Here is a 106078-nt window from a genome sequence, read left to right as displayed (position 1 = left end):
CAACACCAACAGCTTCCTCATTACTCTGTCCTCCACAAATTGGAAATATTCTCCATGTATAGTTTACGCTTGAAAACGGTTTGTCCATCTTAAACATTCATTTCTGTTTCAACACATTTACCCCTGCAGATTGAGAGCATTTTTAAAACGTTCAAAGCGATTTACAGCACTAATTTTAGTCCGTAATTGAGATGACAGACTATTATCACACTTCAACATCTCTAACATGTAAATGCTGTCTCTTTGCTAGGTCAGCATTGCCTTATCCTAGAATAATAAGGATGTAATAATTATATAAATACATGTAAACTAGGGAGTGACGATGCCAATATGTTGCTAAATGTTTTTTATACTACATTACCCAGAGGACTTAGTGCTGTGGACAGGAAACTGAAGTAGGTGTGCTCGGTTGGTATAGTGGCCGTGCCAGCAACTTGAGGGTTGCAGGTTCGATCCCCTCTTCCGCCATCCTAGTCACTGCCGTTGTGTCCTTGGGCAAGACACTTTACCCACCTGCTACCAGTGCCACCCACACTGGTTTGAATGTAAACATTAAATATTGGGTTTCACTATGTAAAGTGCTTTGAGTCACTAGAGAAAAAGTGCTATAAAAATATAAATCACTTCACTTCACTTCATCTGCAAAGGAGGACAATAATTCTACAGTTTAGCAATAATTGTTGCATATTACTGTTCGGGTGTTCTGTTGATGTCTGCTACTTGTCAAAATTAGCTGCCCAACGCCACTGAGAACATTGCTTCTGGTATCTGGTCTGTATTTACATTGTGTATTATTGCATAAAAGCCAAAGGTTTCCTCGAACAAAATAAACATAGCAATTGATGTAAAAATTGTTGATGTGTTGTGGTTATTTTTAGCATTATTTTATATCAAATCAAATCAAATCAACTTTATTTATAAAGCACATTTAAAATTTACCACAGGCGTAGCCAAAGTGCTGTACAATGGGCAGGTTAAAAGATAATACGAGGACCTAGCAAACAACACAACACAAACAGAACATGATAAAAAATAAATAAATAAAATGTAAAAACATAAAAACAGGTTCACATCAGGTGTATAATGGGGCGCCATTGCAGGATGGATATCACTCAGTGTTAAAAGCCAAGGAATAAAAGTATGTTTTTAAGAGAGATTTAAAAACAGGAAGAGAGGAGGCTTGTCTAACACTCAGGTAGGTCGTTCCAGAGCTTGGGAGCAGTAGCGGCGAAAGCTTCAGCCTTGTGTTAGGGACCGTCAGCAACAGCTGATATACCAGGATACAAACCCAAACAAATGCGGTATAAACATTGATTTCCCTAAAATGCAAGGCTGGTTGTTTGTTTATACCAGGGGTCAGCAACCCAAAATGTTGAAGGAGCCATATTGGACCAAAAGTAGGAAAAACAAATCTGTCTGGAGCCACAAAAAAATCAAAAGCCTTATGTAAGTGTTATAATGAGGGCAACACATGATTTACGTGTCTATATTAGCTATATTAGCCTACTATTAAAATGACTATGCGTCGCAGGCTGACGCAAACCTTCAATTTTAATAACCCCTGGTAATGCCTGGCGTAAAATGGCCAAATGTATAGATGTGTGTGTCCAAGTTAAAGAAAACGGCAGGATTTATTACAGTTGGGTAACATTTGCTGTGGTCTGGAACAACATGACGCACCAACAACTTTCAGGAATTTAAGCCAATATTACACACAGATAATGCAAATGTGAATTAAATACATAGAGAACTTAAGTTGAGGAAATTAAATGAGCTCAAACATACCTACAAATGAGGCATAATGATGCAATATGTACTTACGGCTAGCCTGAATAGCATCTTAGTATCGATTAGCTTGACCAAATATGCATGATTATCAGACAAGTCAATAACATCAACAAAGTTTACCTTTGTGCATTCAAGCACAGCATAAAATGTTGGTTGGACAAAATGAGACAAATAAGGAATGGAATAATACACATCTTTCTGTTGGAGTAAGTCGTACACGTAAACAAACTATGGTGCGTTCAAGGACCGCCGGAATTAGTGGGACTAAACGGCGTTCGCCCAATTTCCTGATCAGTGATGCATGTTTAATATAAATAGTGGGATTTCAGGAAGGTTTGTGTCATGTTTGTCCTCCTACAGAACCCACTTTAAAACTGAGCTGAAATGTGTTTGACACCCCATGGTATAAACAGTTCCTTGAAGTAAAGAAGAATAACTGCAACAAAAGTGTCAATCCAATCACGCTAGTATTGATCCGATACCGGTCCCCACCTTGGTATCGATACTCACAGCCCTGAAGCACGGACCAACCATTGCTGCAGCTAAAGCACAGTTTAGTGAAGCTATTTTTGGCAAATTAACTACATTTAGATTCAAATCCAAATAGCTTCAAGTCAGGGATGTCAAAGGTACAAACAGGTTGTATCTGGCTCGCAGGATAGGTTTTCTGAGTATAATAATAAGCCAACATTTTTGAATGAAAAAAACTGCTTTCCTAAATGTGTCCACTAGATGTCGCAATAGCAATTATTTGTATCATTGTAAATGATGCTACCCATATAAAAAGATAAAAATAAACCACATGATGTTAGTGCACCAGTCGAGGAAAATGAGCAAACTACATAAATAACATCCTGTAATTTGATTTTGATATTATTTTTTTATCTTGATTGATTGATTGATTGATTGATTGATTGATTGATTGATTGATTGATTGATTGATTGATTGATTGAAAATGAACACCAAGGAGTTGATTGATGAACAGTATCACATCATTTGTTCAGAAAGTATAAATAACGACAAATAAAGATGGTTAGTATGGGGAACATATTCTAAGTAACAAATACTTAATTGAGAGTTATTTGGACACTAGGGGAATATATATGGGTTAGGGTTGAGGTTGGGGTTAGGGTTAGGGTTAGGGTGAGGGAAGACTCTTAGTTAATAGCTTACTGGTTGTATAATAAGGCCATGCAGAATAAGGCATTAATAAGTACTTAATAATGACTAATTAAGAGCCAATATGTTAGTAAGTTGCAACTAATTAATGGTGAATATGTACCTCATACTAAAGTGTTACCAAAGATAAAATACTTTTAACCACAACATGTAAGTGTAAAAAAAAACAACAACAACAACATAATGTTTTTACATTTTCAGAATTTGCTTGTTCTATTTTTAAACAAAGAAAACAATCTGAAGTTGTCTTTATTTTTAAATTATCGTACCGTGATTTTAACAGTTGGGAGTATATTATTTTCCATTTGGTTCCCGATCTAAAATGAGTTTGACCCCCCTGCTTTAAGTCTTACAGTTACTTTTTGTGTATTACTCACCCACTCCTTCTGCCTTTCTGGGTGTATCACTTGTCATTGTTCTGTTTTTTTAATCGTTCATCGTGTTCTGTTTTTGTGCCGGGAAAATAAAAGTCTGTTTAATGTTTGACATATTAAGGGACCCCATGAGTGTTCTTGTTCAGTTCGCCTGTCAGGAACAGCAACAATGTTCTGGGGTCAATTTGACCTGTAACAGGAGGGTTAAAGTTGATTGTCAATGTTTTCCCACCGTTTCTCATTACGGCATAGTTCATTACGCTGGAGGAGTCCTTCCGTGCAGAGCCATGGATGAGATGGACACTGTGAACTGTACCAGACTTGCATAAATCAGAGTATCCCACTCAGTTTCACCAAGACACGTCACTCCCTGGTCAAACTAAAAATGTAATTCCTCTTTAGTGCTGTCTAAGGTGGCATGAGGCCGGAGATGGACCGCCTTTTATAGGTCATGAGATATGTGGCTCATCTCCGGGGCCCCGTTCAGTAGATCCCCAGGATCAAACACTCTTTGATTGGCTCGTTTACGCGTTGATTTATGGGCGCTAAAAGGCAACAGGAGATCTTGGCTTACGCAAGCAGCTGAGAGGTTTTACACAGCAGTTAGTGACTTGCGACTTTTAACTTCACTTGAAAAGGTAAAGCCGTAAAATGATTAAATGATTCCTGTAACCCCTAAACGGAGTGGTCCTTAGCTCGGGGGGCAAGCGGTAAATTCCACCCCGAATCAAGTCAGTTTTTAGGATGAAACATCATTCAATATATGGTTGTTATACACAAGAGAACACATCAAAAACTATTCCTTTCTTCCTCATTTCTTTTCTTCTAGCCGCCCAGGAGACCCCTCCAGCCGGGTGCAAATGTACCGGTGCTGACCGCCGAGATGATAAAAGCGCAGACAGGTACGGCAAAGTCTCTCGAGATGTTTTATAATGGGCCCTTAAGCTTCAAGGGCAACTGGAACTGGCACAGGCCTGCTTGGCAATCAGTACCACTTAGTCTGAAAGCAGCATTCTGCAACCCTTAAAGGGGAACATTATCACCAGACCTATGTAAGCGTCAATATGTACCTTGATGTTGCAGGAAAAAGACCATATATTTTTTTAACCGATTTCCGAACTCTAAATGAGTGAATTTTGGCGAATCTCAGAGCGATGACGTCAGAACGTGACGTCACTTAGGTAATAAAGCCGCCATTTTCTCAAACACATTACAAACACCGGGTCTCAGCTCTGTTATTTTCCGTTTTTTCGACTATTTTCTGGAGCCTTGGAGACATCATGCCTAGCCGGTGTGTTGTCGGAGGGTGTAACAACACTAACAGGGAGGGATTCAAGTTGCACCACTGGCCCGAAGATGCGAAAGTGGCAAGAAATTGGACGAAATTAGTTCAAAATACGAGGGTGTGGGGAAAGCCGACGAAATGCTCAGTTGTTTGTTCCGCAGACTTTACCGACGAAAGCAATGCTACTACAGAGATGGCAAGATTGTGTGGATATCCTGCGACACTCAAAGCAGATGCATTTCCAACGATAAAGTCAAAGAAATATGCCGCTGGACCCCCATCGAAGGTGCCAGAGTGTCTGCACATTTTACCAGCTATGCTAAGACAGACATGGCACAGAGATGTATGGATAACGTGCAGATGCATTTCCAACGATAAAGTCAACAAAATCGCAAAGGTGAGTTTTGTTGATGTTATTGACTTATGTGTTAATCAGACATATTTGGTCGCGGCATGACTGCCAGCTAATCGATGCTAATATGCTATTTAGGCTAGCTTTATGTACATTTGTAGTTATATTTGCATCCAGCATTTCCCTCCACCCACATTTAATGTCAAACAAACACTTGCCAATCGACGGATTTAAGTTGATCCTGTGTCACAAGAAGCGAAACATCCGATCGTTTAGTCTGCACATTTTACCGGCGATGCTTAGGCAGACATGGCCGAATAGCGTCAATAGCTAGTCGCTCAATAGCTTCAGTTTTTTCTTCAATTTCGTTTTCGCTATCTGCCTCCACACTCCAACCATCCGTTTCAATACATGCGTAATCTGTTGAATCGCTTAAGCCGCTGAAATCTGAGTCTGAATCCGAGCTAATGTCACTATATCTTGCTGTTCTATTCACCATTTGTTTGTAATGGCATCACTGGATGACGTCACAGGAAAATGGACGGTGGCTTCACAAATAGCGAAAATCAGGCACTTTAAAACTTTTTTTAGGGATATTCCGGGATGGGTAAAATTTTGAAAAAAACTTCAAAAAATAAAATAAGCCACTGGGAACTAATTTTTATTGGTCTTAACCCTTCTGAAATTGTGATAATGTTCCCCTTTAAAGGGGTCAAATTATGCAAAACACACTTTTTTTTGCCTGTTTTGTGTATTTGGGCTCACCAAAGGTGCCGACAATTTTAATTCAAAAGCGTGTAGGTGTGATAAAATACACTATACTGCCAAAAGTATTTGGCCACCTGTCTTGACTCACATATGAACTTGAAGTACCATCCAATTCCTAACCCATAGGGTTCAATATGATGTCTGTTACGTGTGGGTCGCATCTTACTGCGGGGTTCGTTTCCTCGGGATGCAGACAGACCACTCCGGACAAAGCGTGCAGGTAAGAGGATGATTTATTTTCCATAAATCAGTCAAGAAAACAAGAATAAACACAAAAAAGGGCCGATAGCATGGGAAGCTATGGCGAAGTTTAACACAGGAACAAGAATCAAGAATCATAGGAATAACCAAACGTAACTTGTTGCATGAAGCAAACAATGAAGCCAGACAGAGTGTAGTGAACAACGTGAATAAATAGCTCTCTGATTAGTGGTCGACAGCAGGTGAGGGTGCCGACCACTAACCAGAGGCAGGTGAACCCAATTAATCCACATGGAAACCAAAACAAACCAAGACGTGCACAAAACAGGAACTAAGGGAGTCTAAAACTAACAGAAAATAACAAAACATGATCCGGGCCATGGATCATGACAATGTCGGTGCACCTTTTGCAGCTATTACAGCTTCAACTCTTCTGGGAAGGCTGTCCACAAGGTTGCGGAGTGTGTTTGTAGGAATTTTCGACCTTTCTTCCAAAAGCGCATTGGTGAGGTCACACACTGATGTTGGTCTAGAAGGCCTGGCTCTCAGTCTCTGTTGTAATTCATCCCAAAGGTGTTCTATAGGGTTCAGGTCAACACTCTGTGCAGGCCAGTCAAGTTCATCCACACCAGACTATGTCATCCATGTCTTTATGGACGTTGCTGTGTGCAGTGCTGCGCATGCATGTTGGAAAAGGAAGGGCCCTGCTCCAAACTGTTCCCACGAGGTTGGGAGCATGGAATTGTCCAAAATGTTTTGGTATACTGCAGCATTCCAAAGTTCCTTTCACTGGAACTAAGGGGCCAAACTCAACTTCTGAAAAACAACCCCACACCATAATTCCTCCTCCAGCAAAATTCACACTTGGCACAATGCAGTCCAAAATGTAGCGTTCTCCTGGCAACCTCCAAACCCAGACTGGTCCATCAGATTGCCAGATGGAAAAGCATGTTTCATCACTCCAGAGAACACGTCTCCACTGCTCTAGAGTCCAGTGACGATGTGCTTTACACCACTGCATCCACTGCTCTAGAGTCCAGTGACGATGTGCTTTACACCACTGCATCCGATGCTTTGAATTGGACTTGGTGATGTATGGCTTAGATGCAGATGTTCGGCCATGGAAACCAATTCCATGAAGCTCTCTGCATACTGTAAGTGGGCTATTTGGAAGGTCACATTATGTTTGGAGCTCTGTAGCAACTGACTGTGCAGAAGTCGGCGACCTCTTTGCACTGTGCGCTTCAGCATCCGCTGACCCCTCTTTGTCAGTTTACCTGGCCTACCACTTGGTGGCTGAGTTGCTGTTGTTCCCAAACTCTTTCATTTTCTTACAATAAAGCCGACAGTTGACTTTGGAATATTTAGGAGTGAGGAAATTTCATGTCTGGATTTGTTGCACAGGTGGCCTCCTATGACAGTTCCACGCTGGAAATCACTGAGCTCCTGAGAGCAGACAATTATTTCACATATGTTTGTAGAAACAGTCTCCATGCCTAAGTGCTTGATTTTATACACCTGTGGCCGAGCCAAGTGATTAGGACACCTGATTCCCATCATTTGGATTGGTGGCCAAATACTTTTGGCAATATAGCGTATGTCCAGAGTGAAACCCATAAGCTAAAATGCTATGCTTTTGGTTGTTTTGACCAAAATTAACCAAATACAAATGAAATATTATCCATCTCTTGAAACGAATCATAACCGATGTATTTACTTATGAGAAGAACTGGTGTATTTACAACACATTGATGTTAATTGGTTAATAATTGCTATGAATTGAAAAATCGGGAGACTTAGATGAGCTTTGCTTCCTCCTGCTCCTTTTTGGACACGTAAAGAAAACCTGTAAAATATGTGATGTATCGTATTGATACTGTATAAATGTTTGGAATAAATATAAATATAAATATAAAAAAATAAAAAAACAGTACAGGTTACGACACAAACATCCATATTCTCGCCACACGTGAAGCGGAGGCCCTTTGGTTCGATTGGCAATAAACTGAAAGATTTACTTAAAGGCCTACTGAAACCCACTACTACCCACCACACAGTCTGATAGTTTATATATCAATGATGAAATATTAACATTGCAACACATGTCAATACGGCCTTTTTAGTTTACTAAATCGCAATTTTAAATTTCCCGGGAATTTCGTCTTGAAAACGTCGTGAAATGATGACGTGTACGTAATACGTCACGGGTTTTTAGGAAGTATGAGCGCTGCGCACACACACAGCTAAAAGTCGTCTGCTTTAACGGCATAATTACACAATATTTTGGACATCTGTGTTGCTGAATATTTTGCAATTTGTTCAATTAATATTGGAGAAGTCACAGTAGAAAGATGGAGTTGGGAAGCTTTAGCCTTTAGCCACACAATCACACGGTGATTCCTTGTTTAAAATTCCTGGAGGTGAAGCTTTACTATGGATCAGAGCACGGTCATGAATCACGACGGAATGTCAACCAGCAGTTTTTGGTGAGAAAATTGTGGTTAAAAAGTCGCTTTTAATCGGAGAAAAGCTGAGCTTGTGCCGTCCATAGCTGCCGTCGACTTACCTGCAACATTGGCGTAAAGACACCCGTGGACACACCCCTCCGACTATCAGGTACTATTAAACTCACTAAAACACTAGCAACACAATAGAAAGATAAGGGATTTCCTAGAATTATCCTAGTAAATGTGTTTAAAAACATCAGAATCCGTCCCAATGCAATCGCATTTTTTTTTTTTTCTAGTCCGTCGCTATCAATATCCTCAAACACGAATCTTTCATCCTCGCTCAAATTAATGGGGAAATTGGCGTTTTCTCGGTCCGAATAGCTCTATTTGTTGGAGGCTCCCATTAAAAACTATGTGTGACGTCATCGTCTGCGACTTCCGGTAGAGGCAGGGCTTTTTTCTTAACACTGAAAGTTGCGAACTTTATCGTGGATGTTCTCTAGTGAAGTGAATTATATTTATATAGCCCTTTTTCTCTAGTGACTCAAAGCGCTTTACATAGTGAAACCCAATATCTAAGTTACATTCAAACCAGTGTTGGTGGCACTGGAAGCAGGTGGGTAAAGTGTCTTGCCCAAGGACACAACGGCAGTGACTAGGATGGTGGAAGCGGGAATCGAACCTGCAACTCTCAGGTTGCTGGCACGGCCTCTCTACCAACCGAGCTATACTGCTCTACTAAATCCTTTCAGCAAAAATATGGCAATATCGCGAAATGATCAAGTATGACACATAGAATGGACCTGCTATCCCCGTTTAAATAAGAAAATCTCATTTCAGTAGTCCTTTAAATCTACATTTAAACGTGGAGACAGTTCCTGCAGTTTGTTTCAGTGGTAGATACAATGAGTCAGTAAGTCCAAAAAAAGCACACAATTTTTTAATGCTACATTAGCGTGTAGCATTCTCCTGACCGTTGAGATTATTAGCAAGTAGCAAGCAGAAAAGTTTGGACACACCTTCTCATTCAATGTTTTTTCTTGTAGATTGTCACTGAAGTCATCAAAGCTATGAATGAACACATGTGGAGTTAAGTACAAAAGGTGAAATAACTGAAAACATGTTTTGTATTCTAGTTTCTTCAAAATAGCCACCCTTTGCTCTGATTACTGCTTTTCACACTCTTGGTATTCTCTCGATGAGCTATTTTTATTGTATTTTTTTTACATCAAACTATCAATCAATCAATCAATCAATCAATCAATCAATCAATCAATAAAAGTACATTTATATAGCCCTAAATCACGAGTGTCTCAAAGGGCGGGACAATCCACAACAACATCCACAGCTCAGATCCCACATCAGAGCAAGAAAAAACTCAACCCAATGGGCTACAATGAGAAACCTTGGAGGGGACCGCAGATCTGGGGACCCCTCCAAGGGCGACCGGTGCAATGGACGTCGAGTGGATCTAGTTAATAGTGTGAGAGTCCAGTCCACAGTGGGGCCAGCGGGAGATCATCTTGAGTGGCGACAGGTCAGCAGCGCAGAGACGTCTCCAACTGATGCACAGAGGAGTGGTCCACCCCGGGTCCCGACTTTGAACAGCTAGCGTGTCATCTGCGGTCACTTAATAACCTCTCCATGCAGGAGAGGGGGGCAGAACTGAAAAGAAACGGCATTTGAATAAAAATTTTCCAGCAAAATTTGGTGGTTTGGGCATCTTTTCCCCCCGCACCCTCGGCCGCCTACTTGGAGAGGTGTCTAGGGCATGTCCGACCGGTAGGAGGCCATGAGTAAGACCCAGGACAAGTTGGGGGGATTATGTCTTCCCCCTGGCCTGGGAACGCCTGCGGATCCCCAGACAGGAGATGGACGAAGATGTTGGGAAGAGGGAAGCTTCTCTGCCTAGGCTGCTGCCCCTGCAACTCGACCTCGGATAAGCGGAAGAAAATAGACGGATGAATGGAAAAATTTGTGAGCAAAACTTTTGTGTTTGAAAACCCAGTTTATTAAAATAGAGTGTTTGAAAATTCAGTGTTGGCTTCACGGTGGAAGAGGGTTTAGTGCGTCTGCCTCACAATACAAAGGTCCTGAGTAGTCCTGGGTTCAATCCCAGGCTCGGGATCTTTCTGTGTGGAGTTTGAATGTTCTCCCCGTGACTGTGTGGGTTCCCTCCGGGTACTCCGGCTTCCTCCCACCTCCAAAGACATGCACCTGGGGATAGGTTGCTTGGCAACACTAAATTGGCCCTAGTGTGTGAATTTGAGTGTGAATGTTGTCTGTGTTGGCCCTGCGATGAGATGGCGACTTGTCCAGGGTGTACTGCGCCTTCTGCACGATTGTAACTGAGATAGGCACAGGCACCCCCCGCGACCCCAAAAGGGAATAAGCGGTAGAAAATGGATGGATGGAAAATTCAATATGTAAAAATTCAAGGGAACAATTTCAGAGTAGAAACATTCATAAAATATTCCAAATTTAAGACTCACTCCCGGTAAATTAAGACCAAAGCAATCAATCCTCTTCAAGTCATGTGATTTTTATACGCTGAATTTTTACACACTGAATTTTTAAAGAATGACTCTTTTTTTACACTGATTTTTTACACACTGACTTTATTTTTTTTAACTAAATATTTTTACACTGAATTTTTCAACACAAATTTTTTTCACATTGAAATTTTACACACATTGATTTTTTTACACTGAATTTTTTTGCACTGAATTTTTTTCGCACTGAATTTTTTTACACTTAATTTTTTTTAACTGAATTTTTACAGACTGAATTTTATCACACTGAATCTTTTTACACAGAATTTTTTTTACACTGAATTTTTACACACTAAAGTTTAGAACAGTGCATTTTAACAAACTGAATTATTAAACACACACATTTAGCACACACGTTTGTATTGGATAAAATTGGCAGCCTAGATTGATGTAAAAAAAAAATGCAGGTACATAAATTCAGTATGAAAAAAAAAAGATGCTTCGTAACAAAGACAAAAATTAACCTCCGTATAGTTCCATTTGGTGGAGACAGGTCTTATCCCAAACTGATATAAAATCACTGCCAGACAACACACACACACACACACACACACACACACACACACACACACACACACACACACACACACACACACACACACACACACACACACACACACTCCCCCTCTCAGTAGCCTATCATACTGCTTATTAGGCGAGAGTTGATAAACTGTGGTCCAGCCTCTCCCCCCTGTGGAAAAGCTCAAAACTTAAAGGCCTACTGAAACCCACTACTACCCACCACGCAGTCTGATAGTTTATATATCAATGATGAAATATTAACATTGCAACACATACCAATATGGCCTTTTTAGTTTACTAAATTGCAATTTTAAATTTCCCGCGAAGTGTCCTGTTGAAAACGTCGCAGAATGCTGACATGTACGCGTGACGTCCCGGACTGTTAGGAAATATGAGCGCTGCACACACACACAGCTAAAAGTCGTCTGCTTTAACCGCATAATTACACAGTATTTTGGAGATCTGTGTTGCTGAATCTTTTGCAATTTGTTCAATTAATATTGGTGAAGTCAAACTAGAAAGATGGAGTTGGGAAGCTTTAACCTTTAGCCACACAAACACACGCTGATTCCTTGTTTAAAGTCCACGGAGGTGAAACTTTACTATGGATCAGAGCGGTCAAGCGAACATGGATCCCGATCACTTGTCAACCAGCAGTTTTCGGTGAGAAAATTGTGGTGAAATGTAGCCACTTATCTGAGATCAGCTAAGCTTGTGCCGTCCGTACGGCTGCCGTCGACTCCCCTGAGACACTGGCGTCAACACACCCGTGGATACACCCTTCCGAATATCAGGTACTATTAAACTCTTTAAAACACTAGCAAAACAATAGAAAGATAAGGGATTTCCCAGAATTGTCCTAGTAAATGTGTCTAAAAACATCTGAATCCCTCCCAATGTAATTACGTTTTTTTTTTTAACTGTACGGCCCACTTCCAAAGACATGCACCTGGGGATAGGTTGATTGGCAACACTAAATTGGCCCTAGTGTGTGAATGTGAATGTGAATGTTGTCTGTCTATCTGTGTTGGCCCTGTGATGAGGTGGCGACTTGTCCAGGGTGTACCCCGCCTTCCGCCCGATTGTAGCTGAGATAGGCGCCAGCGCCCCCCGCTACCCCGAAAGGGAATAAACGGTAGAAAATGGATGGATGGATGTATTTTTATTTATTTATTTATTTTCTAGTCCGTCGCTATCAATATCCTCAAACACAAATCGTTCATCCTCGCTCAAATTAATAGGGAAATTGTCGTTTTCTCGGTCCAAATATCTCTTTTTGTTGGAGGCTCCCATTAAAATCAATGTGAGGATGTGAGGAGCCATCAACGGGTGACGTCATCATCTGCGACTTCTGGTAAAGGCAGGGCTTTTTTGTCAGCACCAAAAGTTGCAAACTTTATTGTCGATGTTCTCTACTAAATCCTTTCAGCAAAAATATGGCAATATCTCGAAATGATCAAGTATGACACATAGAATGGACCTGCCATCCCCGTTTAAATAAGAACATCTAATTTCAGTAGGCCTAAAAGTAATTGCACTAATTTAATAGGCCATTCATAATAGACCCACTAGTAATTACCTTATCATAACCATAAAGCACCCTGATTGATGCCTATTAATTGAATATTGACAATAGCATGCATGACATGAGAACTGCCTGCCGGCACTGACAGATTTGTGTTGCTGGCAACAACAAGGCGTTGTGACTCAATTTGGAAGCACAGCCACGACTGAACCACCCTCTTTCCATTGCGCACCCTTGGGTGAGCCGTGCGCGCACGCACAGCTTTCATTGAAAACGCGCATTGCTTGTTAATTGTGTGTGTTTTCCAAACAATATGAGACGCGTGTGTTGTTTGGTTTCATCAAACATTAATTTAGTCGAGACAGCATTCTGCAGGCGGTGTGCAATAGTGTGAGTAGGGGCGCACCCAAAAGGGACACCTGTGTCACCTGTTTCAAGTAAAACGTGCAATTTAGACTCCGATTGCTTGATGATGGTCTTCAGAGGCGCAGAGCCAAATTAGGAGTTACCCCTCCTCCAAGGTGTCTCATTCACTTTCAGATGGGCACGCTGCTCCTCCTCTCCCAGCAGCCAAGGAAATAACAGTGCGCGTCAAGCTCGGCTCGACTTGTTGCGCGCCGGCACTTCACCCATTTCTGTCTCTCCGTCCACGACCAGGTCTGTTCATCTTGGAGCCGCCGGCCCACGCCGCTCTGGTGTGCAGCATCTCGGAGAGACGCGGGACACGTTTGGAACACTTTTACGCGCGCATGTTGCGCACTGGGAGTTACTGGATATAAGGATACGCTTTCCCCAGTTTATGGAATAAAACAGCTTGAACGTAAGTACTTTTTTTTTTACTTTTATCATCACACTTGTGCTACAAAAAATATTTTTTTCTTTTTTATTAGAAAAGACAAACTGTTATCTTTCCATGCGCATTAACGCATGGAATTATCTATTAAGCATACCACACAAATACTGGTTAAAGTTGCATTACATTTACAGTAGTATTTATTTGAAATATTTATCTATATTAAACTATTTACCTACTACATTAAACAAACATATTTTATTGTGAAAGTAATTCCTGGGAAATATTAAGGTATCACCGTTTTTACAGTCATTTGTTGTAATGTTACAGTAATTTTTGATCAAAGCATTTTACAGTAAAAAAAAAATAAATACTGTTAAATGCTGTTAATGTCTGTTTTTTTTCTTCGTTTTCTTAACCCCACGTTGTTTGATTTAAGTTGTGAATTTAAAAGGGAGCCACAAAACGATGCTGTCCTCAGATAACCTTCATCAGTGTTGCAGGACATTTGTTGCAATAGCTTTACATCAGACCTTGCTGATAACTTATTAAAATGACAAAAACTGTCATTAATCAGTCTGATTGCACTTCCACCAAAAAGTAAACAAATTAAAAAAATAAAAAATAAGTTTTTGCCAGAAAATTCACCACAATTTGTTATTCCTTAATTATCATAAGCCTGTGTGTGTATAATATTTTCATCAAGGCCATGCATGTATTTTAAGCATATTGAGGCTTTTTCCCCTCTGCACTTCCAAAACAATATCCGAAAAAGGTGCCACTCGTTTTTGTCATCATCATGTTGCATGATTTATTCGTGCTCAAATTCATTACCAAAGTCTTAAAAATGTCATTTCGGAGACAGATTTATAGAGCGGAGTAATTTACAACAACAACAAATCACCACCAGCACCACTGTTTAAACAGTGTAAATGAGGTTGTGGGGGGTGTTACAAGTCCTCCTGTGCAGTCTGACCCCACAGGAAGGCTTAGTGCAACCACCCAGAAAATGACTGCAAATACCAAATTGAATCCTTAAGTAATGACTATAAATCTGTCCAAATGTTTCGCCTCCAAGGGCCAAATTGAAAATGTACCAATGGGCCGGGGGACAAACACAGTGATTTTAAGCCTAGCAGCAGCATGACAATAACTAGTTAGCCTTGTGGACATGCCAATAACGATCATGTGAGCTTGAAAGAGAAATAAAATAATGGTGAATTTGGCCCCCGAGACCAGGGGTTCTTAACATTTTTCTTGCCATATTATCCACAACAAAATATTAACACTAAATTAATAATTGGTTTTAATCGTTTTTAATAATTATATCTAACCTACTTACAGTTTACAAACTTGTCAAATAATATGAAACCATGTGTTAAACTTAACGCATATTATTCTATTTAACACATGGACCTTAGGCTTAGGTCAGGCTAATTAGAAAAATAAGTACGAATCAAATATACTGCAGAAGAAGATACTCGCAACAACTGACGCAAAATAAACTTATGTTGCGCTAAAATAAGTAAAGTAGAATAATAATGAGTAGTTTTTTTTTAACTAAACTGTCAATAAAACTAAAGTGCAAAGGAAAGTACAGCTTCCACCACTTTAGTTATAATTTTTGCGCTTAAGACTCTTATCTATCACTTTAGCTCCAGACTTCTTCCGTTTTGTTTGATATTGTCATTACTGCCACACGTGGGTGAAAAGGGTATTATAACCGAGTACCCTTACACCGTAAGAGTACTCGGTTGTAATAGCAAACTTTTGCCCCAAAGGGCCGCACACTGACGAGTCAAAGCCTGCGGGCGCCGTTTGTATATTTTATTTTGTAAAAAAACAAAAAAAGCTATTGTAAAAAAAACATACATTTACAGACAAAACAATGTGTCTGCTTTGTATTAATTATTAGTGTTAAAATTAGCTACTATATTTGCTTATTATGCTTACATTTTTACGGTGATTTTTTTTTTGTCCGATTTTATTTCGACAAAAAAAACTTCAGCTGCGGGCTCCAAATGGTCCCCGGGCCACACTTTGGACACCCCTGCCTTACGTCATGAGGGAGAAGATTTTATTTTTTGCGGACCTCTAAGGGGCGCTCTATGGTTAACAAACAAGACTATAATGTATTTCATAGGTACAGCTATCCTAGTCTTGTAAATACCAAATTGAATCCTTTTAAATGGTTTTGAATTATGTTTTAAATTGGAATAGTGTCCAAAATGAATGTTTTAAAGGCACTTTTTTTGTCGTTTTCTGCCAACAGATGATACTACTTATAAAGCAAATCCTGTGGCTATATTGTCTCTGTCAAGCAGCAACTGCAAGCGGTAAGTTTAAAGTGCAGACTGTCTCCTCCTGATTCTTAACCGCCATACTTTCTTTTCAACACTCACCCATTCATATTCACTTGTCTCCCCCTGACTGACACGTATACGTCCCACCTCTGTTCTTTAAACCCACCTGTGAGATGGTTCTCAAGGTGTGACGGTGTGGCTGAGGACTTTTACACCCGGGTGCCCATTGGCCCCCTAGGCTCTGGTTGGCCCCCAGTCTCTGTCTGCCTCTGAGGATGGAGGGGACACCTTTCAATTAGGGCGAGCTACCGGTCTGGAACTAACAGCTGTTTTCACCCCTCATCCTAATAAGGCCCTCTCATGCCTCCAAGGCAGTCCCACCACTGCTTCCAGAGCATTCCCTGCATTATTCCTCCTAAACTCTCCTCTACCTCTGCTTCCCCCAACTCACAATCCCTTTGGAAAAAAAATAAATCCCCTCCCCGCCACATGAGTCAGCGTGATTCAGCCTTTTGCCATGTTGTGTTTGGTTGTCTGTCTGACATCTTTGCTTCATGTCAGATCGCAAAGTAGCATAGTAGCAGCAGTCACTCTGTCTGGTTCAAGACAATGCTTTGTTGTTTTTTTTGCGGTTGTGGGAGCTCTATGTAATTATGACATCATTTCCCTGTGGTCTATCTGAGGAACCGTCCAAAAACATGCATGTTGTGTCGATTGATAGTCTAATTAAGGGGTCTCTAACCAGTAGCTTGCCACCGGATTTTGAGTAGCTCACCGACGGGTCAAAAAATGTTTGTATAAAAGTTCGATTCAGATGCCTTACCGCAATAATAATGACAAATTATCACAAAATAACAAAAAAATCTGCTTCTAAGTATTTTAATTTAAATGTTGCCAGTCAGTCTAATACACCGCAAAATATTTCATTAGATAGTGATATACAAATAAAAAAAATAAAAGGACAAGCGGTAGAAAATAGATGGATGGATGAACTAAAAATAAATGTATCATGAAATACAAAATGCAGATGAACAACATGTTTTGTAATACAAAATGTGAGTTGTGGATACCAACATTTTGTTCAAAGGGATCTGTGAGGTTTTTAATTTACATTAAAAACACTTTGTGGTCTAGTTCAGTGTTTCTTTACCATTGTCGGGCCGAGAGCGCCCCCTACAGGGCCACCAAACATATCTGTTTCTCAGCTGCGGTCCGTATAGGCCACAGCGGTACTCAGTTGCAACACACTTTTCCACCACTTGTGGCAGTAGTGACAATATTACACAGAAGAAGTCCGGAGCTAAAGTCATAGAGAAGTTTCCTAAGTGCAAAAATTATGACTAAAATGGTGAAGCTGTATTTTCATTTGCTCTTTAATTTTATCGACAGTTTATTTAAAACATATGTATTAATACTTATTTATTTTTACGAAACATAATTATTTAAAAATGTATTTTCCGTCAGTTATTTATGAGTCCTTTCTTATGTAGTAGATTCAGTGAGTATTTGTTTTTATAATCCGCCTGACCTAAGCCTAACGTTTATGTGTTAAATACATGATATTCTTTGGGATTAACACAAGGTTTCATATCATTTGACAAGGTTGTAAATGTCAAGAAGGTTAGATATAATTATTAGATATAATAACAAAAAATAAAAAAAATATGTAATAAATAATTAGATAAATAATAAGATAAACAATTACAACTAATAACATTTAATATATATATATATATATATATATATATATATACATATATATATATATATATATATATATATATATAATAAAAACACAAATAATACAAATTATTTAATACTATTAAAATCAAGAGTAAGATGACTAACTGAGTGTTGAGTGGGCCCCGTCCCCGCTGTAGTGGAAAAGTTGGGCCCCAACGTGGAAAAGGCTATAGAAAAAAAAACCTGTTCTAAATAATACGTATTGTATAGGCTTTAATGTAAATTTAGTGAAACATTTTGTTTCCTGTTTTTTGAGTCTGTTTGGAAGATGTTCGATTCTGGAGGCATATCCAGATTGCAAATGAAACCACGCCCCACACTATCCAAAGGTATCGTGATGTATCTTTTGAAAATGTAAACTATCTTAAAGTTGTCAACTCTTGTTTTTCCAGATACGGTCAAAAATAAACTTTATCAACATTATGTAGGTTCACCCGGCCACAACATCAGGTCCACTTGCACACTCCCCAATCGATAGTGGCTCAGCTTACCAAAAGGAGATTTTTGCAGCATTTACTGTTTGTCCCTGCATGTTGTGCATTGGTGTTATTATGTGCAGGTCAAGATTATACAGAAATCACACGCTATCCTAATAGATAAGTACGCCCACCTCGCTCTGACGTCACAACGTAGCCTAACTGCAAAACCCCGCGGACAGAGACATCCAAAAAAGAGTGCAAACTCACACCGAAATGCTTTAACCTTATTTTTCACGCTGTTTAACATGAGTATCCGACATTGTAAAAGCATTTATAAGCCAGAAAAGACCACTTTAATGTTTTGGCAAAACTGGCATATGCACTTTGTTTGGGTTGAAATAAATAAGCTGTACAAATAAATGTTACACAATTAAGTACATCTCAAGCGATTTTCATTTTATAAATTTGGAAGAAAAAAGTTTTGAGACCCCTGGTTCAAATAGTCCATCGGTGCATGTGAGTGTGAAGGTTTGTTTGTCTATATGTGTCCTCTGATTGGCTGGCCAATGTCCAGGTGTACCCCACTGTAGAAAAAGAAGGAATGAATGAAAGAACTGTTTCACACGAGGTGTTCCGCCCACTAATTTTGTGTATGCTGCACACATCGTCAGGATTAAATTGGATATAATTTAAAGGATGCTGTGCGCGTTTAGCAATTCTAAGACGCATTATGTTTTTGACAGTTTGGGCGGTGTTTTCACAAGGTGTCAATGCAAACTAACATTGTCGCAAACTTTAGGGTGTTTGATGCTTGACTTTAACAGTTTAGAAGCAGTTACTTTTTGGTCGTTGCTCGTTGGGCAAAGTTAGTTGTATCTTGGGGATAATACAAACCCCGTTTCCAATATGAGTTGGGAAATTGTGTTGGATGTAAATATAAACAGAACACAAATATTTGCAAATCCTTTTCAACCCATATTCAATTGAATGCACTACAAAGACAAGATATTTGATGTTCAAACTCATAAACTTTATTTTTTTTTTGCAAATAATAATCAACTTAGAATTTCATGGCTGCAACACATGAAATGAATTGAAATGAATTATATTTATATAGCGCTTTTCTCAAGTGACTCAAAGCGCTTTACATAGTGACACCCAATATCTAAGTTACATTTAAACCAGTGTGGGTGGCACTGGGAGCAGGTGGGTAAAGTGTCTTGCCCAAGGACACAACGGCATTGACTAGGATGGCGGAAGCGGGAATCGAACCTGCAACCCTCAAGTTGCTGACACGGCCGCTCTACCAACCGAGCTAAACCGCCAAAGTAGTTGGGAAAGGGTATGTTCACCACTGTGTTTCATCACCTTTTCTTTTAAAAACACTCAATAAACCTTTGGGAACTAAGGAGACACATTTTTGATGCTTTTCAGGTGGAATTATTTCCCATTCTTGTTTTATGTACAGCTTAAGTTGTTCAACAGTCCGGGGTCTCTGTTGTGGTATTTGAGGCTTCATAATGCGCCACACATTTTCAATGGGAGACAGGCCTGGACTACAGGCAAGCCAGTCTAGTACCCGCACTCTTTTACTATGAAGCCACGCTGTTGTAACAAGTGACTTGGCATTGTCTTGCTGAAATAAGCAAAGGTGTCCATGATAACGTTGCTTGGATAGCAACATATGTAGCTCAAAACCTGTATGTTCCTTTCAGCATTAATGGTGCCTTCACAGATGTGTAAGTTACCCATGCCTTGGGCACTAATGCACCCCCATACCATCACAGATGCTGGCTTTTCAACTTTGCACCTACTGTAGAACAGTCCTGATGGTTCTTTTCCTCTTTGGTCCGGAGAACACGAAGTTCACCGTTTCCAAAAAACAATTTGAAATGTGGACTCGTCAGACCACAGAACACTTTTCCACTTTTCATCAGTCCATCTTAACTGAGCTCGGGCCCAGCGAAGATGGCGGCGTTTCTGGGTGTCGTTGATGAATGGGTTTGGCTTTGCATAGTAGTTTTAACTTGCACTTACAGATGTAGCGACCAACTGTAGTTACTGACAGTGGTTTTCTGAAGTGTTGCTGAGCCCATGTGGTGATATCCTTTACACACTGATGTCGCTTTTTGATGCAGTACCGCCTGAGGGAACGAAGGTCCGTTATATCATCACTTACGTGCAGTGATTTCTCGAGTTTCTCGGAACCTTTTGGTGGTATTACGGACCATAGATGGTGAAATTCCTAAATTTCTTGCGATAGCCCGTTGAGAAATGTTGTTCTTAAACTGTTTGACAGTTTGCTCACGCATTTGTTCACAAAGTGGTGACTGTTTCCCAATCCTTGTTTGTGAATGACTGAGCATTTCACGGAAGCTGCTGTTATACCCAATCATAGCACCCACCTGTTCCCAATCAGCCTGCACACCTGTGGGATGTTCCAAATAAGTGTTTGATGAGAACTCCTCAACTTTATCAGTATTTATCGCCACCTTTCCCAACTTCTTTGTCACATGTTGCTGGCATCAAATTCTAAAGTTAATGATTATTTGCGCAAATAAAAGTGTTTATCAGTTTGAACATCAAATATCTTGTCTTTGTAGCATATTCAACTGAATATGGGTTGAAAATGATTTGCAGATCATTGTATTCTGTTTATATTTACATCTAACACAATTTCCCAACTCACATGGAAACAGGGTTTGTACATAGAAATTTATCAGAGGAACGTCTAACGTCGAACTTAATTGATAACACGACGTACATAAATTTGTTCGTGCCTCAAAAAGCTGCTCTATACATCCTTTTGTTTTCTTTGTAACAAATGTTAGTATTTATAACGCTCATAAAGGTGTAAGGAACAGCTAACATCTGTATAATACAAATAGGGATGGGTACCTTTCACTTTTAGATCGATACAGTACCGATTTCAGGTACCTGGCTGGGAATTAAACTGGTACTCAAGGTACCAATATGCGATACGCAGAGGTGGGTGGAGTAGCCAGATATTGTATTCAAGTAAGAGTACTGTTACTTTAGAGATGTATTACTCAAATAAAAGTAAGGAGTAGTCACCCAAATATTTACTTGAGTAAAATTAAAAAGTATGTTGTGAAAAAACTACTCAAGTACTGAGTAACTGATGAGTAACCTGTTCGTTTAATGATGACGGCAACAAGTAATGCACAAAAACATAAAAATAGCAATGAACAAATTCAGAGCCAGGAATATCTCTTAAGCAACTAAAACAATAATACACATTAAATAATATATATTGGGTTTTACACTGTATTGAAAAAAAAATTAAAAAATTAATTTTACCTTTGCAACCTCATTATACTGTTGGCTAAGTTTTATAATCATTAATGTAAGTTTCTCAATACCCGACCTGTTTTTTGTGCCTTTAAAAAAGATTTAGAACTCTACATTAAAACACTCTACCTCTAACAACCAAAAAGCTGTGAAAACGATGCTGTGTTCCAAATGTAAGTTATTTACTGAGATTGAGTGAGCCTATGGCTTTGCATTTTGTTTATATTATATATATATATATATATATATATATATATATATATATATATTTTTTTTTTTTATTTCTTTTTTTCCATTCTATTTTAGTTACTTTGAATTTACAACCCCCTAACACTGTTTTGTACGGTTTTTATACTATTTTGTACTGTTTTTGTACTTACTGTGATTATTATTTTCAACTGTTTGTAAATGTTGAAATTCATAAATAAAGGTTTATTAAAAAAAAAGGGTCCAGTTAATCATGTGACCGCCTGGCTCTGTTTGATTGGTGAAACGTAGTCATACGTCACAAGTGACTGCATTTGATTGGTGAAACGTCACCAGTGACTGCATTTGATTGGTGAAACGGAGTGAAACGTCACCAGTGACCTCATTTGATCGGTGAAACGGAGTCAAACGTCACCCGTGACTGCATTTGATTGGTGTAACGCAGGCAGGTGATAGATCCTTCTTTGAAGGTCTGTCTGACAAAACGAAACAAAGAGTGCATTAACAGATCGATAAAAATCAGTAGCGAGCTGAATGTAGATAAATGGAGCGGAGTAAAAGTAGCGTTTGTTCTCTATAAATATACCTTAGTAAAAGTATGTTGCATTAAAACTACTCTTAGAAGTACAATTTATCCCAAAAGTTACTCAAGTAGATGTAATGGAGTAACCTCTGACGATACGTTTGTGTGTCTTTTGTTGTGTTAATAAATATTCATCGTTTTTTTTGTATTTTACATTGAACACTGATATGGGTTTTACAACTATCTTGTTTTCTTACACTTTGGTGTCTCATTTACAAGTACTGTACTGTACTCTATCTTACAGTAGATTTTGCATGTAGTTGCATTTCCAAAAAATGACATGGCAGTAGTGTTTAGACAATGGGGTTTTGCTATTTAGGTTACTCTGCCAGTAATTTATTATGTTGAACCTGCAAAGTATTACTACTGTAAGTATAGTACTTATTACAAAACAGCTGTTTGATTTTAACATGTGCCTTAGTTGTGTTTTCATCACACAACTTGAAGGTGTCTGAATTGCTATGTATAATCGCTAATGACAAATCTAATATAAATTAAGATTGAGCTAGCACTTTTTGGAATAAAGAAGCCTTTCTGTACAATCGAGCGACTTCTTACCTTGTAATCATGGACAGTTGCCTTTACCTAAAGGCAGTCTGGCTGGGTGGTTGCCAGTCTGCAACCGGACGTGACGTCACATGCAACATTCTGTAGATATCGAAATGTGGCTCTGTTTGAATTTACGTGAATCAGACTTCAGTTGGTGCCTATACAACTATAGAATTCAGTACCCATCCCTAAATAAAACCAACATAAACTGGCCAACCTTGACAATGTTTAGTTTTTTTTCATGCTCGTCACTAGCTTTTATGCTTCCAGGTACATGTTATTAACCTTTTGATCTGCTTGGTAAAATGAGTGGGTGTTTTAACTGATATTCTACTATTGAACTGTGGCGCTTTTCTATGTTGTCGCGTTTCCTGTTCAATGGTTGTCACAACAGTTTTCCTCCATTCCTTATAAAAACCCATGTCACATTACTCTTAAGAAACTCACTGAGCTGAAGTCTCATAACTAGTTTTTTCTAACGTCCCTTAAGATAGAGGTTTGTTTGTTTGTTTGTGTTTTTTTCCGGCATGTTTTCCAGAAACTTCACAATTTACCATTTCTTCCTTAAGGTGCTGTAACTTATTTTGTTTTGTTTTGCCTTTCAGTTCCCAGCACACTATCAATCATCAAGCCAGTCACCGGGTCCCTCTCAGGCAAGGTGACCCTTCCCTGCTTCTTCTCAACTATCCCCACCTCTGCACCAGTCGTCCACCGGAAAGCTGTCGCTATTCATTCCAAAGACCACTTGCGCATCAAATGGACCAAAATAGAGGATGGGGTAGAGTCAACAGTTCTGGTGGCTCAAAATGGGGTCATCAAGATTGGCTCCAGCTACAGAAACCGGGTATCCGTGCCCAGTCATCCTGAGGATGTGGGAGATGCCTCGTTGACAATGGTGAAGCTCCTCGCGAGCGATGCTGGCACCTATCGCTGTGAGGTCATGTATGGAATTGAAGACACCCAAGACACAGTTAACCTCAATGTGGATGGTAAGATTCAATTGTCTTTTCTCCAGTAGGTCACACTGCTCCGTTCTGTTTGGGGCATTATGTTTCTTTTGTGCAGGGTCCAACTCGTTCGAATTTCCTAATGTTTCAGCGTCCCTTCACAGTGGTATGCAATGGTACACTTGCTGCCACTTCTGACAATTATTCGATTAACAGAGAGCTGGACACCTTACGGTGATATTCTGATAATGGGATTTAGTCGATATTTGTCATTTTTAAGTGATCGACAACCGGAGCTACCGCAGCTGTGTACCAGTGTGTACATGGCTAGCCCTCACGTGAAAAATTCCTTCAAAAGGGATGCATGCTCAGGGAGACACAATTGCATTTCCATATTCCTTATTACACACATGTCGGAGTGGCATGAATTCTAGGATAGTGCTTACTAGAACACCGTCCCGAATTTGAGAGAAACCCGCAACAATTGTGTCGTTTATCCACAGAGCAAAGTGGCTTCTAAGATACTAATACTCACCATCATGATGGAAAATAGCCTTTCAACTTCCCCAGTAGGAATAGGAATGGCTAAGCATGCTACACACAAGCAAGACAACACAAGAAGCTAACCCCTGAAGTTTCAGTGTATAGCATGGCGGATAAATCCAGATGTCGATACTATCAATACCTAGTCTAGAATCTGCCTATAAATGATACTAAAGTGATCAGAGCGATATTTTTTTCTTTCTCGTTCTTATTACAACACATAATGTTGATGTGATTTTTGTAACTGTTTACATTCTCAAAGAGTAATTCTTGGGATTCAGGAAAGTTTTGAGGACAAAAACCCAAAAATGTATCTGGAGCCGATAGTAGTATTTGCTTTTGTTTAGTCATTGTGTACTAGACATTTTATTTTGTTAGAAAATAGTGTATGTAGCATTCAATGCCACATATTTAATACATCATCTGATTTACAAAAATACTGGAAAATTTTAAATGTAATTTGATACATTTACATTTTTTTAATTGTATTTACTTTATGAAATATTTACAGTTGTATAATATTTGATCAAATTATCTAATCTGGACCCGAAATCGGATCAGATCCGAAGTCAAACACATTAATCGGGATTGGAGGCCAGAAACGTTGCTCAGCAGATTGCATCCATCTACCCACTTTCTACTGATTTTCCCTTTTGAGGTCACAGGGGTGCTGGAGCCCAACTCAGCTGCATTCGGGCAGCTGGCAAGGTACACTCTGGACAAGTCACCACCTCATTGCAGGGCCAAATCTTAAAATAAATTTAAGTAGGATTACCTGAAGGTTTACCTATTCTAAACCATACCATGGTGAACTGAACTGAAGTGTTCCTGTTGCTGGTGGAACCGAAAACGCTAATCTAACTATTGAATGAAGGCTGTTTTGTTTCATAACGAGTGATTGTCCATGACTACTTGTTAATGGCCTTCCTCTAACTTGCTGTAGACCCACAAAGTACTTAGTCCATCCAAATGTTATCATCATTGATTCCAGGTTATTGGAGTACTCAATCCAACACTATCAGCATGTAGCGCTTCCTTTAGTAAGGGTCTGTTATAGCCTGTTGCATTCTAGTGTGACATTTAGTGAAATTGTTTGCCTTCCCTTATAATATCCATCAACGCAATTACAAAAGGGTTGAATTATGTATATGATATATGCACATAATTAGAGAGCAAAGAAAAAAAAATCAAACAACATGCAATATGTTTTCACCCTTACAGATGTAGCTCATGTTTTTTTGCGGTGTACAAAGCATGGGTGGGATTTCTAGGTCATTTTGGTTCATGTCGTTTGAAAATGTTTGTGCCTTTTCTCGGTGCACAGAAGGTGGTGTCAGGCAGAGTTCGTCAGACATCATCTGTATTGCCTTTTCAAAGTGAACCCAACAACTGGAGACCTCAATGAACCTGATCAGTTCTAGATTCCATTCAATAGGCTGCATATTTACTGCAATTTTGTGTGTACAGGTGTCGTCTTTCACTACCGTTCCAAAGACAGCAGGTACACGTTTGACTACCAGAGTGCTGTGGAGGTTTGCCATAGAGTCGGAGCCAGCATCGCCTCGTACGACCAGCTGAAAGCGGCTTACGAAGATGGGTTCGACCAGTGTGACGCTGGATGGATTGCTGACCAAACAGTGAGGTGTGTTGGAGTAAAAAAACAACATATCTGCATTTAGCCTCATATTTAAGTGATATAAAATTTACTTTTTGTCATTCTTCTATACAGATACCCGATTAAAACGCCCAGGAAGGGCTGCTATGGCAACCTCAGGGCAAAACCAGGTGTGAGGTCATATGGAATCAGAAAACCCACAGAAACCTATGATGTGTATTGTTATGTGGACAGCCTTTATGGTAAGTCACCCCATTTTTAGCAAAGCTTTAGTAAAAAACTACAGAGAACTTTAGGATGAAGCCAATATTGACTCTTCATTGAGGTTAGCTGCCAATAAAAAAATGTGATAAAGCCTGTTGTAAAAGTCTCTGGCATTCCTTCTGAGGATATTTTGTTCTCAGCCAGTGTTTCTTCTCACTAATGTTCCAAACTGAGACTGCTGATAAGTTCACTGCAACTCGCAGAAGACCTTTTCGGCCCAAATCAGTCTCCTTTCTGTTCCGGAAGTTTAAACTAGTTGTCCATCCCACATGTTCCCGTGCAGTAAGAAATAACATGAGGCTGATTTATTTGTAATGCAATACGGATTGAATAACAAGAAGTTGTTATAAATAGTGACATTTGCATCATTAGTGTGAACAGATGCACACAGTGGTGTCAGCCAGAGAACAAAACCCAACCCCACAGCCACCAGGGAGATTTTCCTCTGTGCTATTCAATCCACCAATCATCTTTTTTTTCCTTCTTGAAATCATATTAAGATGTTGACTGATTGTGTATTTTTCTTCATCTGTTTTGGGGAACCAGACGTTGACGATCTGATAATAATCGCATTATTACATTCTAAATTGCAATCACCTTATGGACTTTCGAGAATTAGGAATGGACAACAGTCATAGGTAGAAACCAGTGGTGTAAATCTGCAGAATGGATCTATAATGAGATTGGTTGAAATGTTACAACCTGGACTCAATGGAAACACGTTTTCTGTCTGTTATACACTCTTATAACAGCAATTTGATGACGGCTCACAGCTGATTTGACAATACCTCATATTACCAATATCAGTTAGACTAAAGTTCATATTGGACGGGCAAAGCCAGGTCCTAGTGCTAGTGCTTCTTCTGTTTAGGCCAGATACTTACATAAATAGTGAAACAACATCACAGTACTATAATACAGTGACATCTACCTAATAATATAAAAGACAAACTTAACAACAGACACATTGGAAATCATTACAATTCTCCAAAGTTGGTGACAACTCCATGGTCTAGATTGCATAATGTCATTTTTTAAAGGCTGAAATAATACAATAATGAAGTACCTCAACTTACAAGTATTTTTGAAATACATTTCTCTTACATTGCGAGCAGAATTTAAATTACGACCCTCCTCGCCGCCACGGTTCAAGTAGATCAACACAATCCTGCCTTCCAATCACTGCTACGGCGGAAGTTAGTGTGAAAGAGAAGAAGCGGACAACCGAATCAGACAACAAACTATTTGAAATATATCATAAGTCAGCCCGATAACAGCACCATGAGTCCCAAACACACGAAGCCGCAGCCAGCCTCTGCGGTAGGTAGCCATAAACGTCCAACGGATGGACATGTATCCATGAAAATATGGAGAAGCTGCTGGTACTGTGTTTGACGTGTTTCACCTCGTTCCGTCTCGTCCTGACTAAAACATTGGACTATTGAGCTTGCTGTCGACTTTTATGTCTGGTTTGTCATTTAAAAATGTCAATGTGCAACATAAACAACCACAACAGCTCTATTGTGACACGACTGAGAAGCGACCCGCAGTGCCAAAGTCTGCTCTCCAAGGACAATGCTGCACAATACTTTACATAATTTTCCAAAACGACTTTAGTTGCTTATATTTCATTCTATTGTATTGGTTTTCAAACAATATTTTTATCTGAACGTTTGTTTTCATGAGGTGTGTTTCATGTTAAAAGTATGGCGTTAAGGCAGGGCAAGCCAGGGATTACATTGATCTTAATTAATTTGCTGATTAACTGGCTTATTTGACAGTGTTTTGAGTTACAAGCTCATAAATGTGCTCGCCATGTGCTCATAAGTTGAGGTATCAATCTATAACTATAACTATTTAAAAATATACAGCTGTGTTATTATTAGTTCTACTTATTAATATCAACATTTTTGGCACTATGCCTTTTGCTTGATTTTTTAATTTGAGATATTTTTGTTCACGTATTACACAAGGAAGGCAAAATGTTACCAATCAATTTAAAAGTGTATCCAAGCTCTGTCTTCTCCACACTGATTATTATTATTATTTTTATTATTACTATCATTATTATTATTATTACCAATATTATTATTATTATCCTTAATACTGTACAGTATTTGTTAACCCCTTTCTTGATTCATCATGTTCATTCCAGGTGAGGTGTTCTTCGCTCCTGTAAGCTATAAAATGACTTTTGATGAGGCAAGAGAAGAATGTAAGAAGAGGAACAGCGAGCTGGCAAACACCGGCCAGCTTCATGCCGCCTGGCGACGGGGCCTGGACCGTTGTGACTACGGCTGGCTTTCCGACGGCAGTGCCCGACATCCTGTTGCTGTACCCAAAGTCCAGTGCGGCGGAGGCCTGCTGGGTGTCAGGACCATGTATCGCTATAGGAACCAAACCGGATTCCCAGAACCAATGACTAAGCTCGGAGCTTACTGTTTCAAAGGTAGGCTTCACGTCACCGTGTTGACTCAGTGTCATGGAAAATGGTGTTACCTTTAGGTGATGGCACTCTCAACATGTGCGTTCACATTTGGCATCATTAAAGACAGTGACTGAAAGCTCAGATGTTTCTGTAAAAATGTCCAGACTATGATCTCATTTTCTATTCAGTCCCCACCCTATAGTTTTTTTTTTTTTTTTTTTCCTTTTACATCTCTATACATTCACAAATATGAACCAAACCAAACTACGTTTTCTACGTAATAACCTGGTTGGTCACTTGTTGGTATTTACCAGGACCATGCAGCCAGTGGAGGCAGGTAGGGTAGATCCTCACTTGTTAAAAAAATAAAAAAATAAAAATCATAAAATAAATATTGGTATTTGTCCAACAAACTCTTATAAATGCATTTTATGTACAATTACAATAGAAAATCAATATTTCCATGTGTTAACATTTTTAAATGTGTACATTTCCTGATCACATACAATGGCGCAATTAGAATATTGTGCCCTTTATTGTGTAAATCCATTCATTTCAGCAATTTCATTTCAATGTGAAACTAATATGTGATATGAACTCATTACATACAAAGTGAAACATCCATCCATCCATCCATTTTCTACCTCTTGTTCCATTTGTCAACGTTTTAATAATCATGGTTTACATTTTTTTTCAAATTTAAAAACACATTTTCTGAAATTCGCAATTCAATGTTTTTATAAAATGCCTGGAAGCCATAATCATCAACATTACATCAAAAGTAGACTTGAATAATCTTGCATGTTATAAACCTGTTTCAGTCTTTTAAATCTAATTGCTGGACAAGCGATAGAAAATGGATCGATGGGATGGATGCTGGATTAAATTAACCTTTGCACGATTTTGAAATGTTTTGAGTTTCACTTGATTGAACTTTAAGTCACTGCTGTCTTTCTGGGATTGAACAAAAAACACAACATGTAAACTCTTCAATCAAATACCTTCTTTGTCATGTCCACATATCAATGCATAGCTAACTCAACAAATCGTAAGAAACGGAGGTAAAAAATATTCAAAAGGGTAAAAGTTACTTTTTCTCGTGTTTGACAGAGACATTTTGGGGCAACGAGGGTGCCAAATCACTATGTGTTCGTAGCATGTTTTAAATTGTGGGTCGAGGTGGAGGATAACCTGACTCTCGCTAGATCCTTGTAGTTTGCTGAGCTCCACACAAGGATCTGGAATCGAGGGCAATGCAAACTGCTTCAAGATAGCAAAAAATAATGGACCAATCAGGATCGCCGGGCGGGATTTGATCGATGTGACGTAGCGCGGAAGTGACTGTTTGATTCAAAGAACAATGGTGGCACACAGCTAGCAGTCATGTGCTGACATTGATTCTGCTATTGCAACTGTTTTGTCAAACATCCATCGTTTACTGACATTGCTGCATTGTTTCAGTAAAAGTTCTCTAACTTTACGCTCAGTTGTTATCCAATATGTCGGCTGTTCTGTTTTGGATTTCCCAGTGTCTTTCTCATCAGCTTCACGGGTTGTTTCCGATGTGAGTGGTTGAAGTAGCACATCATTCAAGATAACGGACAAGTGGTTTATCCAATCACAGACAATGAATCCCTCCAAGGTTTCCCATTGTCATCCCATTGGGTTGAGTTTTTTCTTGCCCTGATGTGGGATCTGAGCTGAGGATGTCGTTGTGACTTGTGCAGCCCTTTGAGAGATTTCAATTATATAAGATTGATAAAAAAAACAAAAAAAAATTAATTTTAATACTTGGCAAAAGTGTTGTATTAAACCTGTTTGCGGGCCTAATTTGTAAGTTTGACACCCCTGGTAAACACACTCAAGTACGATTCAAGCAGCGTCTCCGTGATTAGCTCGGGAGCTGATTCATCCCGATTGTGACATTTCTTACATGATCTTAAGGACTGGCCTTTGAACAGACTCAAGTATGCGTACAAATAAGGTCATTGTTATGCCACGGGAAGCAAGGAGACGACCACAATGCATCTCAATACCAGTGACACTTCACGGTTCACTGAAAATGAGCAGACGGTGGCGATTCTTAACTAATCAGCAGCACCCGCAGGGCAAAGCAAACAAGCGATGATAGCGTCCATTAGGAGACCCTGCAGATCCCCTCACCTGTCAGCTCTTTTAGTCTCACTATCTTACTCCCTCTTTTGCCTTTCTCCCCTCGTTTCCGCTGTCAGACTTTTGCGCCCCGTCATTCTCACTTGTACTTATCAGAGCAGACATATGGATAATGGACAAAAGCTACTGCTGGACTTCTAAATTCAGTCATCCTCGGCGACCCTTGACCCGGCCTTTCCATCTTTACAAATGGGAGCTCGGGCAGATAAGCCTTCCCCTGCCGGGCCATTTGGCGCTCCTGAGCGAGCCCGAATCTTGCGGTGATAAGTCCCCATGGGGTTCAGAGGGCACACAAACAGCTCTCATTCTGTGTATCCCATGTCGGCTCTCTAGGCCATGTTGTCTTTACGCATCCATCTAAGTGCTTTTCAAGTACCCTCGTATGGCGGGGCCCTCATTTTCTGCCTGCAGTCATATGTAGCAAAGAATTATTACGTAAACTATGTATAGCGCCATCGCTTGGACTACACACAAAGACAGGGTGAAATGAGAAAAAGAGGGTGTGGTTGGTGTTGTGTCTGTATAGCAATATGTGTGTGTGTACTCTAATGTGTCTGTCTGTATACCAATCTGTGTGTGTAATCTAGTGTGTGTCTATATACCAGTATGTGTGTGTATAATCTAATGTGTGTGTCTGTATACCAATATGTGTGTGTGTCTGTATAGCAATATGTGTCTGTGTGTAATCTAATGTGTGTGTCTATATACCAATATGTGTGTGTGTGTAATCTAATGTGTGTGTCTATATACCAATCTGTGTGTGTAATCTAACGTGTGTGTCTGTATACCAATCTGTGTCTGTGTGTAATATAATGTGTGTCTCTATGCCAATCTGTGTGTTTGTATACCAATCTGTGTGTGTAATCTAATGTGTGTGTCTGTATACCAATCCATCCATCCATCCATTTCTACCGCTTATTCCCTTTGGGTTCGCTCGGGGCACTGGTGCCTATCTCAGCTACAATCGGGCAGAAGGCACGTACACCCTGGACAAGTCGCCACCTCATCACAGGGCCTGAATACCAATCTGTGTACGTGTAATCTAATGTGTGTGTCTGTATACTAATCTGTGTGTGTAATCTAATGTGTGTGTCTGTATGCCAATCTGTCTGGGTGCAGTCTAATGTGTGTATCGGTATACCAATCTGTGTACGTGTAATACAATGTGTGTTTCTGTATACCAATCTGTATACATGTAATCTATTGTGTGTGTCTGTATGCCAATCTGTGCGTGTAATCTAATGTGTGTGTCTGTATACCAATCTGTGTGTGTAACTAGTGTGCGTGTGTCTGTATACCAATCTGTGTGAGTGCAGTCTAATGTGTGTATCTATATAGAAATCTGTGTACGTGTAATGTAATGTGTGTGTCTGTATACCAATCTGTGTACGTGTCATCTAATGTGTGTGTCTGTATACCAATCTGTGTACGTGTAATCTAATGTGTGTCTATATACCAATATGTGTGTATGTAATCTAATGTGTGTGTCTGTATACCAATCTGTGTGTGTAATCTAATGTGTGTGTCTGTAAACCAATCTCTTTGTGTAATCTAATGTGTCTGTCTGTATACCAGTCTGTGTGTAATCTAATGTGTCTGTCTGTATACCAATATGTGTGTAATCTAATTTGTGTGTCTGTAATCCGATCTGTGTGTGTAATCTAGTGTGTCTGTCTGTATACCAGTCTGTGTGTGTGCAGTCTAATGTGTGTGTCTGTATACCAATCTGTGTGAAGTCTAATGTGTGTGTCTGTATACCAATCTGTGTACGTGTCATCTAATGTGTGTGTCTGTATACCAATCTGTGTACGTGTAATCTAATGTGTGTGTCTGTATACCAATATGTGTGTATGTAATCTAATGTGTGTGTCTGTATACCAATCTGTGTGTAATCTAATGTGTGTGTCTGTAAACCAATCTCTGTGTGTAATCTAATGTGTCTGTCTGTATACCAATATGTGTGTAATCTAATGTGTGTGTCTGTAATCCGATCTGTGTGTGTAATCTAGTGTGTGTGTCTGTATACCAGTCTGTGAGTGTGCAATCTAATGTGTGTGTCTGTATACCAATCTGTGTGTAATCTAATGTGTGTGTTTTAATACCAATCTGTACATGTTTAATCTAATGTGTGTGTCTGTATACCAATCTATGTATGTAATCTTATGCGTGTGTCTTCATACAAATCTCTGTGTGTGTAATCTAATGTGTGTCTGTATACCAATCTGTGTGTGTGTAATCTAATGTGTGTATCTGTACACCAATCTGTGTGTATAACCTAATACGTGTGTCTGTATATCAATCTGTGTCTGTGTGTAATATAATGTGTGTATCTGTATACCAACCTGTGTGTGTAATTTGATGCGTGTGTCTGTATACCAATCCGTGTGTGTGTGTGTAATCGGATCTACGTGTGTGTTTTCTAAACTGTTTTTCCGTATTATGATTTGTCTGTGTGAAAAAAATAAATGTCTGTATTTTGTAAAACAAATGTGTGTGTGTAATTAGATGTGTGTGAAGCAGGAACTCTCTATTGGCTGTCTTATTACACGTGACTTTTGCGACACATTTACGAGTTGTCTGTCTGAACAGCGATTTGAACGTGTAAAAAGAGTTGTCCTAAATCCCGCTTGCCTTTTCCTGTCAGAATAGAAGCTTCCTGCTTCACATACGTGAAAATATTCACACAAACATACGAACGGACAGATGTTATTTTACACATAGAGAAATCATAATACGGGCAGACAATTTAAAACCCACACACACACACACACACACACACACACACACACACACACACACACACACACAGGCAGACAATTTTAAACACACACACACACACACATATATATATATATATATATATATATATATATATATATATATATATATATATATATATATATATATATATATATAAATATTTTTTTTGTGTGTGTGTGTGTGTGTATTTATACAAAGAAACACAAAATCAAAACAATATTAAATATTTTAAATCCATGTAAAATATGATAATATTTGACTAATAATTAATTTTTTTCACTATGTTTTTGGTAATTTGCTAACCTCAAATTTACATGTATTATCTATAGTTTAATTTGCAAGCAGAACAGATTGAGAGGGACATTTTAATATTTTTGAATTTTTTATAATTGATTAAAGAAAAATAATGCCTGCATTTCAGCTTTGTATTGTTAGCATCAACACAAACCTATTATTGTTTTATTAGCCTGTCTGCACTTCAAATGTGTTGTCTATTTTTTTTTCTTTCTAGAAATAGTAATTTTAGAACTTGCGAGCCCTTAGCTGTTAGCTGGCCCCTGGGCTGCACTTTGGACACCAATGGTCTATGTACATGTCTAATTTGACTGATCTGTTGTTATTTTACTTACAATAAGTAATGTTACTCAGATTGTTTTATTATATTCCAAAAATATTGTAAAAAAATCTATATAAATTAGACAGAAAGAGTTTTTTTTATTTGATTTCGGGTATTTAATCATGCTAATAATTTTGTGATTGAATTGTTTGTATTTGACATCTCGTGACAGAAAGCTGAAAAAGTTCAAGCACTAATGAATGGTGGAAAGAGCGACAGTTTACACAGTAAAGTGCTGGAACTAAATGTTTAGATTCTATTCTTCAAATAATCACATTGGGTGTTTTGGAAACTCGAGGAAATGTTTACAGAGAGAGAGTTTTTGTCTAAACGAGGTCACTTTTGCTATCAAGCAACAACAATGATCTATTTTATTTAAGGAAAAGTTAGTAATACTGATGTATGATAAATGACCTATTAATTAACACTCGTGCCATCACTTTATGTGACATTACTGTAGGTTGATTATTATTATTACGAGTGATTGTCTTTCACTTTGACTTTCTTTGAACTATTTTAGGGCTTGGATTTGAAAAAAAAAGCTTTGTTTTATTTTCTGTTGAGAGGCAGTGAGGGTGCCGTGATCCGTGTGGCGGTGGACAGGGTATTTTTTTATTATTGCATGTTAAAATTGCATTTTCAATAAAGCTGATGTGCATTTATTAGAATGAAAGAATGCAGGTCATGGAAAGCAGAAACATGTTTGATTTAAATATTTTCCCTAAAATATGCATTTAGGCTTCAGAGTGTGTTTCATCCAACTACTGGATTAATCGAACTAAGTCATTGATAGATAACTTGATAGCTGTAGCCCTAAATGTTCCCAGAGTCCCAGACAGTATCTCTGTATTAAGTACAATTTCTACAATTATTGATATCGATTATGTTTAATGTATATATATGTGTGTGTTTACAGAAAGGAAACCGATGATCAACCAAACTTTGTTTGTGGATTTGTCAGTGGTCAATGCCACCAGCGCCACCTTCACCTCCTCCACCATTCCTTTACTCGGGAGCAGTGTGCTTACTGAAACCCAAACTCCTGAAACTGAATCCGATAATGAAGCAGAGACGACAAATCCTCCGTCCATGTTTTCTACCAGTATGGCTCCACCTCCACCCACTCCAGCCGGCACAGAAGAAGAGTTATTCTCCACCGTGGCACCGACCATGATGGACGAACATGAAGACATTGATGACTTGGCACCAGTGGAGCCGGACTTTGATATTGATGACTTCATAGATGAAAACGTGACCTATGTTGAGTCTGTTCCTCAACGGGGCGACTCCTTACCCGAGCTCCACGCCACAACCGGAAGCACTGTCGTAACGGAATCGGGAGAAAACGAAGCGCCGGACGATTATTCCGTGATTGAGATCAATACCATTTCACCCGATGTGGCCTTGCCAGACACAACCCTTAGCACAGAGCCCATGTTTGCCGAGGGGAAGACTGAAGAAACTATTGTGGATTCTGCCGAAAAGGAATCAACTGATTTGACCGCGTCAACTGATTCAGCGACCACATTTCCGTTATATGATGGTGACGAAATGGAGACAGATTTACTTGTGGAATCACTGCCACCGACACAACCACAAGCCACATCACATGACATCTTACTGAGCACGGATGAAACAGACATCCCCACCACCACCGACACGCCCCCGGAAACCACCACACAGCACACGCAGGACCTCATGACACAGGAAGAAACCCTGTCTGCAACCTGGACAGGCCTTCCCATTCTCATCGATGTCAGTCCGACGTCACCAGAGGACGTGTCCTCAGGTGTCTTTGATGAGTCCACAGCTCAGGTGTTGGAACAAAGCAGTGATGCTCTCACTTCCACAGACATTGATGCAGAGTTCTTCACATCCGCTCCGATAGTTTCAGCTGCAGGCGGTTCCAGCAGCACCGTCGCTCCGGGAAAGACGGTCACAGAGTTCATCAAGGACACCACAGTCATGCAGAAGGAGAGCACGTCAGGTAAGACTAGTCCCTGAATCTGTTTTCATCCTCTTGGTCTTAGATGTCTGAGATATGTAGGTTGTTTGTTTCTGTGTACAAGCTGCACATGAAGGGAAGCTGTGACTTGCAGGACTTAGAAGTCTGCAAAAACATCTTATCACTGGCTTTTATTTTTACTAGCTTTTACGAGTTTATTTAAAATCCAAATAATGTTTGAGCTTTTGATTTGCTCGGTCTGAGGTGTGTGCGTGTGTTTACAGTCCTGACATATTGTGTCCTGAAGGACTACTTAGGATCAGGAGCCCCTTCGGAAGATGATGAATTGCAGTAGTTTGCAACAGTAGTGTAGTTTTAGGCCTCCCCCTTTCATCCGTCAGCGCGGGTTTAAATCCTGGCCAATGTCACAACACCCAGGCACTGGGGCTTTCATGGGCAGGACCCAAGGAGGTTTACTTCAAAAACGGCATGCAAATGCAGGTGTCATGCAAGTGAGGCGGCAACGATTGATCGATTAAATCATTTTTAAAAAAGCTTAAATTTGTGTTTCATTGCCTAAATGATGTATTTAAGTGTATAAAATCTAGTCTGCATGGAGTGCCTGAAACCTAAAACACCCGGATGGTGTTTTTTCAAGACTGCTCCAATAGAAGGCTCAAATAAAAACAATGACGAGGGTGAAAGAGAGCAAAGGACCCAAAGAAAATGAGAGAAACTGTCAAAAGTTTTGGAATCATTCAAAATACAAAAAGACAACACATCTTGATGAAATGTCTGCACTGTCCAAAAATGTTTTGATGAGTAAAACATAATGTTATAATTGCCATTTTAATACTATTTGCATTCAAAACAAAAAAGGTCATAAGAGAAAACTTTTTTCTTCATTTTTTTCCCCCTGAAAACCATTTCGGCGTAAAACTGTGATTTTTCAATTACTCGATTAATCGACCAAATTAATTAATCTTTTACTCGATTACTAAAATATTCGATAGCTGCAGCCGTCAATGCAGGTGATTCTTGTGGCGTCCCCTGATGAGGGAAGCTGACAACTATGTATTTACACTTGCAGAGGTTTGCAATAAACAGGAAAAAATAAAATACATTTAATTAAAAGATAAAAGCTCAACCTAACTAACATGACAAGGAGTCACAATCTATTCCAAAATTTGGCTTCCAATTAAAATGTTTTATATTTGACAGATAAAAGCAATTTACCATGGGATTAAATTAGACAGAGGTCAACAATGACGTGTTTTTTACTATAATTATGACAGAAAAGTGGTCGATAACCGAGTCTTTGAACCTGTTTTGCTGAACCAGGGGCTGTTTGCAGGGCCGCGATCACATGATGTAAAATTAAACAGCAGGTGTGTCCCTTCTCACTGTTATGATCTCAGAACCATCACAGCTACTCTGACATCAACAATGACCCCATTGGTTTCTGAATTAGAAAAGCCATTTGTCTCATTTAGCAACATTGGAAACTTTATTCCATGGTATTCCTACTGAAATTGTTGGTATGATTAATGGAACAGTCAGTTTCCAGCCTAAATCTTGATCTGTGTCAGCCTGTGTCTGAGTCAGTACACAGTAGAGCTGGAGTCTGCCTAGATATATTTCATGGATGTATGTTTGTGATAACATCCAGTTTGTGACTTTTTGGAGAACAGTTACTCACTTTCTGGAAGGCCTCCTCAATCTAACGCATACTTAGGTGGCCACTAATAAGCCTGTCCTTAGCTTTCACTGGGCCTGAGCTCAAGTGGTGATGTCATAGCTCACAGTCTCCCCTTGCTGCCAGGATAGCTTGAAACCACCTGCGTGACCAAAAGTGGGCGATTACAGACACTTTGACTGCTACATCATGTCATGTGGCTCAGATGACACACACTTATAACCCTCATAGGATTTGTGGGAAACGTTTTTTGGAAAAAAACGTCATGACAGGGGGTGTGTCTTGTCTGGTTGCATGGTAACAGAGAAAAATATGCCGGTGATATGCGCTCGATTCTTTATGAATAATTGAATATTCAGTAACACTTTAGTATAGGGAACATATTCTAAGTAACAAAGACTTAATTAAGAGTTATTTGGACACTGGGGGAACATATTGTACGTAACAGAGTCTTAATTTAGAGTTATTTGGTTAAGGTTAGGATTAGAGGTTTAGGGTTAGAGGGTTAGGATTGTTGTATAATAAGGCCATGCCGAATAAGGCATTAATAAGTACTTAATAATGACTAATCAAGAGCCAATATGTTACTAATTTGCATGTTAATAAGTAACTAATTAATGGTGAATATGTTCCCCATACTAAAGTGTTACCGAATATTTCATAGTCAAACGGTATAGCTCTGTTGGTAGAGTGGCCGTGCCAGTAACTTGAGGCTTCCAGGTTCGATCCCCGCTTCGGCCATCCTAGTCCTCTGTCCTTGGGCAATGTCAGGCTTTCCCCTGGCAGTTTGTCTATGTTTTAGTTGTTTTCCTCAATATTTGTCTGTTTCCTCTGTGTTTAGTATCTCCTGTCTTTAGCTCCTGTCTAGTGCTCTTTATTGTCAGCTTCCTGTCTTGTTCCCTGAGTGCTGTTACTGTCAGGCTTTCTCCTGACAGTGTGTCTATGTTTTAGTTACTGTCAGGCTTTCCCCTGACAGTTTGTCTATGTTTTTGTTTTTTCCTCTGCATTTGTCTGTTTCCTCAGTGTTTAGTATCTCCTGTCTTTAGTTCCGGTCTAGTGCTCTTATTTTGTCAGCTTCCTGTCTTGTTCCCTAAGTCCTGTGTTCCTCCTCAGCTGCAGCTGATTGGCAACAGGTGTTCTTATTTTGTCAGCTTCTTGTCTTGTTCCCTGAGTGCTGTGTTCCTCCTCAGCTGCAGCTGATTGGCAACAGGTGTTTTTATTTTGTCAGCTTCCTGTCTTGTTCCCTGAGTGCTGTGTTCCTCCTCAGCTGCATCTGATTGGCAACAGGTGTGGCCAGGTGCCAATCAGCTGCAGCTGAGGAGGAACACAGCACTCAGGGAACAAGACAGGAAGCTGACAAAATAAGAGCACTAGACAGGAACTAAAGACAGGAGATTCTAAACACAGAGGAAACAGACACATGCAGAGGAAAAAACTAAAACATAGACAAACTGTCAGGGGAAAGCCTGACAGGCAAGACACTTTACCCACATTCTCCCAGTTCCACCCACACTGGTTTAAATGTAATTTAGATATTGGAATTTCACTATGTAAAGCGCTTTGAGTCACTAGAGAAAAGCGCTATATAAATATAATTCGCTCACTTAAAACAAGTGCACAGTTAGAAAAGTAAAACGTCTTCTTTATAATAGTTTCCACTTTATGATTTGTTGGATTCTCTACAACTGGAGCTGTGGTCCCATTGCACCTGACACCTGGAGAGATTAATCTTTTTTCCGTTAATTCAGAAATTACACAAATATCTGGATGCAATGTGTATTTATAGTACTTCTTCCATTAATGTCATTGAGAAAATTTGATGTTTAGCAATAAGTCTTGAAGGTCGTTTTAGGACCCAAGGAAGCCAAATGTTTAGATAAGACACAGACAGTCTAGAAAATAAAACACAGTGACAGTTAGTGGTTGTGGTGGCCAGGTTCTGTTGAAACGTTGGCTCTGGGCCCAGCGAAGAGAGACAGGGATTATTTGTGAATAAGGTGTGCGTGTGTGGCTCAGTCAAGTGGGTCCCTTGCTCGCGTTCCCAGGCCTGATCTGCGCTTTAAACAGCTGCTACAGGTGTTCGTCGGTGCAACCAATAATCTTTTTCAATCACCATTTGCAATCATTTGTGGGAAACAACAACAGAAAGAGAGAGGGCTTAGCCAATACGTTTGTATTCACAGTGGTGTATCCAAACCTTTTTAGAATTTTTACCTTTAATGTTTTATAGCAAAGTTAACAAGAGTATACATAAACTAATGATAAAATAACAACAAATACAATAATTGATTTCAACAAGCATGAATTTAAAAAGCCCATTGCCAAGAAAGTGAATGATTCATTTGGGTAACTTAGTTTTAGATCAACACTTAAAAAACAAGGCACATATGACTTTCGATAGACAGTAGACATTTTCAAGTGAAGTGAAGTGAATTATATTTATATAGCGCTTTTCTCTAGTGACTTAAAGTGCTTCTACACAGTGAAACCCAATATCTAAGTTACTTTTAAACCAGTGTGGGTGGCACTGGGAGCAGGTGGGTAAAGTGTCTTGACCAACGACACAATGGCAGTGACTAAGATGGCGGAAGCGGGAATGGAACCTGGAACCCTCAAGTTGCTGGCACGGCCACTCTACCAACCGAGCTATACCATATTACTATTTTGGAAGGAGTCCAAATAGAGACATACAGTATTATTACATCAGTGTTGGCGCTAGGAATATTTAAAAATGGGGTGGAAGGGACCCCATCAAGTCATAAAAATGGGGTCCCACTTTTTTTAACTGTTTTGAAAACAAGTGATGAATGTATACATTATCCTGTTATATTTCACATTCTATATTCCATCCATCAATCCATTTTCTACTGCTTATTTCCTTTTGGGGTCGCGGGGGGCAATGGCGCCTATCTCAGCTACAATCGGGCGGAAGGCGGTGTACACCCTGGACAAGTCGCCAGCTCATCTATATTGTGTTTGGGGAAAAGTTTGTCATAAACGTTACTTAATTCATAAAAAAAAATAATACAAAAGAAAACAATTGTTTATGCATATGTAAATGAATTCAGTTATGAACATTCATTCACGATCTTCTTTCTTTCTTGGATCTAAACTTTACCGCTGCTGGTATTTTTAAATATATTTTTATTTAATAAGTCGCAGGTGTTTTTATTTCAATATAAAATTGTAAAATGTTTTTCCTTTGGTCATGAAATGATGATAATTGTGTGCCAGGGCACACACTCATATGACACAATTAATTGATTATTCTCACCCTGTATATACTGTAGATCATCAGTCGTTTAAAAACCGCCAAATCTACACTTTTATGGCAAATAATGCCAAGAAATTTAAAATTTGGAAAGTTGGTTTCAATGTCATTTAATAGAGTGGCACTCAATGCCTCGAGCATTTTATCTCTGGCTTCATGATGGCCACAAGCTGTGTGTTCCCCTTTAAAAATGGCAATATGCGGTGTGAGTGACGTGTGTAAGTGAGTGGGCAAGTTAGGAGAGGGAGTGCTAGCATGTTCTGGAGTGTTAATAGCATGATGGATGTCCGCTTGGCTTTGTGGAAAACATCAAATAAAGAGTTGTAACAAATCAACGGCCTCGTGATTCCGACCACAGAGCGGAATAGTTGGGACCCAAATTGGAGGGTGTTTCTTGGTGCCTGGTGGGGCTGGATCTTTGAAAATCAGTCACCTGGTCGTAAAGGTGTTCTTTTTCTTAGCCCATTTACATGGCGTGCAAAAGATCTTTTCTTTTTCATAAGTGAGCCATTTGCTGAAAATTGGCCCCTGAAGCCACTTTTCATTGAAACTTTGCCTCTTGGGTTTGTTGCTTGCCATGACGAAAACAATAACACCCAAGAGTTCTAAAACCAGAAATGCAATATTTCTGATCGATAAAACTTTTGGCGAATCAAAATTTAAGAAATTGTACCGGAAAGTGCAATACTTTGAAGTCAACCAATAATTAATAATTACCAATTCGACCCAATCCAATCCAATCCACTTTATTTATATAGCACATTTAAACAATAAAATGTTTCCAAAGTGCTGCAAAACAATATTAAAAACAACATTCAAATACTATCCAGAGCTCCACCAATGACTGAATAAAAACAAAAACTAAAAATAAATACATCTAAAACCAATATAAAAACAATACAAAATAAATATGATTAACAACTATTTTAAGGGTGAACCCAATTAAAACAGTAACTAGAAATTAAAATTTTAAAACACAGAGGGTAACAGAGGACCACACAACTCACGTAGTGTTAAAAGCCAGAGAATAAAAATGGTTCTTAAGACGAGACTTAAAACACACCACTGTGGGAGCAGTTTGACAATGGAGGGGCAGAGTGTTCACGAGTTTAGGGAAAGAGAAGGCCCTGTCTCCCCTAGTTTTAAGTCTGGTCTTGGGCACCACGAGCTGGAGCTGGCTCTCGGACCTCAGAGTGCGCGCAGGATTGTAAATTAGGATGAGGTCCGAGATATAATGAGGTGCCAGTCCATGTACAGCTTTAAAAACAAAGAGCAAAGTTTTAAAATCAATTCTAAAATGAACAGGGAGCTAGTGCAAACTCTCAAGGATTGGGGTTATATGGTGGCGTTTCCTGGCGCCTTTTAAAAATCGTGCTGCCGCGTTCTGGACTAACTGCAACCAGGAGAGAGCTTTTTGGCTAATGCCAGCATAAAGTGCATTGCAGTAGTCCAGGCGACTTGAAATAAAAGCATGCACGACTTCTTCAAAAAGGTTAAAAGATAAAAACGGTTTTAACCCTGCTAAAAGACGAAGATGATAAAAACACTATTTTAAAACGACATCGACTTGTTTGTCAAGTTGAAAATTGCTATCTATAGTGACGCCAGGGCTGGTGACCTTGGGACGCACATAATTTTGCAATGGTCCCAAGTCAGTGAGGGCTGGACTGGAGATAATCGGTAAAAAAAATAAAGAAAGAAAATCTGCGTCCAGGGGACGTGCAGGCTTCGGAAATTTTGCATCCTTTCTGATTTCAATGCGTAAAAAGACACAAAAACTCCATTAACGCCAATACTGGTACATGTAATAATGGCTTCCAATGACAAACTACATTAAACTAAAATATAGATTTTGACCTGCACATATCAATTAGACTCTTTTACATCCAGCTCACTTGTCAGATTACAAGTGCTGTTTTATCATACCAAATGGTTGGCTTACGTGTAGTGTAGAGTAATAATGTCATTGTTGGATTACTAAATTGGATAAATTAAAGCTCTCAAGCACAATGTACACAATAATTGAAATCTACTAATCTGCGTTTGACAGATGGTAAAGATCAATATCCCACTGATGAATTATTAACGAAAACTGTTTTAGTGCTTATGTAAAATCTAATTTTGTGTAAATGTACCAATATTTATGGGTCCTTAGTAAATAGCTTTACATTATATACCTTTCCCGGAAATAGAAATGTAGTGTATTTTTCTTCAAGTAATATTACATTGTTTCATTCCTTTTTATTTGAGTTGTTAGTTGTGTTTAACTCATGTGAATTTAAAATAGTTAATTGACCACAGTTTTCCTATTTTTTTTTTTACTCACAGTTGACCAGGTCCTTCAAACACAAGACCCTCATTCCCCTGTGCTACAAGTGGTACCTAATAATTCCACTCCATCTATGGTAAATGGTGAGCCCATCTTGCAGAGTGGCAATCCAGATTCATCATCTACATCTGTAACTACCGCTCCAGTTAGTTTAATAAATGACAAACTTCAGATCACGCTCAATCAGTTGGGTCCCGAGGACAATCAAGCCAAAGTTACACACATTATGACAAATGTGACAACTTCCGAAGCAAGCGAAGAAGTAACTACAGTGTTTGATAACAGCTGGACCGACCAAAGAGGCGATAGCGTCACCACATCAACAGATGGGATCCTTTCAAGCACAGAAACACTGAACCCGGATGATCTTGACTATGACATTGTTCCAAAAGTTGAAACAAATCCTCCTCCAATTTTCCCTGAACATGAAGAGGGCATCACACAGAAACACATAACCTCAACATTGGCTGTCCCCACACCAATTGAAACCACACAAAAAGCCGGAATGACAACCACACAGGGGATGTGGGATGTGACAACTAGTTCTGCTAATATGCGTCCGACTGTATCAACAGCTGATGCACATACAACCAAAAAAGCAGAGGACACCCAAACAACAGTAACAGATAAGGACATCTCTAATGTCATCACCACCATTGCACAAACAGAGGTAGGCGTGTCAGGGGGGATGCGCGCAACTATGCAGAGTGACTCACAAGTGACTCATACAGAAAAGACGGAGGATGGAACTCCTTCTCCTTCCGTAGCTGAACTCCACACAGACATATATTTTGATGTGAATACATTGGAGGAAATACAAAGCACACAAGTCCCTATGGCTGCCGGGGATTCCTCTCAAGGTATTCCTTTGTCTGTGTACCCACATTTGACTGATTATTCTCCTGGGAAAACTACAAGTCACTCCGAGAGCTCCACTCAAGATAGAGAGGAAGCGAAAGAGGTCCATAATCCTGAAGAAATTGACTCCAACACAACAGAACACACATTACTAAGGAATTCAGAGTCCCCTGAACATACTACTGTTTTTATTTATAACACAGAGGCTTCAACAACTACTCAAAGAGCTTCAGGGGCGTCTCCAGTAACTGCTGAAGAAACAGGGGAGAGCACAATAATGCCTCCAAGTATGGTTACACGTATTTTCTCAACTCTTTTAGAAACAGGGGATATAGTTACTTCATCCAGACCTGAAAAAGAACTCAAGGCAGTAACAGATGAAAAAGAAGAATCATCAACTCTTGTTTCTGAATTTGATGATGTTAGGAACAATGTGACAATGATGATTGCGTCAGTTCCTCCGTTCGGTGGGTCAACCATTGAAACTGGTACAGAATCACTGGTCGCTACCACAGACCCCAAATCATCCGGAGACATCATTGATGTGGTTGCCGAAGAGTCAAACATCATAACTACCATAACTTCAATGTTTAGTACAGAGACACCAGCAGTAACAGCATCACATGAAGATGGAACAAATGACATTCCAAGGATATCAACCTCTTCTACATCACCCCTAAGCACTGAAAAAACAACTTTAGGATTTATGGAAATACAGGAGAAAGATAAAGAATCCATACACCCAGAGGCAAGCTCTACTTTCCCTACATCAGATAAAAATTGGTCAGGTGATCCAATCCAGACAGCATCTCCTACATTCTCCTTGTTGTTTAGCACTGAGACATCTACATTGCTTGATGCTGAAAACACAAACATTTCTGTAACAGATCCAAATATTTTAGGCATTGGAACTGGAGTTCTGACTACAATGGCTGAGTCTGTTCCTTCATTGAGTATATCAACCACCCAACCTGGGCTGGTATCATTCTCCTCTGCCACAGACACAGAGACTTCCGGAGACAGCACAGATGAGTTTACCAGTGAGCCAAAACTCAAAACAACAGTTCCTTCATTGTTTAGTACAGAGACACCATCAGTGACAACATCACAAGACGATGGAACAATTTCCATTTCTAAAACATCAGTTACTGCTGCATCATCCCTTTACAGCACTGAGAAAATAAACCAAATGTCTACTGAAATGCAAACATTCAGAACAACAAATACTAATGAAGTAGTATTAACAACGGAGAAACAGGTTCTGATCCCAGGCAATCAAGAGGGTTCAGGTGATGAAACCCAGGACATTTTTCTTCAGACTTCTTCTGTCACTGCTGCGTCTACAGTTCCCCACACCACTGAGGCATTAATAACAGGGCCTGCTATTATATCATCTACCATGTCAGAAATCAAGGTTGAAAATGTGAGCACTGAGTCCATTCGACCTGTCATTGGGTCAAGTATGACACCTGAAGCCGAATCAACATCAGTTAGTGCAACTTTCACAGAAAGTTCTGGAGACACCTCTGTATATCTTACTCGAGAGCCATTAATTTCTGTAACTACTTCCACTGAGACCCCAGGATTGACAGCAGAATCTAATAAACCACTTACAGTGGACTCATCAGCACCACAAGAGACAAGTTATGCTACAGAGACCACAGGCAAACATATCACTGAGATGCCCATAAAAGTCACGACATCCTCAGAAGGTTCCTCACTTTTTATCACAGAGAAACCAACAGACACAAGAACAGTGTCTCCAAGTGTTACTTCTATTGTATCCTCCACAGTTGCAGATGTTTTGGATGAAGGTATGTCCAGTGAGATTATAATGGTGGAGTCTGTTGCCTCATTCACTGAAGCAACCATCAAACCTGAAATGTCATCCTTTTTTACCACACAAGACACAGAGAGTTCTGGAGACATAATTGATGAGTTTACTGGGGAGTCAAAATCCATAGAACCTACGGTTTCATCAATATTTAGTACAGATACACCAGCAGTGCTTAGTTCACATAAAGATGAAACACCAGAAACATCAGTTACTGCTACATCATTAATTTATAGTACTAGGAAACCAACTCAAATGTCTCCTGAAATGCATATATCAAGTACAATTAAGACTAATAACATGACCTCTACTAAGATCCCAGAATATCAAGATGGTTCAGTTCATCAAACCCAAGACATGCCATTGGCGACTGCCATATCTCCCCTTTACAGCACTGAAACACCAACAGAAACCATTCCAAATGTATCTTCTCCATCTGTCATTGACTCAAACACAACCTCTAAAACAAAATTGTCATCAATCAGTGCAACTTTCACCGAAGGTTCTGGAGTGCAGCCATCCTTTACTATCACACATACAGAAAGTTCTGGAGATGGCACAAGTGAGTTTAGTAAAGAGTCCACAACACCTTCTATTTCTTCGTTGTTCAGTACAAAGACTCCAGCAGTGACCAAATTCCACGAGGATGTAACCAAAGACATTGTAAAAACACCTGTGACTACTTTTTCGTCTCTCTACAGTACCGAATCAAATCAAGTGTCTGCTGGAATGCACGCATCATTAAATCCAGACAGGACTGAGGAAACCTCAGTTAAGATTCCAGTAGATCAAGATGGTTCAGGTGAAGAGACCCAAGACAAGGTCATTCAGCAATCTTCCAGAGTTACATCTAATCCATACACCACAGAAGCATCAACAATAGAATCTCATGTCAGTGTATTATTGACTGTTCCAGAGACTGAGGTCGCGGTCACTGATTCCATTCAATCCCTCACTACTGACGGTATCTCACCTGAAACTAAATCATTATCATTTGTCAGTACCTTTTTTACACAAGGTTTGGAAGACATTACTGTTGATCCAATGAATAATATACCCAGACAGGTCACTGAATCTCCGGCAGCTTCCTCCTCAATGTTTAGCACAAAAAAAACAACAACACAACAGCCTCTAGAAGGAAAAGACCTAGTTTCATCTTTCATTCAGATCCCAACAGATGAAGATAGTTCAGGTGACCAAACCCCAGAAATGTTCCATCAGACGTCTTCTGCCATTACTGCGACCCCCTCCATCACTGAGGCACTAACATCTGGACATAATTTTGTATCATCTACTGTCACAAAAAATGAGATTGAATATGTGAACACTAATTCCATTTCATCCGTCATTAGATCAAGTATAACACCTGAAACAACATCATCATTTGCAAGTGGCACTGTTACAGAAAGTTCTGGAGACACTGTGGATCTCACTGGAGAATCTTTAATTTCAGCCACCACTTTCTCATTAGATAGAACTGACACCACGACACTCTCAGCTGCAAAGAGCTCAAATGAAGGAATTACCAAGATACAGAACAAAGTCATTGCAACTACAGCAGCTTCCTCCTTGTTTAGCACAGAGAAACAAACAAAACTACCACTTGATGAAAAGGACACTGATGCCTCAAGTTCATCTTTCTTATACAGCACTGAAACAATGTCACATGAACCAGCCAGCCATGAAACTACAATGACATCGGTTACAAAAGAACCTTTTGTTTCATTGGCCTCTGTCCAAAATTCTCCAACAGATTCACCTATTTTATACTCTACTGTTTCAGTAACGGATGGTGAAATTCTGAGCAGTGAGACTATGAGGGTTGACTCTGTCCCTTCCATCAGTGTGTCAACCATCCAACCTGGAATGTTATCAGTTGTCACGACTACAGACACAAATGGCTGTGAAGACAGTACTGATGTCATACAAGAGCGACAAACTACCCTTTCATCTCATTCAGATTCAGTATCAGTCAGCACAAGTGAAGGTTCTGGAGAACTATTTAATCTTAATGAAGATTCCCTCATTTCAGCAGCAACATTCTCTGCAATCTTTGGCACGGACATGCCAGCAGTGACAACAGCACCATCGTTACCACAGAAGACAGTTCCGACATTCTCAGGAACAGAGGAAGAGAGTTCAGGTGAAGAAAGAACACTGTCTACAACTATTACTTCTTCATCATTGTTTAGCACAGTAAAAACAACAGAACAACCACTTGTGGAAAACAAAACTGTTCCAAAAGTTTTTTCTTTGTACAGCACAGATCCAGTGCCAAGTAAAACAACAGATAGCCATGAAACAAAGTTGTCATCAGCCACTCCTGGCACTACAACACAGACAAAGAGTTCAGGAGATATTAGTGAGGAGTTTACTGGAAAGCCAAATATTATCAAACCTACTGTTTCTTCACTGTTTAGTACAGAGACACCAGCAGTGAAAGCAGCAGATGGTGGTGGAACAAGTGCTTTCGCCAAGTTAGCTGTTACTGCTGCATCATCTTTGTACAGTACGGAGAAACCAACTACAGATATGTCGTCTACTCTTTCAGACTATGAAGACATTGATAAAAACATTGCTAGTGACACCATGGTTGTTGAGTCTGTTCCTTCCCACAGTGAATCAAATACCACACCCGCAATGGTACCCTACTTCACTATCCCAGACACTGAGAGTTCTGGAGACAGTACAGATGAACTATTGAAGCAGTCAACAGTCGCAACATTTTCATCAATGTTGAGTACAGAGACACCAGCAGTGACAGCATCACAAGATGATCAATCAAGTGCAAGTTTTAAGACATCAATACATGCGTCATCCATCCACAGTACTGGTAAACCTTATTCAGTCTCTCCTGAAATTCTAAAGTATGTGACTTCAACTCAGAGAGATGAACAATTGTACACAAGTGGGCCTAGCTTTTTCTCAACCTCAGGTGACCATGAAGGGTCAGGTGATGAAACCCAAGATCCATTTGCGCCAACATCTTTCCCATTTACATCTTTTGCCTCAAACACTGAAACAATTGAAAGAGTAGAACGTGACCAAACAACTAAACCTACGGTGTTTTCATACTCAAACAAACCAACCTCCACTCCCATTTCTTCTGAAACAAGTTCTACTGCAGAATCTTTACTCAACTCCTCTGATTTGTCATTTACTCTTCCAGACATCAAGATTGACATTAGTAGCCCGACCCACATTGTCGATTCTATTCCTTTTCTCAGTAAAACAACCATCAAATCTGAAATCATTCAAGAATTTGACAGCTCTGGTGACCACACTTCGGATTATTCTAAACTTCAAATAAGTGAAACAACCTCTGTCTCATCTATGTCTAGCACACTTAAAGCAGTACCAACAGAACTAACTGACCATGTTGTGGCCACTGTAGTGTCTACTGCACACAGCACAGAAAAACTAACAACAATTTTAAGTGAAATGCAAGAAACTTTTGAAGCAAGTCATACAGAAAAAAAAATAGCGACATTTGGACCAACTACAGATGACAAGAGCGACGTACATCTTTCCATTGAAGAGACCGTTACTAACGATTCACTCAACCCTGAGAGACGAACACTGGAGCCAAGGATATACACATCTGATCACGTGGAAGGCTCTACTGAAGTAACTACTGGGTCTTATTTCTCCAGCCTGTCTGCACTTCAAAGAACCACCGCTGCAACGCTTACACAGTCAACAGTTACACAAAACCTACACAGCACTGAAAATCCTTCAGCTATTCCAATCATAAATGAATTTGACGTCAATTCTGCAATAATTCTGACAGAACATGACAGCTCAAATGGACAAACAACTGAAATTTTACAAAAGGAATCTTCTAGCTTGTCTTTTTTGCCAACTACAGATAGTACAATGGAATACAGCGGCCACTCAGCTGTCGTGATTGGCACCTCACAAACAGCTACTAAATCTCCAATCCCCCTAAAGCCTTCCATTCAAATAATTGATGACACAGAATTTATTGAGCAAAACCCTGACTTTACCAAAGCCACTGAGCAAACATCCACTATCATCTCTTCGTTGTTTAGTACAGCAAAACCAGCACTATCAACAGCATTATATGCATCAAGTGGAAGAGGAAGCACAACATCTCTGGTTACTACAGATTATTCTCAGGAAAGCACAGAGAGTCCAAGTTTACCTGCTACACAAAAAAACACAGGAAAATCCACTATAACTCCTGAAACATTATCTGTAAACATCTCCACTGGATTCACCGAAGAACCTTCATCTCACCTTGCCACTGACAATGTTGCATCGACATCTGTGTACAACAGCATACAAGATCCAGTGACAACCATTTCAATTGACAGTACAGAAGTTTCCAACACAGATGTAACCAATGTGGAAGAGGGATCTGGAGTGACACACTTAAGTCTTTCCAGCACTAAGTCCCCAGCACCTTCAAAACACAGCATCAACACAGACATTGACTTACTAGAAGCAGTGCCTGCTGCCAGAACAACTTTTGATCCTGTCAGCACATTGTTTGTTTCAGACTCCTTATTTACAAATGAAGAAGGTTCAGGTCATTTGCACAGCACTCCAATTTTAACCATGTTCACCACAGAGAAACCTGAATCAACAGTTCCTCCAGCTAATGTTCATAGGACAGAGACAGCAAGCCAAGTTCTTACGGAATCTGTATTATTTACCACAAAGAATCAATTAATAACACCATCAACAGAAACCCAAACAAATACAGTTTTAAAACCTCAAGTGACCTTAGTTTCATCTCTGTTCAGTACAGAGAAACCAACATCAGTGCCCTCACTTAAAGGTGAAAACACATCACCCCTATCTTCTGCAACAGAAAAAAGTCAGATATCAGAGAGCCAGAGTGCTGGAAGCTCAGGAGATGCCACGTCTGCCATCACCATTGAAATTTCTCTAGAAACACCAAATGAAGAATCATCTTTAGAGCAAACAACCACGTCAAAACCCACATACCGACCATCATTTCCATTCAAGAAGACTGAAGAAGAAAGTTCAGGTGATTCCCATGTATTCGACCCTACTCAGCCCATGGTGACCCCAATTTTCACTGTGTTCCCCTCAAAAGAAACTTTCACTTATGATGACATGGAGTTCTCTGGGCATTCACCTGAAGAAGACGACTTAGAGACAAGTTCGGATGGATCAGGTGGGGGTATACCCATTGATACAACAGATGAGTTGGAAACTGACGAGATCACATCTGATTTGTCAACACAACCAAACAAACAGTCCACAAAGGAATTTGTGTCATCAACCAAGTCTCCAAGTATGACGAGTGATGAGATTTACCTAACTGATCAAGGAAGTGGTGTCTTCACTGATGATTCCCCAATGGAAGAAGAGAGTTCTGGTACTGACTTTTTTGACATATCAACGTCTCTGCCAATAGCAAAACCCTCAGTGCTTGACACAACTATAGCGTCCACAGAACAAATCCCTCTTTTACCAAGTGCTTTCACTGAGCACAGTCCAAATTTGTCCAAATTGTTTTCACATGAGACACAAACAAGATCAGAGAAAAAAGAAGAAGAAATCTCAGGAGAGCATTCCAAAATTGTGCCAACAGATGCTTGGACTACCATGTCATCAAAAATAGCATCTCATGAAAATCTATCTACTGATAGTGAAATGGTTACAGCACATTCCGTCCACACCACAACCAACCAACTAAACAACACAGAGATTCCATTAACAGGCCCATCTAACAGTCCACCGTTTGCTGTGACTGGAGTGTCTTCCCTCCTCAGCACATCCAATTTGGTGTCTTCTGTCCAATCAGTTGTTACATCCGGAACTGATCAATCAACGTTAGATTTCACATTGGCAGAAGACGAGGGCTCTGGTTACCAAACGACACAGACGTTAACTGCTTATCCATCTTTGATGACTGTAACATTTAATGAGGCAACACGGGAAACCAAAACCTTTGTTGCAGCCACTTCAACAACGGATAAACAGGTTTCCTCACAAGAGATAGACTTAACCAACATTCCTGAGATGACGCATTCTCCCATTTTTAGCACTGGTACTAATAAAATAACTGTAGCTAAGGATGCAACACAATCGGCCTATACAACTGCCCTACCCTATTCAATTGAAATTGACAGTGCAAGAGGCCTAACGACAGTTAGCCCAAGCAATGAAAATGATGAATTCACGACTTTAACTACCCCAGTTCCTCCAGTTGGAAATAACAGCAATACAGACCAACAGGTTGTTATCGTTACCCCCAGCAGCAAACCCGAGGCTGGCCTAAAAGAACAAACACCTACCATGGTCCTGCATGTGTCTAAACCATCAACCAGCAACACAATTCTTTTTACAGAAGATACAGATGATAACCAATTGTTTTCTTCAGTTACAAAAAGTACACAACAAGGAAGTCCATCCCCAGAGCTCATCACCAACACTGATATTATTATTGATGCAGATACCCTTGCCATTGTCGCCTCGTCTCCATACAAGCCAACAATACAGACAGAAGAGGCAGGGGGTGTCACAGCAATTACAATGACACAACAATTGGGGGTGACAGAACCAGAGGGTTCAGGAACCGATGCAGTCATCGTTTTCACTTCTACACATGTGCCTTTACATGCATCAGCCACTTCAGCCTCCTCTGAATATTTCCCATCCACATCAGATGCTACGGCGACAGTCACTGAACACACTGAAATATCATCCCAAATGAGCCTGGCAATGACCATTTCAACGATATCAAGCCATAAAGTATCAGATGACAAGACCACATCACACACAGATCTCAAGCAGGTAGATGATGACAATAAAGAAACAAACTTAATCTCATCCACAGCAATTGCAGCCACAAGTTCTGATGTGATTGCATCATCAAACATCTCTGTACAACCAGTCACTGCAGCATCACACACGCCAGTGTCTACTGAACCAGCTTCAGTAAAACCGAACAGTCAAATGTCTCATGAAGAGTCATCAAGTAGCTATGACTTAGATGAAGGCTCTGCAGTAGACAACCTGATCAGAGCTGAAACCACAGTAACATCTTCTGTATGGACAAAACCAACATCACAAGTGTCTTCAATGTCCAGCACAGAAAAGCCTGAAATTGATGAAACTGTCACAGATGAAGATGTTAAAAGTGTTCTCTCATCTCTCTATAGTACATTAACACCAACAGCAAATGTTGTACAAGATGTCACTGACATCTCAGTTAACGTAAGGCAGACAACATCATTTGTGGATGCTTCCCCTGAGCTTGCGAGTGGGGAGTTGGAAAGAGAAAATGCTGTTTCAAGTACCTTCAGTACTTTGCAGTCCACTGTCACCTCCTTTACAGAAACACAATCACATGACCCCACCCTTGTTTCAGAACCTTCAACACAAACTGTTGCTCTTCATGACAAAAATAACACTGACAATAGTCTCTCCACAACCTCATTGTACCCTTTAGACGCAGATGACATCTCAAATACCAAAACTGCTTCACCAGTAATAACAGACTACGACACTCCTTCATTCACAGAAGACTCCTTTTCAACATCAACGGTACCTTCTGTAGAAAGTACTACTAACCCTGACCCATCGATTCAATTTGTTTCCACTTTTATCCCAGTAGTAGATACTACTCCGCTCGGGGTTTCCTTCCAACATGCCAGGTCTGAGATTACATTCACTCATCATCCCAGTATTGCTGAGACGATTGTTGTAGCCACAACAGACCCAATGTTGCCCGTTGAGGGTTCAAGTCAGTATTATGTACCTAATAATGTGCCTCCACAAGGTGGGATAGAAGATAAACACGTTGAATCAAGTATTCCTCTGACTACCGATGATGCAAGTACCTTACCTCATTCACATGAAATGGAAGGTATCAAAGCATCAATCTCTCCTGAGGTTGAATCCATAACAACATCTCTAGAAACTGTTCAGCCTGCAAAACCAGAAGAAAAGGCTGCTCGGACTGAATCAACTATGGATGTGTCAATAGAAATATCCCCTGAAAGTGCAGGGGAACAAATCTTCCAAAAAACAACTGAAATACTCTCAGAACAACCTGAAAATACTCTCTCAACAACAGAACCATCACTGTCAAGTGCTGTGACTCCAAAGGTCGCTGCCAGTTTATATGTCACTGGGGAGACTGTGAATCCAACGACTCGGGAACCAGATACATTAGGTAAAAGTTCAAGCTCTTCAGAAAGTGGGGAGATGTCTGCATCAACAGAGATAAGTATTATCACATCAGCAGAAGAAGATGGTTCAGGAGTCACAGTACCAAGTGTTTACAATGCAGGCTCGGCTCGACCAACATTGTCATTTAGTGCGTCAACTCAGACACAGTCATATAAAGAAACATCCGATCAGCTGTCTACTGAGACACACATGACAAAAACATTTTCAACACAATCCCGTGATGTGATAAGTACTGTGGCGTCTGGTAGTATTGAGTCAGAAATGACTGATGTTTACAGTGAAGAAACCCAATACATAAAAATAACAACCACACAGGACCCTACTCGTCTGACAGTATCTGAACAAGCCTCCCCAGACACTGAAACAGTAGCAACAACTGTGCCTGCGAGACATATCTCAGATGAAAATGTCCTTTCTGGATCTACTGAAACCCCAATGATAGACACATATTCAACACAGTCTCCAGATGTGACAAGCACTGTTAAGTTACACAAAACAACACATTTTAATGAGTTAGAATTAATAGATATCGACAGTGAGGAGACACATTACGATGACAAAACAAGCACACAGGAATCTGTTGGACTGGCAGTATCTGGAGAAACCTCTACCGACCCAAAAACAGCTGCAGAACAAATCTCAGATAAAAACCTACTTTCTGGATCTACTAAGACCTCCATGACGGACACATACTTTACACAGTCACCAGATGTGACGAGCACTGTTGAGTTACCCAATACACAGCATTTCAATGAGTTAGGTTTGATGGATGTTGACAGTGAGAAGACACAATATGAAAACATAACAAACACACAGGGCCTTGGTGGTCTGACAGTTTCTGGAGAAACCTCTACGGACCATAAAACAGAGCCTACAGAACATATGTCATATGAAAACATCCTTTTTGAAACTACTGGGAGCCCCATGACAGAGACATACTGGACACAGTCCCCAGATGTGACAAGCACGGTTGAGGCACCAAGTTTTGTCGAGTCAGGATCGACAGATGTTCACATTGAAGAGACACAGAACATTGACATAACAAGCACAGCGCACCCCACTGATCTAGCAAGTTCTGAAGAAACATCTACGGACCCGAAAGCTGTGACAACAACAATACCTGAAAAGCATTTTTCAGATGTCAATGTCCTTCTTGTATCAGAGCCCTCACAGGAAAGTATTTCAGTACAATTTGTCACAACTTTTCCTCCGCAACATAACCCAACACCCCCTGAGGAATCACTGGAGCAAGCACGTTCGGAGGTTGCACTTACCCATCGCCCCTACACAGACGTCTCTTCCGAGGTTGAATCACCAACTGGTCCAATGTCTACAAGTCTGTTTAGTGAATCAACAGCTATCCTTGATGCTTCTACTTCAGCTGTTGAACCTGGATCTGCCTCAGTTGAACTAACATCAATTGAACCTACCGATGAACACGTTTCAAGTGGTGAAAAAGCTGAACCAGAAATAATAACTCAGTCTCCACTTGACATCAATAATGAAGGTATAAGTGAGGAGACACCAGACTATGATACTTCAAATCCCAACATAGTGGAGAGTATTCCACATGACAATGACAGGACAAAACCAACCAAAGTAACAGTGCACACTACTAACCAAGCTGATGAGCTTTTTGACTCAGTAAGCAGTACTAAAAGTACTGCAGTGCTACAGGTAAAATCTTCTCCAGGCTCTGAAAGTGCTTCACAAGGCCTCAACAGCCTGGATTATAGCACTAGCGAAACCAGCGCAGATACTCTTTCCAGAAATGGGATGACCACAGCAAAGTCAAAATCTGATGAAATCCAGACGGTCTTCAAGGTGGATACTACTACCACATCTCCAAAGTTGGAGTCTGCTAAAGTTATCAAAACTGCTGGGGATGAGGGAGTTCCAGAACCAATAGAAATACCTCAAATACCACCCCAAGACCCTAACGTATTCACAACAATGGCACCAGCTGGCAAGCCAAGACAGAACAGGTTGTCTGTTGTATCATTCCCTGGCAACGATGAAAAACTGGACAGTGACACAACCACACCGTCATCTCCTATTGGAAGAGAGTCACCAATCAAAGCGATGGACATAACTTTACCTCCTGATACAAACCTTGATCAGGGACACACCGTTTTAGGAGAGGCTGTTGAAATTTCAGGTTTGTTGATTTCCTATATAGTGTTGTTGCTAGAATAAAATATGTATGTTTTTCAATGTATTTATGGTTTTCTTTTGTGCACAGGAGTTACCTCTTGTACTGTAAACAAGTGTCTGAATGGTGGCTCTTGCTATATGAGCGGCAACATTCCTGCATGTAGCTGTGCACCTGGTTTTGGCGGTGATCATTGTGAAACAGGTAAGATATTGTCTCAGAAAAAGGTCCCCAAAAATACCAATGTAAAAAAAATACTTTTAAAGGGCTTTCAAATAATTATCTTATTTTTTAATAGATATTGATGAATGCCAGTCCAACCCTTGCCACAATGGCGGTACATGCGTTGATGGAGTGGCGTGCTTCACATGTGTTTGCCTACCGAGCTACTCAGGACAGTTTTGTGAGGAGGGTAAGTCACAAACTATCGTACAACCATTCATCAAATAAAAATGTCTTTTAACTTAAAATTTGGCCAGAGCATTAAGCTTAAATGCACGTATTAAACATAAACTAAATATTTCTGACATCCAATGGCAGAATGATGTTTATTTTTATTTTGAGCTAAGCATATTTTTTTAGGGTGTAGGCACTTTTGGACAGTTTCTACTCTACGCCCTTCATTTTGCGAAAGATCACTTAACAGTGAAGTGCACTCGGACTGTGTAATTTATTTAGCTGCTGTCTTACAAATGTTTGGTTGAACTGCAACCCCCCAAAAAGCCACCTTTGTGTTTCTTTGTTATTTCATGCACTGAAGCAAACTAACAGAACACTGAAATTGGTGTTGTTGATGTTCAGCAACAAAGAGATCACCAGCTGTGAGCTCAATGTTGCTGTCAAATCTTTTTTCAGATAAACTTTTGACCGACCAGCTAACCTTTGTAACCACTCAGGGGAAAAGGGCTGAATTTTTGCTGTATTTTGGCTATATATTGTGTCGTGTTACTCCATTATAGTAGATTATTTAGATATTTTTAACACAAAAATGTTGAATTTCAATGTCCAATTCTATCACAGGTATTCAACAATACCTGTAAGTCCTTCATTATTGAAAAGGCATAAAATATTTTGGATTCCTTTTTTTTTTTGTTCTTTTTTTTTTTTGCTCAAATCTCCTAATCAACTATAGCACTAAGCACATATACAAAAAAAACAAAAACAAACATCCATCCATTTTCTACCGCTTATTCCCTTTGGGGTGGCAGGGGGCGCTGGTGCATATCTCAGCTACAATCGGGCAGAAGGAGGTGTACACCCTGGACAAGTCGCCACCTCATCGCAGGGCCAACACAGACAGACAGACCACACTCACATTCACACACTAGGGCCAATTTAGTGTTGCCAATCAACCTATCCCCAGGTGCATGTCTTTGGTGGTGGGAGGTAGCCGTAGTACCCGGAGGGGAACCCACGCAGTCACGGGGAGAACATGCAAACTCCACACAGAAAGATCCAGAGCCCGGGATTGAACCCAGGACTACTCAGGACCTTCGTATTGTGAGGCAGACGCACTAACCCCTCTACCAACGTGCTGCCCATATATATATATATATATATATATATATATATATATATATATATATATATATATACATATATATATATATATATATATATATATATATATATATATATACATTGTAGCCAACGATTGGGTGTCCCACGATTCGATTCAATATCGATTCTTGGGGTCACGATTCGATAATATATCGATTTTTTTGATTTGATTCGATTCTCGATTCAAAAACTATATTTTTCCGATTCAAAACGACTCTGTATTCATTCAATACATAGGATTTCAGCAGGATCTACCCCAGTCTGCTGACATGCTAGCAGGGTAGTAGATTTAAAAAAAAAAAGAGCTTTTACAATTGTAAAGGACAATGTTTTATCAACTGATTGCAATAATGTAAATTTGTTTTAACTATTAAACAAACCAAAAATATGACTTATTTTATCTTTGTGAAAACATTGGACACAGTGTGTTTTCAAGCTTATGAGATGCGATGCAAGTGTAAGCCACTGTGACACTATTGTTCTTTTTTTTATTTTTATGAATGTCTAATGATATTTTCATTGAGGGATTTTTAATCACTGCTATGCTGAATTTATAACTAATATTGATACTGTTGTTGATAATATTCATTTTTGTTTCACTACTTTTGGCTTCTTCTCTGTCGTGTTTGTGTCTTTATTGCAGTTGTGAGTGTTGCTGGGTCAGGTTTGGTTTTGGAATTGGATTGCATTGTTATGGTATTGCTGTGTATTGTTTTGTTGGATTGATTAAAAAAAAATATATATATATTTTTTTTTTTTAAATTGATTTTTTAAAAATGAGAATCTATTCTGAATCGCACAACGTTTTCGTATTGATTTTTTCCAACACCCCTAATATATATATATATATATATATATACCTGCGATGAGGTGGCAACTTGTCCAGGGTGTACCCCGCCTTCCGCCCGATTGCAGCTGAGATAGGCGCCAGCGCCCCCCGCAACCCCAAAAGGGAATAAGCGGTAGAAAACGGATGGATGGATATATATATATATATATATATATATATATATATATATATATGTATATATATATACATATATATATATGTGTATATATATATATATATATATATATGTGTGTATATATATATATATATATATATATATATATATATATATATATATATATATATATATATATATATATATATATATATATATACACACACACATATACATATACATATATGTTTGGAAATGCCTTTATGGCTTTTATGTCCTGCTTATTTACAATTGAATGTCGCCAAGGGGTTGAGTACTTATAAACACTAGCTCAATGTATTGTATTAGAAGTACTAATAACAACGAGCCTCGAGGGTGAGATGTGTAGATATGCAGATTTTAACACCATGGATATACCGGTTAGAAATAACTAATACATATTCCTGTGTTCATAAACCTCTGTTGTCTCCTGTCCTTGCAGACACAGAGATGTGTGAATATGGCTGGCACAAGTTTCAAGGCCAGTGCTACAAGTATTTCCCCAGCAGGAAGGAGTGGGACTCAGCCGAGCGAGAGTGTCGCATGCATGGAGCTCACCTGACCAGCATCCTCTCCAATGAGGAGCAGCAGTTTGTCAACCGTACGATTACCCACAATTCCATTCCTTCTTCTTCCCCTTCTCTGCATGTGTAGTCCTAATAAGGGCAAGAAATGTAATCTGCTGTCTTTTCTGGTTGCTAGGTCTTGGCCAGGACTACCAGTGGATTGGTCTGAATGATAAGATGTTTGACGGTGACTTCCGATGGACCGATGGCAGCCCTATGGTAAGAAAAGATGCTCTCCCACGCCACTTTTTTGTTTTAAACGTGGCAGAGCGACAGTCTAAATATTTGGATGTGGTGTCAATGACAGATGCGCTCATGAGGGGAAGAACAGCCTTTATTGCAGCACTGTGGAAGATGTTCCCAGTGTATCTGAGAGTGTTGAGGATCCCTGTCACTGGACAGGAAAGTGACTAATTGCCACGTGCATCCGTGTCGTACGGAGTGATGCACTCACTTCAAAGATTATTCCGCAGACAGGAGAGGCAGCCTGAGGGTTTAAAGATAAGCTACCTATTGAGGGTCTTTCTCAGCTGAGGGGCGATGTGGGTGTGAGTGACACTTGGGGAGGGGAGGCAGTAAGGCAGGCGCAGACAGGTATACTATGGTATAGTAGTCACCCTCCCCTCTAAAATAAAAATAAAAACAAGTCGCGCCTGGAAGGGGGCCACTCGGCAGGAAGACAACACAGATGGACAGCACCTGTGCCTGCCTGCAGAAAGACAGAAAGAGACACAATAGTCTGGGGGGTCTGAGTGGGTGGTCACCCTCAGCTATTGGATTTTTATTCTGCCAAAACTATTCATATTATTTACTTTTTTTACTCTATCTATCATATATGTGTGTGAATATATGCATATATGTACATTTATATGTATATATGTGGATATATATATGTATGTATATATATTTACATATATTATACATACATACATATGCCTAACATATATATATATATATATATATATATGTATATATATATATATATATATATATATATATATATATATATATATATATATATATATATATATATATATATATATATATATATATATACATATACACACACATCCATTTTCTACCGCTTGTCCCTTTTAGGGGTCGCGGGGGGTGCTGGAGCCTAGCTCAGCTGCATATATACATAACTATTTAAACATACTGTACATTTCTATCTATATATATATGTGTGTATATATATATATATATATATAAATATATATACATATATGCATACATATATACATATATATATAAATATATGCATACATATCTGTGTATATATATATACATAAACAATATATAAACATACATACAGACATACACACATATATATATATATACATATATGCATACATATATATATATATATACTGTACATAAATACATATATATAATATACATATATATATTTAAACATATATAATATACATATATATATACATTTATATATATATACTATATACATACATACATATATACTGTATATATATATATATATATATATATATATATATATATATATATATATATATATATATATATATATGTAGATTTAGTCTGCAGTAGACTAGTTGCTACTGTGTACCAGGAGTTTAATAGAAATGACAATAACACAACATTAAAAATTCAAGATGTAAAATACTATACATAAAAAAGATACCACAATACTTTCTATTGAAACAGGTAATCTATAAAAGAAAAAAAAGAGAAAAAACAACAACACATACATTTAAGAATTATTCAACTTCTTTAATTCACAAGGCAGCCTACTGTATTTCACTAGTTTTTTTCACTTTCTTATATTCAGGTTTGATATTTAATAGATGTTTTTTTTTTCATACATGTTTTGTCTCTTTTCTTCAGAATGGACCTTGTTGGGGGGGGGGGGGGGACAAAATCTATCATATAGAAAACTGTGTCTAAATGTAAAAAACTGAACTCATGTTCAAAATAAAATACACAATGAACATATTAAACCAACACAGTATGTATCTTTATTTGAGATATTGAAATATTATGCGGAGTATTAAGGCCGGAATGAAAATGAAACCTGCATGTAATCAGAAATTCCCGTGAAAATAGTAAAAAGTGAAATAGATTTCTTTACAAACAATATCAAAAGTCATATTTGATTAGGCTGGCAAAAACAAGTAGACCTATGCGACTAAATACAAAAATATTATCTCATTAATCTAAATAATTCATTATACGCAGATTAATAATGCAAATAATTTTGACTGCACAGTTCATGCTCATGATATGGTGTTATATGTGTTTTATGTTGCTCGATTGCACCAAGAAAAATTCCTTGTTTGTGAACCCGTTCTCATACAATGGCAGTGACAACTGTTCTGATTCTGATTCTGATTCTGATTAAGGTGTTTTTTCTTTTGTATCATTAATTTTGAGGAAAATGCCGACCTGCAGCGCAGTCGATGACATTTGTTAGCTTAAGAAGTGCAGCGAGCCGGAAGTGGCTGTGTTTGTTACGCATAATGACAGAGTAGGACTGCCCGGGGACATGTTGCAGAAACCGGGGGATGGGCTTTGAGGGTGTGGAGGGGTCACGTCTTTGAAGCGTCCCACAGTGTGCTGAAAGGCTGCAGGTCGCATCACGTGCACATGGAAAGGCCTGCAGCCCTCCGGCTGTGTGGGCGCTGTTCGAATGTGCACAAGTTGCACTTGTAACGCTGAGTGTGCACAAATGTGTTGATGATGTCATGTCTTAGTGCTTTTTTTGCATGAATACCAAAGTGCATGATCGAAAAACCCGCTGTTGTCAAAAAAAAATCCATGTTATTCTGACTCCAGCTGTTTCTCTGGCTATGTGGGTCGTTCACATCACAGAGGTCACTTAATGGTATTCTAACCACACAGCTGCGCCCTCTTCTGGGCCAATGGGGAGATCGCAGCTCAATGATGACCATGTTCTGCATCGCGTCTCATTCTCCCTTTTTGCGTCATTAATTGCAGCATTATGAAAACTGGAGGCCCCAGCAGCCGGACAGCTTCTTCTCTTCAGGAGAGGACTGTGTCGTGATGATCTGGCACGAGGACGGCCAGTGGAATGACGTGCCGTGCAACTACCACCTCACCTTCACTTGCAAAAAGGGCACAGGTGAGGCAGAAAAAGCCTGGCCAGCAACATTACAGAGAAGTCGTGGATGATAATGACAATGAAGAAAAGGTTCCTAGTGGTCTTGATAAAACGTATTGGATATGATCTTCTGTAAATTCTGCGTACATTTTGCTTCACAGTCACATTTATAATGCATTTTTTTTAGATATTCCCAGATGGCAAATGAAACCCCACCCCACCCTACCTAAAAGTATCATACTTTTTCTTCAGAAAATGTACACTGTTTGAATATGTATTTTCAAAAGGTACGCCATTGCTATTTCTTTTTTTTCCAGACACGGTCGAGAATAAACTTTATTAACGTTTTATATATTCAACTGGTCACAACATTAGGGACACATGCACACTCTCCCCTCAATACAAACTAATATTTTGGTACCAGTACTGGTAATTTAAGGTCTCATGTGACGTAGTTGCTGAGTTTATGAATATAATATGATTTGTTTTAAAAAAAGAAAAAAACATTTTGTGACGATAAAACATATTGATGCAATCACAGTAGTATCGACTAGTTACGCTCTTGTACTTGGTATCATTACAGTGGATGTCAGATGTAGATCCACCAATTTGTTTACATTGTTACACCGGTGAGCTATTGTGTCCTCCTATGGTGTGTAGTGAAGCATGTTTAGCTATTCCTCGTCCTGCAGGGATGATACTTGTAAGAAACTTACTTTATTTGTCGCCATGGAGGCGAGGATTAGTGATATAGAAGAAGCTAAAACACTGCCGACTGCGGATGGACATTAGCCGCTAACTACAGTAGTTAGCCATGTCTTAAAGCACCACTTCCTGTGAGCGTTTCAGTGTTATATTTTCACCTTTATTGTTAGTTTTTAGGCCAAAATGCGTCCATTGTCCCCTTTCTGTCTACACACTGTGTCTGCTTGTAAGTTCTCTGGGATTGTCCGCTGCCGAACATGCTCCTCTGCTCGTAAAACTAGCAATTTCATGACGTGACGACACGCCGTCATGCCCGTTAAAGAAATAAATATTGCGAAGGGTACTTTTCAAACAGAGTATAATACCATTTTTGATTCATTAGAACCGCGGTACTATACAAGTACCGGTATACCGTACAACTCGAATACAGACGCTGTATTATGAAAAGCTGATTTTACCAGAATTTCGGTAGTAATGTGTGCATGCCAAGATTTGATGAAAACAATACTTTATCCTACCCTCTCTTGTGTTTTCTCAAACTCCGGAGCCCCCCCCCTTCTGTCTAGTAGCTTTTTTCAATGTCAAAATACAAACCCCGTTTCCAAATGAGTAGGGAAATTGTGTTAGATGTAAATATAAACGGAATACAATGATTTGCAAATACTTTTCAACCCATATTCAATTGAATGCAGTACAAAGACAAGATATTTAAAGTTCAAACTCATAATCTTTTGTTTTTTTTGAAAATAATAATTAACTTAGAATTTCATGACTGCAACACGTGCCAAAGTAGTTGAGAAAGGTCATGTTCACCACTGTGTTACATCACCTTTTCTTTTAACAACACTCAATAAACGTTTGGGAACTGAGGAAACTAATTGTTGAAGCTTTGAAAGTGGAATTATTTCCCATTCTTGTTTTATGTAGAGCTTCAGTCGTTCAACAGTCCGGGGTCTCCGCTGTCGTATTTTATGCTTCATAATGCGCCACACATTTTCGATGGGAGACAGGTCTGGACTGCAGGCGGGCCAAGAAAGTACCCGCACTCTTTTTTTTACAAAGCCACGCTGTTATAACACGTGGCTTGGCATTGTCTTGCTGAAATAAGCAGGGGCGTCCATGAGAACGTTGCTTGGATGACAACATATTTTGCTCCAAAACATGTATGTACCTTTTAGCATTAATGGTGCCTTCACAGATGTGTAAATTACCCATGCCTTGGGCACTAATACACCCCCATACCATCACAGATGCTGGCTTTTAAACTTTGCGCTTATTACAATCCGGATGGTTATTTTCCACTTTGTTCCGGAGGACACCACGTCCATAGTTTCCAAATGTAATTTAAAATGTGGACTTATCAGACCACAGAACACTTGTCCACTTTGCATGAGTCCATCTTAGATGAGCTCGTGCCCAGCGAAGCCGGCGGCGTTTATGGGTGTTGTTGATAAATCAATCAATGTTTATTTATATAGCCCTAAATCACAAGTGTCTCAAAGGGCTGCACAAACCACAACAACATCCTCGGTAGAGCCCACATAAGGGCAAGGAAAAACTCACCCCAGTGGGATGTCGACAATGATGACTATGAGAAACCTTGGAGAGGACCGCATATGTGGGCAACCCTTCCCCCCACAAGGGGACGAAAAGCAATGGATGTCGAGCGGATATAATGGGTTTGGCTTTGCATAGTAGAGATTTAACTTGCAATTACAGATGTAGTGACCAACTGTACTTACTGACAGTGGTTTTATGAAGTGTTCCTGAGCCCATGTGGTGATATCATTTACACACTGATGTCGGGTTTTGACGCTGTACCGCCTGAGGGATCAAAGGTCCGTAATATCGTCGCTTACGTGCTGGGATTTCTCGAGATTCTCTCAACATTTTGATAATTTTACGGACCGTAGATCACAAAACCCCTAAATTCCTGGCAATAGCTCGTTGAGAAATGTTGTTCTAAAACTGTTCGACAATATGCTTACAAAGTGATGACCCTCACCCCATCCTTGTTTGTGAATTACTTAGCATTTAATGGAAGCTGCTTTTATACCCAATCATGGCACCCACCTGTTCCCAATTAGCCTGCACACCTGTGGGATGTTCCAAATAAGTGTTTAATGAGCATGTCTCAACATTATCAGTATTTATTACCACCTTTCCCATCTTCTTTGTCACGTGTTGCTGGCATCAAATTCTAAAGTTAATGATTATTTGCAAAACAAAAAACGTTTATCAGTTTGAACACCAAATATGTTGTCTTTGTAGCATATTCAACTGAATGTGGGTTGAAAATGATTTGCAAATCATTGTTTTCCGTTTATATTTACATCTAACACAATTTCCCAACTCATATGGAAATTGGGTTTTTAAGTATGTCCACCCCCTGCTGTGACATCACAATGTCGCCAGACTTAAAAACCCTTCAAACAGAGGCATCCAAACTGCGTGCGAGCTCACACTCAAATGCATGAAGCTTATGATCTGAGGCTTTGACGTTGCCTCACACGAGCATCCGGCATCAATAACTCAGAATAGGCCGAAATCATCAGAAGTCTCTTTTAACTGTATTGAAAGAAAATTATTTAATTTTTGGTTAGCGCCAAATTATTTTATTTTTGGTTTTGTAAGTATTTTAATGAGTGTCCTAAAAAGGCTTTGCAGTCTTTCTGCAGTATTTCTAATTAAAAAACAGAATAATTTTTTTTAGTAAGTGCAATTTCTGCTTCTATGTTTATTGTATTTTTCCCCATAATGGGTACATTTTTGAGGCGGCATCATAACCATCCATCCATCCATCCATTTTTCTACCGCTTGTCCATGTTGGGGATGTGGGGGGTGCTGGAGCCTATCTCAGCTGCATTTGGGCGTAAGCCGGCGTACACCCTGGACAAGTCGCCACCTCATCACAGGGCCGACACAGATAGACGGATAGGAAATTAACTTTAAAAAGTCATGAAATATAGTTACTTATTAATTTGCCAAAAATATATTGAATAAGGACAGAATTACTGTTTGATAAATGTAATTAATTAATGTATACATTTCATCAAAACCTTTAAATATCTGGCAAATGGAATTGAAATGATTCTGCAGCTCTGTTGAATATTCCACTGGTCTGTTTTGGTGCTAGTTAATGAGAGGATTGAATGTGCTTCGACGGCTGTAGTCTCTTTGTCCAGAAACGGGGCACTATAGGATTGGATTATTATTAGATCATTTGATTAGTATCATATTGATTGATCATTATTCCGCCAAAGTAGTAGTGTGTACTTACAAAATCCAAAAGCACTGAAGTTGGCACGTTACGTAAATTGTAAATAAAAACAGAATACAATGCTTTGCAAATCCTTTTCAACCTATATTCAATTGAATAAACTGCAAAGACAAGATATTTAATGTTCAGACTGAGAAACAAAAATAATCATTAACCTCGAATTTATTGGCAGCAACACATTACAAAAAAGTTGGCACATGGGGCATTTTTACCACTTTGTTACATGGCCTTACCTGTTAACAACGCTCAGTAAACGTTTGGGAACTGAAGAGACCAAATTTTTAAGCTTTTCAGGTGGAATTTGATTGATTTCTCCAGATTCTCTGAACCTTTCGATGATATTACAGACTGTAGATGGTGAAATCCCTAAATTCCTTGCACTTGCTTGTTGAGAAATGTTGTTCTTAAACTGTTTGACTCGCATTTGTTCACGAAGTGGTGGCCCTCGCCCCATCCTTGTTTGTGAATGACTGAGCATTTCATGGAAGCGGGGGTGAATATTGTAGGTCCCGGAAGAGTTAGTGCTGCATTGGATTCTGGGTATTTGTTAAGTTATGTTACGGTGCGGATGTTCTCCCCAAATATGTTTGTCATTCTTGTTTGGTGTGGGTTCACGGTGTGGTGCATATTTGTAACAGTGTTAAAGTTGTTTATATGGCCACTTTCAGTGTGACCTGTATGGCTGTTGACCAAGTATGCTTTGCATTCACTTATGTGTGTGTGTAAAAGCCACATAAATGATGTGAATGCGCTGACACGCCGTTTGTATGGAGGAAAATCGGACGTGACGACAGCTTGTAGAGGACGCTAAAAGAGAATGGTTGGCCCGAGAGATTTTCGGGAGGGGCACTGGAATTCCAGATTCTCCCGGAAAAATCGGGAGGGTTGGCAAGTATTGACTCTTCGTGTAAATAAAAACTTCTACAAATGCCATGACATACATCAAAACCCATTACGGGAGGATTAATAACATTAAGAGTAATTTTTATTCTTAAATATATTGAAATTGGAGATCCAGTAAAAAGGGATTTGTTGAACAATCGGGGTCCCGGCATTGACCCCAAATGATCCCCACAGGTCATAACCAAAAATGTATTCATTCTATAATTTTTTGTGCCACAAATGATGATGTCTTGGATTTTTTTCGGTCTGAATAATTATGCGATAATCATTCGGCTGTGCCAATTTATGTTAATTGTTGCTTATGTTCCTCAGTGGCATGCACCCAGCCTCCAGTAGTGGAGAACGCACAGACCTTTGGTTCACAACGTGACCGCTATGAGGTCAACTCCCTGGTGAGGTACCAGTGCCAGACAGGTTACATTCAGAAGCACCCTCCGACGATCCGTTGCCGTGGCGACGGGCACTGGGACGCCCCTAAAATATCCTGCATTAACCGTAAGTCGAGCAAGGGTTCGGCAGAGATAACGCCGCATTTTGGAGCTAACGTCTCCCGTCTCTCCTTGCAGCGTCCAACTATCAGAGAAACTTCATGAGAAAGCATCAACACAAACGTCTTTACAGCGTCAACAACTTCAACCAGAGGCCAGAACAGGCCTTCTCGCTCTATCACCAGCGCTACAGAGTCAGTAGAGATACCAGTGAACACAAGCGGAGGAGGCCGTGATTCCCACTGCACTGTTGGTGCTTCTGGAACACAAGAGATTACAAACAATCCAAGAGGACCTGCATTCTGGATTTTTTTAAGTGCCTTTTAAAGAAGACGACTTCTTGCAATCAAGAGACCCTGTTTTCTAAAGACGACGTGGAGAAATACTTTCAGCTGGCTACTGGAAATACCAACAAGTACAAATATTTTTGTTGTTGTTTTTAAACTGTGCTGGCAGTTACATAACACATTTGTATTCTGGCTGTGCTGTTTAAAAATCACCATAAGTGTTCCTTATTCTGAGAAGATGAAAAGCAGATGTGAATTTATAGCGCTTATGTTAGTTATGTCAATGACACGTTTAGCAAAGATGGATGCATCGGTGATGATCATACCAAATAAAAGAGAGTCGGATCCTTTTTAAAGTTTTTATTTTGAATCAAACTTTTAGCCGTGGAAGCTCAGAAAAGTGCCAACCTGAACTCCAACTGTCGTGTTTTTTTAATGAAACTATTTTTATAGAGAGGATAAATGCAACTTTTATTATTATTTTTTTTATTTTCTTGTAATCAGACCATATTTTTGGTATATGGTCCAAAAATATGGTTTGTATTATATTAGGTGGAATTTTCAAGAATTCCATCTAATATACCAAAATATGGCTTGATTACAAGAACATTTGAAAATGCATATGAATAAGAAGACATAATGGACCTTTTTGAGCAACTTTTATAATTTTTTAATTTTTCAAATTTTCTTGTAATCAGAGTTTATTTTCAGTATTTTAGACGGAATTTTTAAGAAATCCATCTAACATGGAAACTATGGTGTGCGTTATATTAGATGGAATTTTAAGAATTCCATCTAATATACTGAAAATATGGTCTGATTACAAGAACATTTGAAAAAAGAATATGAATAAGAAGACATAATGAATCTTTTTGAGCAACTTTTATTTGAATTTTTTTAAGTACGGTACCGTGCATACCAGATGGAGATGCACAGCACAATAAATGCACTGAAACCCATCAGTGCACATCTTTTTTTTTTTTTTTGCCATGACATGTTTACAATAACCATAATGCTGTTCATGTTAATACACCAGAGTCTTGCTCTCATCTGCTGCTTTTGAGCGACACTTTGTGATGTCTGTTACCGAGAGAATGTATTTTGTGAAGCGCTCCCAAAGACTTGAACGTGACATCCGTTTAAGCACAGATGCATGTAATTTATTTCCCTTCTCAACTCTTTAAATGTTTCTTCTCCACTCACAGGCTATTCCATCATTTCACCATTCAGTGCTTTTCATCTGTCCGTACTTTCATGTACATTCAGACTGAAAATATCTCAAAGGACCAAGTAAACGGGAGAGCCTGTTCAGCTGCAATCATGTTGCGTACCAAAGACATAATAATGTACAGTTACGCGATTTTGTTGAACAGAAACATTTGTTTTTGTCTAGCTGTGAATGTCTCAGCCTTAATATGCACATACAATTCTCTTTTATTTTCTATTTATAACATTTTGGTTTTTTGTGTCACACTGTGAATGTCTGGGATGTGTTTTTGTTTTTAAAAAGAGGTCGCCTTGTTTCCCTCCTGCTTTAACTCACCAAATAAATAATAAAAAAAATATGATTATGATTTAAAAATGCATTTTATTTCTTAAAATGACGAGGATGAAGGGAAAAAATCAATTATGGGCCTCGAAAGGGTGCAATGTTGTGCTTTCAACAGCAGGTAGCGCCACACGCCAAGCTTTGAAGCTTCTTTTTTTTTACCCCTATTCCTGACAGATCTATATACTACTCTATAGGTATACACACATATTATATTTAGTTATACATACAAACACATAACTGTTTTAATATTGCACAGTATAGAGTATGCATATGTTGCATTCATTGCATTGACATGATAATGTATGTAAAAGTTAGTAGAGCCTCTACAGCAGGGGTTCTTAACCTTTTTGCCCTCAGGGCCCAACTTTTCCACTACAGAGGGGCCCGAGACCCACTTAAATATTACCCCTGATTGTAATCGTATTTATAAATTTTATCTAACCTGCTTACAGTTTAACAAGACACACCTTGTCAAATGATATGAAACCATGTGTCAATCATTAGGATTATTATCAAGGCTTTGGTCAGGCTGATTACAAAAATTAATACTAATAAAATATACTGCAAAATAAATGATTTATAAAAACTGAGGACAAATAAATGTATATACAATTTACACGGTGCTAAAATAAAAAAAATACTGCCTAAATTGATAATATTGGTAATAAATATAATAATAATATAATATAATGTAATAAGTAAACACAAAGTGGGACAAAATGTGACTTTTGACAAGAAAAAGAAAGGTTGATCATTATACGCCGACACTGACTCACCTGCACTGGCTTGCTGTGCACTTAAGATGCGGCTTTAATATTTTACTACTTACATATAAAATAATAAACCGTTGAGCTTCATATTATATCGCCATGTGTCCCGGCCTGAAAAATGCGTTCAAAGATCTCCGGCTTATTAGTTATATCCAGACCCCCAAAAAATGTCTGCAGGCTTTAGAGGGTTTTCTGTTCGGGCTCCGGTACTCTGGAATGCTCAGTCAAAGCATTTAAGTCCTATCTTAAAATTCATTTATACACACTAGCCTTTAAATAGGGCCATTTTTTAGACCAGTTGATCTGCCGCCACTCTTTTCTGCTCTGCCCCCTTCTCCTGCGTGGAGAGGTTATCAGATGGCCACAGATCAATTTCCCTGGAGGTTGCCCTAGCTGTTCCATGTTCGGACCTGGGGTGGATCAAAGTCAAGGATGTAATTCTAGTTTGTGAATCCCTTTGAGGCATTTGTAATTAAGTGCTAATAAATCACCTTTGATTGATTGATGATGATAATAATATAATTCATTAATTATTAGAGATGTCCGACATTATCAGGCTGCTGATATTATCGGCCAATAAATGCTTTAAAATGTAATATCGCAAATTATCGGTATTGGTTTCAAAAAGTAAAATTTATGACTTTTTAAAACGCAGCTGTATGGAGTGGTTTACGGATGTAGGGAGAAGTACAGAGCACCATTAAACTGTAAAGGCACTGCCTTTGCGTGCCGGCCCAGTCACATAATATCTACGGCTTTTCACACATACAAGTGAATGCAAAGCATACTTGGTCAACAGCCATACAATTCACATTGAGGGTGGCCGTATAAACAACTTTAACACTGTTACAAATATGCGCCACACTGTGAAGCCACACCAAACAAGAATGGCAAACACATTTCGGGAGAACATCCACACCGTAACACAACATGAACACAACAGAACAAATACCCAGAACCCCTTGCAGCACTAATTCTTCCGGGACGCCACAATATACACCCCTGCTACCCTCTCCCTGCCCCCCACCATAACCGCCCCCACCCACCTCAACCTCCTCGTGATCTCCCTGAGAGAGCATGTCCCAAATTCTAAGCTGCTGTTTTGAGGCATGTTCAAAAAAATAATGCACTTTGTGACTTCAATAAAAATATGCCAGTGCCATATTGGCCTTTTTTCCATAACTTGAGTTGATTTAGTTTGAAAACCCTTGTTACATTGTTTAATGTATCCAGCGGGGCATCACGGCAAAATTAGGCATAATAATGTGTTAATTCCACGACTGTATATATCTGTATCAGTTGATATCGGAATCGGTAATTAAGAGTTGGACAATAACGGAATATCGGATAACCGGCAAAAAATCCATTATCGGACATCTTTATTAATTATATTATAATATATTGTAATAATATTCATGTTTCTTAAAGGCCTACTGAAACCCACTACTACCCACCACGCAGTCTGATAGTTTATATATCAATGATGAAATATTAACATTGCAACACATGCCAATACGGCCTTTTTAGTTTACTAAATTGCAATTTTAAATTTCCCGGGACTTTTTTCTTGAAAACGTCGCGTACTGATGACGTGTACGTGTGACGTCACTGACTGTTATGAATATTAGCGCTGCGTACACACACAGCTAAAAGTCGTCTGCTTTAACGGCATAATTACACAGTATTTTGGACATCTGTGTTGCTGAATCTTTTGCAATGTGTTAAATTAATATTGGAGAAGTCAAAGTAGAAAGATGGAGGTGCGAAGCTTTAGCCTTTAGCCACACAAACACACGATGATTCCTTGTTTAAAATTCATGGAGTTGAAACTTTACTATGGATCACAGCGAACATGGATCCCGACTATATGTCAACCAGCAGGTTTCGGTGAGAAAATTGTGGTTAAAAAGTCGCCACTTACCGGATATCAGCTGAGCTTGCGCCTCCCGTACAGCTGCTGTCGACTTCCCTGAGACACTGCGCGTCAACACCCGGCCGTGGACGTACACTTCCGACTATCAGGTACAGTTAAACCCACTAAAACACTAGCAACACAATAGAAAGATAAGGGATTTCCCAGAATTATCTTAGTAAATGTCTCTAAAAACATATGAATCCGTCTCAATGCAACACAATTGCAATCGCGTTTTTTTATTTTTATTTTTTCTAGTCCATCGCTATCAATATCCTCAAACACAAATCTCTCATCCTCGCTCAAATTAATGGGGTAATTGTCGTTTTCTCGGTACGAATAGCTGTTTTTGTTGGAGGCTCCCATTAAAATCAGTGTGAATATATGAGGAGCCATTAACATGTGACGTCATCTTCTGCGACTTCCGGTAGAGGCTGGGCTTTTCTCCAGTTGCAAACTTTATCGTGGATGTTCTCTACTAAATCCTTTCAGCAAAAATATGGCAATATCGCAAAATGATCAAGTATGACACATAGAATAGACCTGCTATCCCTGTTTAAATAATAAAATATCATTTCAGTAGGCCTTTAAATAAACTGTCAGTAAAATTTAAGCACAAATAAAAATACAGCTTGGCTATTTTTGTCATACTTTTTGCGCTTAAGAAACTTCTCTTATGACTTTAGCTCCAGACAGTTTCTGTTTGTTTGATATTGTAATTACTGCTACAAGTGGTGGAAAAGTGTATTACAACTGAGTACGTTGCTGACCATACTGCCGACAGCAGCTGAGAAACAGGTATTTTCTGGTGGTGTCTAGGGGGCGTTTGTGGCCAAACAATGAGCCTAACCCTTAGGTTTAAGAAAAATGTTAATGTACACATTATTGTTTTTTATTCTATTTGTCGGTCTTTCTGCCACTTCCCTCATTTTCAGTGCCCATGTTTGATGTTCCTGGAGGCGCAGCCCCCTGATTGCAGTCTGGCAATCAGGCATTGAATAAATCAACAACAGGAAGACATCAGACCGTTGACTAGTCATCACCTCTTATCTCGGCTATTCTTTGGACTTCTTCAAAAATCAAAATAAAAAAAAATAAAAACAGAGAACATGATGGGTTTCCTGTCACCTGACCGTGGCTATAGCATAATAAAAAGTTTATTACAACAATACACATGACTTGTTCTTCTGTCAGGGGGAAGGATTAGTAGATGACCCGTGTCATTGGCAGAATGGTTCCACACTGTTAAAGGGTCACGAGGGAGGAGCAAAGGTTTCTGAGGTAGTAACACTCAAACATTTGCCTCATTGACTTGCTGCCAGCAGACCACCACATTGTGGAGCGGCCAGTCAATAAATCACTCTCACTGCCAGCACCCTTGAAGTGGGAAAGGTGCATGAACACCCTTTATGTGTTATTGAATCTGGTCTTGGTGACCGATGGAATCTGGTGGATGTCGGGCCCTGGGCATAACACCCTATGCGGCCCAAACTCTGGAACGATCTCCCTCTCCATGTGAGACAGGACCCTTCTTTCTTTTAAGACCCTTCTTAAATTCCATTTTTTATTACTGGCTTTTAACGCAGCATGAGACGTTGAACTGTTTAAACAGTTTTTAACTTTTTAACTGCCTTTTATCTAACCAATTGCTCTAAAGACTATTTGTATGTGCTCTTTATATGTATATATATTATATATGTGTGTGTGTATTTTACCTCTGTTTTAAAATTATATATTTTAGCCTGTAGTTTGCCTGTATTTCTATGCTTTTGTGGGTTTACTTTTTGTGGTGTACAGCCCTTGGTTTTTCAACTGTAGTTGTTTTTAAAGGGGATCATTATCACAATTTCAAAAGGGTTAAAACCAATAAAAATCAGTTCCCAGTAGCTTATTTTATTTTTTGAAGTTGTTTTCAAAATTTTACCTGTTCCGGAATATCCCTAAAAAAAGCTTTAATGTGCTTGATTTTCGCTATGTGCAAAGCCACTGTTCATTTTCCTGTGACGTCATCCAGTGATTCCAATACAAACAACATGCCGGTTACCACAGCAAGATATAGCGACATTAGCTTGGATTCAGACTCGGATTTCAGCGGCTTCAGCCATTCAACAGATTACGCATGTATTGAAACAGATGGTTGGAGTATGGCTGCGATGAGGTGGCTACTTGTCCAGGGTGTACCCCGCCTTCCGCCCGATTGTAGCTGAGATAGGCGCCAGCGCCCCCCGCGACACAGAAAGGGAATAAGCGGTAGAAAATGGATGGATGGGTTGGAGTATGGAGGCAGATAGCGAAAACGAAATTGAAGAAGAAAATGAAGCTATTGAGCGAATAGCTATTGACGCCATGCTATGGCCGAATAGCATGGCCGAATAGCTGCCTTAGCATCGCCTGTAAAATGTGCGGACCAAACGATCAGGACTTTCGCATCTTGTGACACTGGATCAACTTAAATCCGTCGATTGATAAGTGTTTGTTTCGCATTAAATGTGGGTGGAAGGAAACACTGGATGTAAATATAGTTTCAAATGTACATCTAGCTAGCCTAAATAGCATGTTAGCATCGATTAGCTGGCAGTCACGCCGCGACCAAATATGTCTGATTAGCACATAAGTCAATATTATCAACAACACTCACCTTTGTGATTTCGTTGACTTTATCGTTGCAAACGCATCTGCAGGTTATCCATACATCTCTGTACCATGTCTGCCTTAGCATCGCCGGTATAATGTGTAGACATTCGATGGGGGTATGGCGGCAGATTTCTTGCCAATTTTGCATCTTAGGACAGTGGTGCAACTTGAATCCCTCCCTGTTAGTGTTGTTACACCCTCCGACAACACACCGACGAGGCATGATGTCTCCAAGGTTCCAGAAAATGTGTTTGAGAAAATGAAAAAGACGGCTTTATTACCTAGGTGACGTCACGTTCTGACGTCATCGCTCCGAGAGCGATAAACAGGAAGGCGTTTAATTCGCCAAAATTCACCCATTTAGAGTTCGGAAATCAGTTAAAAAAATATATGGTCTTTTTTCTGCAACATCAAGGTATATATTGATGCTTACATAGGTCTGGTGATAATGTTCCCCTTTAAAGGGCTTTATAAATAAAGTTGGTATGGTATTGAATGGTTGTTTACGGCCACAACCACTAAAAAAAATAAAAAAAATGAAAATTCTTACATTTAAATCAAGTAATAATAATAATAATAATACAAAAAATAATAATAATAATTAGCTTTATTGTCTCCGAGGAGAAATTTGTCTTGAACATCAAAACATAGTGTTTTACAAACATGCATACATACATACATACACACACATACATACATACATACAGACAGACAGACAGACAGACAGACAGACAGACAGACAGATAGACAGACAGACAGACTGACATACATACAAACACATACATACGTACGTACATACATACATACATACATACATACATAAATACATACATACATACATACATACATACAGTTCATCCAACAATACAGTGACAACAGTAAACAGTGCACAGGTATATCAGTTAGTTTTAAGAACATACAGTACAGTACCCCCGTATTGCACACCATCCGTATTGCCCAATCCCAATATTGCACCCCTTATTATTGCATCTGGTTATTACAGTAGTTTTCTGTTGTTAAGTTCTTTGATTGCCAGGGGGACAAAGGAAAATCTATACCTCTTGAGGTTGTATGTTGCTGTTCTGTACCATTTACCATTTGGCATCAACACAATTTCCCTATGAAGTATGTGGTGTGGGTCACGGGTGATTTTAAGACCCTGCTTCCACAAGGTCTTGTCGAATATTTCTCAAAGGGAACAAGGGGGCTGCATGCCAATTATTTTAGCAGCTCTCTTGATAAGGTTTTGAAGTTGGGTTTTGAGTTTGACAAGCAGACTTCCAAACCATGTGAAGATGCCATAACGGGCTTTGCCTTATAAAAGTCGTTGGATGGTCATTGCATTTAAAAAGTACAAAAAAAATTAATTTTCTGTACAAACCCGTTACAGGGTGGACAGAACGGGAACACTGAAAAACGTAGGAAAATGGTAATCATGAGGTGAGCAAAATACAAAATAGTGGGGCGGGGGGGTCTTAGTTTGAGACCAGGAAAAGCACATATACTTATTACGACATAAAATTCCAGAATTGCGAGGGGGGAGGGCCAAAACTGTCACCACCAGGGGCCCTGCTCCGTTGTACATCATACCGCGTGTGTGTGGCACTTATTTTCCGTGGATGTATTTTGCATTTGTGTAAGCCTGCAGACTGAAAATTTGACATTAGATATAATGCATTTATCTGTTAGTTTGATAACAATGTTTTTGTTTAATCCAATTGGGAATGTATAACACAAGCTACATTGCACTGCGTCATCCATGTTGCTGCGACTTGATCTCAGTGCTGCTTTCGATTCCGTCGATCCTAACATTCTATTAGAACGTATTAGAACACCTATTGCTATGTCAGACTTAGCCTTTCCTTGGTTTAACTCCTATCTTACTGACAGGATGCAGAGTGTCTCCCATAACAATGTGACCTTGGAGTATGTTAAGGTAACGTGCGGAGCTACACAGGGCACGGTTCTTGGCCCTGCACTCTTCAGCATCTAAATGCTATCCCCACATCTGCAGCCTCTTCGGGGTTCCACGTTGTTCCCACTGGGTTGAGTTTTTTGATGTGGGATCTGAGCCGAGGATGTCGTGCAGCCCTTTGAGACATTTGTGATTAAGGGCTATATTAGAAAACTTTGATTGAATGATACGCCCCCTTTGCAAAATTATAAACTTGTTCATTCCTTCTGGTAGCGGCAAAGTCATAATCGAACACTTGACTGTTCACTCAACACAGACGTCACGTCATCAAAGTGCAAAGTCATGCATTCATACACAGCACCAACATTTGGGACCCAGGATGGAGTGACATAAAAAAGGTGAAAATATTTAATAATCTATTTATGGTAGCATCAGACAAAGTTATGTTTAAGCTTTACTTGTGTATCTCATAGCACATAACTGTAGTTTATTCAGGGACCCTTGATTAAAGTTCAAAATGGGCATCACTAGTTTTTAAAGACAGGGTCGGCTTACCCCCCAGTAGATGCACTAAGAATAATACAAATGATAAAAAAATATGTATTATTATGATAATTCATTGATGATATTCCAACTTAGATAAAAAAACAGTTACATTACACTTTAAAGTAAAGGGAACATTGACACATTTAATTAATATTTAAAAATATTTAGGTGAATAATCACAGGTTGTATCATTATTAAAACTCACATTTTAGCTACTTTATATTAAATTTGTCAGCCCTATTTTGGAGAAAAAAACATGTAGAGTATGGAATGCAAGACAATAAAAGAGTGCTTCATTTTATACTGTATATATATAGCGTTATTTATTGCAACTTCAGCATCCCACACATGCTGACTCAGTGGATATCACAGGCTGGGAGATCTCTCGTGTTTTTGTTGGAGAGAAAATAGATCATCTGTGATGGCACAAATGTAAACTCTGGGATTTTTTTTTATTTTATTATCCAAATGTCGAGAATGTTCCTGTAATGGCCATTGCGTCGTTATGTGTTTGGTACAGCTAAGCCCACCTCGGATATATATACATATATATATATATATATATAGTTGAGAAATTGTGTTAGATGTAAATATAAACGGAATACAATGATTTGCAAATGCTTTTCAACCCATTTTTGATTAAATGCTCTAGATTGATGTTGAAACTCATTAAAAAAAAAAAATTCCGCAAATAATAACTAACTTAGAATTCATGGCTGCAACACGTGCCAAAGTAGTTGGGAAAGGGCATGTTCTCCTCTGTGTTACATCACCTTTTCTTTTAACAACACTCAATAAACGTTTGGGAAATGAGGAAACTAATTGTTGAAGCTATTAAAGTGGAATTCTTTCCCATTCTTGTTTTATGTAGAGCTTTAGTCGTTCAACAATCCGGGGTCGACGCTGTCGTATTTTACCCTTCATAATGCGCCACAGATTTTTGATGGTAGACAGGTCTGGACTGCAGGCGGGCCAGGAAAGTACCCGCACTCTTTTTTTACGAAGCCACACTGTTGTAACACGTGCTGAATGTGGCTTGGCATTGTCTTGCTGAAATTAGCAGGGGCGTCCATGAAAAAGACAGCGCTTAGATGGCAGCATATGTTGTTCCAAAACCTGTATGTACCTTTCAGCATTAATGGTGCCTTCACAGATGTGTAAGTTACCCATGTCTTGGGCACTAATGCACCCCTACACCATCGCAGATGCTGGCTTTTGAACTTTGCGTCGATAACAGTCTGGATGGTTCGCTTTACCTTTGGTACAGATGACACGATGTTGAATATTTCCAAAAACAATTTACAATGTGGACTCGTCAGACCACAAAACACTTTTACACTTTGCATCAGTCCATCTTAGATGATCTCAGGGCCAGAGAAGCCGGCGTCGTTTCTGGATGTTGTTGATAAATGGCTTTCGCTTTGTATAGTAGAGCTTTAACTTGCACTTACAGATGTAGCAACGAACTGTATTTAGTGAAAGTGGTTTTCTGAAGTGTTCCTGAGCCCATGTGGTGATATCCTTCAGAGATTGATGTCGGTTTTTGATACAGTGCCGTCTGAAGGATCGAAGGTCATGGTCATTCAATGTTGGTTTCTGGCCATTCCCCTTACGTGGAGTGATTTCTCCAGATTCTCTGAACCTTTTGATGATATTATGTACCGTAGATGTTGAAATCCCTAAATTTCTTGAAATTGCACTTTGAGAAACGTTGTTCTTAAACAGTTTGACTATTTGCTCATGCAGTTGTGGACAAAGGTGTTTCTTGTGAAAGACTGAGCATTTTTTGGGAAGCTCTTTTTATACCCAATGATGGCACCCACCTGTTCTTAATCAGCCTGCACACCTGTGGGATTTTCCAAATAAGTGTTTGATGAGCATTCCTCAGGTGTATCAGTATTTATTGCCACCTTTCCCAACTTCTTTGTCACGTGTTGCTGGCATCAAATTCAAAAGTTAATGATTATTTGAAAAAAAAAGATATATATATTTATATATATATAAGTTTGAACATCAAATATGTTGTCTCTGCAGTATATTCAACTGAATATGGGTTGAAAATGATTTGCAAATCATTGTATTCTGTTTATATTTACATCTAACACAATTTCCCAACTCATATGGAAACAGGGTTTATATACATATATATATATATATATATATATATATATATATATATATATATATATATATATATATATATATATATATATATATATATATATATATATCAATACTTGAATTTCAGTGTTCATTTCATTTATCTACACATTTACACACACATCACACTTCTCTTTATTCATTGATGTGATGGAAATTTCAATGCTTTGCAGCCAGCAGCAAAGCCTTTGAAGGAGCATAAGTATGGGCAGCATATGTGACATTTAATTTGCAGGAAAGGAGTGAGTTTAGAGCTGAATTGTCCATCCTCGTTCTATTCTCTGTCACTGTCTTTTTTTGGACATTACTACTTGCCATAGATTTAAGCAATGCATGATGGGATTCCGGAGGTTGTATGTCAGTGTATTAACGTGCCGGATGGAATAAACACACGCTGAGAAATAGCTCCATGCCTGCCTACTCAATGGGTTATAGATAAACCTATGGATAACGGAGACCTGTATAATAGTCTCCTTATAGTTATGTGCGCAGTTGTGCACTCTCCAAAAGCGATTGATGTTATAACGTGACTGGGCCGACACGTTGTTTATATGGAGGAAAAGCGGACATGACGACAGGCTGTCCTCACTGAGGTCCCGCTGGAAATCTGGAGAAATTCGGGAAAATGGTTGTCCCAGGAGATTTTCGGGAGAGGCATTGAAATTCGGGAGTCTACCGGAAAATTTGGGAGGGTTGGCAAGTATGTTTTAGTTCAATGTAAGTTGTGTCTTGGATCAACGATCCTATCTACTGCCCAAAACAGCAATTCAAATCTGCTGAAAAACCTACAAAAGAAACGTGCTTCAATGATTTTGTCCCTTTTAGGGTCGCGGTGGGTGCTGGAGCCTATCTCAGCAGCATTCGGGTGGTAGGCGGGGTACACTCTGGACAAGTTGCCACCTTATCACAGGGCCAACGCAGATAGACATTCACACTGGCATTCACACCTTAGGGCCAATTTAGTGTTGCCAATATATGTATGAATATATATGTATATATATACATATATATATATATATATTAGGGGTGGGCAAATTAATGTGTTAATTACGAGTTAATTCATCAATCTATTTACGCCGACAATTATTTTAACGCGCATTTGCGCATGTTGTTTACATGCTTTTATTTTGTTAACGCCTTTTCTTAACAAGATGGCGTCGCCCGGACGGGCTTCGGCGTCGAGGAGCTCTTGGTAAAGATGGAACATTTGGCAAAAATCCCGGACAATTCTGCAAATTTCATGGCTGGCTTACAGCGTGGTCACTCCGGGTTCACTTACGACCGCCAGACAATTCTGAATGTGGATAGATCGGGCCGTTTTGTACTGAATGGCGCGTGCTTGCTATACCGGCTAGATAGCATGGGAATACTTTGCCGGCTACATCCAGCGGCCTGTGAGGCAGCGGAGTACATGTGTTGTCTGTCTATTCATGAATAATGCAGACGAGACGTGTTGGCTGAGTTCTTAACGTTTGCTTTCAGAGCGTGCATATCACAACATACAAGATGCCGTCATGGCGACACACAACCTTTACCGGGCTACCGCGCATGCTCGTCCCTCCTGTTGCATGCTGGGTAGGGTAGTTCTTTATTTCCCTGGCTCATAACATCACAATATAGTACCATGTATATGATGCGTTCAGTTTATCAAAGCACCAAGCAAACAATCGGAAAATTCCCATCATATCAATTCCTAGATAAATAAATAAAATAAATGGGTTGTACTTGTATAGCGCTTTTCTACCTTCAAGGTACCGTATTTTCCGCGCTATAAGCCGCACTTAAAAACCAAAAATGTTCTCAAAAGATGACAGTGCGGCTTATAACCCGGTGCGCCTTATATATGTATTAATATAAATATTTATTTTCATAGAGTTTAAGTTTCGCAACTACGGTAAACAGCCGCCATCTTTTTTCCCCGTAGAAGAGGAAGCGCTTCTTCTTCTACGGTAAGCAACCGCCAAGGTAAGCGCCCGCCCACCTGGAAAGAGGAAGTGCTTCTTCTTCTACGGTAAGCACCCGCCCACCTGGAAAGAGGAAGCGCTTCTTCTTCTACGGTACGCAACCGCCAAGGTAAGCACCCGCCCCCGTAGAAGAAGAAGCGCGCGGCTAATCCGAATTCAAACTCAAGGAAATAAGTCACGCAGAAGAACACGGAAATAGAGCAGCAGCGAGAGAATTGAACATAAATGAATCAATGGTGCTTAGGTGGAGGAAGCAACAAGATGACCTGCGCCAAGTAAAGAAGACAACACAGAGTTTGAGGGAACAAAGCAAGATGGCAACAGTTGGAGGACAAACTCGAGCAGCAAGCAGAAGTGTCAGTACCATCACTATTCCAATGAAGGCAACAGCGCCAGCAAGCGAACTTCACTTGGATGATTTTAAAAGGTGGTGCTTCTTGGTGTTTCCGGTTCATGAAAAGACGCAATCTCTCCATCCGCACACGGACTACTATTTCACAGCAACTGCCAAAAGACTTTCAAGAAAAGCTGGCTACTTTCCACGCATATTGTAAAAACAAGATAGCTGAAAAAAGATCCGGCCAGGAAGGCAGGATTCATGGAACTGTCGGACAGCAACAGCATGATGACTTCGACAAGACGGAGCCCGCCATTTTGGATGCCGTATTCGCCCAATTTTTAAATTCAGACACCGAAGAAGAAAAATTCGAGGGATTTATGGATGAGGAATAACTTCTGAAGATGAGCTTTAAATGTTTATTTTGTGTGCTGTGACATTAACGTTCGAGCAAAGTTGAGTTATTGATGTTGCTATTGCTCTGCAATATTTTGAGTGTTACTATTGTTGTGATTGCACATTCGCACACTAGTTTGTATTATTAAAGTTTGACTGACCTATCGGACTGTTTTTTTGACATTCCCTTTAGCGCAGCGTGGGCGCGGCTTATGACCCGGTGCGGCTTATAGGTTTACAAAGTTTTTAAATATGCCATTCATTGAAGGTGCGGCTTATAACACGGGGCGGTTTATAGCGCGGAAAATACGGTACTCAAAGCGCTTTGACACTACTTCCACATTTACCCATTCACACACACATTCACACACTGATGGAGGGAGCTGCCATGCAAGGCGCCAACCAGCACCCATCAGGAGCAAGGGTGAAGTGTCTTGCTCAGGACACAACGGACGTGACGAGGTTCGTACTAGGTGGGATTTGAACCAGGGAACCTCGGGTTGCGCACGGCCACTCTCCCACTGCGCCACGCCGCCCCAGATATGGTCATAATTATTTTAAGTGCACTACGCAGAATAAACACAACATTATTAATATTGCTACTACGGATAACTTGATCAAAAATTCCCTAAAACAGCCCACTACCTATAATATAGGTTTTTTAAACATAAGATCCCTGATAAAAAAAATGTTTCTGCTGTTACCTCAGAAAGAAAGAAAGATCAACAAGAACCTCAGAAAATGGCTGGGAATCCCTCCAAGCTTCACATCAGTAGGCCTCTACATAAGATCAGGACAGCTCCAGCTTCCCTTGTCATCCGTGGTGGAGGAATTCAAGGTAGCAAAGTGCAGAGTCTTAATGACATACAGAGACACCCAGGACGAACAAGTCAGACACGCAGGCGTCACTACAAGATCAGGACGCAAGTGGGCAGCTGACACAACTGTTGCACAAGTTGAGAGCATATTGAGGCTACGTGACATCATAGGGATGCCGTGCACAGGGAGACAGGGTCTTGGAACTTCCCATGTCCAACAATGGAGTAAGGCAGAACCCAGGGAAAGAAGAGCTATGGTCCAGGAGGAAGTACGAAACCTGGAAGAGGAAGGTCGAATATCAAGAGCAGTGGAACTAGCGTCCCAGGGAGCTTGGACCAAATGGGACCTCCCTAAGAGAAAGATCACAAGCTGGAACCATTCCGCATCTCTTTCTTGCTGAGATCAGTGTATGACACACTCCCGACTCCAACAAACTTGCACAGATGGGGCATGAGAGGGGATCCACTATGCAAGCTTTGCGGGCAGAAGGGTACCATGGCACACATTCTGTCAGGGTGTAAAACAGCACTCACCCAAGGGAGATACAGATGGCGTCATGACAAGGTGCTCATGACACTGGCTAACACCTTGGAGCAGCAGAGATGCAAGAAACAGCAACCCCAAAGGAAAACAAAATCCATCCAGTTTGTGAGGGAGGGAGAAAAGCCACCAACCACAGTAACAGCAAGGAAGAGCCTACTGCAAATGGCACGGTCTTGGGATATGAAAGTAGACCTGGGAGGAAGGCTACAGTTCCCCCAGGTTGTACAAACAACCCTGAGACCGGATGTGGTGCTGTGATCTGAAGAGGCAAAGAAGATAATTCTTATTGAACTCACAGTCCCATGGGAAGAAGGTTGCGACCAAGCCTTTGAAAGGAAAAGTGCTAAATACCAGGACCTTTTAAATGACTGCAGGGGAAAAGGATGGCAGGCATGGCTGTTCCCGGTCGAGGTCGGCTGCAGAGGATTCCCTGCCCAGTCGGTATGGAGAATGCTCACAGCTTTGGGAATAACGGGGAAGGAGAGAAAGACAGCAGCTCGCAGGATGGGGGAGGCAGCGGAGAGAGCCTCCCGCTGGTTATGGAGCAGGAGAGATGAGATGAGCTGGAAGCCAGGAGGAGGAGATAGGCAGTGACTTGGCCACCACTGCCGGCCCACCAGCGGTAGGGTGTTACGGTTCAGGGTCGAAACACCCAATGACCGCTGGACACCGTCTGAAGATATCAAGTTCTCCTGGCCAAGGCTCCATTCACCTAAGGTGAATGAAGAAGAAAGCATCTCCGGATGTAATGCAATCATTATATGATGCGTTCAGTTTATCAAAGCACCAAGCAAACAATCGGAAAATTCCCATCATATCAATTCCTAGATATGATCATAATTATTTTAAGTTGTCTACGCAGAATAAACACAACATTATTAATATTGCTACTACGGATAACTTGATCAAAAATTCCCTAAAACAGCCCACTACCTATAATATAGGTTTTTTAAACATAAGATCCCTGATAAAAAAAATGTTTCTGCTGTTACCTCAGAAATTGCCTGTTCAGATGTTATGATTGTGGCTCAGAGATTTGTATGTAGATTATATTTATTTTCCATAACAAACAGGATAACTTAAATACCCTGGCAGTGGCAATAAGCTCAAATGTTTGTATTTACATTTTTTGAGTTGATTTTCATAAAATATGCTATTTAACTGCTACTGTTTAACAAGGACTGGCGCAGTGGAAGAGTGGCCGTGCGCAACCCGAGGGTCCCTGGTTCAAATCCCACCTAGTACCAACCTCGTCACGTCTGTTGTGTCCTGAGCAAGACACTTCACCCTTGCTCCTGATGGGTGCTGGTTGGCGCCTTGCATGGCAGCTCCCTCCATCAGTGTGTGAATGTGTGTGTGAATGGGTAAATGTGGAAGTAATGTCAAAGCGCTTTGAGTTCCTTAAAGGTAGAAAAGCGCTATACAAGTACAACCCATTTAAATTGTGTTTGCACAACAAATGTTTTGGCGTTTTTGTTCATGTGGGAGAATATTCCAATAAAGGTGCACTACACACTACTTTTGAATTCATTATTGGGCTTTGCGTATACAATGCAGTTAATCGCGATTAATATGACAAATAGCGCGATTAACTTTGATTAAAATTTTTAATCGTTGCCCAGCCCTAATATATATACATGTTTCTACCGCTTATTCCCTTTTGAGGTCACGGTGTCTATCTAAGCTTCAATCGGGCGGAAGGCGGGGTCCACCTTGTATATATATATATATATATATATATATATATATATATATATGTATATAGATATATATATATATGCATATATATATATATATATACATATATACATATATATACATACATATATATATATATATATATATATATATATATATACATATACATATATACATATATATACATACATATATATATATATATATATATATATATATATATATATATATATATATATACACACGCATATAGTATGGGCCTAAAGTTAAGTTTAAATGCTTTTTCTTTATGTTCATGACTATTTGCATTGTAGATTGTCATTTAGGGCCTCAAAACTATGACACCTGTGAAGTGAAAACCCTTTCAGGTGACTAACTCTTGAAGCTCATCGAGAGAATACCATGAGTGTGCAAAACAGTAATCAGAGCAAAGGGTGGTTATTTTGAAGAAACTAGCCAGCGCCCCCCGCGACCCCGAAAGGGAATAAGCGGTAGAAAATGGATGGATGGATAGATTACAAAACATGTTTTCAGTTATTGAAACTTTTTTGTTAAGTACATAACTCCACATGTGTTCATTCATAGTTTTAAAGACTTCAATCAATCAATCAATCAATGTTTATTTATATAGCCCCAAATCACAAATGTCTCAAAGGACTGCACAAATCATTACGACTACAACATCCTCGGAAGAACCCACAAAAGGGCAAGGAAAACTCACACCCAGTGGGCAGGGAGAATTCACATCCAGTGGGACGCCAGTGACAATGCTGACTATGAGAAACCTTGGAGAGGACCTCAGATGTGGGCAACCCCCCCCCCCCCCCCCCCCCTCTAGGGGACCGAAAGTAATGGATGTCGAGCGGGTCTAACATGATACTGTGAAAGTTCAATCCATAGTGGCTCCAACACAGCCGCGAGAGTTCAGTTCAAGCGGATCCAAGACAGCAGCGAGAGTCCCGTCCACAGGAAACCATCTCAAGTGGATCAGCAGCGTAGAGATGTCCCCAACCGATACAGGCGAGCGGTCCATCCTGGGTCCCGACGAGCGGTCCATCCTGGGTCTCGACTCTGGACAGCCAGTACTTCATCCATGGTCATCGGACCGGACCCCCTCCACAAGGGAGGGGGGGACATAGGAGAAAGAAAAGAAGCGGCAGATCAACTGGTCTAAAAAGGAGGTTTATTTAAAGGCTAGAGTATACAGATGAGTTTTAAGGTGAGACTTAAATGCTTCTACTGAGGTAACATCTCGAACTGTTACCGGGAGGGCATTCCAGAGTACTGGAGCCCGAACGGAAAACGCTCTATACCCCGCAGACTTTTTTTGGGCTCTAGGAATCACTAATAAGCCGGAGTCTTTTGAACGCAGATTTCTTGCCGGGACATACGGTACAATACAATCGGCAAGATAGGCTGGAGCTAGACCGTGTAGTATTTTATACGTAAGTAGTAAAACCTTAAAGTCACATCTTAAGTGCACAGGAAGCCAGTGCAGGTGAGCCAGTACAGGCGTAATATGATCAAACTTTCTTGTTCTTGTCAAAAGTCTAGCAGCCGCATTTTGTACCAACTGTAATCTTTTAATGCTAGACATGGGGAGACCCGAAAATAATACGTTACAGTAATCGAGACGAGACGTAACAAACGCATGGATAATGATCTCGGCGTCTTTAGTGGAAAAAATGGAGCAAATTTTAGCGATATTACGGAGATGAAAGAAGGCCGTTTTAGTAACGCTTTTAATGTGTGACTCAAAGGAGAGAGTTGGGTCGAAGATAATACCCAGATTTTTTACAGAGTCACCTTGTTTTATTATTTGGTTGTCAAATGTTAAAGTTGTATTATTAAATAGAGGTCGGTGTCTAGCAGGACCGATAATCAGCATTTCCGTTTTTTTGGCATTAAGTTGCAAAAAGTTAGCGGACATCCATTGTTTAATTTCATTAAGACACGCTTCCAACTGACTACAGTCCGGCGTGTTGGTCAGCTTTAGGGGCATGTAGAGTTGGGTGTCATCAGCATAACAGTGAAAGCTAACACCGTATTTGCGTATGACGTCACCCAGCGGCAGCATGTAGATGCTGGAGAGTACAGGGCCAAGGACCGAACCCTGGGGAACTCCACACGTTACCTTAACATAGTCCGAGGTCACACTGTTATGGGAGACGCACTGCATCCTATCAGTAAGATAAGAGTTAAACCATGACAGGGCTGAGTCAGACATACCAATTCGTGTTTTGATACGCTCTAATAAACGGTATCGAAAGCAGCGCTAAGATGGAGGAGCAGCAACATAGATGACGAATCAGAGTCCATCGTTAGTAATAGATCATTAGTCAATTTTGCGAGGGCTGTCTCAGTCAAGTGATTTGCCCTGAAACCGGATTGAAAGGTTTCACATAGATTGTTAAACGCTAAGTGTTCATTTAGCTGCTCTGCAACAATTTTTTCGAGGATTTTCGAAATAAAGGGAAGGTGAGACATCGGTCGGTAGTTTACCATGAGGTCAGGATCGAGGTTAGGTCTTTTAAGGAGAGGATGAATAACCGCTTTTTTGAATGCACGGGGAACAATGCCCGAGGAAAGTGATAAGTTTATAATATTTAGCACTGATGGACCTAATAATACAAAAAGCTCCTTGATAAGTTTCCCAGGAAGTGGGTCAAGTAAACATGTTGTTTGTTTTATTCCATATACACGTTGTAACAATCCTTCTAATGTTATTTCATCAAAACGAGAGAAACTATTTTGGATATTTGCAGTATCCGCCGTATATACAGTCGTATCTGTGTTACTATAACCCCGTTGTAGCTGGGACGCATTGTCTTTAATCTCCTTTCTAATAAGTTCAATTTTCTTATTAAAGAACTTCATAAAGTCATCTGCCGAATGGGTGGAGCTACTGGAAGGAGTCCCTTGTTGGGTTAGCGATGCTACTGTACTAAACAAAAATTTTGGATCGTTTTTATTAATGCGGATGAGATTTGAGTAATAATTAGTTTTAGCTAAGGTAAGCATGCGTTTATAAGTTATTAAACTATCACTCCATGCTTGATGGTGCACCTCAAGTTTAGTCGTGCGCCATTTGCGTTCCAGCTTTCTACATAATAATTTCTGAGCTCTAGTTTCTTCAGTAAACCATGGCGTACGCCTTTTTGGAGCCTTTTTTAACTTCAGCGGTGCTATACTATCAATGGTTTCGCGCAGGGCGTTGTTAAAGTTGTTAGTGAGGTTATCAATAGAGCCCACATACTTTGGGAACGGTGCCATTACCGAGGGCAGTAGGTCCGCAAGAGTCGTCGTTGTGGCAGCATTAATGTTGCGGCTGCTATAGCAGTTATTATTATTATTAGCTTGCCGAACATGAGTCTGAACTTCGAATTTTATAAGGTAATGATCGGACATTACTTTAGTACATGGGAGTATCATAACTTTGGAAACAGTGATACCTCTGACAAGCACTAGGTCTATCGTATTACCGCTGCGATGCGTCGGTTCATTTATTATTTGTGTAAGACCACAGCTATCAATTATAGTCTGGAGCGCCACGCACGGTGGGTCCAATGGGGTATTCATATGGATATTAAAGTCCCTCATTATAATTATATTATCGGCGTGCGTCACTAGATCAGCAACAAACTCTGAGAATTCACTAATAAAGTCCGAATAGGGCCCTGGGGGGCGGTAGATAACGGCCAGGCACAGATGTAGAGGTGTGGCAGACTTCATAGAAAGCACCTCAAACGATTTATATTTATTATTTAAGTTAGGACTAAAGTTAAAGTTTTCGTTGTATATTAGTGCAACACCCCCTCCCCTTTTGAGGTGACGGGCAATATGCGCATTCGTATAGTTAGGAGGGGATGCCTCATTTATCGCAAAAAAGTCGTCTGGTTTAAGCCAGGTTTCGCTAAGACCGATGACGTTAAGGTTGTTGTCTCTAATGACCTCATTGACTAATAACGTTTTGGGAGACAAAGATCTGATGTTTAGAAAGCCCATATTATAGGTAGTTGGCTGTTTTAAGGAGTTGTTGATACAATTATCCGTAGTAGCAATATTAATAATGTTGCGTTTATTATGCGCAGTGTACTTAAAATAATTACGACCATATCTAGGAATTGATATGACGGGAATTTTCAGATTGTCTACTTGGCGCTGCGATAAACTGAACGCATCATAATTTGCCACCTCAGTAGAACGCATGTCTAACTCTGACGTAGTCATAGACACAGTAGAAAAAACATTTTGTGAGTTGTGTATTATTCTACGAATATTGCTATGTGTACAGGGATCATCCAGCCTGGCGCTGGCTAGTTCTAGCTTAACTGACTCCATACCCAGGCTAGCAGGCTCAGTACAATGTAAATCGTCATGAAAATAAAGAAAACCCATTGAATTAGAAGGTGTGTCCAAATATTTGACCTGTACTGTGTGTGTGTGTGTGTGTATATATATATATATATATATATATATATATATATATATATATATATATATATATATATATATATATATATATATATATATATATATATATACATATATATATATATATATATATTAAGGGAAACAGTGGTAGAAAATTAATGGATGGATATTTATATAAAGATAACATAAACATGAAAACTAAATTATAGGAATAAAAAGTTGAAAAATAGTAATAAATAAAATAATAAACTCAAGAACCAAAAAATAATACTATAATTGTACAATTGAATAACTGCTAAATTGCGATACAAAGACAAAACAATGCAATCCGGTGCCATCACTTCTCTACAGTCTGCACTTCCATGCACTACAGTACAACTTTGGATGAAGCATCTAGAGCCATGTAGTCGGTGTCCTCACAGGGTGTCTCTTGTGATTTACAACCATGCTCCGAGCGTTTTGGCAATCTTCCCCCGGTATCAGGCACCCTAACTGCAGCAGAGTTAAGATTAACGACCCACAGCCAAACATATAATGCTCAATCCTGAGCATCAGACTAATAACTCTCTCTTTTGTCGATATAGAAGTCTGGTAAGTGAGGGTGCTTCCTCGGGGTTGCCAGGGCTGTTTGGGGAACAGAAGTTTGCATGAAAATCCACAGCCCTGGCTGAAATAGCGTTCAAGTTACAACATCAGACTGATGACGTACCACATCTGCTTATTAAATACAAGTTGAACAGACTGAAGTTTAGTGGTGATTACTTATTTGCATCCACACAATGGCCTTTCTGTTTGCGCTCATTATTCGGCATGTGGGTTGGAGTCTGTGTTCTCTTTTTGCACCAGCTGTGCTTTAATGACAGTTGTCCCATGCCAAATCTCACTTTAAAAATTGCAGCTTGACTACGTTGCAAATTTTTTTAACATATTCAATGTTAATATACAAACGTTTGTACAATATCTTTTGGACCATAGGTCGCACCGGATTATAAGGCGCACTGCCGATGAGCAGGTCTATTCAAGTCTGTTTTCATACAAAATGATTATAAGGCACATTAAAGGGGTCATATTATGATTTTTGTTTCTACATTTAAAACACATCTTTGTGGTCTACATAACATGTGATGGTGGTTCTTTGGCCAAAATGTTGCCTAGGTTATGTTTTACAGACAGGTTTTTGGACTTATTTACGTTGCTCCACTTCGACAGCGTCTTCTCCCCGTCATCTTTGTTGTCCATCCATCCATTTCTACCGCTTATTCCCTTTGGGGTGGCGGGGGGCGCTGGTGCCTATCTCAGCCATAATCGGGCGGAAGGCGTGTACACCCTGGACAAGTCAGCACCTCATCGCAGGGCCAACACAGATAGACAGGCAAAATTCACACTCACATTCACACACTACGGCCAATTTAGTGTTGCCAATCAACCTATCCCCAGGTGCATGTCTTTGGCGTACCAATCATTTTTAGCGCTTCCATAGCTAGTCTACTGACAGGCATACGTTAGAACTGTATGCTACTTTGTATTAGAAAATGGCAACAGTGAAGGATGAATGCCCCAAAACAAGAGGATAGAGAAAAAGAAGGAGCTTATAGACTACATTGTCGGACTACAAAGGTGGTAAACCTTTGAACAGGTATCCGTCAACCTGCAGTCCATTCATATCTCTTATGTAGGGACGGCGTGGCGCAGTGGGAGAGTGGTCGTGCGCAACCCGAGGGTCCCCAGTTCAATCCCCACCTAGTACCAACCTCGTCACGTCCGTTGTGTCCTGAGCACCTTGCTCCTGATGGGTGCTGGTTAGCACCTTGCATGGCAGCTCCCTCCATCAGTGTGTGAATGTGTGTGTGAATGGGTAAATGTGGAAGTAGTGTCGAAGCGCTTTGAGTACCTTGAAGGTAGAAAAGCGCTATACAAGTACAACCCACTATGTGTGACTGCCATCTACTGGTCACTCTAATAATTACACCGTGTACCAAATACAATTGCTTTGACGTGAGTAAGCACAACCAGAATTAATATGTACACAAGGTGCACCAGGGTATAAGGTGGACCATCATTTTATTTTTAAATGATTTTAAATGTGCCTAATAGTCCCCAAAATACGGTAAGTCTTATTTATGTCCCTGTGACAGGTCTCCAGCCATCATCGTGTGGGTTGCAAGGGCCATCAATACATGACGCATCGTAGCAGGTTTGACCCTCGTTTATTATTTCCATAAAGATGTTGTGGTCCCAGTCGGTCGCGCCAATTTCTAGCGCGACCTCTCTTCCTGATCGTCTCGCCGCGCCTTTCGGTGGCCGGTGGCTGCGTCTTCCGCGGGGGCTCATCTCTCCTCCTGGTCGCTCTCGTCGTCTTTGTCGCCTGTGGTTTCTTCTCCTACTTTTGCCACGATTGCTCCTCCTTCTCCCCTTTTAAACTGCAGGAGCAGATGCAGGGATTGAGACAAGGTGTGTGGTTTACACACCTGACCCTGATGGCTGCAGCGTCGCTGCAAGCGTGCCCCGCCTCTCCGCTCCGCTGCATGCTCCGCCTCCTGGTTTCCGGGATAAAGGTGTACAAAGGGGGCAGCGTGGCGAAGTTGGGAGAGTGGCCGTGCCAGCAATCTGAGGGTTACTGGTTCAATCCCCACCTTCTACTATCCAAGTCACGTCCGTTGTGTCCTCGAGCAAGGCAGTTCACCCTCGCTCCTGATGGGTCCTGGTTAGCGCCTTGCATGGCAGCTCCCACCATCAGTGTGTGAATGTGTGTGTGAATGTGGAAATAATGTCAAAGCACGGTAGAAAAGTGCTATACAAGTACAACCCATTTACCATTTAACAACACGGCAGATAATCTTAGGGCGATATTCACAATCAAGTTGACAAATTTTGGCCCAAACAATTTTTTGATGCAGTTCATAAGCAACCCCTGCCCCATTAATCACACATCTCCACGTTGGTAAGTCTTTGATGTGAGTGATGTTAAAAGACGAACTTCCACTTTTTCGTGGAATTCCCCAAAAGGTGCAGTTCCTCTTAAAGGATTGCAAGCATCCTATCAACAGCTGTCTGAGCAATGCTAAATAAATATGAACTCTGTTGATGCACTTCCTCTTTGAGGTCATCAGCTCCACATGACATTGGTGAGTTTTTGTGGAATGAACACGACACAATGCTAATAACACGGCTGATGGTCGTAGCTGCAACAGTCAAAATGACCGCGTTTTTGCAAAACAACTTACACCCGTGGTTTAACCACACCGAAGTTCAGTTCTAACCTAGAGTAATCACCCAAGATCCCAAGATGTGACGAAGTATTTCCACATAGTGACCATGTTGTGTTAACTACTGGTGAGTACTCCAATCTACAGTAGAACACACTCAAGGTGAAACAACACTTAAAGGCCTACTGAAATGAGATTTTCTTATTTAAACAGGAATAGCAGTTCCATTCTATGTGTCATACTTGATAATTTCGCGATATTGCCATATTTTTGCTGATAGGATTTAGTAGAGAACATCCATGATAAAGTTAGCAACTTTCGGTGCTAAGAGAAAAGCCCTGCCTCTACCGGAAGTAGCAGACGATGATGTCACATGTTGATGGCTCCTCACATATTCACATTGATTTTAATGGGAGCCTCCGACGAAAACAGCTATTCGGACCGAGAAAACGACAATTTCCCCATTAATTTGAGCGAGGATGAAAGATTCGTGTTTGAGGATATTGATAGCGAGGGACTAGAAAAAAAGAAAAAGAAAAAAAAACAAGTTAAAAAAAAAATTGCATTGAGACGGATTCAGATGTTTTTAGAGACATTTACTACGATAATTCTGGGAAATCCCTTATCTTTCTATTGTGTTGCTAGTGTTTTAGTGAGTTTAATAGTACCTGATAGTCTGAAGTGTACGTCCACGGCCGGGTGTTGATGCGCAGTGTCTCAGGGAAGTCGACGGCAGCTGTATGGACGGCACAAGATCAGCTGATATCCGGTAAGAAGCGACTTTTTAACCACAATTTTCTCACCGAAACCTGCTGGTTGACATTAGGTTGGGATCCCTGTCCGCTCTGATCCACAGTAAAGTTTCACCTCCGTGAATTTTAATCAAGGAATCACCATGTGTTTGTGTGGCTAAAGGCTAAAGCTACCCAACTCCGTCTTTCTACTTTGACTCCTCCAATATTAATTTAACAAATTGCAAAAGATTCAGCAACACAGATGTCCAAAATACTGTGTATTTATGCCGTTAAAGCAGACGACTTTTAGCTGTGTGTGTGCGCAGTGCTCATACTTCCTAAATACCTGTGACGTCTTGCGTACACGTCATCATTACACGACGTTTTCAAGAAAAAAGTCCCGGGAAATTTAAAATTGCAATTTAGTAAACTAAAAAGACCGTATTAGCATGTGTTGCAATGTTAATATTTCATCATTGATATATAAACTATCAGACTGCTTGGTCGGTAGTAGTGGGTTTCAGTAGGCCTTTGATATGACTGTACTGGTCCTATTTAATGTTTAGTGCGCTCCTATTATGTTAATGACATATTTAAAGAGTTGCATTATTATTTTTTGCTCAAACTACAAAATATTTGATTTATTAATAATACTACTACTTCACGGAAATGTGTTGACATGTCCTGTGACCAATCCGTTGCAATCAATCCGGGATGACTTTTCAGTGAAAACTCCATTCAGTATTCTTGATCAATAATCAATTCTCATTTTTCCATGATTGTGAATTTCAGTGGCGAGTTCACCGAATGAGAAGTGTAACATTTTATGAATGAACAACATCACACCTGGAGAGACATCACTTCCAAATGTGTCAGAAATGTTCAATAGCTGTTGAGTCAATCTAAAACCCTCAGGCATCAAGTAGACTTCAGGAAACTGCTACCCGTGCACATTATTTATGAGTCACGGCAAAATCCCTAAGCCATTCCTGGCAGGACAGCCATAGAAATAAAGATGTAAGTAGTTGGCACACAAACAAGTGTTTCCTATGGTTGTTATATTATTTGGCATGTTGCTGACCATGTGGTGACAGTGGGGTTAAAGACCCGTTCAAAAGACTGGCTGTTTTTCAGAATTTACTAATTTCTTACCAAGGAATCCATTACAGGTAGCAGCAGTGATGACAAGCTACTTGGAAAATGTAGTAAACTAAGCTACAATTTACTCTCGCCTAAATGTAGCTAAGCTACAAGGTACTCTCGATTACATGTAGCTAAACTACAATTTACTCTCGAGTAAATGTATCAAAGCTACAAGGTACTCTTGACTGAATGCAGCTAAGCTACAAGGTACTCTCGATTACATGTAGCAAAACTACAAGGTACTCTTGATTAAATGTAGCTAAGCTACAAGGTACTCTCGATTACTTGTAGCTAAGCTACAAGTTACTCTTGAGTAAATGTAGCTAAGCTATAAATTACTCTCGAGTAAATTTAGCTAAGCTACAAGGTACTCTCGATTACTTGTAGCTAAGCTACAAGTTACTCTTGAGTAAACGTAGCTAAGCTACAAATTACTCTCGAATAAATGTAGCAAAGCTACAAGGTACCCTTAATTAAATGTAGCTAAGCTACAAGGTACTCTCGATTACATGTAGCTATGCTACAAGTTACTCTCGAGTAAATGTAGCTAAGCTACAAATTACTCTCGAGTAAATGTAGCTAAGCCACAAGGTACTCTCGATTACATGTAGCTAAGCTACAATTTACTCTCGAGTAAATGTAGCAAAGTTACAAGGTACTCTTGATTACAAGGTACTCTCGATTACATGTAGCTAAGCTACAAGTTACTCTCGAGTAAATGTAGCTAAGCTAAAAATTACTCTCGAGTAAATGTAGCTAAGCCACAAGGTACTCTCGATTAAATGTAGTTAAGCTACAAGTTACTTTGGAGTAAATGTAACTAAGCTACAAGTTATTCTCGAGTAAATGTAGCTAAGCTATAAATTATTCTCGAGTAAATGTAGCAGTCCTGGGTTCAAATCCAGGCTCGGGATCTTTCTGTGTGGAGTTTGCATGTTCTCCCCGTGAATGCGTGGGTTCCCTCCGGGTACTCCGGCTTCCTCCCACCTCCAAAGACATGCACCTGGGGATAGGTTGATTGGCAACACTAAATTGGCCCTAGTGTGTGAATGTGAGTGTGAGTGTTGTCTGTCTATCTGTGTTGGCCCTGCGAGGAGGTGGCGACTTGTCCAGGGTGTACCCCGCCTCCCGCCCGATTGTAGCTGAGATAGGCGCCAGCGCCCCCCGCGACCCCGAAAGGGAATAAGCGGTAGAAATGGATGGATGGATGGATAAATGTAGCTAAGCCACAAGGTACTCTCGATTAAATGTAGTTAAGCTACAAGTTACAAGTAAATGTAGCTAAGCTACAAGGTACTCTCAATTACATGTAGCTAAGCTACAATTTACTCTCGAGTAAATGTAGCAAAGCTACAAGGTACTCTTGATTAAATGTAGCTAAGCTACAAGGTACTCTCGATTACATGTAGCTAAGCTACAAGTTACTCTCGAGTAAATGTAGCTAAGCCACAAGGTACTCTCGATTAAATATAGTTAAGCTACAAGTTACTCTCGATTAAATGTAGCTAAGCTACAGGTGAAGCTATCCCCGGAGAATTGTGGCAAGCTACAAAAGCTATACGGTTAAATTAACTTGCTACATCAAAGCTACATTTGACCTCATTTATATCTATGGGTCAACATGTATAAGATCAATGTTAATGTAACTGGGAGTGTAAACATGACAATAAGTATCTATCATTTACCTGGGGACCCCCTACAACTACCTCTAGGGGTCCTCGCACCCCATTGTATGTATTTATTTAGTTTGCCTTTTCTTTGGCCCACCTCTATAATATTATTTGTTTTCTCTACCTACAGTTAAAAAAAGAAAGCAGCATATGTCTATGTCGTGTCAAAAAAACTAAACAATGGCCTGTGTGTTGTTTGGGAACATTTGGTTATTATTATGTACTGTAAAACTTTCCATGAACTCAACCCACCTTAATAAGTGTTCCTGAATTTGCATTCCACGTCTTCGATGAAGAGCCCTAGTGATTTTGGTTTACAAAATAAACAACTAAAAACTGAGGTTTTGGGCAGTGTTTTCTCTAAACACATATTTGTCTAAATATGGTCAAGGACACGCATTATTGTGGGTTTCATGGACGTCGTCTTCAACACTGAAGGAAGAATCAAATCTGCGGGATAGAATTTCTCTGCCGTTATGAGTTTGTTTTTTTTGAGTGCTCAGCTTATAGCGTCCCTCTGTCTCTGACTCCGTCATCATGTGAAATGAGTGTGTGCCTCTGATTGGCCTTGATGGTCCTAACTATATCCAATTGTGACTCATCATACAAACACCAACCAATCATCATGGATTTTGGCCGTATGTATGTATGTTCTCATTCAACCAGGTTATTGTATTTTCTCCATTGTTTTTTTTGGACCTGGATTCGCAGTCCATTTTCTCTCTATGTAGCTTGTAGCTTTGATGTAAGCTACCCCGCTACATGCGGGTCTAAAAGTATCTAAGCTACAGGAAAAGCTACTCGTTAAAAAAGTAGATAAGCTACTGTAAAATTTAGTGAAGCTATGTAGTTTAGGTACATGTAGCTTGCTACTGCACATCACATGGTTGCAGTTATAATATTGGATTGGAATAATTAAAATATTCACTTATTTAAACTCTGTTTCTGGGAAAATATGGATTGTGATCTCATTTGGGTGGTGTTTTTGTCGAGATTGCTCCTGACAGTTTGGACTTATTTGTGTTTTATAGTTACTTTCTTCCTTTTGTTGCCAATTGTTGCTAGGAGCGCTGATTGGGCACACCTGCCTCTGATTAGAGATGATTACACTCATCTGCCACTGATCGCTAATCAGAGGTTTTTCATTTAGTTGGCGCTCAATTGTTAATTATTTTCTGTTTCTTGGGTCATGTTGGTGTCAATGTTTGCTAAAGACACTATAGTATACTTTGCTTCATGTGCACCTCCTTGCTGCACGCTCCTTATGTTTTTGTGAATTTAATATGATTTGTCTCTTGTTTCCGCATTTTGGGGTCACAACTACGATTTCGTCGAAAATACTCAACACCATGCTTTAACAGTGACATCATTATTTAGACAATTTGCTCTCACCTGAATCCTGTGGCCCAATCAAAAGTAGGCAGGCTACAAATAACCTCAATGTAAATCAACTTTACTGTTAGAAGAGCATACTGGAAAAACATAATATACAAATGAAACACCAAAATAATTTCAATTGATTTTATGGTAAAAAAATAAATAAATCACAGTTTAGGTGCCAGAATATGAAGTTATTCAATTTCAGTAATTTGATGTAAAATTTTACATTGAAATTTTAGCGAGTTGCTAGTAGTATTTTACTGTAAAACTTACAAAACTAAAATGAAAATCAGCACAAAATTAGTTGTGTCAAATTTTTTTTTATTTTGCACGAAAAACATAATTATTGAAATATTTCCGATTAAATCATTTTGGTACAAAACATGCATCACATTAGTTTGAATTAAGAAAATGATCAAATAGTTTCACTTAACGTGTGAAAACTATGTGCAATGGGGCGGCCCTGCATGGAAGAAAAGATATCCTTTAGATCAGAGGTGTCAAACTTATTTAAGATCGGCGGTCACATGAAGAAAAATCTACTCCAAAGTGGGCCGGACTGGTAAAATCACGGCATGATAACTTAAAAATAACGACAAGTTCAGATTGTTTTCTTTGTTTAAAAATAGAAGAAGAACATTCTGAAATTGTACAAATCATAATGTTGTTGTTTTTTTTTTTAACAATTACTTGTTGCGGTTAATAGTATACATACTTTGTTATATTTACTTTACTTTTTAATGTCAGTCAACTCATTGGTGTTAATTTTCAATCTATCACGATACAAAAATTATATCAAAATCAAATTACAGCATGTTATGTATGTAGTTTGATCATTTTCCTTGACTGATGTACTAACAACATGTGGTTTATTTTGTACATATGTAGCATCATCTACGAAGACACAAAGAATTGCTATTGTGACATCCAGTGGACACATTTAGAACAGCTGTTTCTTCATTCCAAAATTTCGGGTACATTTTTCTACTTAGCAAACTCATCCTGCGGGCCGGATAAAACCTGTTCGCGGGCCTGATCCGGCCCTCAGGCTGTACGTTTGACACCCCTGCTTTAGATTGTTTTTATTTCAGGCAAAAATTCCAGTTTGGTCGTTGACTACACAACTTGTCAGAGTCACAAATCAAAGACAGACTTTCTGACTCTGACTTAGACCAGGCTGATAGTTCAGGGCTGTACAGGAACCAGTGGTGACAGGGGTCAAGGGTTGTGTACATCTGTCCATCTGGGCCCCATTATTGCCTGAAGGGTGCTACTACCTACCGCTTTGCTGCTTCAGGCCCTCTTATCTGTGTCCTCAGAGGTCTAAATACGGAGGTCGCAGGGACTGTGGGAACCCATGGTGCTTGCTATGAATCTAGGTGATTGCTAAAATGCGTTGGTGTCGTTTCTTAATGGTTTACTACATATCTTATCCCATCGTCATGCAAAAAAAAAAAAATCCAATGATTTTTAAAGGGGGACTCCACTTTGGAAAATTTTGCTCATCATCCACAATTCCCATGTGGCAGAAGAGCACACGTCTTTCCCGGTTCTTTGCATTCTAAATAGTGAACACAGATAGTTTGTGGCCTTGTGGTTAGAGTGTCCGCCCTGAGATCGGTAGGTCGTGAGTTCAAACCAAAGACTATAAAAATGGGACCCATTACCTCCCTGCTTGGCACTCAGCATCAAGGGGTTGGAATTGAGGATTAAATCACCAAAATGATTCCCAGGCGCAGCCACCGCTGCTGTTCACTGCTCCCCTCACCTCTAAGGGGATGAACAAGGGGATGGGTCAAATGCAGAGGACAAATTTCACCACACCTAGTGTGTGTGTGACAATCATTGGTACTTTAACTTTAACTAACTTTTCTGGTATTGGCAGTGGACCAAAACCACAAATACAGTCCACACTACTGGATGTATGTTCTGAACACACGTCAATCTTTTCCGCTTTGCTTATCTGATAATTATTAAAATGCCTCCTCTCATTCTTGTTCTGAGCTATTTACATATTTATCAAACCTTGAAAATATACCACATTGTATCCTTAATGTTTATAAGAAGTTACTCTGCACACATGAGAACTTGAAGAAAAGATCAGTTCAGTTCTCTGCAGACAATCTGACTTAATTCATTTGGGGGTGCAATTAAAAACATCCCGAGTACAAACAATGCAAAAAATTTTTGGGACAAGTGCATGAAAAGTTTTTTGATCCTATAGTGTGGGGAAAATAAGTGTTTGATGGAAGATGTGGTTTAGATGCGCAGAGTTTAGATGTTTCTAATAAAGTGGGAACTCAGTTTACGAACTACTCTTTTAGCAAACTTTTGAAATTTACGAACTATTCCCTTAAGCCCAATATGTCTCTCTGTACATTCACTTCGTGTCCCACTGGCAGCCGTTTTGTGCTTTCTCGTAGTGAAAAGACTGACGAAGCAGGGTTTGTACCACAACAATAGTTTAAATGTGACGAAAACTGACTTTTCTGGAAAAAGATGCCTAAGTGGACTTTTTTACAGTGGAGGAAAATACATTTCCTCTCCCCCTCTGTCAGACCCTTTCTCTCCTCTCGTCAGCTTCTCATTTGTCCATGACAAATTGATTTTACTTTTTGAACAGTTTGATATTGTAGCAATATGGTTGCTAAAGTCAAAGATGTTTGTGATTTCTGATCGTTTGTGAGGGCACCAAGAGGTCTTCTGTGTGTTTGCATATGTAGGCAGAGCACCGCCAGCATACGAGACAGCTGAGCTTCTCGTTTGGGCTTGTTAATTAAGAGCTAGTTGTTATGTTTGTTTGGTATTCTGTATAGCAGTGGTTCTCAAATTTGGGTACGCGTACCCCTGGGGGTACTTGAGGGTATGCCAATGGGTACATGAGATTTATAAAAAATATTCTAAAAATAGCAACAATTCAAAAATCCTTTATAAATATATTTATTGAATAATACTTCAACAAAATATAAATGTAAGTTCATAAACTGTGAAAAGAAATGCAACAATGCAATATTCAGTGTTGACAGCTAGATTTTTTGTGGACATGTTCCATAAATATTGATGTTAAAGATTTCTTTTTTTATGAAGAAATGTTTAGAATTAAGTTCATGAATCCAGATGGATCTCTATTACAATCCCCAAAGAGGGCACTTTAAGTTGACGATTACTACTATGTGTAGAAATCTTTATTTATATTTGAATCGCTTGTTTATTTTTCAACAAGTTTTTTTGTGTTTTTTATATCTTTTTTTTCCCAAATAGTTAAAGAAAGACCACTACAAATGAGCAATATTTTGCACTGTTATACAATTTAATAAATCAGAAACTGATGACGAATTGCTGTATTTTACTTCTTTATCTCTTTTTTCCCACCAAAATGCTTTGCTCTGATTAGGGGGTACTTGAATTAAAAAAAATGTTCACAGGGGGTACATCACTGAAAAAAGGTTGAGAACCACTGCTGTATAGCACTTTATATTGTGTTCAAAGTGTACAGACCTTCACTAGAACATGGACTTTTGTCAAGGCTGGGACCCATTTTTCATATTTACATTGTTTATGGAGAAATATGCTTCACTATACAAAGCTTTCTATTTGCAAACCTTGTTCAAGAACCACTTAATTTTGTAAATTGAGGTTCCGCTATAGTTAGTCACCATCCCAAGAGGGACCCTTAAAAGAAAAACAGCCCTCAACGTCCGGAAGAATGTTTGTTTGACAGTAGGGCCATAGTCTGTATATCTCCGCCTCCGAACATGTTTAGTTGAGTTGACGCTAAAGAACTCAATTTTGGTTTAATCTGATCACATTTTCTTAGTCTTGGCTGAGTCATCCAAATGTTCATTGGCATACTTCCAAAGTGCACGATCCTTCATGAGCAGGGGTGCAATGCAGGATCTAAGAACATTTCATCAAAGTGAGAGACTAAAGTGTGTCTTAATGACTTTGGAACCTTGAGAGAACTCTTGCATGGAGCTCTGGAATAATGGAGATTGACTGTTATTTGTTTTCCTGTCCATTATAAAAGGGGCAGGAATAATCTATAGTTTCATTGGGCGGGGTCAGTCTGGGTAAGAAATAATTATTTCTGGGTTGTAGGGAATCAGATACCCCTCAATCGATAACTTTTTTGATGTTATTATTTTTCTTATTTTCTGTCTGTCACTTTTTGCGTGATAGGTTGGACTTTTGGGTTTGCTTTTCCTTTTTTCCAGCTTCATTCGCTGTTTTGTGGTTTTATTTTCTATTTCCCATTTCCTGAGAGTATTCCTGATAGAAAGCGTGTTGTATTCCCAATTAGCAGTGGACTATTTGAGTGAATTTTTTGTCCGATCATCGTTATTTGGGTTAGCCTTGTCTCCTGTTTTGTTCCTAATTAAATGACTATTGACTGCTACTGCCACCACGTTCCGCACCCAGTGGTAAAATTAAGACATCGTAAAAACTCCCTTTGAAAATCAGCAGGGAATCAATTACTCATGTTCCATACTGTATTTTGTCGAACTAAAAAAAAATTTACCGGCAGTGTTTTTTGTCGCAGGGGAGGTGTTCCCATGCTTCTTGAATACAGCACAAGCAGTTTTAGTAATGGAAGGACACCTTAGACTGGGGCAATAAAGGCACCATGCTGGATTCCATCACAGTCAGTCCCGGTCCCAGAATGACTGATGTTACAGTTGTAATACCTCAGACTCTTTATTGTGTTTTTTCTACGCTGCCGTATTGAAAGGTGAGTATTTATTTTGAACATTTAATGTTTGGATTCAATCACGGTATACGGATGGTTCCGTTCTTGATGCGTTTCTCTGTGGCGTCCATTTTTGTCAACATATTAAAGTTTTTTGTTTTTTTGATAAGGTGATGATGATTACAATAGACAATGGTATACGCAACAATGAGGGGAACATCTGGTCAGCAGATTTTAACCACATGTGGACCATAATTCATTGCTGGGTTTGAGCACAATACACTGTTCTGAAAGTCTGCATCCATCAGAATTGTGTTGCAGTGTGTCTTTGTAGTAGGAGAGTTACAACAGCCAAACTTGGATGTGTTAGCGATTAATGATGTTAACATTTTTTATCATATTCCTCACTTGATCTTTTTGAGGGAAAAACGTTTTTTTTGATGACACTTATTAGAAATGTCCATCAAAATCAGGGGTGTGAAACTTTTCATTCAGGGCCACATTACATAATTTTCTGCCTTCAGATGGCCCCTTTTTTTTTAATTAATTAAAATTTTGCATGTGGGTAATAATGTTATGGGTGTACAGGGGAAGAAGACAGCACAGACAAGAGGGACGTTGTATTAGCACTATTTATCGATATAAATGAAATATTATATATAAATAAGAAATAATAATATTAATAACAAGGGTGTGGAGTGTGACTAAGCCAAAAGGGTATTTATGTGTGCGACTATGTGTGTGAGTTAATTGTGGTGTGTTACTGGAGCATTGAGCGAGAGGTGGACATTCCGAAGGGGAAAAGCAAGCTTGAAGATCCGTAAGACAGGCAGATAGTCGGGGGCGACAGCGAGACGTCAGAGTCGGTGTCCTGGCGGGAGGTCGAGATCCAAGAGGCAGCCAGGGAAGCAGAGGGAATGTGGGAAGACAATACACACAACTCGTATCGTGGGAACAAAAGCATGCTGGAGGGAGGACAACAAGGAGGACACGAGACAATTCAACACGACGAGTTAGATAGCAAGAGTGCATAGAGCTAGATAATTGTCTACTGTATAGGAACAGATGACTACGTTCTAGCGTGGGATAGCAGGTTGTGCTAGCTTATGAAGGCAGGTCTCATCATCAGCCTCATGTGTGTTGATTGCCAATGATTGATTGCAGGTGCTTGCTGCAGCCGGCACGCTCCCGGAGATGCGCCCAGCGTAGCACACACATGAATGTGCACTGACGTGCGCCCGGGCCATGACAAATAACCCATGATTAATCAGGATTAATCGAAATTCAAGTCTGATGCATCTGATTAAAAAACAGAAATATCATCAGACAACACTAATATAAATGTATAATTGGGATTCATTACACAATTGCCTATTCATTAGATATATTTTGTACAAATTAATGGATACGTTGCTTTGAATTCATAAGTAAAGGTGACAAGCATATTTATTTGTTTAAAATATTTTGCTGTTACAGAATATATTAATATTTGGTAGGGCTGTGAATCTTTGGACACCACACAATTTGATTTGATTAGTTTTTCGGAGGTATCGATTCTACTGCGAATCAAGTCTCCATCCGAATCAATTCTTGATTACATTTTTTTTTTTTTATCGGGTTGTTGTGGGGGGGTTAGGGGGGGGTTGGAGGGGGGAGGGGGGGGTCCATAAAACAGATAAACACGTCTGATAACTTTAAAGAAAATGGGTTGTGTTTAATAAAATGCTACCCAAACATTTAATAAAGGCAAATAAGGCAACATGACAAGTATCCCACATTTGTCTTTCATAAAGTAAATCTCTACCGCAATTATGACCATCTATATTTACAATATGATTTGTCTGGCTCGACAGGACGGATTAAAAAAAAATTAATAATAATAACATTTTTTTAATGTATTTATTGTTTTTTTTTACAATCGATTAGGAATTGTTACAAATAAGAATTGTGATTGATGTTTTTTGGACACCCCTAATATTTGGCATTATCAGTTTAAAACATTTTCTTTTTTTTCGTCAAAATGTTAATGAAAAAAAGCAATTAGTAAAAAAAAATGTTTTCTCGACATATCTTTTTTTACAGGCTTCCGCCGGCCACATAAAATGTTGTGGCAGGCTAGACTTGGACCCTGGCCCTTAAGTTCACCACCTGAAACGTAAAGTTACAATTCCTGTTAATACCGTTCCGTACTACATTAAAGGCCTACTGAAACCCACTACTACCCACCACGCAGTCTGATAGTTTATATATCAATGATGAAATATTTACATTGCAACACATGCCAATACAGCCTTTTTAGTTTACTAAATTACAATTTTAAATTTCCCGGGAGTTTCGTCTTGAAAACGTTGTGTAATGATGACGTGTACACAAGACGTCACAGGTTTTAAGGAAATATGAGCGCTGCACACACACACAGCTAAAAGTCGTCTGCTTTAACGGCATAATGACACAGTATTTTGGAGATCTGTGTTGCTGAATCTTTTGCAATTTGTTCAATTAATATTGGAGAAGTCACAGTAGAAAGATGGAGTTTGGAAGCTTTAGCATTTAGCCACACAAACACACGGTGATTCCTTGTTTAAAATTCCTGGAGCTGAAACTTTACTATGGATCAGAGCGCGGTCAAGCAAACATGAATCACGACAGAATGTCAACCAGCAGTTTTTGGTGAGAAAATTGTGGTTAAAAAGTCGCTTCTTACCAGAGAAAAGCTGAGCTTGTGCCGTCCATAAAGCTGCCGTCGACTCCCCTGAGACATTGGCGTCAAGACACCTGTGGACGTACACCTCCGACTATCAGGTACTATTTAACTGACTAAAACACTAGCAACACAATAGAAAGATAAGGGATTTCCCAGAATTATCCTAGTAAATGTCTCTAAAAACATCGGAATCCGTCCCAATGCAATCGCGTTTTTTTTTTTTACGTATTTTTTTTTTAATCTTTTTTTTTTCTAGTCCGTCGCTATCAATAGCCTCAAACGAGAATCTTTCATCCTCGCTCAAATTAATGGGGAAATTGTCATTTTCTCGGTCCGAATAGCACTTTTTGTTGGAGGCTCCCATTAAAAACAATGTGAATATGTGAGGAGCCCCCACACGTGTAACGTCATCGTCTGCGACTTCCGGGAGAGGCAGGGCTTTTCTCTTAATACCGAAAGTTACGAACTTTATCGTG

General features: G+C 39.6%; 1 protein-coding gene across 1 annotated transcript; it reads left to right on the top strand.

The window, feature by feature from the left end:
* The first annotated feature begins 13626 nt into the window (after positions 1–13626).
* On the top strand, positions 13627–68748 carry LOC133556405 (versican core protein-like). The gene is made up of 15 exons (XM_061906312.1): positions 13627–13817; positions 16063–16126; positions 23512–23895; positions 25864–26038; positions 26126–26253; positions 28431–28728; positions 35172–36238; positions 43492–56535; positions 56620–56733; positions 56828–56941; positions 59515–59673; positions 59775–59857; positions 62612–62756; positions 67936–68118; positions 68190–68748. Exons 2-15 carry the CDS (start codon positions 16063–16065, stop codon positions 68345–68347), a joined length of 16116 nt encoding a protein of 5371 aa, XP_061762296.1. The 5' UTR covers positions 13627–13817; the 3' UTR covers positions 68348–68748.
* The last annotated feature ends 37330 nt before the right edge of the window (positions 68749–106078 follow it).

Source organism: Nerophis ophidion, linkage group LG07, assembly GCF_033978795.1.
Source record: "Nerophis ophidion isolate RoL-2023_Sa linkage group LG07, RoL_Noph_v1.0, whole genome shotgun sequence".
Classification (NCBI taxonomy): Eukaryota; Metazoa; Chordata; class Actinopteri; order Syngnathiformes; family Syngnathidae; genus Nerophis; species Nerophis ophidion.
Note: the sequence above shows the minus strand (reverse complement) of the source record. Positions and strands in the feature narration are given on the sequence as shown.

Excerpts from the sequence above, each read along its gene's own strand:
- LOC133556405 (XM_061906312.1), top strand. The coding sequence starts at position 16,063 with ATGATACTACTTATAAAGCAAATCCTGTGGCTATATTGTCTCTGTCAA. Across the intron at positions 26,254-28,430 it reads TTATGTGGACAGCCTTTATG|GTGAGGTGTTCTTCGCTCCT; the intron begins GTAAGTCACCCC and ends TGTTCATTCCAG. Across the intron at positions 62,757-67,935 it reads CACTTGCAAAAAGGGCACAG|TGGCATGCACCCAGCCTCCA; the intron begins GTGAGGCAGAAA and ends TATGTTCCTCAG.